Genomic DNA, 144,179 nt, shown 5'->3' with positions numbered 1-144,179 from the left:
ACAGGTGATGTTGTCACAGGGCAACAAAATCCACATAGAGAAGAGATGGATTTTCTCCTAAAGCATGGCCGTGATTGTTCCATACCCTTAACTAAAGGTTTATTTTTCTACCATCAACTCTCCACGGTGTAGTTTGAGGTTTCATATTGCAACCAGCTGAGTAACACAGACTTACCCTCCCTTTCCAAGCGTGTAGAAGAACCCACAGTGGCCCTCAGGTAACATAAAACGTGAAAGCCCCTCTCTAGTGCCGGTGTGTTTAGTTCATTCTGGGCGACCACTGAATCATGGCGGTGCAACATAGTGGTCCCCTGAGGAAGAGGATCTGCTGCTAATACAGATATGAAGAGCTGAATGATAAGATAACACAAATACAGTTATTCTTATTTTCATGTGATTATACATTGATAAAATCATAATTATGAATATCGATTTTCTGCTCACAGAAAAATCCTTCACACCAGACCTGTAATAAAGTGGTAATTTTCTCCCTAATCATCCCAAATTCAGCAAAATCCATATTTTAACCCGAACCAAAACCTTTGTCTAAACCTAACCAATACTTTTGACATGGACTAACATAATCGTTACTTAATTTGTTTCTGGGCAGATATTCTTCCTCTGATAAGCAATACATTTTCCATCCTGGTCGATACTGAATAAATGTTCATGTTCCTTTTGATAAGTTTCTTTGCATTTCTCTCATAACTCCAGCTTCCTATCTGAAAAAGACGTGCAGTATAGCAAAGCTCAGGTAAAAAAATAAGAGGGACTTTTCCTTTTTCGCTTAATCTGTGTTTTTAATGGAGGTAGCCGGGGGGAGACACAGTCTGGAAGACAAACTGGAAATGGGGAATTCAATTTTGTGAACTCATAATAATTTAATTGTTAATTATTAATGTGTGAAGTGTGAAAAGGACAACTGTAATGAAAGACCTAAGTCTATCAGGCTCTTCTTGTATTCCTTCACTACATCTCTTCATCCCTTCATCTGCTTCCTTTATCCCCCTAACACCCTTCTTCTTTCATCCCTGTGCCTCCCCCTCCTTCCTTCCTCCATTTCCCTTTCCTCCCTTTCCCCCTTCATCCTTTTTGGTCCCTAACCGCTCCCCATTGTCTTTAGCTTTTTCGTCCACTGGTTTATATTCCTCATTGTTTCACCATCCTCTCTCCCTCTTATTGACCGTGCATATCTTACATTGAGACTCCATTGTTCTTCTAATCTATTTTATCCTCCACCCCCACACAAACATAAAATATTACACTTGTGTCTTCCTCTTCCCCAAATACTGTAAATCATCTCAGGCTTTGATACGATACCTGCATAAATATTTAAAAAACGGGAAATCAAACGACACCACGGCAAAACCTAAAACATCAGGAAAAGTAATCGCCTATTAGATGACAGAACATGGACATTATTTGCCGTGATGAAATATAATTTTTCGAAAACTAGAAGATGTGCGCACCTCTGCAATGGAGGGCTATTGAATCATTAGCGGTCGGTCTACTTCAGTGCACTAGGCTCTCAGCTTTGTGAGAGAAATAATGCTGTGCTCTGCTCTTGTGGACAAGCAGCGGACAGTCGACAAGAGCACTTTTATTAGCATCCATACACCTCAACTGGTTGTCACCATTAAAGCAAATGGCACACCCATTATGCCTGCAGAAAGTAGAGGTTGAGGCAGAGAGCTGCACACTCACACACACACACACACACACACAGACACACACACACACACACACACATACACAGACACACACACTCATAGGAATTATGGCTCTCATTAAAACACTGTACAGATACTGGTGAAATGGGGTGTCGTAGCATTTTTCACAACAGGATAATGGAATAGTCTTTTAGTGTGAATGGACCGTGCAGCACTAACTGTAAACCTTTCCTGTCTCCCTCTTTGTGCTCATTTCTACTTGTTCTCTTTCTTATACCCTTCAAATCTGCCAACTGCTTTTCCTCCTTCTCTCTCCCCCGATACACGACCGTCCACCCCGCCTTTCCTCTCCTCTCTCTCCTCCTGTTCCTTCCTTTCTCCCTTTCGGCCCGATCTGTCATCTCCCCCGAGTCACAGAGACAGGGGGGAGAGGAAGTGCGCAATGAAACGGCCACGTCGAGCACTCTGCCCAAATTGACCGGGAATGAATGGAGTCACTGATCGGCTCCTGCTGAAGCACTGTCGATGGAGGCGTGTAGGGGGGTGGGGGAGAAAAGGCAGGTTTACAGTTTGTGAATACCACAGACAGGTTTCACGCAAACCACGTCTATCTGTGCATCAAAGTGCACAACAGACAACTCTGTTTGTGTTAACTTAGGAATGCATCTGGAACGGTTATCTGTGAGCTATTGCAAACAAAAGTTGAGGACGGAAAAATCACCTTTCTTGCAATGAATTCAGTCTTTTAAGTTGAAGAGGTGAATGTAATCTGTATTCTGGAGATTTCCCTCTGCTGTCTGAATAGAGAACCAGGAAGCAGAGAGGAAGGCAACAGCTAGAGAGAGTGAAAACTAGAAAAACGGGAAGATGCAGAATGACAGGACACACTCTCCCATGTCGCTGGTTACTGAAGCTCCCAACGTAAGATTATATAACATTCTGCGAAACCAATTTCTTAAAAACACTTGATCCTACGGTGTAATTTGGGTTTTGTAATGTATTTTGGTAATCTGCTAATCTGGAACCACCCACCGTACTGCTGGTTTTATTAATGAAAATTGACAGAGAGGGACATATCACTGGAATACCAACTCGTACTACGCCTGTGTGCCTTTTGGTGTGTGGTAGAGTAGAAGCGCATTAGGGAATTAGTGCACATCTGGACGGGCCTGGCTGTCCTCATGACCTCACAACTCGCAACATGCTTCATAATTTGGAAGGTTTCAATGTAATTCTAATGACAACAAACTGTGGCCTCAATTTATGAGAGACCTGTTAAGAGCTCATGTTTATTTTTATTTTTTTGGCTTTGACTTTTAAATTATCCGAAGTGATAAAAATCACCTTTCAAATAACTGACCAAGCAGATATCACTGCCCAATAACAGGTTGCTGTATGATTTATCAATTGGCAATAAAGGTCGACCACAAAGGCTGAAAGGAAATTTAAACGGTTTGGTCTACGGAGGATTTCCTTCTCTTCCTGCTGTTGTCCTGCAGCAGAGCTGCAGTTGGACATTATGAGAGTTTTATTGCCCATTGTTTTTTTTAGCTGTGCCCAGCTGAGTACTGTCAGCTGTTCAGTTGAGTTGAACCACAATACTTATGCTTAAAAGTTAATATCGGATGTCTTGTCAATTGCCGTCTCCCGTTGGAGCCTTTGTTGCTTGGTGGTAAAAGAATGCATTTGTCTGTTGCATTTGGAGGAGTCTTCGAAATGGGACAGCCTAGTCGATCCCTAAGTGCTAACTCTCTGAAAGAGGCGGCTCCTGAATTGGGACATAGCTCTCGTCTCTTCTTTTCTCTTTGTGTTTACTTACATATCAGATCCAGTCACTTACCCCACATTGAAAACTACTGATATATTGGACCATATAGATATTTAACCTTTAATATAGTTGTTAGTGGTTTAAGAAGCACAATAACTGAATTTCATACTCATAGAATATGACCATGCATGCTGTGTGGTGGTATTTTTGTGAATATATATCTATACTATTTACTAGTAACATTACAGATAGAAGAACCTGCTCAGACACTCACACACACACACATACACACACACACACACACACACACACGTAAAAGAGGTGGGGCAGTCACAGCCGAGTATGTTTGCAAACTTGAGCTTAGCAGTGAAGAGCCTTTAAGCAGGATTAAGACTCTAAGTGTCAATGGAACCGTCAAATAGGCCAAAGACCACAAGGATATCACTTACACTGCAACAATCAACATCAGTGGGGGCTGCTGAGCATTCCTGCGTGCGTGCGTAGTAATTTGTAATATAGAGGCAGAGGAAACCAGCAGGATGTGCACACACTATATGCGCATTCACAAGTCCTCCGCAGACTGTGGAGCCTCGACAGAGCCCGGGCTGGACCATCTGTTCCTGTGGAAATCAGCACAGCAGGAGGCTAGCAATACACACACACACACACACACACACACACACACACACACACACACACACACACACACACACACACACACACACACACACACACACACACACACACACACACACAGTAAGAGCATGCTGGCATAGTGACGCAAACTGTGTGTACAGAAGTCAAGTTTTCAGTTGAAATAAAGTAACCCGTGGAGATGACAGGTGTAACTGAAAAGACCAATGCTAGATAGATAGGTAGATAGATATATAGATAGATGTGCACTCTCAGTCATTGAACACATGCATTTATCCTTGTTAGCCTGTGACCCACGTCCCTCCAGTCTGACCCACCGTCAGCAGAAAATGCATACACATACAGCTTTCTCCATTTTAATAATCGACCGGGGGGAGTTACACTCCCATGTCAATGTTCTCTATTTCCCTCCAAGAGACAACATCAGCATTTTCTCTGCTTTTCTGCCATCTCATCAATACTCTCTACCTTGACCTCCCTCTGGCTACTACTGGGCCCGATAAAGACAGATGGACAGCGTGGTAGCTTAAAACATACGCAGGGCAACAAAGCCTCTTTAAGTGAATACACACTGATAATGCCTACAATAGGGTTATATTTAATTACAGGGGGACAGATAAACCTTTAAACCTTTCAAAAGATTAGAGAGACCAAATTGAGGATAGTATCTGTAGGAAGCTCATCAGTTATACACGTCAATGACCTTGTTCAATAAGACTTGATCTAAACTTGTTCTGCTGTTAATATAGATTGAAATTCCAAATTCAATCAATAAACCAAAGGCATTATAATTCATCTTCATTTTTGTTACCTAGGGAGCTGCATTTGTCCTTTGCATCAGTCACTTTGTGTTGTAGTGGACTGACCCACTTCTTGTAGGAGAAGGCTTTGTTTTCTGTAATGCAACAATATAGAATCATGCGTTCACAACATGGAAAATGGAAAGGCAAAAAAATGACATGCCTGTCAAGACTGAAAAAATGAAATTACTAAATACGAATAAAAAATGAGAAAATAGTAAAGAGTTTCTGTGATAGATTCTGTACAATCTGTGCAGTAGCATGTGACCCGAAACTAACACAATGTCGACATCCCTCCCGACGACAGTCAATCTGTAATGAGAAATGTATCATATTTAATTTCCCTCAAATTTATCGGAGGAACCCAGAAAAGGAAGTTCGTTTATTTTTCTAATCTAAGAGAATAGAGGATGTCTCTTTTTTTAGTGGGTAGGAGAGGGATGTGATCATTTCCATTGGTCAATATTACTCTGGCCGCGAGGATGATAAAAGCTAAAATACCCTTTCCAGAATGAAGAAAAGTGAGACATTATGATGAGTCTCTTGTTAAACAGATTATATGGGCACTCAGGTAATGGAGATGAGGTCAAACGTTGCTGCTACATCCTTAAAGGTTATTAAGCGTTTACAGTTAAAACTGGAGAATTTAATGTCTTACTTGTTAGATGATGCTGTTAAATTAGGTTTGGTCATTGATAGGAATCATGAGTGCAATGTAAGAATGAGCTGCACTTGAATTAGATAGTTGTATGAATGTTCAGCGTTATCATCATCACAACCATCTGACATCAGACATCTCACCAAAGAGTAGCCCTAACAGCAGTCTATAATTTAGCATGGCCTTTCAAGGATGTTCTATTATTGTAATTGTCCTTGACAGGTAAAATCTTCCTCGCCTCTGCATTAGAGGGATATAAACTATAAGTATCACAGAATCGACTTCATCCTTCACAAGCAGCAGTTGCAATGTTATATTTTTTGTAACTGAGGTAATTATACACATTACAGTATCAAGGATGCATTTATACACCCAGAAAACAATAGCATCATCACCTTCACGGCAGTGAATGGAAAATATGATCCCTGTAGCTAGGAGACCCTTGTTATTGTAACAGAAGTGGATCTGTGGTGTTTCATTCATCGCAGCAGAAGGGCAATAGATAGAGGATTAACAACACAAGCACCAAGCTATGTTTTGAACAAGAAAATGGCAAATAGCATTTGCTAGTATAAAGTTTTATTTATTAATTCGTGTGGACTTTTTCAAAAGAATCTGTAAATAAAATAAAATCCTTAAGGGACTTCTGTCGGCAAAAGAACCAATAAACAATCACAATAAAGATGAGAAAACAAAATTGAAGGTGAAAGACAAAGTGTGATTCCAGAAAGACTGAGAATTGGAGACTGGGCAAGGAGTTAATAACAGCAGGAAAACATAAGAGAGCTGAGAGAGCTAAGATAGATTGGAACAGACCAGGTGCACAAGTTAAGATCAGGGGGGAAATCAGCGGGAGAGTCAGAAGGAGAAGTAATTGCTTTCGTGCGTGTGTGTTCGGTAGAGTCGGTGTGTGTCGACTGTGATGCTGAGAAGAAACGTGTTCACTTATTCATGAAACAGATCTGTCCATCCATCCATTTATCCATTATCTATACCGCCTCTCCTCTCAGGGTCATGGGGGGGGCGCGGCGGCTGGAGCCAATCTTAGCTGACATTGGGCGTGTGGAGGGCTACACCCTGGACAGGCCGCCAGTCTATCACAGGGCTGACATATGGTGGCAAACAACCACCCACACCTATACAGGCAATTTGGAGTCACCAATCAACCTAACCTGGACTGTGGGAGGAGGCTAGAGAAAAATCATCACAAGGAAAGGCCACGGCCGACCCAGATCCGTCCATCTATATTTTAATTCATTCCTCAGAATATATAGTCGGGTCCAAAAGATCTCTTTCCTGTTGAGTTGTGGTCCACAGTTAAAATTGTTTCTCTCTGTTGCTGAAAATATCAATTAAATAACACACTCATGGATAAATGTTTCAAAACGCTTTGCTGCCACTGCTCAAACCATGACAGGATGAATGTATTGAATATACAACTATGTCTGATATAAGCTCCCAAGCTAACAGAGAGGTTAATGCATTACATTCAATGAATATATTTTCAAGTCTGCCTGATACGGAGTCAACTCTTGGAGGTGACTAAATGGAAGTGACGTGGCTTGGAAAGGATACATATATTTCATTAGAGTGATAAGTTGCTCTCTCATTCTTTTTTTGTTCCCTGTTCTATTAGAGTCTAAATTGCATTCCCCCTGAATCCCGGGTTGTAAAACTCCCTGGGATGAAAACCAGCAGCAGAGAACAACTGGAGCTGGAATCACAAGCTGTAGTTTTAAATGAACACCTAATGCATCAATGAGTTTATTCCTCACAGTGTTTTCAGATTGCAAATAGAGGAGTGCACAATCTCCACATAGGCTCATTGGCCATTTTATCACTTTGGATAACATATACACGTATTGCGTATTTGCATCATTAATTAGATTTGCCCCAGATTTCAGCTTTTCAGATATTAGCACTCAACACATGTCTGAGAAGTTCACAAAATTCAAGCAATGTTGAAGAATGTGAAAACCAATTACTGGAGCTGCCCGATAAATCGAATCTGCTCCAAAATATATTGGGTTCTTCCTTGGCTCACACTCAACCCTTCCAGCAAGTTTCAAGAAAATCCACCAGACAGACAGCAATGAAAACATAACCTCGTCGGAGGAGGTCATCAGCAATGTTGTCACACTATTTAAGCACTCTCCTTGCCAAGTGCTCAATATTAGTATTGCTGTGGAGGAACGGGAAGAGAAAACAAACATGTCCGGGAAAAACATAACTGGAGAAAGAGAAATGGGATATGAGCTTTTTGTAGCTTCTAATGAATTTCTTACATTCTCTACATTCTCTACATTGTATAAAATAAACCTCCTTGAGAGATGTGGCCAGGAAGAAGGAAATGAGGAACGACAACACACGACTGCACCATTATGGTCATGCTGACACGCCTGACACCATTTCCCTGGTGTCCTTTGTTCTAACAAATGCATCAGCATGTGTCTCGCCTGCTGCATAGTCCTGCATTAATGAGACATAATGCAGGTAATATCTCCGGCACGATATTTTCCTCCTGATCGTATCTTAACTATGGGCTGTGTGGTAAAGGATGAGTGACATATCAGTGGCATCAGTGTCTGATACCTTTGAGTTATTTGTCTTAAATATTTTATGACAGCTCTTGTGTGCATGTTGCATTTGTGGAGATGCAAAATTAAGAACTCTAGTGTTGAGGCTGTTTGGAATAGGCTGTTTGCTTTGGTAATGATGGTTGAAGCTGAAACTGTGACCTGCAGTAAGACTGGCTGCAGGATTCAGGAGCTGTGCCTCTACAACCACACAAAGAGCTGTTCACCAGTGCATTTAAAGTCCGGAGAAATTCAAATTAGTTTGCAGAGAACCCTGAACTATAGGGTCAGATGTCATGCCTTCATTGTGAGCATGGACCTGGTAGATGCTGCTACAGAGCAGAGGTCACCTTTAGCGGTTCTCGAGATATGCGTTCCAGGAATACAGCCTTTTATCTTCCCCTATATTTCTATTGAAGTGGCCTCTCACTAGATCTTCTTTGCATCCTTTTTGCTTGTTAATAGCTTTTGTGGGTGGCTCCATAATCCTGAGGATAGGTTGTTCAAATCTCATCAGCAGCAGGTTGTAAGTGGTGATCTCACCATTGCTATTTCAATTTATTTGGGAGCTCAACTTCACAGCATTCGACAGTTTTTTCTTCTTCTTTTAATTACGAACTACAAGATGTCATTTAACGAGTGAACAAGCAGGTATATCCGTGTGTCTGCAGGGCATGATGACTGCAGCCTCCACAGTCCTGCCGTTTGACCGACCCCTGTATCTTTTCTTCACATCTTGATAAATGGTCTCCACACAGGCACAAGAAAGGGAGGGTCAGAGTGTCCAGCCTCCGGACCTGATACCTGAAGGGGGACAGTTTAACTACAATGGTTCCCTCTGAAGTGTCTCTTCCTCTTTGGCTCTCTTTTTTTCTTGACTTTAGACTTCTTGGTGGACGAAGCATAATAATCCAGCTCTTGGTATTCTGGCCGCTTTCACACCCTGGTTACTGCTACTGTGTTTGCTTCTTTTACACCACAATGATTATTTTATTTTGAATTTCTGCCAATATCTACATTTCTTTCACCTACATCTTACACACTGGACATTTAACTTGATGAAGTTAGATACAAAAAACCCTACACATGGCAGGTAGTCTGTGGAAGCAAAGTTTTAAGATCATAAGTATTCCCGATCAGTCAGACCTTTACTCTTGTGATGTGCTTAATCCAGCCAGGACTGCTCTCAACTATTCAGGCTTCTATATCACTCATCTGTGTGTAGTCTGTTAGAGTCTACATCCAGCACAGTAACAATATTCTCCCCGGTGCCAAAGATGAAAAGAAATATAAAGAGACAGAAGAGGAAATGGGGTGTTGTTACGTCGGAGGAAGAATGGGACATGAATATCAAACAAGGAAGTTTATGTGGGAAACTGGGACATGGACAGAAAAATACACAGATGTCAAAATCTTCTTCATCCATCAAAATTAAAGCATTTTCATCTGTATTATTCAAAGAAGAACAGAGATCACACTGTTCTTTATTTTCTCTCTGCTGTCTCATATGCAGAAAGAGGATTCCTCTCAGCAGAGGTGGTTAGAGAGCAGGTCTGTGAGAGCGTGACTCTGCATCCACTCTGTTTATCATTGCAGCACATGGTCCTGAGAGTTTCATTATTTGTGAGTGCTGGTGTCTGCGTGTGTCTGTTTGTCAGATTCATTACCACGCACACACTCATGCAGATGTTTTCCCAGATGCAAACATTCTGGCTTCAGGAAACAGTGATTCCCACAGAATTACATTCTGTAACTGAGCAAGGGGTTTGGGGGGAGGGGGGGCCTAATACATATTACTGTGCACAAGTTGCTCCACTCGAATATCTTAAATGTCAATTACGCTGAATAAATATGCAGCTCCATTGCTTCACATAAGGTTTAACAACTAACAACCCTCACCCTGAGTTTGGTGATGGTTGATCACATATTGTGATCGGCTATTTAGTCCAGTTGCGACACACACAGGCAGCACACACTCATACACACAGAACAGGCCGGTAGAGAAACCTTCAGGTACGCTAAAAGCTTTTGTGATTTTTCGATGGTCCACCGGATCACCTTTGTTGCCGGGTTTGGTCAAGGGCTCCTGATGGCATGTACGACTATGACGGAGGGGTCAGCTGCTAATGTGAATCTGAAAGACGGAGAAAGTGAGAGAGAGAATGATGGAGAAAGAGAGGCTGCACGTTTTCTCTTGTCTCTTGTGCCAGTAAGAGGATGATGCTCAACTTTAGGAAGTCAAATAAAAAACCATAAACCTAGAATCCTAAACGTGGCAGTCAGTGCTGATATTGTCGCACGTCACCACAAATAAATCGGTGTAAAAATATTTTTGGATTTTCGGGTCATAAAGAAATTGTGGTGGGACAATTTAGAACCATGGTGGACAGCCACAATCTAGGCAATTGATGGGAGATATTCAGTAACCCAGGAGCATGCCACAAGCAAATCCGCACTATTATAACACACAGGCTACTCACACACTCAAACAGCCGTTCTAGTGTTTAATGAATGTTTAAATACGACGGGTCTGAAATAGTGTTGGTGAGGAAAACAAGCATGAGACCAAAAATGCCTCACCTAGGAATAGAGGAACATCAACACTGGAGCTCAGAAATAACACACAGACTCGACTGCCAGAAATATCTCTCATATTTCTACCTGCTCGTGTCTTTGTGTATTAGCTTCATTGTCTGCTTCACTGGAGTGCACAGAGACGTCTGTAAGGTTGTTGGTTGGGAGAATGGCGGAGGACGACGTGTGACAGCGGGGTGAGAGCTGGAACTGACGCACGGAACAGCAAGCACATGACATCCATTATCTCACAACGGGTCCCTCGGCACCGCGTCATAACACGACATGAGATCCCACCACTTCTCATCAAAAAACTACAAACTCAAAAAGGTGTAGTCATACAATCCAACCTTAACCCTAATGCTGGAACTATTAGCTAATTAATCAATTAGTTTATGGACAGAATGTCAATGACAAGACTTCTGGTAAATGAAAAAATAATATTTCAAGACCCCACTTGGGCTCTATAGCCAGTTTCTATTAACCTAGCTTTTGAGATAATGTTTTATTCACACTATGGCTGGAAGCTTTTTCCAGGGACGGGATCCAAGTCTTTGTTGGTTGTAGTATTTTTTGATGGAGATTATTAGATTCAGAATTTCATAAATTCTTGAGTTTTATAATTCATAAGGTTATAAAGTGCCTGCAGATTAGAATTTTTCTATAAAGTTAAATTTGTAGGAAGCAGAAGTCTGATAATCTCAACTACAATTTAAGGATGGAAATCAGAGGCATTGTGAAAACAATCTCCCGCAGCACTAATTAGCTCTCCCTGGTTTTTGTCAATTCTCTGTCTCCCTTCACTTTCCCTCTTCATCTCATTTGATGGTTATCGGATGAGAAAGGTGTAAATTGCCGCTCAACAGCAGCCTCAGCAGATTCTGCAGCGCTGCCATCACTCCTTCATCTTTTCATCATTTTCCATCCCTCGTTCCTTATCCCTTTCATCTCCGCAGGGAAAACAGGATGTAATCACCAGGAAGGAGACAGACGCGGCACACGCATAGCGAGTGTAGGTGTGTGTGTGTGTGTGTGTGTGTGGTCGTTTTTCCTAATGCATAAACTTAGTAAAATAAATTCAATAACTCTCGGACCAAACTGAGGCAATCGTAGTGTGTGTGTGTGTGTGTCTGTGTGTGTGTGTGTGTGCGCGCATGCCGTGTGTGTAAATGCTAATGTCCATGTCCAGCCACCACAAGCGTTAATGAGGTAGGGCCTCAGCCAGTTTTCCCTCCTCTCTCCTCTCCCTCTCTGGAGAAAAACACACAATCGCATAATGGTCCACCAGGATGGTGTGAAAAAGAGAGTAGCAGAAAAAATGGCGACTGGATACCGGTGGGAGGCGAAACAGAGGAGATGGAGGGTGTGGATGCAGAGAGAACTGTAATAATTGGTCAGTGTGGGCCAGAGGAAGACGAAGCCACAGGAGGATAAGTGAACGGTTAGATACAGGAGCATGAAGCATGTGAAAATACAGAGCCCATAGTGGGCTGCAGTCCCAGTGGGGGCCAGAGGAGAGTGGGTTTACCATCCACCACACTTTCCTGTTCTCTAGAATAAGGTAATATACATAATGTACCCTGTATTTATGATTTTCTCACTCTTGATTTTATCTGTAGAGAAATGAAAGGAAAGTGTCATGAGAGGGGAAACAAAGCGAGGGAATCGCTGGTGTTGTTTATCATTGTACTGCTCTCATAATGAGAATCGAATGGGGGCTGGCACGTTGCTATTATGCTTCTTGGCAGGGGCGGCTGTGTTTGTGAGCATGCACTATAATCATGTGCGCACAATCCCAAGTGGCCAGTACATGTTAGAGCCTCCAGTTAGGAGGGCTGTCGGTGAGCTAACTGAAAAGTGTAAGAGACATAGACACTGTCGCTGCCAGGTGTGTAGAGGAGGTAATACTCAGCTGGGGCAGGCCGGTGGCCGGCGGCTTCGGGAGCGAAGCACTGGAGAGAAAATGAGGAGCGGCCTCAGGTGGAGTCTGTTTGCCTGAGGGGCCAGCTCAATATCTGCTGCTGCTGTTTATCCCATTCCCCTCTGTCCCCTCGCACGGCTTTGCATTCTCTGAGCAGTTTAGCTGTTTACCTACTTTACTCGCTCTCCTTGTCCTGCCTGCTCGTGTTCACACCCATTTCCAATTCTCTGAATTTTTCTCTATCTTGTTTCGAGGGCCCCACGAGAAGCTGCAGCTCCGCCACGATTTAATCCCCCTGCAAGCCTTCTCCAAAAGAGGCCGACAATCACAAGTGTGTTTATCGTCTGTGTCTCCTGACAGGATCCAGATACTGGAACCCTGGACACACACACAGTCTCAGGGTGATGAGATACTCAGCACATGATGTAGACGTTGTTATTTATCATTTATCACAGTGTAAATAAAAGAACTGCCAGTGCAGCAGCAGAGAGATTACAAATTAAAAAGTTCACATTCAAATGGATTGTGCTTTGTGAATCTGTATTGTTTCCACGAACGTTCCTAATCTTATAGGTTTTGCAGCTCAGACTAAAATCCAGGTAATGAGGCTCTGACACACATTTTGGAAGCTGTTTCTATTGTAGCCCGAAGACAAGAAGCCTGATTCACTGTATTATTCATATTTCTTGTTAAATCTAATAAATGATCAGATCTGTTTTGAATAAATCTTACATTTTAAATAACTGAAAGTGAAGATCAGGTTTGAGCATTTTAATCTAATTAGTGTTTTGCTTCCAGGCCCATGATTACCTCTGCCAAAGAAATTATGTTTTCCTTGTCGTTAGTCTGTTAAGCAGGATTCCTCAGACACTACTAAAAAACTTATTGCAAAGCGCATCTAGATAAATGGGCAGATCAAGGAATATTTTCCACTTTCTTTTTTAAATGGTTTGATAGTTTTAATACTTTCAAGTCATCTGTATCATATAACATTTTTGTCTCAGATAGATCTTCACGCTCAATTATTATATATATATTAGTATATATATTACTGTTATATTATATTTCATGAATTCAATCTAAAAAAAAATATTTTGCCTCTCCTGCTTGAAACGGGACAAACCCTTAATCCACCAGACCTTTAAGAAATCATATTTTATACTGTGAACACACACAGACACACTCAGCTCTATAAATGTCACTGCTCTGGTTTGAGTGTGACCAAATGCGTCTGTGTTCTCTCAGTGGTGATGCTGTTGACATTTAATGTTGTGAATAGGAACGTTGTGTATCTGTTCACCTCGGCTTTTCTCCGCACTGATAAAACTGGCCTGTGATTTCATAGCAACACCACATGTTTGTTTTACTGTACCGAGCCCGAAGATGAGCTAAAGCTAGAAGTCACAACCAACCTCAATTTACTTTATACCCAATAATAAACTTGTTAAGTTATTCAGCAGTTTATGTTTTTACGAGTGTCTAAAGTCCCTCTGCATTTTATTTTATTTTTCAGTACTTCCTCATTGTCACCTCTGTCTTTTGTTCACTCAGAAGAATAAAAGTCACAGTCAAAGTCACACACTGTGGTGGAAGAAGCACTCGGCAGCACAATGGTCCATCTCTCGAGGCACTAAGCACTGCACATTGTAATTTGAAATCCCCTTTTCTCACTTCCTCCCTCTGCTCTGTTCATCCTGAGGTGAATCTGAAGTGCTGCACAGTCAGAATGTACTTTACGTTAAAGCAGAAGTCCCATAGCAGCTTTCTCTCTACTCCTTGTATGAAGTAGTTGGCAATGTCTGATGCGTTCATGATTTTGAAGTTAAAGACACAATTCTTCATTAATAAAATATAAGAAATTACATGAATATATTCTACTATATGTAGTGTGTACTTACATCATCAAATATTCTCTTTAGATTTTAATGAAAGCCATTTATGTTGCGTTATTATGCAGGGAAGAGGAGAGGATTCCCATGTGTGTTAACTAGTTTGCTCGTATTTACGTGTGTGTGTGTGTGGTTGGGAGTGTTAGGTGAAAGTGTGTAACCCAGTGTTGGAAAACAAGTAGACGTTTGTATTACATCCCCCCCCTCAGACCCTTGCTAGGTCATGAAAAATGAATGAAGGCCTGTGTGCGTGCTTGTGTGTGTTTGTGTGTCCATGTGTCGATCTCAACATAGGCTGATCAACCATTCTGTTAGATCTTCTACTCAATGAAAGGGACTGTACCCCCACTGAGAAAACTGTGTGTGTGTTATTTTATAAATCTACATCCGCTTGTAGACGTTGTTTATCTGCTCATGGAGAAGCAGCATTGAAAATGTTCCTTGAAACTTCCTTCCTAGTTGTTAACAAAGCATTAACCTGTCCTTCTTCTCTTGTCCATCATGTTTCTCCATCTCCTAGAAGTACAACCTCTCGCAGAGCGGTGGCCAGAGTGACAGAAGAGCACATGACGAGGGCGACCGGCTTCACAGCAGCATCCTGACCGGTAGCCTCGCTCCTGCACCCGACCACGCCCCCTGGCAGCACCAGCGAGCGGGCATCAGAAGGAAGGAAACGTGCGACCGCCCCTCCTGCAGGCATGGTAATGTGCTCCTCTTTCTGCAGATTCGCTGGTGTGAGTGTGTGTGTGCTTCTCGGGTGCTGCTGTGCACGTGGATCCACAGTCATGTAAGAAAACAGCCTCCAGACTGTTGGTGTTGAGAGGTCAATCTGATAACCCTGCACTAGACATGACAACTAAGAGAGAGGGAGAGAGGTAGATCCCTGATAAGAGCTGGTGCAGACGAGAGTGTGTAGCTTTGCGTTTTGGGAGCAGACGACAGCTGAGAACTATATGTTATCATAGAGGAAAGCGAAGAGGGAGAAGACAGAGGAATGAAAGAGATGGAGGAATGTAAGAGGGGAAAGAACAGTGAATGGAAGTAGAGGAAGAAAGACAAGGAGAGGGAAGATTATAAGAGGGAGAGAAAAGAGCAATTGCAATTGGTTCTTCATTTAGTTCTTAGATGTCTTTCTTATATGGTCCCTAAGAATTTATTCTCTACAGTATACTTATATTCCTATAGCAGGATAAGTAGTAATTACCTCCGTCGAGGAGGTGGTCTTTTGTCTGCGTTTGTTTGATATTTAGCAGGATTATGCTAAATCTAAATGACGGATTACCACAGAACTTGGTGGAAGGATGTGGTTTGGATCAGTGAAGAATCTATATATAATTTTGGTGTGGATCCGAATCAGGGGTGGGTTGTGATGAGAAACATCAGGCATGTTTAGTTGACTGTTATACATGATTTTGCACATTTTAGTGCAGATCCAAATAATTAATTTGTCGTATGTAAAAATGAAGGATAGATGAGTTAAGACGAAACTTAACATCTCTTTACAAAACAACACTAGAGGCATGTTACGTGAGGAAGAAGATGCAGGAGAAAGAACAATCGCTGTTTTGGAAAAAGAGGAGAAGACGGCTCCAAAGATCAAAGAGAGCAGTGAAGGCAGACAATGACAAGTGGGGGCAGATAAGACTATTATAACACAAATGATGGACAGAACATGAGGGATTAAAAGAGGAAAGGATATGGGAAGCAAAAGGAGAAGCTGAGAGTGGGAAAAGAGAGAAGGGGGGTGAAGAACTGAGAGAGAGGTAGCTAGAAAGCGAGAGAGGAGGTGGAGAGAAAGAGAAAGAATTGATTAATGGTCTTGGCCTGTGACAGGAGGAGCTTTTCCCCAAGAGAGGGGGGGAGAAGAGCAGAAGATGAATTATTAAAAACTAGAACAAGAGGAAGCAGGAGGAAGAAGGAGGGGGAGGAGGAGGAGGAGGAGGAGAAGAAGAAATCAGCACAAAGAGGAAGATAGTAGAAGAGTGGTTCGTCTGGGAGAATTGTAGAACGCAGGGAGGAGGAGGAAGAGGAGGAGAACTGAGAGGAGGTGGGGGAAGAGCTAAATGAATGACGGAGAGAGATTGAAAGAAAACAAGACGTTGCTGAAGGTGCTGAGGTTGGACATTGCAGAAGAGGATACATGGTGGAGCTCATAAATAACCAAGGGTAATGAGACGAGTGCGTGTGCGTGTGCGGCAGCTAGTCTTCAGTTATGGTGATGCAGCAAATACTGTTGGTGACCTTGGTGAGGGTGTCACCGCGTAAACCACATCTTATATCGACTTTGCTGTGAGGTCTCTGTATTTAATGGAACACATGTCCAGAGTATGTCTGTGTCTCCATGCGCATACATCACATCATTAGTTTAAGACGTCTTTAGGATAAAGGTCTGAAAAGTTTTTCATTTTGAATTTTAAATACTCATATGAGATGTAGCTGAATCGATTTAACCGCTTTTGTCAAAGCAATAAAACATATTTCATAGAGTGTGCTCCTACTCTGTAATATTTCATCATTTTGTGTTTGTTTTATAATGTTCTGGAAGTCTTCTTTGTTCAGTCTAATCAGATTTGGTTCTTTAATGTGAATATTCAACAATTTCTTACTATTTATCAAAAATACTTTTCAGTAAAAGCTTTACTGATCTGCCAGTTTGTTTCAATAGTAAACCAGTTATTCAACCTAATGTTCAATACACTAACAACTTGTTAAGATTCTCTGAGCTGTAAATTCACAGCTTCTTAGTCATTTGTCTTTATGCAGCTGCCTGCACCAATCGCAGACAACTTCACCAAGCAGACAGGACAATGGGTAGAAAGGATTTTCCCCCTGCAGAGCAGTTTGAAAGTAATGAGCGCTTACTCTGCAATTAAATCTGGGTTATGAGATGCCATCAGAACTGCACACTGACAAAAAAACTAAACCAAACTTGAAGGCACTGAGTAGAGCACAAACCCCCTCCGAGCCCAGCAGTCTTCTTAAAGTCAATCAAGCTGCACCAAACTGCACACACTCAGATATCAGCTTCCTAAATCTGCCAGATTCAAGATCCATGAATTATTCCCTGGGATTTTGATGAGTTCTTTCTTGCCAACAAACAAACAAACAAACAAACAAACCAGCAAACAAACAAACAAACAAATAGGGGTGAAAATAGAACCTAGACAGGCTGGGAATTTCACAGACACTGATGAAATGTCCTATATTGTGTCCTGCGTTATAGTTTCCATGTGTCTCCCTGTTGTCTTTTGTTTATCAGGTTAGTCGAAAAGTCCAGTCTGGCACCGGCGGCCTGTCTGTTATTTTTGCCTCCAGATTATGAAGCCACAAAGGTGCTATTGCTGCTATATATATGTGTGTGTGTGTGTGTGTGTGTGTGTGTGTGTGTGTGTGTGTGTGTGTGTGTGTGTGTGTGTGTGTGTGTGTGTGTGTGTGTGTGTGTGTGTGTGTGTGTGTGTGTGTGTGTGTGTGTGTGTGTGTGTGTGTGTGTGTGTGTGTGTGTGTGTGTGACTGAGTGCATGTGGTAATTTAAAAGACAGCAAAAGAGAAAAATAGAGAGAGAGAATACAACAAAATAGGATATAGCGCATTGAGGCACCCGGCCTGCCAAGCGGAGTGCAGATAAATCACAGGATGAATTTTTAATGAAATCTCCCCAAGGCTGCTGAATGTTACAGAGATGCCACAGGGTTCTTTTTCCCCCAGTGTTGTTTGTCCCATCACTCCCTGGCCTGTTTTTGATGGTTTCAGATGGTTCTTCCTTTTACTCTATACTCCAATGAAGCCGTGTGACTTTTTCACAAACACCACTTCTAAGGTGCTTTTTGCCTGGTGTTTATCGGTTGGTGCATTTTTTGAGTAGAGTTTTACTATGAGGGAGCTGTGGCCTCTTTTCTTTGTCTCCGCGGCAGCTGGCAAAAAATATAAAAAATCCTATCTTTCTTCATCTTCCTTCTCATATCTCATCTCCTTCTGCCGATTGCTCACCTCTGTCGCCCTCATTCGTTGGCATCCTCCACATCCTCATCTCTCATTCTCTCTGCACAATGCCCCATATCGCGTGTTTTATCATCCCAGCACTCGGCACACACTTAAAGCTCCCGTCTCATTAACAGTACGACCACACAAACACAAGTGCTATGCTCTGAAATGATAGCCAATAGGTTATTTTGTGAAAGGAAACACTTCTCGTGCAAAGACACAGGTGTAAGGTATCCGTCAATCCCAGCTGATGTTGTTCCGGGGAGATAGTCGTTGGCGTGGGGTCATGACATTTTGAGCAGATGGTCACAGAGAGACAGGAAGAGGCTGAGAGAGACGAGCGGCAGCTGAAGGGAACTAGCTGCCACTGACAGGGTCTCACCAGAACACCTCCAAGTGACATGGTTTCACTGCAGAGCACTGAGCAGAGGGTGATGGGTAGAAGTAGTGGATCCATGCGTGCTGTCTTTGCTTGTGTGTGTTTTACGTGTCATTGCCGTTCGTACCTGCCGCGTGCCGGTTTTGTTTTGAATCGTTTGTCTGGTTTCTGCTCTTGTGTCGTTGTGCGTGCACGTTAGTTTCGTACACGGCGAGTTGTAAATGCTGTGTAATGTGGTTATGTAACATGGACCTGCCAGCCGGTCGGCCTCAGTGGGCCGTGAAATGGAAAGTAATTGGTAAGTGTGTGGTCTAAAAGCTCTATTCAACAATGGCATCAGAAGGTATACACACAGAGACACACACACACATGGTGCATGGAGTGTGCCAGTGGCTTGCAGACATAAATGCCTGTTGCTGATGCCCTGGTTAGTGAGAAGAATCTCAGGCAGTGGTATTTTTGTTGTGTCTCCCAAACTGATTTTGTTTCTTTTACACCTGAATTGACCCTTTTTTTTCTTTGGATATCTGAGCTTTGGTGGAATCACTTTCTTTGGAGCAAGATGTTTGACAGGAGAGAGAGAGAACATTTTAAAATTGGACAGCTTGCAGGTGATTGGCTCAAGGTGAGCTAGTCAAGTTGTGATTGGATGAGAGGGAAGAGGCTTCTGAAGAGTTTCAAAATAACAGCTTAATAGGAAGTGGTCTGTGTTGTTTTGTATTATTTTAGCCAGTGAGCCAATTTGCAGGATGGATCTGTGGGATATTTTGCAACAAGAGCAGTGATGCATTCAGGCTGGTTTTAAACAGTCCCCCAGAAAAAAACAGTTTAGAAGAATATTTCAGTCATTTCATGTGCATTTACTTATAGTTGTACCCTGAAACATAGTGGCTCATTAAGTCCTCTTCATCTAATCTTTCACGTTCATTGCCTCGGCAGATGTCGATGTAGCAATGTAATTCAATCTGTGCATCGTAAATTGAATTCGGAGACATATCAGTTTTGATTTTGCCCTTACATCTAAATGTTTCACTTCCAAGGACCAGCGTGAGGTCAACCTGCTCTAATTAGACACAGTGTCATTGTGTGACACCGGGGGTTGTCCCAGGCATCTGGCTCAAGGTCCTCTTGTGACCTGACCATCATTTATGATTTATTCTCTCACTCAAAGGCAAACTGTTGGACTGCTGAACATGCTGTGCGACTGACCTCCAGATTGTGTGGAGGTCAGGGCGGAGTCAAGGACGGCCAAGGCGCTCTCTAACAGATTGAGCGTGAGTGAGCGTGTAGGTTGATGGCAAACGACCCGCTGAGCTACAGCCCTGATGACAATAATCAGGATGTTAAGAGGACATAAGGTGCTTCAACATAGAGCAGTTGCAAAAATAAAACTGACCGTTATGTCCATATTTCTCTTTTTAATCTGTTTTGCCAAAGAAAACTGAGATAACCAATTGTTCGTTTTTCAAGGATGCACAAAATATTTGTCTATCATTAGGAATCTTTAAAATCCTGCATCGTTTCTTTCTTGGCAGTAATTTATTTATCATGTCACTTGTCTAAATGTCATAAATCAGGCCCCTAGCTGGCCTAAGGGGTCGATTCCTGTCAGCGAGTCCTCCGTAACTGCTCTGATTTACATGGTGATCAGAGCGGCTGGGCAACAACTCCCTCGTGGTCGAGTAGTAGTGACAAACATGCTCGCAGATACACAGACACTCTGCTCGCAGAGGGGTTTATGGCTGCAGAGGCTCCTATTAGCCACGGCTCATAAAATCTGCGACTGTTGGTCTGTTAAACACTGCTCGGAGAAGGCACACAAGTATAAAGATACACACACACACACACACACACACACACACACACGTGCATTTAGATAAACAGTCACTACACTCACAGTTTTTTTATGCAGCGCTTTTTGAGAAGCAAATTGAAAGAAAATCAGACTCCAAACATCCTTCATAGCCCAATAAAGGAGAACGACAGTGATTTTATGTTCTGTTACGCTGCTCATTATCGAGTAATCTGTCCAGTCCATCTTCAAATTGCTTTCATTGTTCGACAAACAGTCAAAAAGCTCGAGAATAACCATAGAGGAAAGTAGGAAAACCTCATATTTATTTATTTATTCATAATTTATCAAAATAAATCAGTAAAAATAAAGAAATCCGGTAATATTTTCAACACTACTACCATTGGAGCTTCTGAATGAAGAGGCTTAATAGTTCTGTCAGATGCTTCATAACACTAATAGAGATATATTGGAAACCGCGTTTCAAGGTACAGCAAATTATTGATGGCCTGAACCAGTCAAATGAAAAACCGTAGAAACATATCACCGCCAAGGCTGAAGAGTCCCCTCATGAAACTAGATTTAAATTTAATAGATTTTTATTTTGGCTCAACACCAATAAATATCAGTCCCCTAAAGATGCCTGCATTTTTTACAAAGATCCATCAATCGATCAAGAATTCTTCTAAACGTTGAAAAACACTTTTTTCTTTTGTAATGTTTATTTTATTTATTAATATTTAAATAGTTCTTCCCTGACCCATACCACATCCTTTCACAAAATGCTCATGACAATCTGTCCAGTGTTTTTCATGTATTTCTGCTGACAGACAAACATTGATAAAATGAATCCACGTATGTAATGGTGATCCCAAAAACTGGACTACATTTATTATTTCATAACGTTTTAAGAGCCGTATATTATTTCAAGGTATCTTTATTCATCCTGTGTTACTCCATCATGCACAGTTGAGTCCCTGTGTGAACAAAGTCTCTATTTCAGTGCCCCACTCCACACGAGCTGTGAGGTCGTGCTGATTGTGCAGAGCTTGTCTTCGATTGTGTTGATGGCTTTATCTCACTCACTCCGGTGAAAGAGAATGCCGCCAGTTCAATTAGGAATAGGATGAAGTGTGTGTGTGTGTGTGTGTGTGTGTGTGTGTGTGTGTGTGTGTGTGTGTGTGTGTGTGTGTGTGTGTGTGTGTGTGTGTGTGTGTGTGTGTGTGTGTGTGTGTGTGTGTGTGTGTGTGTGTGTGTGTGTGTGTGTGTGTGTGTGTGTGTGTGTGGTCCTTGGATTTCAAGTAGATTGATAGCGCTCGAGCTATCCTATCCATACTACGCCAAAAAGGTCATCTCTCTGCAATGTGTGTGTGTGTCTGCCATGCTTGGTGTGTGTTTCTATTAGTGTGTGTGTGTGTAGTGAATAAAAGGAAATGTGGCTTTCTGAGATAAGCAGCCGTACTTTGCAGCTTGTTGAGAGCAGCCTCTTTGTGTTGAACCAGCTTGTGCACTTCAGGCTCCCCAGCATAGCGTGATAACCACTAATGATTAAAAACGAACCTCTTCCTTCAGATTCAGGTTCGCAACTGATATTGTAGACAGACGCTTGTGATCTTAATTGTTTGATAGAATATCTTTATATTTTTAAAACTAGCTGGAGGAAAAGAAGAGGAGAGAGAAAGTGAATGAAGAGATGAAAAGCCAGGAAAACGCATATCAGTGATAAAGGCAGTGAAAAAGTAAAAAGACCAAAACCCTTACGACAATTCTGATTCATATATTTTTTATGTAGACAGTGAAAAGTGACGATATTTCAGAAAAACAATTTGAAATAATATTTTGGTTTGGATCGTAACGCCTTCTAACTCAGTTGTGGCAAGACAAATTATGTGAACCTTTAGGAATTTCCTGTTTTTCTGCAGCAATTGGTCCTAAATTGGGATTTGATCTATATCTAATTCACAAGTACATGAACAAAAGGTGCCAAGGCTAAAAACAACACAAATAATTATAACCTGTTGGGTTGTAATAGACACACCTGTTAAAAGTTCATAAGGCTGGTGCAAAAAATAAACCTTGGATTTATTAACTGGTCGAACCTCCTTCAGCAACAATGACCTCAAACCAGCTTTTCTAGTAGCTGTTTGTGCAGGAGGATTTTTGTGGGATCATTCTTTCCACAGACCTGCTTCAGCTCAGACATATTCCCAGGACGTCTGGTGTGAACTGCCCACTGGAGATAAGTCACAGCGTCTCCATCAGGCCGTGCCTCTACCAGAAGTGGATTGTCTTGTTTGAAGGCGTTCTTTAGCAGATTGACTTCAGTGTTTCTAGTCATTGTTCTGCTGCATTGCCCAACTTCTTCTGCGCTCCAGCTGGTGGACAGAGACAATGACAATATCCTGGAAGATACCTGGATAAACTTAACCTTTAGGATGATGTTGCTATGTAGTGACACTTTTACACCGTATGTGGTCACGGTTGTTTTCAAACGTTTCAACCTTCATTCGATCACATTGTCCTAATTGTGTCGTGATTGTCTTCAGCAAATTGAAGACACACTGAGATGTGTTTTAAGAAATCAGCGGTTTCCTCTGCGAGTGTCCTGCCGTGGACACTGTGCAGGCTTCATGGTTTGCATCTACTAGACTCATGAACAGAGATCTCCACCAGCTCGGAATATTCCTTGAAGCCTTTAGCTGTAACTGTGGATCTTTTTACCTCACTGATAATTCTGTGTTGTGCCTTTGGAGTCATCTTCACTGAGCAGCCACAGGACTTAATCATCAGGATACCAGCTTTGTACAAATCAACACATCGGCCTCACATCAGTAAATCATTCCTATGAAGAGTAAAATAAGTTTTGCTGGTCACCTCCAATCTTTTGTCATTTTCACCATCATTGACAGGACAGTGCAAGCATAAAATAGAAAGAGAGAATGGGGAAAGAAAGGCAGCAAGGAGCTCGGAATCGAACCCGTGGCCACGGCGTGAGGACTCCGCTCAGCTTTTGTTCATGTCATTACTCGATGGTTTCACACACTACCACTCTGCATGTGTTCCGACAATTTCATACATAAAGGCAGGTAATTCCAAAGAGCTCACTTAGTTTATATTACCACGGATGTGTAGGTTTACTCCATCATCACTTCTCTACATAGCCACTCACAGACTCTGCTGTATCAGTTATACATTAATATTCAATTAGACTTAATGGTCAGATATTTAATTGATCTCCGACACAAAGTGTTTTCGTGCCACAAAAACAACCACCCACGGAAACACTGATGGATGAAAGGATGTTAAAAGCTAACGTACAATTTACAAGATGTTTCCATATGAATGTAAACGCTCAGGGCCCCGTCTGCGAGGTATTAATTGAAGATTGCAAATCACAAATGCTTCAGTTCCACCTGCTCCTCTCCTTCATCTTTTTTTCTTCTTCTTCCATTAACTTTGAATTCATCCTCCAGTCACACAACCTTTACATGTACCTTTTAAAGATTCTGCTCTGTTCCCATCGACATCCTCAGCTGTCTTCTCTTCCATTCAATGTTGTTTACTCTCTTCTCCTCCTCTCTGCTGAACCCCTCCTTCCATGGTTCTCCTCTTTACACCTCCTGGAGAATAGGAGGGAGCAAATGAGAGTCTAAAGAGCCCCCATGAATTCTTCGAGCCGAAATGTCTGATTGATTGAATTAGCACAGGTGGAGGAGAGGATATGAGTATGGCGGTCAGATGAATTTCTGAGAGCTGTGTGCACATGTGTGCATGCAAGCGTGTCAGGGTCAGGGCCATTAAAAGGGAGCTGCCGCTGAATTAAGAATTGATTTCCCCCCACCTACAAGAGATACTGTGTGCATGAGCACAACGAACACTCCTACACAAACATGCTTAGTGGGAAAGGAAGCGGCCGGCTCCATGTTTTTGCTTAATGGTTGTGGTGCAAACGTACGTATGGTGCAAATGTGTGTTTGTTGGTTGTGTTGGGAAGTCTGTCATCAGTTGGGCTGCTGCTATACACATATGTGTGTGTGTTTGTGTTGGGTTTTTGTGTACCGGTATGCTTGCATCCTCCATGTTCTAAGGCTCCCGGTGGATTGTAATCATATGTACCTAATGCGATTGACGGAAATAACAACTTTGTTTGTCCTTTCCCTTTCAGAGGTCCTTCCGGTCCTTCAGTAACGATGACCGCCATGTCATGGCAAAACACTCCACCATCTACCCGTCTTCTCAAGAGCTGGAGGCAGTTCAGACGCTGGTGTCCACTGTGGAGTGTGCCCTCAAACATGTCTCCGATTGGCTGGATAAGAGCAGAAGTGACGTCGACAGCCAACCAGCAAACAGCACAGTGGAGGACGACCCTCGAGAAGAACCCAGCGAGGAAACAGTGGAATCCAGTAACAGCTGCAGGTAAAGTAGAAGTAACACTTTATATTTTTTACATTCTATAGATTCATTATTTAGTCTATTAAATCCCCAAAACTCGATTTGACACAGAAGGAGACATCCTCTTGTTTTCTCATTCGATGGCTGGAGCTGCTTCACTTTGACGAGGTGTCTGATGTCAGAGGGTAGTGATGATGATGCTACTCACAGCTGATTTTAGCCAAACACATTCTCACTTTTGGTAGAGCTGTGCATGGCTCACAAAGACGGCAATTCCTCAGCAGTTTTCTCTTGTGTAAAAAGAACTTTGAGTCATTTTAGACCAGCAAGAAAAACTGTAAAATTCTCCCAATGCTTAAATAGCTTTTATTTTTGTTGGAAATGAATTGTCTGTTGATCATTATACAGATTAAGGGATTTTCTCTTTTAGTGCTAACATGTGCTAATAAACAGTTTTTTATTGCATTAAGTGTATAGACAGTTCTGCTCAAAGGCCTCAGTCCCAGGCAGCAGAAGCATGTTTGGCTCTTGAGGAAATTGACTTCACTACTTGACAATCTCTGGGCAGAGTCGCCACGGTCAGCGATCTCCATGAATCTTTTTTATTAAGTGTTCACTACTTCTCATTAGAGCCTTTAATTGCCTTGTCAGATCTTGTTTTGCGAAGCTGGCACCTTATATTTTCATCTTTAACGGAGCTACTTACCAAACATACGTACAACAGTAGAATGATGTTGGTTTTAAATGGAGTTATGCTATTATGTCGGGCAAATTGAGTTTTTTTTTTTTATTGGGCATCATGGCTTCAGAGTAATCTGATTGATTAGATGTGTCACAAAATTAAATTATGATTAATTATGAATTATTGGTGATCAAAGTGATTTTATTACATTAACAAGGTCGTTTTCCTTTGAGTTTTTTTATACTATTTTGATAAATCTCTGAGATCCTGGCATTTATATGAATGAAAAAAGGGTAACATTTTAGGTTTTCCTCGGTACATTGAACTGTCTATGTCCTTTCTTCCCCTTTAGCAACAGGGAGCCCAGCAGCAGCGGCGGCGTGCTGTGTGGCGTGATGAGGATCGGCCTCGTGGCCAAAGGCCTCCTGGTTAAAGGCGACATGGACCTGGAGCTGGTGCTCATGTGCAAAGACAAACCCACACAGACATTGCTGGACACTGTCTGTCACCATTTACCCACACAGATTGAAGTAAGAGACACACACACACACAACAATACAACAACACACAGACCTACACATATACACTAACACTAACATCTTAGCCCTGCAGTTACATCACAGTCTGACAAATTATATCCAAAAAGTACTATTTTTATCACATAATCCTCGCCAGTGTCAGAATTGAAGCTATTTGGATAAGCTTCCACATTTTATGAGTGTCTCTGCTAACTCCCACAGCTCTGTGTGTGTCTGTGTGTGTGGGTGGGTGTGTGTGTGTGTGTGTGTGTGTGTGTGTGTGTGTGTATGCGTGTGTCTGTGTATAAGTTCAAGTGTAAGTGTAAAGAGGTGAGTCGTGAGTGGTGGCATAAGTAGCCAGCAATATCTGCAAGTGAGAAGTCGAGAGGTGTTTGTATGAGTCATGTGTGATTAATACTTTTGTCACTACGTCAGTGTCATGTTTCCTCATTAACAAGTCATAGCACAGAAGTGGAGCTCCTTACATTTGCTCTCACACACACACACACACAATACAAAACACACTGACACCTCCAGAGAGGCCACACTAAGTGCAGCTACAAACATGCAAGATGGTTTAAATGTTTTTGTATATGCTGTGGTTTATAAGTCTTGTATTTATTCATTTCTAATACACAAGATTAAATTTAATTCAACTTTTTCCATCATTCTTAAGCTAAAATATCCTCTGTCCTAAACTTTAACCCAAGTTTAAAACAAGTTATGTATTTTGATGACCAGATATTTGGCCTCACTTCGATGGTGAGTGTAAAACAATGAAATAACACAAGTGAATAAACACAAATGCAATCAACTGGCAAGTATTTTGACAACCGCAAAAACAGCCCCACATTGTACTTATTGCAAGTTATCTCATGAGATTGCACTGATTGTTCAATTTGTATTGTTTGCATTCAAACACACATTTTGTGAAGGTGTATCACTCGTGGACAAGTAAGCTTTTGATACTCCTCCCATTTAAAGATTGTTATTTTAGCTCAGAATATCAATAAAATCCTGTGGCCAGAAATAGACCCGTTTAGAATTCAACAGTGAAACAGAATCACAAAGGCAGTTTTATTTTCATCCTTAAATAATGTCGAATGAGTGAAATCTCAGAAGATATTTATTTACTTCTTCTTTTCGATCGGTGCCACGTTGTGACCTTCATCATCCACTTATGTCTGTTTGACACATGACAGAAAGTGACAGAAGAGAAATATGAAGTCACGAGCTCCTCGCCCGAGGCCGCCATCTTGGTACAAACCACGACAGAACCCAAACTCACGCTGAAGATTACTCTCACCTCACCGACCATGAGGGAGGATGATGATGAGGAAGAGGAAGAGGAGGAGCAGGAAGAGGAGGAGGAGGAGGAGGAGCAGGAGCAGGAGGAGGCAGTGGAGAACGGGGAGGATGGAGAAGAAGTGCAGGAGGAAGTAAAGGAGGAAGTAAAGGAGGAAGCAGAAGAGCATGAGAAGAACGGGCAAGGTAGGAACCTCCAGTCAGGAAAACACACTGAAACACACAGACAGATTACTTTTGTATTGCACATGTATATTTGATTGTGTAGAGCTCAAATGTTTTTATTTCACTTAACAAGAGGTTTGACCCTATTAACTTGTTTTGAAACAAGACGCGACAGCTACAGGACACAAACCAGAGCCGAACACACAGTAACTGTTCGGTCTAGTAACAATCATCTGTCCCCGAGCCTCCCGTCCGTTTTCATGGGGAACAGGAACTGGTTGTAATTGGTTGTGGGCGGTAGGACGGGGAAGCGAGGCCAGCAGGTCGGGGAAATCAATAACTGAGCAGTAGCGAGCCGGCCATCCATCCCGTGGCTCCCGTCCAACTATACACTCAGGTCTCCGAGAGAGATGAGAGACAGCTCGAAGGTTAGCCGTACATCACGCCACGTGCCGCGGCAGGACGGAGGAGACCGCTCGTATTTTCTCTCCTCACACAGAGGAAAGCACACACACACTCAGGAGAGGACACACACACACACACACACACAGTCGTATTTTGTACCTGACGGATGAAGATAGCCGTCACACTAGATGTCTGAGATTTCATCAGGCATCGCTGGAGGTCAGGGGGTGTGGGGCAGTTTGTCTAATAGGGTTATCTCTTAAAAAGGCAGGGTGTAATACTCTGGGCTCAGACTACAGGAGTTCCAGGCAGGTTTAACCCTGATTCAGCTTTGGTCAGTATCGATGTTCGGACCAGTGAGAAGTGGCGTACGCAATGGTTATAAATGAGGCCCCAGAGCTAAGCAATGGTTCATTCTGAGGGTAACTTCACCAAGCGTGCTACTGTTGATAGATATTCTGAAATCTCACTGGAAGAATAGATAACCAGTGTCTCAGCCTTCTTAGACTTCAGCTTAGAGCAAGTTCTCGCTCCACGCCACTCTCCATTTTGTTTGTGTGTTCTTGTTGCATCGCTGCCTCTGGATGTTTAAGATAATAGAGACAAATATCTGCTAAGCTTCTCCGTATGTTCGTGATGAAACCGGATTTAAAAATCGTTTTTAATAAACAACTGTAGTCTGAGTCCAGCTTAACACATTCGACAGGGACAAACCAGTGGTGGTGTCAGCATCTCTTCTTTAAAAACTATTCCTGCCTGTGTTAGATCGTTGTTGACAACATATTAGAGATATAAAATATCCTTGAAAGACACTGGTTCAGTATAAATAATTGCTGTGGGATTTCCATGTGTGCAGAATGTCTCAGCCGGCTCTGGATATTTGAATTCTGTTAAATGATTTAATATCGCTTTCTAATTTAATAATCATCTATATATCACTTTTAAACAGTTTTAATCAGTCAGTGGTTTTTATCTATGGCCACAGATTACATTCTGGGTTTTTGTGGTCTCTGGGGAGGAGGGCGCTGTGACTGTAAATCAGAGGAGACCCAACAGTTCAGTTCCTTTAGTTTTTTATTAACGTCGACTGAGGGAGAAGACGACGTCAGTGACACAGAAGGAGATAATGATTAAAGCCGAGTGCTGACTCAGCGATCGAGAGAACAGTGGGAGGGCGAACAAGAGGAGAAAGACTGGAGTGATCCACGAGCCTGAGATTCACCTCGATACAGAATCACACGTCCTCGTGCCGGAGGGAAAGCGACGCTGCCGTAACGGCCAGAAGAGTTCAGTGATAATGTCAGATGGATTTTTCTCGCTTGCGTTACAACACGTTTGACATTTCGAAACCAATAACTCGAGGGAGGGATTTTCTCTTAGCGGGAGATTGATGAGGAAAATATTTACCTAGTTTGTTTTACCTCACCCCCCCCCCCCGCCCGGTCGGCCCCCACGCATAATAAACACTCCTTAAAACCCCCATGTAACCACACTCATTCATACACAGCCTCATCTGATTCAGCTCGCCCTGCACATCCCAGGCTTTGTGCTGAAGGAATTCAATATACTCTGGTGTGTCGGGCGACATGAATCAATGCTTTGATATAAAAGTATACGAATGCTCCTCTTTTACCAACTCTGACTAAACCCTGCCTTGATTCCTCCTGTGTTGCGTTTGCCTCGGACTGGGTCAAACTATCTCAAGATTATTTTGTGTTCTTTTGTTTTATTTCAGTTTCCCTTCAGGAGCACTTGATTCTGTGTTTGCCCGAACAGGGCGTTGAATATCTTTTCTCTGCACCATTTCTTTACCAGCCTGTGAAATCAAGTGCACATTACGAGAAAAAAAAAACACAACAACAAAACTCCTATTTTGACTCCTGCCTGGTGCAGACTGGATCAAAATAAATACAATCCTCTTCAAATACATAAAGGCGAGATTGATTTACCTTGCTGGGCACCCGTGAAAAGACTGGATGTGTCTTGACGACGCCCACACACAGTAAATCAATCACTCCTTAGGTATTTGTTTGGTGTATGTCTGTGGGGGGGGCTCTCCATCCCACAAAGTTGCCTCTTCTCTTGTGACCCCGGTGGCTCCTCTTCACCGATTTGCCAGCGACCGATGGATGTAAATTACTCAATCACTGTTGAACAGCGTGTGTAACGTTCAACACATGCTTGTGTAGAAGAAGCAGCGCATCCTGTGTTACTGTGTGTCAACATGCGATGCAGTTAACACACACGAGACTGATCATGGTGTTTAAAACGACACCGTGTGCGTTTTTTTTTTCATTCATCGCAGATCTGTGAACCGTAGAGGAGAGGAACAACTTTGTGGCATGAAAAGCACCTTGTATGTACCAAAATATCCATGCATGTGTGTGTGTACGTGTGCACTCACACGCACAACGGCCCCCCCGTGTGTGTTTGCACACCTGCACACGCGCACAACTTCAAACACACACACTCAGACCTGACGTGTGTGTGTTTCACGTTCTCTCTACCGGGTTGTTATTGTTTTGTGGCAGTGTTGGGTGCTGCTGCGCACAGAGTGGAGGCTGAGGAGGAGGAGGAGGGGGAGGTGCTGGATAGACACAGATGTCTGTTGGCCCTGGCCGCGCTGCGACACGCCAAGTGGTTCCAGGTCGGCACCCGCTCACTTCCTGTCTTCCTGCCCGATGCTTATTGTAGCCTGACGATTCAGCCAAAGGGAAAACCCTCACTATCAGCTGCAGTGATACTCTGGTGCTTTAATAAGCCCACTCACTTTAATCAAGAACAGATGCACACAATTATCATCATGAATTTTAATTTTACATTTCTGTAAGGATTAAATGCAAGTTTAGTAGTTTGATTAACGTTATATTTTACATCATCTCTCATTCGATTTGATTAGATCTTGTTAGACATTAAGAATTGGAAAAAAAATTAAACATCACACACAACACATATGTATCATTAGGCTACAAAAGCAATGGTTGATACTTGTTTTTCTTTTTGGCTATTATGTGAACCTGCCTGCTCTGTACAGTATGTCAGTGCTTCCCTTTGATTCCCCTCCCATACCCTTCCCCATCTGTCTCCCCCACTCACTTGTCTTACTAAAGCATTGTACACGTTTAGAGGCAAAACTCTGAAATATATATATATATATTTTAACAAATTCAGAATATTCTCTCTGTGGGGAGTTTCAGACAGATACAATCATTACATTATGATTTCAAAGCAGACTGTTATTTTTGTGTTTGCACAAATGCCACTTCCTCTGCGCTCAATCTCTCCCTTCCTCCCTCTATCTGTTTACCACTCCTTCTTGCCTCCCTCTGCCTCTCCTGCTTCTCCTCTCTCCATCCCTCCATCTCTCTCTCAGGCTCGAGTGAACGGACTCAAGTCCTGCGTAATTGTGCTCAGGATACTTAGAGACATGTGCAATAGACACCCTGTCTGGGAACCTCTAAAAGGATGGGTGAGAGCTTCACTGTAATTACCTGGAGTGTTAATCCAGTCACATGAAAACAAAGTGTTAAGCCCTGTTTTCTTTGCATGTTGCACATTCATCTGTGTGTGCGTGTGCTCCTGCAGCCATTAGAGCTCATCTGCGAGAAGGCGATAGCCACCTGCAACAGACCTCTCGGAGCGGGAGAAGCCCTGCGCCGAGTCATGGAGTGTCTGGCCTCAGGCATTCTGCTACCAGGTACGAGATGGATCCCATCAATATACTGTACAACTGGGTTTTCATGCAAATTCCTGCCATTGCTGAATACCAGGGCAGAGGAGAAGGTCCAATCTGGGCAGAGGAGCAGATACATGGACATTCTGCCTCTTTCCACATTTTTGAGATATTTCTGTAGAGAGGAACATTTTTATTAATGACCGAGCAGAGAGCAGCTGTCCGACAGAGGTGATCATTAAGAGAGCATCTTAATTATGGCAGCAGAAGAATTCTTGTACTAAATATTCAGCAAGAAAGACAAAGTTATGCACAACAATATGATTCCTAAAAGTTACATTTTTGCTTTAGGATTCCAATGTCTGCAGAATATTTCATCAAGATGATCTGAATGACACATGCATCAATAATACATTGTGATGTGATTTCAGTTAGTCCTCTCGCCACACTGCAGACATTTTTGTGAGCATCTTAATTATGGCTTTTTTTTTTTTTTGCTCCAAATGTTTAGCATATACTCCAAAATGTATTATTAAAAAGGTGTATCCATAAAACAGAGTTTAACTGTGTTTAACTTTACAGAACTATTTGGGTAGATTTAAAATCCACTGAGGCTCATTAAGAGGGTAGTTTAAAGGATTTATTATTTTAAATAAGAGAACAGAGCAGCGTACATGAATATTAAGAGAAAAAAAATATATACATTTAATTTACAGGTGCAACAATCTGTCCAATACTGGAAAGAGATTTAAGATACAAATTTAAAGTTCAGGATTTTTATCAATTTAATTTGAGGTGACTGGTTTGAAAAGCTCAAAAGCAGATTTTGGTATTTCTATTGTTCCTGCTGCCACTGATGATAATGATGATGATGATGATGATGATGATGATGATGGTGATGAAGATGACCTTTTCTGTCACTTGTGTCATGACTGTGAAGCCCAATTAAAAGTTGCTGTCCCCCCAGGTGGTCCAGGTTTGCACGACCCATGTGAGAAAGAGCCAACGAACACACTCACCAACATGACCGACCAGCAGGCTGGAGCCATTACCTTCAGAGCACAGGTACACACACCCACACACCCACACACACACACACCCACAGACACACACACAGGTTAAATACACTGTTGTTATCACCCAGTTGTACTTGCCCAGAGCTGTCAGTGTGTGGGAATCAGTGAGGAACACGCCTGTTACCACAGAGCCCATCACCGCTATCTTCATGCTCGCAAACACACATATGCTGGTGTGAGTGAGCATTGTGTCTCTCCAGAAACAATTGTGTGGTGCTGAATTTTAATGATTGGTGTGGGAAACTACTGCCACCACCAACCATAAATCCATCTCTGACACCCTGAGGACAGAGTTTTTTGCATGCATGCACCTTTGTGTGTGCGCTGTTGTGACCTTCCTCACACACACACTCGACTGAGCAGAGCAGCTGCTGAGCCGCACAGCTTAGTGAATCCCGCCGTCCATTTCCTTTGAAGGCAGCCCGGGCGACGCTGGAATGTCAATAGGGATAATTGTTGCAGATACAAGTGCGGATAGGAGAGAGGGAGCCGTTCCGTCAATGAGCTACACAGAGCCTCAAGAATGTGTCCGACACTCCGCCTCCCTAATGGATTTATATGTGCGGAGCCATGCTGCTCATCTCTGATTGGTCGTGCAGATTATGAACGCGTACAGTCGACGGAGAATGATGAGTTAACACTGGGACATGCTGGTTAGTGTGTCTGCTGGTGTTAGTGGCATTTACATGGGGAAACATTCGAAAACAGCGACTCTTAATATCTTGGATTTGTTGGGGGGTGAACAGCAAGTGTTTCAAGATAAATATTATTTATTCAAATCTTTGTCTTCCTTGTTGCAATCATGGAGGTGAAATTCCAAATGACTCGATCTCTCATCCTGTGTTTTTGGCTCGACAGCATGCTCTCAGACTCATGGCGTTCGGACAGATCTACAAGGTGTTGGAGATGGAGCCTCTCCCCTCAAATAAACCATCCCAGAAATACCCCTGGTCTGATAAAGAAGGTTTGTACTTTTGTTCACCTGCATCATCCTTATTCCGTCGTCTCTACCTTATCTTTGACTTTTATCCATTTCATCCTCCACGTCAGTCTGTCTTTCATTCTCCTGATTATCGGTCTCTTCGGGCTTTCAGGCCTCTATGAATCCATCTTCTACTCTCTCCCCACTAATCATGTGAGAAAGGATCAGACAGACTAATCATCAACCTTTCTCATGGGATTCTGGACAGAACGCACCTGAGTTCAATAACAGTATCAGGGTCAGATGAGGGCCTATCCACTGTTTTGAAACATGACCTCTGTGGACAGATGAAGTGGTTTTCTACACAAGACTGAGAGCAGCTTCAATAAGGTCGACCTCTCCAAAGATGAGAAAGGTTGTTTGATGTTAAGCTGTTTGATTTTCTCCCCAAAAGTTAAGCCAAAGCCTCCTGATCACCCCCTGGTGGCTGGCTGCAGTATTAAAGCCCACCTCCTCCTTGTTAGCAGATGGGACATGGACCAAACGACTGAGTCAAGGGACTATGCTTTTAAGATGGGATGTTTTTTGCCTCAGTTCGCAGTCGAGTAAGACTCAGGAGTTGGCAAATTTTCAAAGTGACTTTCATGGAGACAAACAACCCGTCTCAGGCCTTTAGGTTCCCCAGACACCGACATGGAAAGTCGCCAAAGCATTTAAAGATTAGGCTGCGTGTAGGAAAGGAGCTTACATGTCTTCCTCTTCTGTTTGCTGCTCTGCCTCTTGTTTGTCTCATCTGTGAGTTGATCCATCTTTACACTCGTGCTCGTGTATGGTTGGTTTTCTGCAATGTTATGCCCCCCCCATAAATTTCTGTCACACACAAGAGCCTTTGTGTGCGTTCTTATAAACATCCTCTTGTAGCAAGTGATTGATTAGTGACACGTCTCTCTCTCTCTCAGGCTTGGGTCTGAAGAGGCCATACGAGGATGGACTTATGGACGACAAGGACCTCATTAAGAAGATGAAGAGGAATCTGAGGAAAGGTACGAAAAGGAGGAAAAATTAAATAGTCATCATCTGATTGTTTCTTCAAACGCCATTTAACTCTTTGCCCATTGGACTCAATCTGTTTTAAAACTGGAAATAAAGTAGATATGAAAATACATACCATCTCATACAAGTTACATTTAGTGTTGGATTGTCTTTATTTTTTGTATTCAGACTCCAGTACATAGCAGCACCGCACTCCAGTTGTCTCCATTCTGTGCCGCCCACCCCCCCCTCCTTTGTCTGGTTCTCTGTTCTCCACTCTTCTTCAGTTCCTCGGAGGCAGCTCAATATTATTGATTGGTTGTGTTTTAGTAGGCCACCCAATCATCTCCAGCTCTTTCTTCATACAAGGGGAAGATGAACCACGACTAATGGAAACAGAAAGGCATTTTTAGATATTGACAAACAGGAGGAGCATGATTGAAAGAGAAAGTTAAATAAACCGGCACCTTTATTCATCATGAAAACAGTCCTAAATTCTGCTAAATGGGATTTATTGCAAACACCATCTCTGAAATGGGCCCAGTTTGTCCCACTACAGCTGGATAATTGATACACCCCCAGTAAAGCCTTATTCACTCAACCCTTGTCTGCTCTGCTTCTTACTGCAACCCTTCATTTTTCTCCGCACTAGTCTTGGACAGCAAAGCCATCGACTCCAACCAGCCAATGAACGCCCTGATGCGGCTGAACCAGATCCGGCCGGGGCTTCAGTATCGCCTGCTGTCTCAGTCGGGCCCGGTTCACGCTCCGGTCTTCACCATGTCTGTGGATCTGGATGGAACCATTTACGAAGCATCTGGATCGTCCAAGAAGACGGCCAAGCTCCACGTCGCTGTCAAGGTGAGAACAAAAGACAGAATCAGATGATATCCATCTTCAACCAACAGGATCTCAATAAGCAACTAGTACATCTAATGAATTTCATCCTCTGAAATCACAAAAGAGCCACTAATGAAAAGAGAGGATTCCTATTTGGCTACCTGAAGTACTTCCTTAGCTTCAGCTGTGAACGGACCTGTGTGCATCTATGAATATGCTTACTGGTGTGTGTGTATGCGTGAGGATGGATGGAGGTGGGCGAATCCATGTAATCCCAAAGTGGTTGTGAACAAAGAGGCTCTCCAGAGCACAGAGCTGGGATAATCCGCCATCAACTCCATTCCCATAAAAGGCTCCATCTTTCCCCTTTTCCATTCCCCTTCTCGCTCACTTTTTTTCCCCATGTGGTCACCTTTGATCTCTCTCTCTCTCTCTTTCTCTGCCGGTTCATTAGCTGGAACACAATCGCCTATTTGGGTCAAAAACTTGTTCCTCTGCTTTTGTCCTCTTCCTGCTCCAACTTTCTGAATGTCTCTGCTGCTCTCTGGCTGGGTTAGGTCACTATAAGTAGTGAGCTGTGTTAATGATGCTTCTGGAAGAGTTCAATTTGAAAATAGAGAACAGTTGTTTTCTAACTGCCCAGGGATATTTCTGTGATAACAGCAGTAAATTAATTCCATCACACTCAAACTCCCTGTTAACATCCATCCTCAGTAACCTGATCAATGGCCTGTAACCTGGCAGGAACACTCCCAAGATACTTTGAGGAGGAACTTGAAATCTGATCACTCAGACATTCAGAGATGGTCTGGGACACACATGGCCCTGCTGAAGGACCGCCTACTCAAACGTGTTTTGACCAGCTACAGTTTCACAATGACGCCAAACACAACTTAACACCAAACACAAATATATAAACGAGGAACATCAGGTTTCATTATAAAGCCACGGAGTGATTCAGTCAGACGTCCTGGCTCCTCTCTCTCAATCTGTCCTTCTCAAACTGACACCATCGAGTTATTACAGACAGAGCAAGGTCCAATCACAAGTGAGCACAGGTTCAGGATTTTAATGACAGGTGCAAACAGTCAAACTTGAGGCTGTTTGGGATTTTAATATCAAGGGTACATCATTGATCTTGGTCTCAACGTGATTGTCTCATCTCCCCAGGTTCTCCAGGCGATGGGCTACCCGACGGGTTTCGACTCAGACCTGGACCCCATGAGTTCGGATGAGAAGTCGGACGGTGAAGGGAAGAGCGACACGTCCTCACATACGAGCAATAACCCAACTCACACCTCGGACAGCTCCAACACACTGGAGGTGGGGAATAAGAAACGTACTGAAGTAATTAAAGCAAATCTCTTCTAATATTTTTAAGGGCACAAAAATGCTATTTCTAATGTTTACTGTCCTCAAGTAAAGACAGATCTAGTGAAGTTAGAAGTGAGATGCTTTTACATTAAATCCCTTCATCCTCGTCCCCTAGGTGCGAACTCAGGGTCCAATACTGACAGCAAGTGGGAAGAACCCCGTCATGGAGCTGAACGAGAAGAGACGAGGACTCAAATATGAGCTCATCTCTGAAAGTGGAGGCAGCCATGACAAACGTTTCATTATGGAGGTGAGGGTTTCATATTCTGATGCATGCACACATAAGAGAAAGTGCAGAGCCGTATAATTTAACCACAAAGGTATAAAAACAGGTATAAGGTATAAAATAATTTCACGAGTACACATCAATGTGCACTGTAGCCAAAGACATAAACAGAGGCAGAGTCAAGGCCACACACTAACAGGCTGATCGCCGGCAGAGTCAATCAGTCAACTTGGTTCCGGGAGCAGGACTGTTCTCCGTGGGGTGTGCTGTTTTCAGACACGCCTGGCTGCTCCATCGCTCTGCTGATTGATTAGCTGGCCTGCCTGACAGAAGGGCATTGCTAAACAAGCTGTCCTGTTCAGCCAGACTCACCGGCTGATGACTGATAAACACCACGATAAAAATCACGAGCGGAAACCACTACAACTCGAATTAGATAAGAAAAACTACTGTGATAGAACCATCATATGGCTCCAGACTAGCTTTCTGTTTCAATTTCTGTGTGTTTACATCTTCAGGTGGAAGTGGACGGGCAGAAGTTTCGCGGGGCAGGCCCCAACAAAAAGGTAGCAAAGGCCAGTGCTGCTCTAGCTGCCCTGGAAAAACTCTTCTCTGGTCCCAACGCAGCTGCAATCAAGAAGAAGAAGATACTGCCTCAGGTAAGGAGCCACAAACAGAGAGGAATGTGCGTTCACATGAAACAACAACCAGCAGTTTTAGATTTCCTCTCAAGGCTAAAGTCAGTGCAACTTGAAAATAACCAGTAACACTTCAGAGCCACAAGACCATTGGTCCAATTTGTTTGGCTGGCCGTAATCAATAACACTGAGTTTAACAAGTGTCTAATCAGATCAGTGCTGGACAGTGATCCGATTTAGTTACTGAGCCTGTGTTCTAACAGACTCGTGAACAATCAGGCCCGTAATGCTTAGGAAGAGTGTCTTAAATTAGTGTGTGTGGTTCTGTAGTGTCTGTGGCCCCTTCATGCAGATATCTGTGTATGTAAATATTAAATATTTCTTTACACTTCAATGTTTGAAGCAAACTCACGTGTGGTGTAAACTGTGTGTGCTCAGACTAAAGGAGCCCTGGCGGCGGCAGCAGCAGCCTCAGCAGTAGCAGCTCAGGTCGCCAGAGGAAGAGGAAGAGCAGCACTCGCAAGAGGACCCTTCATCAGTGCAGCTGCACCTGGATACATGACGCAAGGTAGGGAGAGTTACCTCCACCAAGTGTGTTATTAGCATGATTACACAAAAACTAAAGGACGGATTATCATGAAACTTGGTGAAAAGATGTGATACGAGTCAAGAAAGAACTCATTACATTTGTGTACAGATCCAGGATCGACTTCCTCCCGGTTCCTTCCCTTTTTTTGTTCTGTAGAATACTTTATCAGATTTATTTCATATTTGACATGGTTTTTGCAGACTTGGCATTTTCCTTTACTCAGAGCTTCACGGTATTGACCTTTTCTTCTGCTTTATGAAGTTGGCATCTTTTTCCCCTGCAGTCGTATGGGAAATATCACAGGCGACGGTCCTGCAGTGCAGGATAGTAGCTGGTGAACTCAATGATAAACTGGGTTATCAGAAAATCATGCAGCAAAACTTACCAGTGGTGATTTTGGTCTTGATATTAAGATCTCAGTTAGTGCCAAACATCCACCAATATGACTTAGATTAATGTTATGGGGGAGCGTAGCTTCTACTCCAGAATCTAGACAGGCCGTAACACTCATCTGAACTCAGTGTTGAAAGGAGCAGTTTGGAATTTAACAAGTGCACAACTAACTGGCCCCTGTAACCTCCTCCTCCTCAACAGGCTTCGGGACACCATATGGCTACAGCCCTGCTGCAGCAGCTGCTCCTGCATACGGTATGTGCTCCATGTTTGTTTTCCGGTCCTCATCCATCCTCCGTCTTTAAGCTTCTTGTAACTTCTCCCCTCTCTGAACCACAGTTTCTCCTCAATCAACCACAACTGCTAACAAAACTAGATCACTCTTCAGTGAATGTGTACCGCCAACTGCCTCTTTGCTGCATTTCTCCATAGTTTGAGTGTTTGGCTCTGATTTTCACTCATAATTAACCAAGTTTGACCCATTGCTCTTTGTTGCTTCAAACTAATTAGTGTGTACGCCTCGTCCGCTCACTGGTTGTTTCTCACACTGCCTGTTGCCTCTCAAACCCTCGTCTCTAATGGAGCTGCCAGTGTCAAAATTCCCACAAATTGATGGCTGTTATGATGAAACGCAAACACACACCTACGCACACAGACCATAAATTAACCCAGACACCCACTGTTCTGCTGCAGATTCATTTCTGCTCAGACTATCAGGAGACATAGTGCGAGTTCCTCACTTCTCACACTGTTATTTAAGACAGGCTGGGGGGGCAGCGCCAGCACTTTACTCTGCTCCCGTCATGATGCTGCTGCTGCTAAAGGGTTTCAATGTCCTCCCTCTCTCTCTCTCCCACACACAGACATTAATGACTTAACTCTGCACTTGTCCATGACCTTTAACAACGTAGCTATTGGTGCAAAATCCACTGAATACATCTCTCCTGAACATTAGTCATATTGACCTCAACAGACTGGGCCTTGTGTGGTGTGTGTACACATGTAGCAGTGCTGAGGCCCCTCTGTCCACCCTGCAGCTCAGCCTGTGAAAGGCTCTTATGTGCTGGGAGGAACTGGTCTGAGGCCTCAGGCAGGCGTTAAGTTACTCCCGAAGGAGCCAGCAGTCCCGAACATGAAGCGCACCTTAGTTCAAGTGTTCAAATGTTCACGAGATCTGGAACTCTGCGTCCGTTTGCCGTGTTTCCTTCACTGTCAACACACTTCACATGTTATTATTGTGAAGGCCAAACTTGGAGAAATACTCAGAATTGGCCAATACTCAGTGGCCATGACATCTCAAAATGTAAAAGGGAAGTCAGAAGATTTCTTCATGAACAGCCAACGAAAATACTTAAACGTCACCAGATCAATCGATCAAGAAAAAGATAAAAGAAACTAAAATATGATGCAAGTGTTCTAATAAACTGAAATTAGCCTCAACCATCTGCTTTCTTCTCTTTAACCCTGAATCTGTCTCCTACTCGGTTCCTCTAACCGCTGACTAACAGCTGACTACAAGCGTGTCTGCCTGTCCTCACACACCTAACAAACCCCGTTGGGGACGCCTGTTGTGTAGTGAGCACACTAAACACTTGGTGATTTGTTGCCCTGGACTCATGCAGAGCTGTGCTCTTCTCGTGTCTCCCCTCCAGGTTTGCCCAAGAGAATGCTTCTGTTGCCTGTCATGAAAGTTCCCGCCTACCCCGTCCCCCACTACCACTTCTTTTAGCTTTTCAGGAGACATGCAAACCAAACGCACCTTTTTCTAGAAGGGAAACTCTGTCCATTTGTATTTTTCTACAATATCTGTGGAGGGGAGAGGTTTAAGGACTTGAGCTGGAGATTTGTAAAAGCGCTTTTTTGTTTTTGCTTTTTGTTGCGTTTCTTTTTCATACCGTTTCCAAAAACTTTTAAATACTGCAGATTTAAGTTCTTAAAGAAACTTGAAGGATTTGTACTGTGAATTGTTACCTCATTCCCTGAGTCTAAATTATATATCGATATGGACCTTTTGTTATTTTGCTTATTCTTTGCTCGGACGAGGATAGCTTTTGCAATTTAAGACAAGCAAGACACACATTTTCTGTAAAAAGAAACAATGTGAGCTGTGCGAAGGATGTACAGGAGAAAATAAATTATGTTGAAAAATGAATAAAATCTCCTACGAAAGTAAGACTTGCCTGGTGTATATCTGATTTAAAGCGTTCAGCAGAAGGATCTTTTAAGCACTCTTTAAAAACTACAAACAGTGAGGATCTAAACTAACGTTTCAACATCAAGCTTTAATATTCCAGCCTTATATATTCATCGATTGGATTTGAAGCTTTCCACTTTCCCCGGCATCTCTACTTGCATCCTTCTGACCCTCAGCTTACAGTCAGACGAGGAGAAGACAAAGGATGAATTTAGAAAGCTCTTGTTAGATCCTGCGTCTTGCATTCAGCGGCACGATCTCATTACCTGATGTGGATTAGTGTTTGGCAGCTTTCCCACAGCCACCACCTACAGTCCATACAGACGGCTTATATACAGCGTGCAGCCTTTTGTCATCAGCAGTGTAATATCCAGGCTGAATTTAATCTGCTTTACAAGGGCTCCAAAATAAAAAACAAAAGTATTTCCTTCTACATAGACTCTCTCTTAATTAACATTTTATATTTTTCATGATTTATTATCATATTTGTAAGAATCAATTGAGCCACTGAAGCTTTTTCTCAAAACAGCCCATGATGAATATCACAAGCATGACCATGTTTCAGGTAAAATTTTTACAAATTGATCATTTAAAAAACGAGGAATGTGGATAAACTAAATAGAGATGAAGGTCAAAGGTCAGTACCTGTCTAGCTAGTTAAACCGGCCCTTCTCCACATCTTGGTCATCAACCAGCGAGAGATAAACCCTGAGGACGTCTGCATGTTTACGGCCATGAAACGCAGCCATTGGTTGAGAGGACCCTGTATCTTGTCCAATGGTTGGTTTTTAATCAGAAAAGCTTTAATTCAATCTTCCATGATAGATTATTTACATCTGTTAGTGTGTGTATTCTTTTCCTTTTATACTTTGGTTTGATTTGATTCCTTACCTCACACAAAGTCACAGCCCCACAGAGAGGATTTACCTCCCAATCTGATTAATCTGTGTCTGATCCCATTTTCACTCTTCACATGCTTTTTTCTTATCATCCTACAACCACTGCATAAATACCTGAATAAATATTCTAACAACTCATTTTTGGTGGTCCACAGTAGATGTATCATTCAGAACCAGGCTTCCTGTTAGCCCCGACAGTCTTTATGCTAACTTGAAGTAATCTTATCCAAAAAGAAAAATCTCTTTAACCCATTAAACTCATTGTTTTTAACAAAGAACTTTATAACAGTCTGATTTATTCATAAATTACTCCCTTTCTCTCTCTCCTTCCTTCATCTGTCTGCAGGGGGACTTTTCATTGACAATCCCTTCTACCAGCCGCGGACCCTCGCTCCATTCATCATCCACCTGGGCCCCCAGGATCTCTTCTCTGAATTCTAGAGGAGGCAGGTTTTGGGATTCTCTTGTCACTCTCACACGCCCACCTATTTTTCTGTCCCTGTGGGGGGGCTGCCTTTCTGACCCCGGCTGACGGACTCACGGATGCTTAACAGTTTTTGTTTGACCAGTCCACTGGGGGGAAATAAAACTTTTCTGCAGAACTGTCCAACCCACAGACCTAGAGGCTCGAAGCGCCTCTGTCCCATTTTCTGCCCTCTCCATCCAGATGGTCTCGTCGGAGGAGAAGGGCGACTTTCCAATAAGCAATACTCGGATTTTACGGAAAACGTTCAGCTGCGGCTGTGCGAGGCTTTGGCTGAACCTCTGTCTTTCTTATAGCAATACATCTGAACTCGTCTCTTTGAGCTCAACTTACTTGAGAAGATGTGAATGTTCGATGGAGTTTTAACCCAACACAGCATTGCAATAGTTCATTGATTGTATATTCATTGTATGTGTGTGTGTACGTGTGGCTATAACGTTACTATATACACATATGTATGGTGTATGTTTCTATAATGATGTGTTGATGATAATATTACTATACGATGATGTATTTATGTAAATACTCTACAAAATATAACTATTGTTGGTATAAATTATTTTAGAATTATAAAGTGAAATCTAACTAATATCACAGTATAGCTTTCTTCCAATTTTATATACACTGAGCAATTGAGGCTAGTTCTAGAAGATGCAATATTATCTTTGGTATTCCTATTAACCCTGTGCTGTTAGAATTATAATGCTTCCTTCTTTCTTTCCTTCACTTTTCCTCTCTTTGATGTCTTTCTGAGCACGTTCTCCGCTGCCCGAGGTTTATTTACATGGGCCGGACAAAGAAGTGCTCACACACTCATAACCTGATCCCCACACACACACTTCACGTGTCAGAAAGCACATTTTCTATAGTCTCACTGCTGGCAGGGAACACTGTTGTTATTGTTCGTGCATAATATGTGTATACTCTGATGTACGTGCTCCTCCCTTCTAACATGAACGGACTCGCCCATCGACACACTGGCCTTAGGGACACAAAGCACAGCTCTATGACACCGCTCAAAGCTCCTCCCTGCTGCAAACACATTCACACCCTCCTCCCTCCCGTCGACACTATGAAGTGATGCTGCTGGTGGCAGGAACACAAAAAGGCCAAGTGAACACAGTGGGAAAGACACCACACAAACTACTGGCAAACTACATATAAAGCCCGGCTAAGATTTTAAACAGCAGGACATTGAATTGGATTCACATGATCCTGTCTCTTATTTTTTTCCCCAAACTGATTTCTCCTGTAGCATTTTCAAGAGGATTTATGGAGGAGGACACATTTCAGCGCTTGTTGACATCAACTGAATTGATGTTTTGAAGTTTATATTAGTGTTTTACCACGTGGTGCCTTTGCCACAACATCTGAGCAAAGAAGATAAAAACCTGGTTAGATCCATGTTCCAGCGACCACGGCTGCCTGTGACCATCTGAGGAAAAGATACCTAGAGATAAGAAAATGTACCAGAAGCTCCTTCAAAAGCCTTAAACTCCGTCAAATTATCAGAGTATTGGTCTATGACATTAAACTTGTATGAATAAGAAACAAAGTCAAATTTATCAAATGGTTTTAGGTTCAGTTCATCCATTTCAGTTGGACTTGTTCTGTTCCTGGTTGATCAGCGTTGCCAACTCCTGATTGGTTCCCCTGTTGTGACATCACCGTTTTTACAACTCAACTCCTCTTATGTCAAGTTAGTCAGAAAAGTAAAGAACAAACACAGATGCAGAAACAGCCCCAGCTTCAGTGGAGCTTATTGTCATTTTCATGAGTCCCCATCATTTATAAAAGGAAGCTGATTGTAAAAGTGTTTTCAGAGCCGTTACTGTGCTTTTTAATGGAACTATTTAAAGACACCAGTCACTACATGTGAGGAAGCAAAACTAAATTCTGAGATCAAAAATGTCTTTTGAAGAAATATGTTGATACTGACTTTGTATTTGAGGCCGAGGTTGAGTCATTTGAAGATTTGAAGCCTCTTCATGTCATTTATGGTTCCTCATCTTCTATTCCCACTGACCTCAGCTCCCTGTCACTGTCCTGGTTTCTGCAGAGGAATTTGCAGAGAGAGAGTTTAGTTGGTTTTCATTTCTTATCAATACTTGACAGTATAATGGTAGTGTTGGGAGTCATTCCTTGTTATAGCACATAGTCAATTTACATGGTAGTTATTAGACAGAGATGGCGTCAAACTGAGGTTTTCTGGGATATTTTAGGAATGAACAGGTGTCACAGCGCTGCATGGGCTTAAAAATCAGCACACACAGTACCAGGGAGAATTCAGTCAAATGTCTGTGGTGCTTATATGCTTCTAAAACGTCTTCATGTTCTTGAAACAGAGACAATACGTCAGTCAGCCGAGGTAAAACTGAACAGAATGTGCATCACGATGCTTTGATTCTTCTCATGCTCGCCTTGATCTGGGCGCCAGCTTGATCTCCTGTGCCAGCTTCGATTCCACTGAAACGGCTGAGAACGAGAAAACAGAGTCACTGAGGTTTTTGAAAACAAGTCAAATTAGACTCAAATGTTTGTGACGTCACTGAAGATGGAAGGAAGTGCGACAACGAGCTATGATGACGAGTTTGGAGGTTGTGCGGTTGGGTCAGAGCAGTGGGGTCAACTCTACCACTGGTTTGAATCCTCTACCATGTTAATGAGGCATCTGCCGTCCTGCCCTGCAGGAATCTGTATTTAAAAATCACAGAAACTTCATTAATCCATCTTAGAAATGTTATTGGCTCTTAAGAATGTGTAATTGCACCAAAGCTGCTACACCACTCTGCTGCAAATAAAAACTTACTAGATACAGCATTTTATTTGCTAATCTTTGTTTACATACTGTGTGGAAATGCATCAGGTTTGAATATACCAGAGTAAATTAGCAGCTTTAAATTGCCTAAGCATAAAATACTTATAAAAACACCTTCCCTGACAGTTTTATCGTCTATGGATCTTTGCAGAACACAGTTTTGATTATTCTCAGCTTTTCCCTGCGGCTTTCCAGCAGATCCCAGCGCACGTGTAGTCGTCTCATTTCCAAAAACTCTCCAACAAGAATCTGATGCTGCTTTACTGAGACTTTTCATCCTCTTGTGGAATTCACACACACAGGTGAATAACTTGGAGCTCTGCTGTGTAGAAACAGACTCTCCCTCTCTCCAGATGGCCCACATTAATAAGGCAGACGCATACCTCGGTGAGCAACCTTTTCATTTCCCCTCAGACGGAACAGACACAGTCACCCGGGCTACTGACCCTGTCCTCTTGGTCTGTTGGCTGGACAACTGCTCTCAGAGGAACCGTGGCAGAGCCCAGGGAGACGCAGTCGGTCTAAAAGAGGCAGAAAGCTTCTGGTGGGACTTTACAAGCTGATCCACAGCTGACTGGTCATTTCATCTCGTTAGGCAGAGGTCCCACAGATTGTATCTCAGAAAAGGAGGTTCGATTTTTGGCCCTGTCTTTTGTTTGGTTGGTTTTTACAAAAATGAACTTAACAGATTTTCAAATTAATTGATACTAGGACGGGACATCGACCAAGAAGAATCCGTTTAATATTAAAGCATATCCAGTAAGATGTTCACTTTCTAAAATTCCTAGATATGATTTCCCAGGAAATAATTTAACGATTGGGGCGGGGATTGAATTTAAGGGGACTGTTGGTCTACTGGGTGCCATTCTAGTTGTTTATAAATTACTGGGAGATGCAAAAATAAATCAGTGATGTTGTATTTAAAATTTTACTGCTAGTTCCTTTCCCTGTACTGTATAAAGATGAAAACCAGGCACACTTTACTTATAAACTCCTCAGAGTGACATGTTTTCCTGAAGAATGGCTCTCGGTGGCAGGCTCGGCACGGTCACGTCTGTGTGGATAGATTTTCTAGAGACTAATGGGTGTTTGTGCTGGACCTGAGCTTTCTGATGGATGTTGTTCCTGCTCCAGCGATCCCTAGAAATTTCTCTAACCGTGGCAGCCATTGTCAACAACCCTCGCATCCCTCTCCCCTGCTGCTACAGTTTTACTAACACTGCCTGTCTGGGCGTTCAACAACAACAACAACAACAACCACAACTTACACCTGTAACCCAAGAAGCACAAAACAAACACGACCAGCGCACCCACACATCCTTCTCAGGGCTACCTGACACATGTATATGCAAATGGCCACACGCGTCCGAGCACACATGTAATCATATATGTAAATATCTCAGCATTCAGTCCGAGCACATTAAGACAGCATGACATTCTCTGCTTTGTATATAACACTTATGATTGTACTGTATGTGGTCAGTCATACAAGTGGTTAGGCCTCGTTTGTACTCTAGGATTTGAGCCATGTCTGAAAACACACCCCCATATCTCCGTGTATTATCTTGGTGCTTTACAATGGGCTGTCTGTAGCACTGTACAAAATAGGTTTTACTTTTCAGTTTGCTTTTCTGGAAGAACAGCAGTTATGTGTTACGAGGGAGGAGTTCCGTCATCAGAGGACGTTGTTTCAGCACCAAACACAGAGGCTTTGCATGTTTAGATGCTGCGGTTTGTTCATTAGATCGAGTATGAAGTGTTTTTGCTGCCAGGTGACGTCAGGTTGTTGGACTTTCTATTGGGAGACCTCGTAAGCTCCGTTTCCCAAAGGCTCCTCTTTATCTTCACTGTCAGGTCAAAGGTCAAGAAGCAAATTGATTCAGAGATGTTTTGGGGAAATGGGGTTAGGTTCGTTCTTTAAGACGGATTTATCCAGACACCGAAGCCTCTAAAGCCTTTGTGACATAAAATCTGAACTTCTCGGCAGCCTCAGAAGAGAAACTCTATTCAGTGCATGGTCTGATCTTCACCGTCTAGACAACTACAAAATGTCAGGTTGGTGAAAAAAAATATCAAAACAAAGCAGCTCTGAAAATCTATCCTCTGAAGCAAAGCTTGCTAGTTCTTGTATTAGCGCAGAGAGAGTGAGAGAAGAGTTTCACAAAGAGCCTGAGAGACACAAACGAGTTCAACTGAGCTCTGCAGAGCAGCAGAAATAGATCCTGGATCACATTTCAACTGCTGAGGCAAAGTTAACCAGACTAACTGCTGAGCAGATCGTTTTCTGTGGGGGTGTGTGCGTGTGAGAGTCGAGTTGAGCTGAGGAAAATGGGTGTGTGTGTCCGACCTGCTCATAAACTCATGGGGAAGGGGAGATATTTCACACACACACACCCCACCCACACACACACACACGCAGTCACACTGAGCATGCTGTTGCATACTTCCTGGTCACCTGATTATTTGAGTCCGATGACCTCCTGATAACCAATCAAAGCATCATTTTGGTTGAGAATGTACGCTGTACTGTTGAAGTGATTGTAGAGTAGAATGTATTTACTCATAGAAAGAGTAAACTTACTTTTTGTAGAGAAGCATATACAGAATATATATACACACACACGCATCTATATATCTTTTGAACTACTCGTGTGTGTGTGTGTGAGTTGTTTTTGGCGCATCCACCCTTTTACGATTTAATATTTCTTTCCCCTTTTTAAATTTTTATTTATGATGCTTTGACAACGGTAGCGTTTTATGAGTGACAAGTTGTTCCTGTAAATATTATTTTTATCAATTTATTTTATTTTTGACAAAGGGGGATTAAAAGAGACTTTTTCATGATGCTGCCTATGAAATAATAAAGTTATATCTGTCCTCAGAATCTATTTGATCAGAGTAAATGTTGACATGTAAACAGTGAGTGTTTCAAAAGAGACCGATGACAATGAATGTGGGATTATTTGAAGTCACTGTATTGATCATTTTAATTGGTAGCAACATTCACAGCGGAGACGATCTCTGGCCGTCACTGTTCTCGACATATTCTGCTTGATGAAATGAAAATAAAACTGAGAAAGTGCTGAATCTCTGGAGGGATGTTTTTTTTCATCATCTCTGAAAACTGGAACTGAGGAAGCGTTTGAACATTTGATGATTATCAAAAATATTTTTAACCTGGTGTTTAATTTATTTCAATATAACGCTACAAGACAAGCTTCAAAGAATAAAAATAAAACAGTATTAGGACAATGTGAAAAAGTTGTAAAATTGGGCAAATGTCCGCGAATATATGATTTAAGAATTTAGACATTTCAAAAACATTAAAATATGGTATAAAAAATGTTTTAGAAGATACAGAGAAAAGAAGAACAGAAGAATCTTCACCAATAAAGGAATAAAGAAAAAATTGCATTTTGTCATAATGTAAATCAAATACAGTTTGTATATTTAAAAGACAGCTTTATCCTAGCAGCAGGCTATGCTTTGGAAAGCTATGCTTGGAGCTAACATATACCACTGTCAATATATTAATGGAGTGTGGTTAGAATGGTAACATTTGCTAGAAATAAACACAAAGTTTCAGAATATAAAAAGACAGAGCAAATGCATATAAACAAGACTAAATCAACAGATGGATGCTAGCAGCAGGCTAAGCTTAGGAACACCCCTGCTTGGAGCTAAATGCTAACATGCCCATGTGCTGCATATACAGGGTTTACAGTAAACAATTTATCAATTAACATCTTAGCCTGTAACATTAGCTTAAATTAAATAAACTAAGTTCGACCATTTAAAAGAGAAAGACCAAAACATATTAACTGGACAGCTATATGCTATCAATAGGCTATGCTAGCAGCAGGCTATACTTAGCTATGCTTCAAGCTAAATGCTAACATGTTTATCCACTGCAAGTAAAGTTGAGTGTCGTTAGCGGACTAGCACTTGTTTAAGATAAATAGATAAAGACTAAACAGAGACATATAACAAGAATAAATCACACATGGGATTTAAATGTACACATGATAATGAGATATGATGAATATGATGGTGTCACACTCACCCGGTGGTGGAGGTGGGGGTAGAGGAGGTGGTGGTGGTGGGGGGGGAGATGGAGCAAACTCTGACAAGATGCTGGAACAAACTGGACAAAGAGACACAGGTGAAGAGACACTCAGGTGATTAGTAAGGGCGGGAAAACCAGTCAAAGACAGGAAGTGAGGCCTTTGATGCCAGAGACAAACAGGAAGTTACAAACAATTGAGACACGAATGCAAACAGTCAACACAAGTAGAACAAGGCCTTTACATTTTTACTTAACAAGTACAAGAAAAGATCAACAAAAAAAGTAACAAAACGTCCCTGAAGACTCACAACAAATGCACAATCACAAAAACGGATTAAAGTCCGTACAATGCATCATCTGAGGAAAAAACTGACTCTAACATCCAGAGACATGGCTGAAAAAGAGTTGTGTAATGCAGGGGGAATTGATATTAATATAATACATTATAAATCATCTTCATTAGACATACCAAAACAAAAACAAACACACCCTTATACACAGATAGATTTTACATTGACTTCACTGGGGCCTGATCAGTGAACTGTTTGATTCGGGAGACACGTTCCTAAATGTCATCCTGAGCACAATATTTGGGGTTTATTTTTGTATTAAAATGTTATTACCGTCCTAATGGGAACATGCCCACATGATTAAGGCCACATTCTGACACTCAGAGGTGATAATACTTGAGTCATCATGTCACACGATAATCACAGAGTCCAGGTTAGGGCCGATAATTATCAGGTTTGTGGAAGAGGAGTTTCCCAGAAAGGGTTCGGTTCAGCAACTTGAGCTGTCAGTCATCTTCGGAGCGGCACTGCTGACGACTCAGTCCGAGGATCCGGTGACATCTCCAGCTGTCAGCGCACAGCCACCGCCGCCAATCATCCCGGGGAAGCCACGAGACGGCGTTTGTGCGACTGTGAGCGTTTTTTCCGAGGAAGAACAACTGGAGGGAGAAGGTTCTTTTTGTTGGAAAGAGAGCAAACAAGACGGAGAGGACGAGGATGAAACTCTCCAGAAGATGACAGTTATCCTGACAAACTCAACCCTGCCTGTCAGATATCAGCAGACTGTTTCAAATTTTTATTTTCATTGTATAATTTTCCTAGAAAGTGACACAAACGAAGCCATTGTAGAAATCTGGATCGGTAGCACCCGTGTCAAACTTCTCATTCTGCCTGTAGACATTTTAAGAGCTTGCACATGGAATCATGTTTGACTGAAGCAGAACTGGTCAGATCCCAGTTGGATGATTAAGCTTGGCCGTGGGCCTCCTCTCACGCTCTCAGAGTTATGTTCACGCTAATCTGGAAAACCAATAAGAAAGGCGACACCAGAGGCGTCTGCGTTGTCCACATTCATTCACTGTGCGTCGATGAGCGACCTTGGACTGGGGACAACTTCCTGGATTGGCCCCGATTATGTTTCAACACTGATACGATAACAACTCAGATTAATTTGACAGGACTGGTTTGGTCCCTCCTGACGCAGGACATTAGTGCCTGTTTATAGACGACACGATTCACTAAGTCGCTTAAAACGATAGTGGAGGTGGCGGCCAAACTTTCTGGCTCCACAGTGACCACTGGAGATAAAAATGGTAATTCGTCACAGCTTGTAAACGTCCACTTAAAGAGACATTTACTTTATAAACATATGAAAAACGATAAACTGTTGATGAGACAATATATTAAATATGGCGATGCCTGCGAGCTAGTTCTGGCAGGCAACTCGAGCTGCGCTGCGCCAATCATGTTACATACATCATGTGACATACATCATGTGACATACATCATGTGACATACCTCAATCTCCACAACCATCTATAATACACACCCACCTTATCAGGTGGTCTATTTAACCAAAGAGACATTTCCCATCAACCCCTCTTGCTCGCACTGCTGCTGCAGTATTGCTACCTGTTGCTTCAGCCCCTCCACCACCCCAGCATCCACCTGTAGGCTCCAACAGGGGGTTACAAGTATTTGCTCATCAATCCCATCACGTGTAATCATATGGGGGAGTGATTAAGTTGGAGTCTAGACGCCAAACACTAAATCTGTTGTAATAAATATATTACATGAACGTGAGTTGTCTGACTGAAATAGTTTAATTGAAGGTATCAGCGTTTGCTGTGGGAGATTGTGACACAATATTTATATTTGCTCACTTTTTATAGATAAAACAAATGAAGAATGAATAAACAATAAACAATCTAAAGAGGAATCAAGGGATTCCCAAACAAAATAAACATGTGAGACACATTCAACCCCTAAAACCCAAAGGATGTTGGTTTGAGCGAGTTCACAGAAAATACCTGCACATGTTTCCTTTGCTGCTGCAAACTGAGGCTGTCACTAATCTGCTGTAATCACCTCAGGAGTCGTGAGGGGACAAAGGACATCACAGGCCTGAGGATTACTGTCCTGGTTTTATTTTGAGCTTAACTTTCAAATTGTTTTTGATTTCTGGAATCATTCTGTGACCCTCAGAAGACGGTTCCCACTGGATTAACCAGTAACCCAAACTATAAATAATGAAAACAACCAGACAAGAATTATCAGCGTTAAATTGTGTATTCACATGGTGAGTGTAAGTGTGAGTCTGCAAATAAATTAATAAATTGTCAACCTTGAAATAGATATTTAATAACTGTATGTGATCAATGCTTTTTTGAATCTGGTGATAAACTTGTCAAACCAGCAACACAAGGTCAGTGTGTATTCTTACATGCAGGTGACAGGGAGTTCAGGAGGTTGTTAGGAGGCTCTAGGGTTCAAATGGCTTCACACACTCGCACACACGCACTCACACTCACAAACACTCGCACACACACACACACAGACACACACTCAGATCACAAATCACTCCCGACAGAGCAGCAACTGAAGATGTCCGTCCCCTTAGCATTCCACTGTTGCGTTTGACTGTGTTACCGCCTGTCGCTTTTATTTATAGCTCAGTAATGCATGACAGAAGGAGGAGGAGGAGGGAGGGGGGGGGGTGAAGGTGTCAAACTGATATTGCATAATGCTGACGCTCAGATCCTGCGGCCGCTGCAGGTAGCAGGTTTCCACCTCGCCCTGCCTGCTGCTCTGCAATCTGCAGCTGCAGAGGCCCGAGGCAGAGCCAAGACCCCCCCCCTTCACTGAGGTATAAACACTTCACATTATATATATATATATATATATGTGTGTAAGAAGACCTCCTGCTCAGTTTCATGCACTGAGGCTCGGGCAGAGAATAGCTGGGCTCTGACTCAGATAACGGGGCCATATGTCAGGAGGGGACGTTCTCTGAGGGACATGATGAGCGATGGAGCTGCAGCCAGAGGACGTCAAAGCCACGCAGAGATGTCCTCCCAGCTCCGGGGGACACAGTCCCTTCAAGAGGCTGAGAGGTAGACGCTGTGTTCACAGGACGTAATTAGCAGAGAGAAGACAGGTTTGTTTTCATGTTCAGAACTTCCTCAGATGTCCAGAGACATGTTCCCGAGAGGGGACTTACAGACAAGTCTCATTAGAACAACAGCCTGCGTCTCCTTCATCTCCTTCTCCTCCTCAGCTCCTCATCACAAGACCTCAGATAGGAGCTGGAGAGAAAATAATATTTATCACTTTATACATTTATATATAGAGGGTGCTTTGAGCTCTGGTGACGGATAAAGATTCAAACACACAGACAATAACGCAAAACGAGATAAGAAGGTAGACGTGTCAACAAAAAGCAGAAAACATGATAAAGAGGAGGTTTTCTGTTCATATTAGTTATATAGTTTAAACTCTAGGAGCAGATTCCTTGTATTCAAATAACTGTAGATTTCAGAAGACTCATTTACTCCATCTATCCATCCATCTCTCTCTTGCTCTATCCATCTATCATTGTACTATGGTAAGCGGATTTCAGTTTTTTTAACTTAACAAGAGAGTTTCCCTTTTTCTTCTGCTGATCAATTTGATTTAAAAAAAATGAGGGCTGTACATCAAACCGCAAAACCTGTGATTTAGCATCTTTTTATTCAGAAAGCTTCTGATTTCAACCCCTTTACTTTATGAGGGAAACGTTCTTGTGTCACAGCAGATGATTTAATACCATTTGAGAACTTTGGATTCATCATTTAACATTAAGGTATTTTATTAAGATTTGATTGAACATTTTCTGGATAATTCACCGGAGGCAGCTCTTTGAATTATATTTTTTCAACGTCTCTAACCTCAGACCAGATTGGTCATGGAAACTCTTACCACAAGTTTCCAGTTCCCGCGGTGACATCAGATGTCTTTCGTTTAACCAACATCAAAATGATGATAGACGAGAAATTAGGAATAATTCAAAACAACAAATGTTTTTAAAAGACATTTGATAAATGAAAAAGAAAGAAGCAGAGATGGTTTTGTGTCGATATCTTTATATTGAAATCCATGAAGTATACACAATGCATCCTACTCTATTACAAGTTCCACACATTGATAATGTCGTTTCTGTTGCTGGATGATAAAGCTACGTTTTGGCATTTTAATATCACCAAACAGCAGTGAGGCCGAGGAGCCTGGAGCGAAAAACCAAAACGTTAAAAAAACCAAAACGTAGCTGTGGATTAAACGGTAGCACAGCAGCAGGTAGGTCGGTACGAGGAGGCGACATTAGTTAAAGTTACAGAGTAAAAAATCATCAACAAAAAACTCAGTATTTTAAATGTTTGTTATGTACAACCCAGTGCCTTCTGTGGAACGACTCCTCAGCTTCTCTCTCTTCTCATCAGGGACTTTTCACAAGTAGATTCCAGCCAATCACATTCCACCTGATGCAATTTACAGTAAAGACTCATTTTAGGCTGAAAGAAATAATTAAATTCGGTGTATCCCCCTTCCTAAAAATGACCCCCCACACACAAGCACTTATAAACCTGCAGAGCCCCTCCCCACGTTCCCTTTGGCCTGATTTAGAGGTTGTTAGTTGGACCCCTGCTGTGACCTCAGAGGACATTACACTGAAAGACTGACTGATGGTGTAACTCAGGCTTTAGGTGCAGAATTACATGTCGGGTGTAACACACACGCACACACGCACTCACTCAGTGGCCACAAACATCGAGTTTTCCCGTAACACGTTGAATTCTTCGAAGCGTGAAGTTGTTGGAAATGTTTTACAGGGATTTTATTTCTGGATCGATTCCTGCAGGTTTGTCTCCCTCCCTCGCCGTGGTGTCCCTGTCCCACCTCGTCCCAAACCTGCTCCGCTGAGTCGAGGGCGCTCAGCTGGAACGAACACGGGTTCCTGTCATGTTCCTGGATCCGTCTCCGGATGACGAGTCACACGACCGAGAGGAGACTCGACAGGACGGGGACAGACACTGTGGAAATTCCAGTGACGTTAACAAACCAGGGCACGCTCCTCACTCCTGATTCTACCTCACAGTCAAATCAGGGATTCAAGCCTTTAAAGCCACATCTGACCCCAGCTCAGCGAGTGACATCAGGGACTACAAGTGCTTTGTTATGTAGAATCGTCTATTTATCTATCACCTGCCTGTTATGGCCTTCATTCTGAAATAGATATGAGCAGTGGAAACTTAAAGGTCCAGTGTGTAAGATTTAGGTGAAAGGGATCTATTGGCTGAAATTGATTATATAAAATAATCTTATTGATGTTTTTTTTACCCTTGAATGAGCCCTTTATATTTAAATACTTTATATTTACATCGGGAGTGGGTCCTCTCTATGGAGGGCACCATGTTTTTTTAGAGTAGCTCAAACTGGACAAACTAAACCAATTTTTTAGTGTTATGACAACTGAAGGTTTTCACAGGTGAGGGTGAGGGTGAGGGGAGGGGTGTTCAGCTGCAACACGCGACTCCACCACTAGATGTCACAAAATTCTACACACTGAACCTTTAAGTTAAGCCAATATTCAACAATTCTTATCTGTGTCCTCATGACCTTCATCTTACATTAAATTGTTTTTTAATTCAGTGACCACAATGTTTCTGTTTTCCTCACAGTCACAACCATCTTTCAGATCATGTCTTCCTGCTTCTTTCACAATAAATCACCACACGTCTCGACCACGTCTGGGTGTTTGTGGGATCCTTCTGAATGAAGAGGCCGCCGAGTGTTCTGCATGTGTTTGTAATTCAGTGCTTGTGTGTGGTGCTCAAAAGGTTCCCAGTGGTCTGAGCGAACGGGGAAAACTGTTGTAAAACAACAGCACAACATGTCACACGGCTCGACAATATATCAAAGATGGCCGTGACAGTTCAGGTCAAAGGTCGCAGAGCAGCTGGTGCCCACAGAGAGAGAGAGAGAGAGAGAGAGAGAGAGAGAGAGAAAGAGGGAGGTGTGTTCAAAAACGGAATTTCAATGTTCTCTGTGTGTGTGTGTGTTTTCCATCTTTGACTCTCCACTCCTCTCAGCCGTGTTCATGGTTTCTAACAATCATCACTTCATTCTGGGTTTTTCACATACAGACACATTCGGTGTGAAACATGCAGGTTTTCCTGATTTGGAGCTTTTTAAGTTTCTTTGTGCTGGAAGATCCGAACCAAGCGAAAACCTTGAGCATGTTTCACGTCTGAAATTTGATGGAAGGACATATAGGCTGCTGCTCTTTAGTCACAACAGCTTTTAAGCTTCTGCCTGTTTCTTAAAACTTGTAAATTACATTTTCATCTCAGCGCGTATCTTTTATCGACCTTCAGATCAAGGCTTCGTCAGCAAACGTCTCTTTAGCTTCATTCATAAAACACATTTGGACATTTAAGGAAACTACACAACGGGGGGGGGGGGGGGGGGGGGGGGGGGGGGGGGGGGGGGGGAGAGAGACTGTTCTCCCTCACATGCGCTCACACACACTCGTTACCTTAGTGCTTTTTCTTTCCCTTGGACTTACGCTCTGTTTCTCCTTCACACAAAGCTTAACGTTATTTCAGTCAATTAATTATCACTCAAACGTGTTTCTTTTTTCAGCCGCAAACACACAAAGAACACAAAACAATAAAACATGTGCACTTGTACACACACACACGCGCACACACACATACATTCTCTTTACATAAGCACATTCGTATACATACATAGAAAAAAAAAGAAAAGGTTTTGTTCAACGTAAATTAGAAAAAGCTCAGTTTTGAAAAGGCCTATTTTAGCTCTCGTACCGAAAAACAAACATTTGACAGGGACTGGTTTGTTTGTGCCAGTAGTTTTGAGGGGAGCATGCAGAAGAGTCAGGAAGGACGGAGTGTGTTTCTCTCTGTCCTGTGAGGACAGTGTCAGTCCAGGTGTCCTACCTTCCTTCTGCCACTTTTTAATATCAGCAGTACAAAGACAGAAATCAATGAAGCAATCCTCCAATTTTCTAAACGCTTTTCTCGTCGTTTCCTCGGGGACGATGGTACCGTCGTTCTTTATCTTGTGTTTTTTCCAAACCCCTTCTCGTCAGCACGGTCGGCTGAGGTCATTCGGGGTGAGGAAGGCGAGAAAATGGTTGATTAGATCAGTGGGCGAGGGAGCGAGGGGGGGGGACACAAGGACATTTTTGTTAGGTAACACAGTCTGTAGTTAATGGTCGTCCTGGGTTTAAATTGTCAGTGTTCAAGTTAAATATGGCCCAGTTAGGATTAGGCGTTTTTCAGTGTGGTGAGTTGCTCTGAGCTCCGCACACCGTTGGTAAAACTGGCTGGGTGGGGGGGGGGGGGGGGGGTTCAGGTTAGGTGGTCTCCTTCCCCTGGGTCCCAGTGACTGTTTTGATGGAGCTGAGCGTTCGGTTGAACCAGGTCTTCTTGGCGGCCGTGACCTCGTTGAGGGCCAGACCCAAGTGATGCTCCAGGTCCTGACGGGAGGAGAAAGAGAAGAATATAAATTAGTGCTAGATAAATGAGCAAAAAATTCAAAGCTCTTGAGAAGGTGAACTCTAAAGTTAACACTTTAAACATTTTACTATCTATTTCTACAACTTTGTCAGTAGCTTTGAACCCAATTCCCCCCCCCCCACACACTCTAACAGACATTGATCATACGAAGTCCTCATCTTTCCTCTTTGACAGAATTCCCGATAAACTCCTCACAAAGCTCCTTGTTGCTGTCGGTCACACACTTTGATCAGAGATGGTTCCCAGTCTTCTCTTGTGGCTCAGTTTTCCTTCACCACAGCTTATTTCCAAACTGACTGTAAATCAGCGTTTTACTCTTGACACTTACATGTGTGTGAAATGGTTCCACTGTGTTTTTGAGGCTCCCTGCTTTAATAACACTGATCTTTTCTAATACTACTCGACCTTAATGCAAATTCAGACACTGATCACAGCACAGTCATCACTCAGCTACTAAATGAAGTAGAGCCCCCCCGCTGCTGGTCTCAATTTAACCATATCTGGGTAATGGGAATTTCTCTTCTGTGGTTTGTGGCTCCTCTGCCTGTCTGGCTTCTCTTTACTGTGCTGCTCTTTAAGGCTTGATAAAGTCACAAGAGTAAAAAATACTCCTGACCTCTCTTCTTAATAACTGTGCGGGTTACTTACTACAGTGTGATATATTAAATCAGGTAGATTAGTATTAAGAGAGTGATTTCCCTTAATGTCCCTGAGCTTAATGAGGGGTTTGATCAGGTCTGTTTGATTATTAGCTTCTCTGCCGCTGGAGGAACTTAGGAAGTCGTGATGGGAGAAGAGATGTCAAGTTCTTTTATTCTGGTACTATCACAAGGAACATGACTCACAAGCAGAAGCAGCTTTCAGACATGAACTCAAGTCATTTTCCAGAGTTTTCCTTTCACATATGAAGAACTCAGCAGGAGATTGTCCGGGTCAGACGTGATTACAACATAAGCAAAATCGGCCCATTTCACCAAATATCTTGCATCTGACATTTTTTCTCACATGGGCTCTTTCTCTGGACACTTTCCTAAGGGGCTGGTATGAAAATGGCTCAATCAGGCCTTTGGAAAATGTCCGGAGAAGTTTGAAAGAAGCTCTTTTAAAGGGTCTGTGTCTACATTCATATCAGTCACCACTGGCACTGGCCTACCTGGATTTTGCACTCAGCCTCCACCAGCTGCAGTTTGGTCTGAGCGAGCTCCAGCTCCATCTCCCTCAGCTGGTTCTTCAAACCCTCCTTCTCCTCGTCGGTCTCCTCACTCCCTCCGCCGGGCGCCGTGGACACAGGGGCCCGCACACGACCCTCTTTGTTGAAGAGACTGCTGCACTTCTCACAGCCTTCCACTTTGGACTGGAGACGGATATGAGGGGGAAGAGAGACAGAATGGAAAAAGGTTAGAGAAAAATATGAGGTAATAAATTACATCTTTGTGCCAGTCTGACCTGACACGCTCCTTTTTTTGTTGGAGCAAAATGCTTTTCAGAATTTTCCCCTCAAAGCTGGAGGAGATTAAAAAAGATTGAGGAGATGCGGAACAAAGACCAAAAGAAAGAAAGACTCCAGATAAAAGCAGTCGGAAAGATATCAGACAAGGATTCAGCTGGGAACTACATTACAAGCTTCTTTTTGTGAGGAGAAAAAACTAGAATTTAGACGAATCTAACAGAGATGCACAAGTGAGAGTAAAATAAAATGAAAGACTCCTTCAACATAGAAAGACAACAAAGCATTGGATTAATGCCATGTTTGCACTAAGACGATATATTGAGTAGAATATGGATAGAAGTACAATATGCATACTTGGAAAGAGCTTATTACTGTGGGAGCTGTATAATCCAGCTATAGTTTCCCTCTTCTGGTGATTCATGTGCAGCCCTCCAGTCAAAGTGCTCTAATTGGTGGGTGTGATGGGGATATTATTGGGTGCAGAGTATTTGTGCAAGCAGCAACAGAAAATCAAAGTAAACAGAATTATAACGACGATGCAGCCAGACAGGTACTAGTGTTTTTCATCTGAGTACTTATCCTGCTGAAGGGAAACGTTTTCCCAGAGCTTTAAACAGGATCAAGTTGAGGTGTTTAAAAGATGGAAAAATGCTCCACGGATTAATCTTAAAGTTTAAACTGCAGCAGCACAAACACATATACAGAAAGTCGGAATGTTCTTGCGTCACTTGCTCAAAGCTATTACACTTCACAATGGCAGGACTGTTCGAGTCAGTCCTGAATGAAAACACTGTAAATAGATGTTAATGTGTGACTTTGCACACACAAACACACACTGTTGTTACAGCTATTCTCTTAAAATGAATATTTCATAACAATATTTCATTTGGATTTAACTGTCATCTGAGTTTAAATGTGATCGCAGTTACACGTCATGTTTTTACGGTCTGCTTATCACAGCACAAGGGTCTGAGCTCAAATTGCTTTAGTGAATCAGAATGTCAGTTTATTATTTAAACATGTCTGATAAACACTGTTGTAACTTACAACAAAAATAACAAAGTATGTCCCCCTGAATCAATTGTAATTGCAACTGCTGACAGACTTATTTTTATCCTGCATCATACTAAATATAAACACACACACTAACACACACACACCACAGACACACAAGCCCTGCTACATCCTCTACAGGACGCGTCCTTGGTGTGATAAAGTTGTTGTCTGTCTTTGGGCACTGCTGATGGAGCTCTCTGCCAACATGGCCTCTCTCCCAGCCACAGTCGACACAAACACTACATGAGCCAAGTGCTGGAATTCAGACTTCTGGCCCTGGACCCTGTGCCCACCTCCTTATTTGACCTGCTCAGCCTTAAATTAAATAGAATATATGTAAATAAAGATCAGAATATATCTAAATTGAGCATTTCTCTCATATTTAATGGCTCATTAAGTGTGTTCCAATTCATTTGAACATTTTCAATCTCAATAAACCATCGAGTTTTTGGTGTTTGGGGATAAAAGTGGAACACATTGAACTCGGCTGCTGTTGTGGGAGACTTTAGATCCATGATATATAAATATAATCAACAGCAAGCATACTGTTGATTATATTTATTCTACTGATGATGTGTAATTAGGCTCCACTTACTGCTCTGGCTGTGAATCTACAGCATGTGTTTGAGGGCACACAGCGGTTTATGAGTGTATGTCAGTGTGTTTGTGTGTGCAAGACTCACCCTGATTTTCTCCAGCTCTCCTCGGGTGGATGTCTGTTGTTTCTCCAGTCTTTCGCTCAGCTGGGAGCAGATCTATAGGAACCACAGAGACAGTCCAGGGATCGGTTCAGTAACGTGCTTTCAACAATTCAGCTAAACTTGGATGCATCCGTCAATAAATGTGTCCATGGCACCTGGACTCATTTGGTTTACTAAAAACAAGATCAGGTCAAAACCAATGTGTGTGGTCAGTTGACAGAATAATCAAATCCATGACTTTACAATTAACACCAGATTTCAGAAAAAATGTATTGTATTGTTCCAGTTCAACCAGTTTTTTTTAGAGTCTGTTATGATTTCTGTTTGTCTCTTAAAACTCTGGACTTCCTGGTATTTCCATTCCTGACTGCGTGTGGCTGGAGGTCAATCATTCTTCGTGGAGGAGACTTCATCCTCTTAACTCTAAGTCAATTAGTAACGTCATTATGTCAGGTCCTGTTGGTGCAGCAGAGCTCACAGTATGAACCTGCACCAGGACTGAGGTGCATTTATACTAGGACTTCTTTCTTGTAGCATTTTGGCATTATTAACCAAATTTCAGATTTCCCCCCTTTAAGTGGCCCTAATAGTTATTTAGAAATATAGAATCCTTCATCTTTACACCTTGCATATTATTTCGCGACTGCAGCTACTAGGCTAACTCAAACTTTGTGCTGTGCAATATGCTTTCACCTGGAAGGAAATCTGCTATATGAATAAAGTATTACTGGTTTGCACGCCTGATAGCACATCTAGCTCTATACCTGTAAAGCACCGGCACAAGCAGCTCTACTTTGCAGATGCAGATCAACGTGACATGATTCATCCTAATGGGCGCTTTGGGTCACTCCATCTTTTTGATCTGCTCTCAGCTGCATATACTGTACATCTCTCTTCATCCTCCTCCTTAGGAGATAGACCTATACATCTATCTTGGTATCTTTAGCCCAGCAGATATGCATCATCCTCCTCCCACATGTCTTTCATCTTTTTTCCTGCTGTCGTCCTCGCCTTCATTTCCTCTCAAGTGCTTTTACTGTACCCATCTCTCTACCTTCCCTTCATCACCACCAATCTCTCATCCCTCTTGATGTTGCAGCTGTCTCCTGCCCATTTACCTCCAGCTTCTCCACAGCATTCAGCTCATCTTTTTACTCTAACCCGCGCTGCTCAGCCTCGTGTGCAGAGACCAATCTGTCTTCTAGTTTCTAGTTCCAGTTTAAGAGCGATAGGCCGTTTCTTGTTTTTCAATCTTTTTCCAACAAATAATCTCAGTTCTTAATTTATGATTGCTACTCAATAATTCATTCAGTGCAATGCCTGGGGCAACATCTGCTTTGTTGGTGGTCAATGTATATATTGCATTGCATATGATGTGCATATTGGAAGCACGTGCAAGTTAAATTATTCATTACATTTATAACATTGTATTTTAAAGGTTAGAAATAGAAGCAGAGATATATAATCCAATGCTAAATACTTCAGTCCAGGGTCAAAGTAGTTTTAAACTCCATAAAATAAATATATAATGCTAAACGGACCAAAGAGACTTAAGCCCTGGCACATGATGCTACTACCTGGCAATCGCCCAGAGGGCCTGACTGTATCTAGACAGGCGGCTCCTACAACAGAGATTACAATGCACCAGTTGACACAGTTTTATCTGTCTGTGTGGGCTGGAGGGGCAATTAGCACACAAATGTTCTTTGGCTCTAATCCCACAAAAAAAATAATGAAATTTGGCATTGAAAGGCACCAAGATCAGAAAATGCCATTTGAAGAATAATTCGAGTTATCTGGGCTCAAATCATTGCAGGCTATTTCGGGGGAATTCGCCAACTTGTCAATCCCAGAGGATTGAACGCTACTATCCTCCCTCTGCTCTCTCTCCTGCACAGACTTCTGCTCGTTTTCTCTGCCTCTCTCTATCTATCACCATCTTCCTCCCTGACAAAAAGGAGAACTATTTTTGAAGGATCTCATATTCACACTTAGCTCTGCTCAGAGCAGCTCGCAGCTGCGTGCGAGCAATCTGCTCCCCCCCCCGTAATAGACACACAAACACACATCCGTCAAAACCACCGCTCCACCATGATGCCTCCTGTCACCAGTTTTCACATCTGCTGTCAATTGCGACTTGCCGCCAACATTTTTAGATAAAGGTGAAGTTCAGGTCTGTCTCTAAATTAGTCCTCCTGTTATTTCTGTCTGCTCGCACAAGGAGCAATAGGAGCTGGATAGTTGCATAATGTCTCTGCTGATGATAATAGTACTGGATGGGTTTATATTTAAGCACTTTGTGACAGGATGAGATCTAAAAAGGATGAAAACCACCGAGAGGAACCCGGCGACAGGAACTCAGAAAAAGCACCAGAGCTCTCAAATCAAAGGCTCGGGGTTCAGCTCAGGGACAGTTTGCAAAATTAGATATTTCTGAACTAGATGAATAAATGAAAACAAAAGGCTTTCATCTTATTTTATTTTTTAAAATAAGTATCTTGCCAACAGTAATGGCTTGATCAGAGCTTCAGATGTGAAGAGACACGCCAAATAAGGAAAGATGAGAGGAGGAGAGTTGCTGAAAACTCACTTCTCAAACTTCCAGAGTTCAGGTTGAGACATAAAAGAAACCAAAATAGACAAAAGCGCCTTGGAAGTAACAGAACAAAACCAAAACTCACAGCGACAGAAATAGGATAAATGTATAATTCTGAAGAGGCGGCGTCTCTGTGGGCTTGGTGATTGTGAGGATGTATCCTAATGACTGTCTGACCTTGTATTTAACTTGTGCTCTGAAATATAAATTAGCTTAATAAGTAATAAAGCTTCAGCTCATGATTTGCTGCTGCGGTGAAACTGCTTAAGATCTCTTATAACGTTCAGTCTTGTTAAACATAATGAGTTATTGATTTTTACTCTTTAATTGTGATAAAACCTTAAATATATAAATCACTGATATCTGTTCACCAATTACAAGAGACAACTTCAAACTTTTTCTGTTTTACATTCACATCTTTAATTAGCAAAGCTCCTCTGCTCCGTTTTTCTACCAGATCAATGAGCAGCTTTCTCTATAGCTACTTTTTAGATTTTAAAAGCCCTCATGAAATTTAATCTCAGACTATAACAAATTCTAAAAATCTTTCGTGTCTAGTTCACTTTTCTGTACAGAGCGAATAGATGTGACCTATTGCCACCAATTTTTGTCACTTTACACAGGCTGAGTGATTTAAAGATTTAATTGACTACCTTCAAGGCCTCGGTCCTCGCTTTATTTAACATCTTTTAGCTCAAGCATGTAGTCTGAAACATTGGGTCCAGGATCATAACACTATTACGTAATAATACAGATGTTACCATTTGGTTAAACGTGTGTTAAATGACTTAAATTGGTTTTCCTGAGAGAGAATGTGATAAGTGTTCAACAGTCGTATCTTTGGTATCCATTTTCGTGTTTCATTTTGGAAAGGGAAGGAACATTTAACAGTGATTTCTGAAAATGTTAAATTTCCAAAGTACAAGTTTAAGGCACAATACATACCTGCTTATATTCTCCAATGATGGAGCCGTTCTTCTTAATCTCTGATTCAGACTTATCGAGCTCTCGTCGGCACATCTCTTTCAGCTGTGGACACACACACACACACACACACACACACACACACACACACACACACACACACACACACACACACACACACACACACACACACACACACACACACACACACACACACACACACACACACACACACACACACACACAGTGTTAGCAGGGTAGAAACCAAGGACAGGCGCAGATCTGGATGCCCCAGAGACCGTGTGACTGCCATGAAATGTAAAGAGGTCAGAGAAAGGTATTGGCAGTCTTGAAGCTGAGGGCAAAGTCACGCCCTCTACACAACCTCCATGCAGGCACATACATCACTCATAGCTACACCTACACACACGAGAAGACAGGAGGCATTTGGAGGACAAAGCTGAACACACAGGAGAACAGAGGGCAGCAGGTCCGATTCTGCCTGTAGGGGATTCTTCACTGAGCTCAAGAAAATCAACATCAAAGATGAACTGACAACCTCAGACTCTGAAGGTTTGACCGTGGAGAGCGTGAGCCCTTATACAAATAACAGAATGATGGAGGAAACCCTGAACGTGCTCGGAATAAGGTATTTTCCACCAATTATACTACAGTGACAGAGATATAAGTATTGGATCAGCTTCTGTAAAAAACAGATATAGTAAAAATGACATGGACGGGATAACAAATAAAGTGGTGAATAGACGGACAAAGACGATAAAGAGATGAGTACAGATAAACTGACAAAGGGACAAACAGATGTTTGTGCATTTACTTCATATTTGGTTTAGATTTGGTCTTTTCAGATTAATTTTTGGCTTCTGGTTTATTTAGTCTGTGACTTTAGCCTAGAAAAATGTAAATCACAGCCCGGTTCTTAAAGAATAAAATCACACGTAAAGAAACCACAAACGAGTGTGTCTGCTTTTAATCCCACTGAACAAAACGGCAGAAAGACACCTTTTCAGTAAATACGAGTAAGATCAGGTGCAGCAGGGGGTTGTGTTTGGTTGGAATGAAAACATGTACACAACAGTCTCTGACCAAGAGAGAGTCAGAGGGAGATAGAAATGCCTGCATGCTGCAATAGTGCTGACACTGTAGTGTTTCTCTTCCATCTGTGACCCTGTGATGTTTTATAGTGGAACATATATCTGAGGCATGAGCAGGAAACAGGAAGAGGTTTCTCTCGCTGGCTCTAACCTGTGCAGACTCTTCCTCCAGTCGCCTCTTCTCGTCCTCAGAGTCCACCAGTTTCTGTTTAGTCAGCAGCAACTCTTTGTTCAGGGCGTCTGCCTTTTCCTCGGCCTGTCACACATACACACACACACACACGCACACACACACACAAAAGAAACCAATGATGATGAGGTCACTGAAAGTTAGTGGCCCTACTTTCTTCTCAAGCGTCTTCTCTCTTTTCATTGAAACTACGAACAACACACACAAGTATAAATCAAGGTTCAGTTTAAATAAAGTTGTTGCTAGATGTACATCTTCCTGTTGCACAATCACATTTATAATTTCACTCTCCCTCACGTCGTTTTAGTTCTTGCAAAATTGTTGCCTCATGAACCACACAACTTGCCCGTTTGGTCTCTTTACAGCAGTGTCACATGTTTGTGGTACACGCTTGCTCCGAAAAATTACACAAGCACATTCTCAATCTGCGGCTTACGTTGTCAAGGTCTTTACGCAGAGCTATCTTGCTGCTGACGAGCTCGTGGGCCAGGTCGTCGTTCTCCTGCTCCAGACGCATGTTCGCCTCTTGCAAACGTCGGTTCTCCCTCTGGATACGAGGAGAGAGAGGGAGGAAGAAAAGGTTGGATCGTGTGTGAGGAGAGAAGTGGAGGGACGTGAAAGAGGAAGGAGAGTGAAGACAAAGCAGAGCAGGGGACAGGAGTTAATCATGAATGTGTACCCATCTCTTCCTGCTCGAAAGCAACAAGCAACTTTTTGACAGAGTGAAACTGTGTGAGAGTAATAGTTAACTGTGATCAGGTGAGAGAGTAATTACACAGTAAGAGTTGTCGGTAATGTTTAACTGAGCACAACCTGTGTTTATATAATCAACAGCAACAAATACTTGTATGAACACTGACATGCATACGTATTACAAACACAATTTATTTTCCCAGGGTGACAAGCATAGGAGTTAAATTATGAAATCTTCAAATGTTCCCAATTTTAAGCACTGATTTAAAAGAATCCATTTTAAGTCTATGTTGACATGCAAGACACAGATCCTCAATGTGTTGGTTGTACTGTAAATATATAAAGCAATTGTCCTGTTTATCCGTGTGTGTGTTGAACCTGTCGTTCTGTAATAATCAGTCTGAAACTGTATTAAAACAGACACGAGTGGGCAATTTAATGCTCTGATGTGCACGCTAGAGCAGCATCAATGTTTCTGAGTGATGTCAAACTGATATGGGGGGGGGGGTGTTGAAAAGAATTCAAATTCATTCAGTAAAGCAGAATTTCATTTGCGAAGATGTGAAATGTGTCAGCATCTTCATATGAGGATAATGATGAGAACTGAACCGACCGGCTGAAACAATTATGTTTCGGTGTAATGCTTGAACGTATAAAAAAAAAATATAAGAACAGTTTTTTTGCACGCTGAGAGCATTTTCAAGAGCAAACACAGAAGAAGATGAGTCACTGTAACTGATGATGTTGTACTGTACACAACCGACCCGTTACCCTTGAGATGATCTACGACATTTTACAATTAATGCCTTTTTGGGTCCTATGTAGTTTGTCTTCTAGAACAGGGACTGTCACATTCTATGGTAAATAAAGGAGGTTTGCTGTGAATGTGGTGGTTGTTTTAACACATTCATCTTAATTGAAAAATCAATGAAACACAGAGGAAAATTGAACCCTGTAATGACGCATCCTTATTAAGATTACAACACTACTATCTTATGTAATAGGAGCATTATCCTTGTTAAAGAGTTGTGAGATCATATTTCAACAATTTGACGACATGTAATTTTATATCTTGACGAATTCCGAATGGTTTATGCTTAATGTGCATGTATATAAAGGCCCATGATTATATCCACCTCGTATCTCTCGATGGGGGCCTCCTGCTGCTCCTGCTGCTCCCTGATGGTGTGATACTCCTTCTCATATTTCTTCAGCTTCTTCTGGCTGATCTGTTGGGGGGGGGGGGAAGAGGAGAAAAGGCTGCATCACACAAACCAAGAACACAAATATACACATGAGGAAGAAAGGGAATAAAAACTAGTCTCCAGCTGCCAGAGGACTCTAGTAAACAAAGACACAGGATTCATTCTCTTGGACTGAAGTGTTCTTTTATCCAGCATTGGAATAGGATTTAATTTTTACATGCAGATTTCCGATGCGAATTCTGTCTGACAAGCTGGTTCACTGAGATATCTCTGTCCACACAATCCAAAGTTACTCACTGACTGAGTTTTAGATGTAGAGCTACAATTTCCAGAAGCAGAGGATTTAAGCTTTTTGAAATAACACTCAAGCTACTTCCAGACATGCACTTAATGTTTCACATTTTTTCTAAATTATCCAGAGAGGCTGTACGTGAAAACGCAAGTGTCCCAATCTGTTGCGCCAGACATTTTAAAAGAACTTTTCCTGCAAGCCCCCCACCCCCCCCCCCCCGTGTAAAATGTTCTTAAAACGTCAAAGTGCAACCTCGTGAGAATACAACAGGAAACTGTGTGCACAAATACACAATGACCAAGTGGACATGTTAACGACGATTCTAACATGGGACGGAAGGGATGAAAAAAAAAGAATAAAAGTATCTCAGGATAAAAACAATTTAAACCAAATTTCAGAGATTTAGTCCTGGGTCCAGTGGTTCACCTCCAATCAAGCAAAACCATCTCCCGTTTAAAAACACACATGTCACATTCATGCCTACAGCTGCACGTTACACACACACACACACACACGCGCGCACATGCACACACACACACACACACACACACACACACACACACACACACACACACACACTGTATTTAAGCGGCTTCATCAACGGGCCTTTCACTGCCCGGCCACTGCCTTACATTGGCTTTTTAGAAACCAGCTACTATACAATGAACAGCACGTGGCTGATTTTCTGCATGAAAGAAAGAACCCAACACTGTCTGCAAACTGAGACCTGCTTGTCCTCTCTGTGTCTGGTAACAGCTGCGGCATCAGAGCTGTGTGTTGCGTGCGTGTCTCCCTGTATGTGTTACAATCTCAGGTTTAGTATTAAACTAGAGTATATCTGATGATCTAAATGCTCCTAGCACTTATCACCTACTGAGGTTGGCAGAGCTCGGAATGCATGGCCCACATGTTGTCGTTCTGTAAGTGCTTGTGTGTGCACATTGTGTGTGTGTGTGTTTGCGTGCGGCCTCTTAAGTGTATTAGGTCCGCTCTATAAATGGAAGACAGACAAGGAAGAGGTCAAACAGGGCAGGACTCATCCACTATATTTTTCATGGTCAAGCTGATACTGTGTGTAGCTGTTAACTATAAACACCTAGAAATACTGGTATACAATCAGAGAGCACTATGGGGGGAAAATAAGCACGTTCATGATTTCCCTTAAATCTCCACAACAATTTGCATCTGTCAGCTTCAGAAGCCAGAAGGTGTAACAACTACACACTGAGACAAAATAAAATGATCCTGGTTTGACCTCAAGATTGTTTACTGAATAAATGATGTGACCTGAGTGTCGTTCACAAGGATTTTGGTCTCATATTCACCTGAAATCCTTAGAAATCGAATGACCTTCAACCCCAATTAGAAAGTAAATTTGTTTTCCACCCGATATCTACCACTTGAACTCAAGGATACTACTATGGTTAAAAGTAGATGCCATCTCCAGACTCATTTATGCTCAAATTTAGATCTATTAACAGAATTGGATTCAGCCAACAGCGACTATTGAAACTTTTGACTCAGTGCTGCCCTTTAGTGGATGCATTGATTAACAACCATGCCAGTGTAAACGACGCATTAAAGCATGTGGCTAGTGATGGTTACATTGTTTAAAATAGATGCATCTCTTCTCATGGGTAAAGGCAGCATGTAGCTTTAATGAAACCTTAACCTCACAACCACTATGTCTTTGTGACAAACTATATTCCTGATTGTGCACTTTTGGTGCTGCTTCCAACGTAAGAATAATGAAGCATAGAGGCAGGGGAGGAAAAAGTCAACAGCTTAAGGGTCAAGGACGACGATGTGTGACCGTAACCTCAGCTATAAAAATTAACTCTTTAAATCAATGTAGCCCATATCACTCTCATTTATTTTGTGCTTTTATCAGCATCAAGAGGAACATGCATCCTCCCTCAGGAAGGTTCTGTGAAGATTCTCGGTCCAATCAGTAACAAGTCAGTGAGTTCACCATCACTCAGAAGTCAGACAATCCAAGACATCCAAGCTTCAGATTAGTCCACCTTCTCTCACATTGAATTTCCAGCTCCGACTGATCTGAACTCACCGAGGTCAACTTGTCAAATTACATCTAGGAATAATTTTTTCTTCCCTAATCATGCTCTGGAAATAACTTCCTCAATTTGCTTTTATGTAACAACTTGAAGAGATTTTATTCAAAACGGGAGCAGAGAACCCGTAAAAAGAAAATCAGGATTTGACCTAATAGCTAAATAAATCATGGAGACATGTCAAACGAGGCAAAAGTAGCATAGAGTATAAGATTCTTCAAAGGAGGATTAGGGTTTAGCGTTTGCTTCCCATTAGAGAGGCTCCTTCAGCCCAACCTCATGAACTGATGCTTATAAGATGTGAACTAAAACATCTTCAAGGCAGCACAGCTTCTCCTCTTGGATCAGATTTACCTCCACTGGATTTTTCTTTGCTGGATGAGCTGGTTGTGCATCTACCTGTCTCACTGGGAACCAGAAAGCTAAAATCTCTCTCCATGTGGGCTCCTTTACAGGTCTTATAAATATCTCTACCCAAAGTTACCTTCAAAGTCAGGCCCTCTAAACTAGGCCAGACTGTTCCAAACAGGTCAGGACACAGGTGTGCGTGAGTGTGTGTCTGTGTGTGTGAGTAGCATCAATTTAGTCTGTATTAAAGTTCAACAGTGGCCCCTACTGGTATTTAAGGAGACATGTTCAGGAGGTTGGCAAAATTGTGACTGTACTGTTAGGACTTTTTAAGTTAAGCACATTTAAGGTGATAATATAGAGTTGAATCTGAGGTCTCAGTTTATAAGATCCATGTGAGGGCGACAGGCTCCAGCTTCTGAGATTCTATTCTCTTCTGGTTCACACTCACCTTTATGCTACAGGCCAGCTCCATCAGCTTCTTTGCATTTTCCTCAGAGCGGTACCTCTTTGGCACCGGGACGCGAAAGAACTTGAGTGCACCCTCGAAGTCTGTCTGGATCAGATCGTCTTTTGATGTCTGAGAAAAAAATAAAAAATTGGGTGCATGTTTATCAGAGTAGCAGATCTTTCATTTTTTACTCCTCTGAAGCAGCATTTTTATCAATATTTCACAATTGTTGGCATAAATTGTTATGATATATGAAAAATAAGCAGTATATTTGTAATTTCTGTTTATGCGTTTGTATGTGTGGGTGCGTGTGTGCCAGCTTACCTTCAGAAGTGCCAAGGCTACATTGAAGATCACGCTGATGCCCTGAGGGGAAAGAATAAAGAAAATCTATGTTTATGTGGAAAAGAAAAATAATATTTTGGGTGAGTATGCACACAAAAGAAAAGTTTTGTATCTTCTGAGTTACTGACTTTACTTTCGGATATTCTTGCCACCAATGGACAGACAGTAAGCAAATTAATTTAGAATCAAATCAATTATATTACATTTAAAAATGTAATTCGTAAACAATAAAATGCACATATAACAAAAAAGTATGTTTGACTTGTAGCCAAACTGTGATCTGTCTGTGTTTGTCATTACCAACCTCACACAGTAGCAGGTCGATGATATGGAAGACCATGTAAAGAGGGAACTTTGCTGTGAAGAGGGTGAGGAACCACTGAGAGGCGTACATGTGAGCTTCCAGACCCACGTTCAGGAAATGGTTGTAGAGGTCTGGTATATATTCCTGTTAAAGACAGAAAGATGTAGAGGGGTTATGACGAGAGAGGTAAATTAACAAGGGCCTGCTGCTAGGGCGTGCGATCAGAAAAACTAATGCAGATCTATAAAAGCAACACACACACACCTGCATGAGCCTCTCAAGCTGGAAGAACTTGCAATGTAGATCTTCAAAGTTCTGCTTGAAAAGATCCCTGAGCCCATAATCAAACATGATCTTGACCAGGACACTGAAAGCTTGTTCCTCTGGCATCTGAGGGAGAGACACAAGAGAATTAATTCAAAGTCTGATTCAAATTTTACTAAGAATACAAGATGCGAGTCAAATTTAAGTTGTATTACATATGTAGCACTATAGACAAAATATGTGCCTTAGGCTTCACAGGTTATTTATTAAATTGTTGAATAAACTAGATAACTTGGTACACATATTCCCTCTTCACTCTTCACAATGTTTGTCCACTAGGGGGCAGTGTTGACATGTCCATTGACTACAGTGTTCTTAAAAGCAAAAGGATGGAAGATGAACATAAAATGATTTATACATAATAAAAGTCTGTATCCAAGAGATACAACCTTCCATCTTCCTGCTATTATTCAGGACGAGTCCATCATACCATCAGCTGTTAAACTGACTACACAGGAAAGGCTCGCTGACGTTCAAAACAAGCCAGACCAGTTCTCCACTCTCAAACTTCGTGGAATTTCAAAAAGATATAGACGTCTAATGAAAACAAAACATTTCCGGTCTGGTCGTGAAATTGTTTGAAAAGCTTTGCGGGGAAACCAGCTGATATGTGAACTCACGTGCAGCAGCAGCACAGCAGCCAAGAAGGACTGTCCCTGGCAGTATCCAATCTCCTCGTCATAAACAGAGTACGCCTGGAGGAGAAGACAAAGACAAACAGAGACGGGGAGTCAGTTTTACGGGGAATTCAAGGGGTAATGAGCAAAATAAAATAATGATAAAGTGCATGTAAAAAAACAACAACTGTAAAATGGACGGGAGTTAAAATATTACTGTCTTCTTGCGTCTTGAGCCTGTAACTGATTTGATTCAAATGAAGATTTACGAAGCTACAGTACATGGTATTTCTAATATCAACAGAGTCCAGACATAAAACATGAGGTGAATAAATAAATCCTGAATTGTTATTCAACAAGTTGCTCAAGCTCGGCTGTATGTGTAACATGGCTTCAGACAGAAAGAGAAGTTGAGTCTATCCATGGCAGTTTCAACTTTCTATGAATTTGTTCCTGCCCTTTCTAATATTATTTAAAGAGACCCAGCGCCTTCTTTGCTCTGATAGTGTCTGGCTGACAGTGTAGAAAGGGCCAATACACTTGAGTTCAGCCTTTCTTGTACAGGTGCTTCACTGCCTTCGGGGGTGAATTCCATTTTTCTCTTCTCATCAAGGGGGAGGCTTGAAGTTTTCTCAAGAACCACACTTGAAGAATAATCACAGTCCTCACTGCACATTCCTTGCAGTGTGAAGTTGATTGGATTATTGGTTGTCGAGAAAATAAATTGAAATACAGAAAGACAGACAGGTTCCTCCAGTTATACCTAGATAATTTGTTTTTGAACCGGACTTATTTGACAATAGAGTACCTTGAATTATGTTTATGAGCTGCTGAGCGGCTGCTGGTGTGGCATACTGAGCTACAAACCGAAATAATAAGTACAAGTCAAACAAAGTGTGGATCAATCCAAACAGAGAAAAGGGGGGGCCACTGAATTATTCAAACGCACCTGAGGAGGTGCCTGTCTGAGAAGAGATGGATGCCTTCACCTGAGTTATCCATAATGAATGAAATCAAAATGAAGGAAACGTTGGGAACACGCTGCATCCACGTGGGAATATGCAGCTATAGGATGAAATATGTGTATGTCTAACTGTAAACTCACGTGTTGAGAAAGAGAGGACAAGGACATCCCCATCAATAAGTATTTCTTGTGAGGTTTGCACATACAGAGCGATGTGTGTGTGTCTGTGTCTGTGTGTGTGAGAGTCGGCTATGCAACAGGACTAATTACAGTAGATTGGTGTGTGTGCCTGTGTGTGAGTGTGTGTGTTCGATTTGAACATTATTTTGCTTTCCTAGACAGCTGCTGACAGTTATGAACTCGCTGAACCACCCAGAAACAGAGTGGCTGCCCAGTTAATTAATGAACAGTTCATTTCGTTAGCGATTCCAGCTATTGCTCAACAAACATTATTACCTGACCTACTGTAGAGCAAATAATTTACATAATAATTACACTGTATTATCGGAAAAACATGTGATTCAATTTCACATGAAGGTCGTTATGTATTTCCTCCTGTATAAAGTAATGAAATCCAGTGCTCCTGACGGTTCAAATGTCAAACTATAGTTTCTCAGCAATCATGAAACTATGAATGCATGTCAGGGCCAAACTAAAATACAGAAGGAATGTGTAGTTACATTTTAAAGCCATGATGGGAATCAATAAGAGTTTTTGGGGGTATGTGTGTGTGTGTTAGTGTCCCACCTTGCAGATCTTGTAGAGCGAGTCTTGTCCATCCCCTCCAGTGTCTTTAAAGTAGTCATGAGCTGGGAATGTCCTATTGATGTCTCTGGTGATGGCACTGTCCTGGGGGGACTCCTTACAGGGAGAAAAAGGAGGATAAACAGAGGCAAAAAGTCAAAATGGGAGAAACAAGTGAAGAGAGTGAGACACAGACAGACAGATTTAGTCATTTAAGAGTCCACTGGATGTTTTCAATAGAAACTAGAGGGGGGTCAAGGGTCATTATCAAATGACACATTTACAAAATGGATGTTATGCTCCACAACCTTGATGTAAAACATCATGATTATCAAGGATTGCTACGTAATCATGTGTTCTGGATGTGGGTCATTGAGGAATTGCGGGCCGGCTTTATCTCCTTTACTTTTGTAAACAGGCTAATATTCTCATAGTTTCGATGCTAACATGCTGCTAAGTGAAAAACATGTTTGCATTTCCTTCAACTCCAAACATCAACCTCACGGTTGCACAAGAGGAAGAATAACAGGGACATTTTAGGCAAACCATCGATAGAGCTTTAGAAAATTAAAAACAAGGACACAAGATCAGATGAGATTAGCCAGCATCCGGATACAGAGGTGGGACAACAACACCAACAGCCTTACACAAGCCTGGGACAAACATAATTCTGTGGGAAACCCCTCCACTGTGATGACGGAGAGCCGAACAGTGGAAAAGCCACACACACGCAAACCTGGAGAGATCGGTAAATACTCCAAACTGGCCTCGCTTCTCAAAGATTAATCACACTTCATTTCATTATTGATGATCAGTGTGTTTGGAGCAAACAGCTTCTAAATAACTAATGCTACTCTAAGACACCACAGCCATTACATGACAAATCAGATGCACAGTCAAAGATGTCTTCATAAACACTCACTGAGCACTTTATTGGAGACATCTGCACAACTGCTTATTCCTGCAATTATTCAATCAGTCAATTATGCGGAATCTGTGCACAACATAAAATCGTCCAAATACATTTCAGGAGCGCTGGTTAATGTTCACATTAAACATCAGAAGGGGGGAAAATGTGATTTCAATGACTTTGAATGTGGAATAATTGTTGGTGCGTGATGGGCTGTTTTCAGTAGTTTTTAAACTGCTGGTCTCCTGGGATTTCCCCTTGAATCTCTAGAGTTTACTCAGAATGCTGCAAAAAAATCCAATGCTCTATTGAGGTCAGAGAAGAATTTGCCAGAGTAGATCGAGCGGACACGATAACTCAGATATCTTCACCTCTTCAAAACTGTGGTGAGCAGAAAGGGATCTTAGAAGGGACAACACGTCGAACCAGTTTGGGTTTCATTCCCATCAGCCATGAACGGAGATCTAAGGCTGCACTGGACACCAGCTCAACAGGATCCGACACTTAAAAAACGTTAAACACTGCCTTGTCTAATGAATCTTTTTGTTGAGGCTGAATTTTGAATCCATCGAGCCTTCCTGCCTTTTGTCAACCGTACAGTTGGTGTTATATTAAACAGATATGACAAATGGAATGTATTTATATAGCACCTTTCCAGTTTTATGGACCAGTCAAATCACTTTACAGTACAAGCCGTATTCACCCTTTCACTATCCAGTATTATATATTCACACTTTCTATAAGATTTTTTCTGTACACAAGCTATATCAGTATTTTTGCCAAATACATCGATCCCCTTACACTCACAATTAACCATCTTCCAATACCTACTTCTAGGATGATAATGCACCAAAGCAGAAGTCCTCCCGAAAATAGGTTTCATGAACATGACAATGAGCTCAGTGTACTTCAGTGGCCTCCCTCGCTCACCAGATCTGAATCCAGAGGAACACCTTGGGGATGTGGCAGAACGGGCGATTCGTCACATGACTGTAAAGCTGACGAATGTGCAAAGTAATGTGATGCAGGCATGTCAACAAGGACATGTGGAATCACGGCCACAAGGCTGTTCTGAGAACAAATAAGGGCTTTACCCAGTTTTAATATGGTGTTCCTAATAAAGTACTGCGGAATTTGGAGGCAGAGAGACTGAAGTTGGAAGACATAATACAAAAAAAAGGGAATTCATTTAACTTATTAGGCAGAAATCCATTTAAGTATATAGCCTGGTGCTGAGACTCTGCTCTAGAGCCATCAGTAGATAATGAGACAGTCAGCATGGGGAAAGATGGGTAGCCTTTTAGTCAGCGGTAGGTCACAATAAATGTGTGTTAAATGACCCAGTTAATGTGAGACTTCACTGATCCGAGAATGTTTCCAATGTGAACTGGAAAGTCAGAAAGCAATCGTAGAGTTTGTCACCGTCCATTGCCTTGCTCAAAGGCACTTCCAGTTAAATTCCCTACTACATGCAGTACCATCCTGCAACCCTGTGGTGTATGTCAGAGTAAGTTTCAAGTCTCTCTTGTTCCCCCCCGTAGCTAATTATACTTTCTTACTCCCTCTGTTATACATTAAGACCCCCCCCCCTTCCTTTTACCAAGGTTACTGTTCCAACTTCCACAGAGGAAGAGAGCGAAACAAAAATAAGGCAAGAATAAGAAGAAATGCAGGAAGAAAGGAATGGTAAAACAAAGCAAACAAATGGGGAACAGAGAACAACAACAGTGACCTTTTTTTAAGTCCATTCCGAAACCTCCACCACACCCAATAAGTCATAGTTAATGCCTTGTGTTTATGTGTGTGTGTAGGTTTTTTGTGTGTGTGTGTATTCGGTGTGTGTAACCAATGCAAACAAGAGTAGATGCTTGGAGAAGTTTGAGTAATGTTGATTGTTAAGGAGTTAGTAGGGTCTGTTTCTCGGCCATTAAACTGTGTGTTTAATCACAGTATTTTGCAAGTCAACATAACACGTAACATATCCCATCCAATGATCTTAGAGGTCAGCTTAGTCCTCTACAAGTTGTCCTCTAGCTCCTTCAATATTCTGTCCTTTATGGCTGGTAAAAACTATTGGTATTGATGTGTTGAGGAGCACAGGGGTGGAGTTACTGCATCCAGTGTGAAGGGCCCATTACACCGTGCTTCAGTCTCTCAGTGAATGATAAGGATCCATGTTTACACGAGCACCACTTAGCCATACTTATCTGAAGTGCTGAGAGCACGTACAAAGACTTCTGACATAATGGCCAATTAGCTTCCTCTCTGTCCCTCTGTCTGTTCGGTTTAACAGTGGTTCGGAAAGAGGCTCGCGTGAGCTGGGAGGGAAAACATATCCAGTGTCTCATGGCAGTGGACGGAAGTGAGAGTTAACGTGATTAAGAGAAAAGTAGAAAAGATATAGGATAGTGCTAAGAATAGTGCATCCCTATGTAAGAGTAGAGAAGACGATGAAAGACAAATGTATTCGAATAAAAACGAAGACAAGTGATGCTTAAAACAGTCAACCCCTTTAGGCTCTAATACTGCAACTATTTCAACAGCTTTCTTGTTGTAAGTTAGTTGAGAAGATCCCTTTCACTCTCATCTTTGTACAGCAAATAATGTGATATGGAGCCAGGAGGCATTGAGCCTGCCTCCTCATAGTGGGAAAAACCTCAAGCTATGGTTTAACAGGGATTTCTTGGTGACAATCTGCTGCCTAAACACTGTAGCTACATACTTGATGCATGGAAAGAAAAACCTATCCTCAATCAATTCCCAAAACGTCCCAATGCATCTATTACTGAAATTGTTGAATGCATTGCTTTCAGCACGGCTTCGGGACTTTCAGGATAACATAAAAACTGAATTAATGATAATCAAATCTGAAAGAATATGTCATAAATTAAAGTTTAAAACTGTAATTAAAAAAAAACACACAAGCCAAAGAGCTCACCTCCTGTTAACAATCCCCTTAAATCTCGTTAAAACCAACAGAAAACAAAGTGTGTGGCAGCCAAACAATCCGTCAGCTTAAGCTACACAAATACTATGACTGTTGCAGCGCTGTCAACTGTCCATGATAAGTTACTGCCTCAGGAGTTCTGCAGGGGAATCAAAGAACCTTTATGAAGTTAATGAACGTCAAGAGGCAAAACATGTTCTCTAACGAACCTGCAATAAAAACACATTACTGAGGGTAAGCCAAAAATGACAGAGTTACAATGCGATTGGGGTGTGTGTGTGTGTGTGTGTGTGTGTGTGTGTGTGTGTGTGTGTGTGTGTGTGTGTGTGTGTGTGTGTGTGTGTGTGTGTGTGTGTGTGTGTGTGTGTGTGTGTGTACATGCCCATCTAAAGCTAGGAATAAAGTACCACAGTAGGGCTTCCGTGGGAAGGCTGAGTAGTTAGCCCTCTATTGTTTTTCTGTCCCTGATTTTCTCTGACTCAACACAATGGCTGACATGTCATTCTGTTATTCTTTCTCTGCTCCTAAAGGACCCTGCTGAGATGCCAAGAGAACACGGGGTGATATTTATCAAGCATGTTACAAACCTTGTTCCCCAACTCAAATAGACCATTGTAACAGCAAGTGTAACAGTGTATTTAATATTGGATAGGTGAAATGTTGTATTATTTTTTTATAAATAAAACACTAGCTAGTTAAATGCAGTGATTCCTTCTTTCTTTTTATCCTTTGCTGTGATCGACCGATGCTCAAGCTTCCCATAGCTCTTGCTTCCTCACCTTAGCGTCGCCCGTCATTAAATCTTAATTGTCTGTCTCATGCCCTACTTTTTGTGCCAGTACTACAATGGCTGGCATTTTCTTCTGGTGTTATTTGCCAGTCGGGTCCACCAACGTTTCCCACAGCCGCTCTGCCAGCACGCAAATTCAGCAGACCGGCCGCTTGCACAAATATTGTGCTGCCGTACTACAGTCCATTTACAGCACGTTAATGCAACAGCAATTTATTTTAATCTACATGAGCTGTTCTCAATTTGACAAATGAGGGAAAATTCTGTGTGAATGTTAAAGAGAGCTATTACTTTCCTTATCACTCACACTCACACACACACACACACACACACACACACACACACACACGTCTGTCATAGCAAAGTAGTCAGTACAAGGAGGTTTAAATGCTTGAGACAATATTACATTTATTTGCCTGGTACAGATTTACACAACATGGACAATTACAATACCATACAGGTTTATAACCTGCAAAGCATCATCCAATGAAAAGTGTCTTATTGGTCACAGAGAATCACTTTCAATTAAAGTGAAATTAGACTAGTTGGATCATTTTACAATACCGCAACATTTTCCATGTACGAAAGCAGCCATTTCACAAAAACCTTATCACAAGTTCAACACCAGCATGTGTGTGGCATGATCTAACATGGTAATGGCTTGGTAAACAGAGATCTACAGAAACAGATATTTAACGGTCAGTGTGGTCAAACAGAAATGCAGAATCAGCTCCAGTGAAAAACCTGTGGTCAGCCTCATCCTAATGTGATAACAATGTGTGTCTCCTACCAGCTCTGGGTCATTATTAGGGTCTGGTGTGGTCTATCCAGAGCCTTACAAAAACACAGAGGATCAAATCCAATAGACATTAAAAGACATAAGAAAATACCACAGTGTGGGCATGTGTGAGTGTGTGTGTGTGTGTGTGTGTGTGTTTGTGTGTTTGTGAGTTAAAGTGCACAAATTATAGTAAGGCTGTAAGATACAATAGTTGAACAGTACTCAGTTGTTGTTGTTCATTGTTAACATCAACAATATGTTTACGACAAAAATCCTCGTGCCTCAAAATAGACTTTAGAGTTTGCGTTAAATAAAGCCCCAATTTTCACATGATCTGTTACTGGAGTTTATACAGATGCAATTATTCACTTATACACTTTTCCCAAGACATACACATCTTGGTAGCTGCAGTCTAATGGGATTAAGATGAAATCAAATAATGGACAATATAAGGACTCTATAAAGACAATACAACCCGTAGCTATCGAGGCTAGACACCGTTTAAACTTCCTTCTTTGCACATACTCTTGAGTTTTATCTCTTTCATACCAAAATACAAATGTCACTATGTGCAGATAGCTTTTTAAATGTTTTACTTACGATTTCTGATAAACGGATTAACTAACACAGACCAGGCCAAGTGTTCCCTCTACCTCATCTGTGTTACCCCATCCAGCATCGCACTATATATTGACACAGTCACAGCGAGAGTGTTGTTCCCTTGAGAACATGGGAGCCAATTGTTTTCCCACAGGAAAAAGGGAATGTGTGTGTGTATAAGTCTGGCATGAGAGCAATGACTAAAAAGCAATATATTTGGGAGAACTGCAGATTTTTAGTCATTAGTTATGGTTGGGGTTACACAAGTAGTGGTTAAGATTTGTCAAATTCTGTGTCCAAGTCTATGTTAGGTCCCCAGAGGTCATCGATGACAACATTTGTGTGAGTCTACACAAATGTGAGAAATTGTACCATTAACTGCTGTAGGAAATAATGTTTTATTAGTGAAAAAGGTTTTTACCATAAAATCTTTCAAATAGAAAAGGACAGTTGAGAAACCCTAATAGAAACTATGAAGTAGTGAGCTGCTAAACCCTCTTTGTGTCCGCAACCTTTATCACTTCACAAGAAACTAGACAAAGAGCAAGTTTCCAGACTAATTCTTTGTAGTTCAGACATCACACATTCAATACGCCTGTACACGCTATTCAAAAAGGAAGTATTACAATATTTGGCAGTGCTTCACATATGTCAAGCCAAACTATATTCAAAGTCAACAATCTCTCTAGCACCACTATATATATCACACTCACAGAATACAGTGTACTGGAGGGAAGTGATGTCCAGTTAATAAAACTTTGAGAGGTGATAACTTTGTTAACTTCAACAGTCCAATTCAGCCAGTGGTCACATTCCTGCACAGACACTCACATACACCTAAGAACAATGTCATGCAAGTGTTGAGTCATACGTTTGCTCCTGATTAGTTTCACATAAGGGAAAAACAATGATTACAAAAGATCTTTTGAGGAGTAGCTGGATTGACAGTCACATTTTTAAAATGACTTTAATGTGGAACTAGGCGTCAGAGGCTGACCAATGAACATGTACGATTGCCAGTCAGGGTCATTCCCTCTAAAAAACAGTCACGTCCCTAAAAATCAAGCCCTCCCTCTCTGTTAGAGGAAACCACCTCCCGAACAGCTCATTTTCATTTGTGTGTCAAGGCAACAATATGTCGCTATACACTGAGAAACAGTCAAGATCATGCATGCAAGGTAGCACTGAGCCAACACAGTGCAGTGGACCTACACAAACATTGTTTAAATCCATTTGCATTTGACTTAATCTTGATTACATCAAATACTACGAAAAAAATATAATCTGAAACTGTTGAACGTTCTTTGGTTGATTAGATAAGTTACATGAAGCCAGAATATCTGCACCTAAATGAACTGGGAGAGTCTCGATGGTTCACAAAGAGATATTTTTATCACACAATATGTACAAATAGATACTTTTCACTTAAAGATGAGTTTGTTTCAAATAAGTTAGAGTAAAAGGTGATCCCAAAACTACACATGGGAACAAGATGACGGAAAGAGACGCATGCATGCACACAGACACAAACATACACACACGAAACTGCAATTCCCTATGGTCGAGAGGTCAGTCCCTCTTCATGGTGCTGCAGAGGTTAGCCTGCTGGCAGAGTGAATGGGCCATTTGTCTGTTCGGTTTACGCATGATCTTCCTGTGTGCATGTGTGTGCGTGCGTGCACTAGTCACAAAAGCAGGCACAATAATGTATTCACAATTCAGAGCAAACCTAGGCATGGATATTGCAAGAATATGTAAATGTGAAAATTAAACCATGTGGAATCATGTAATAATCATTTGATTGTTTCTTTCAGCCACTACCGCATCCAAAACACAGTTCAAAGGTCATTCATCTTCGCGTTTCGAGAAAAGTAAAGTAATAATGTACCAAATAACAGTGTTCAATAGGTGTAAAAATATATCCTTTCTTTGCCTCAGACACAGTTATGAAAAAGGTTTAGTTTTATAATCCAAACAACAAAGGTGCAATGAAACTAGCAAAGAAGTTATTTTAATTAATTCACTAAAGATTCGATTTATGTCAGGTTAACAGTCGTACACCAAAGCTGGGCAGCATCTCACGTCATATGTTACGAACAGCTGGCTCAGTGTGTGAACCCACAACTTGGTTAAAGTCATAATGTTTATCTTGTATCACAACATGAATAAATAACATGAAAGTCAACACAGAATCTGAAATGTCAAAGCAGAGAAATAAGAATCGGTTCATCAATCAAACACACAATAAAATGGCTGCTTCTCCACTGTTAGTAAGTAGGTGGACTGAGGGCATGTAACTGTTTAAACACTTTGTTGTTGGCAGGTCACCTCATTGCTACACAACTAAAAACACATAGTCAACTGTTCCATTTCCATTCATTGTCTTTTTTTGCATTCAACACACCCTGTGCTGATAACATGGCAGCAAACGCTGGTCACTTCTGTTTCTCACACAGCACAGACAGCTTTTTGGAACAGTTTTGGCAAAATAAATTAAGAATTCACATTCCATGAATAAAAACTAATAAAAATGTTGCTTAACCACAAAACAGTTCCAGATATTTTACAGACACCTTCTTCTCATCCTATCCATCAATCACCCCTGTCCGTAAACACAGCTTGGTGTGACAGATTTCAAACACTCTCCGGGGGTATTTGGGTCTTTCTCTAGTCAGTGCTCCACTCTTCACTCCCTTTCTCTGCGTTTGCCAACGGTGGCTTGTGCAGAGAGGATGCCTGTGTAACCTCCAAACGCCACAGAAGCAGCAGTGGCAGATTGACGCCTCCTTCTGTCTCTTTATCTGCATATTTCAGCTTCGCGGAGGAGACATTCGACGACACAGACATCAGGCATCTTTTCAAATAGTTCAACTGCCTATCTGGCACAAGGATTTACTGTGTGTGTGCTCTACACATGACATGTTGTGCCGATTATGATTTCGCCGTGGCCGTATCCATACCCTGACCCCGCAAATCCCTTTTCAACGGAGCCGACGAAAGTCTTTTTGGTGTTGCTAACCCCAAAGCCATTGCTCCTGCGCTGTAAACAGAAGGAGCAGAGGCGTTTGAGGCCTTTCCTGAAGGCAGAGTTGGAGAGGCTGTAGATGAGACAGTTACAGAAGCTGTTGCTGATGGCCAGCCATGTGGTGAGGAACGATGCTGCAGGGTGGTGGTAGATCCCTCCACTCTCCAACAGAAAGTAAAGAATGTAGGGCAACCACAGGATATAAAACACACTTGTTATGCGGAACAGTACCATAGCGTATCGCTTGTCTGGGTATGTTGATGTGGGCTCCTGATACTGTGGTTGGTGGTGTTGGAGGTTCTGTGGTTGGGACAAGTGGGGGAACTGCCCATGTTCTGCTGGGCTGGTGTCCTTGACCACAGATCCCACAGTCAGTCCTGGGCCCTGCAGCTGTTGGGGCCGGTAACGCGCTTGGCGCTCGCTGATCTCCCGGGTGTGCTGTCGGCAGATCTTGAAGATATTGGCATAGGTGAAGCAGACAGTGAGAGCTGCTGGGGCATAGAGCAGCGCAACAATAAAGCTTGTAAAAGCCGGACTAGTCCTCCACTCAACTGCACACCACTCCACCACATCGCCGTGGTAACCGGGTTTACCCCACCCAAGAAAAGATGGAAGAAACACCAGAGCAGAATAAAGCCATATCAGAATGATGCAGCAGCGCACTCGACAAGGTGTGACGAGGGACGCGTAGGTCAGAGGTCGTGTGATGGCGACGTAGCGGTCCACACTGACACACGCCAACGACACCATTGAAACGGACTTCAAAACAGACACCATGTACCCGAACACCTGGCAGGTGAGTTTTGGGTCGAGGCCCTGGAGGTGATGGAGGAGGGAGAGGGAGGGGAACAGGCAGCTGACCCCCACCAGCAGATCAGCATACGCCATAGTCTGGATGAAAGCACTGGTGGTGTGCTGGCTCAGCAAGGGGGCACAGTGAAACACAAAAATCACCACCAGATTGCCGGAAATAATGAGAACAGTGAGGAGAAGTATGATAGACACTTCAAGGAGGCAGGTGGTGAAAATCTGGGAATAGCCTATCTCCAGCAGGCAGAAGGGAGCAGATGCGTTTGATGGGTCAGCGGAGCTCAGGTTCAGTGGATCCAGGGAAAAATTCATCATCTTGGCCAGTGATCCTTATCGGAGGAGCTTTTTCTGAAAGTATCTTTGTGGTTTCAGTTCAAAATAAAGGCTCCATGTCGCGGTTCCACAAGGAGAGTGCGGCCATCTGCCATTTCAAATGCAGGAGGGATGCAAAGGACGGGGAAGGATGAGGAAGATTGAAAACCACCAGGCACAATCAAATTTTCTCCCTTTTTCCAGTGAAGCCAAAGTCCCAGGTGAAGGCACAAAAAGGCAAAAACAGGAAAAAAAATATGACTTTGTTCAAGGAATTCTCGTCCGATGCTCTTGAAATGCTTCCCCTCCCTATAAAGTCAGAGATGTCTTCCACATCTGCTCCAGCTGTAGAAAGCGCAGACTGAAGCTGCCGTATTTTTATCTGTGCGTCGTCCAGAGTCACAAACACAGCTTCCAATGAGAGGGCATCACTGTGTAATGCGCTGCGAACATAAATTGAGGGAAGGAGAAATTCAGGATAATCTCTCCTTTGAATTCGTCGTGGAACTCCACCTCTGTCCCGCTTGTCGTTCCCGATTCCTCTTCTTCTCCTCTTCTTTCGTGCTGCCCCTTTACCCCCTTTTCACCACTCTTCCATGTGTGCTTACTCTTGTCTCAGTGTCTGTCCGGACCTTCGCTGTAAGATCCCTGCAGACCGTTGTGAGCAGGGAGGATGAAGGCAGTGCACGGGGTAATGATGTTTAAAAATGCACGCACAGACACACACATACAAACACACCTCAGCTGTTATTTCTATCCAGAGGAGCAGCAACTATGTCTGGAGTGGAAATGAGGTAGGCAGGCATACCGATGCTGGGAGAACCCCCCCCCCCACTCGTGTTCATTTATCCTCCTTTGCTTGCTTGCTCTCTCTCTCTTTCTCACTCTCTCTCTAGGTCCCTCTGCCCCTCTCTCTACAGAAACAGTGGCACTGAGGCCCCTCCCCTTCCCCTTGAGTTCAACCAATGATCAGCTGCAAGGGCATGAAGCTGCCTCCTTCCCCCACCCTCTCACTCCTCCCCTGTGTGTGTGTGTGTGTCTGACTGTTTCGAATAATTACCCCGGATCCTCAAATACCATTTCACACTGTTAAAATTAGCAACACTGAGTATTAGCCCAGTCCTGTTCTCTGCATCCAGAAACGTTGTGACTTGTTTCTGGAAACCATTAAGTGCATGCCCTGGAGGAAGTTTATGGGGAATAGTTCTATAAATAATCTTCCCTTTAAACATTTTTAGATAAACAATAGTTATTTTGTTTTCAGTTTAGAAGACAGAAAGATGGAGAGACTCATACATTATGCACGGTTGCAAATCTATTGTACCAAGAACATTGAAGATCGAAATACTATTTAGGATGACCTTGTTTGCTGAATATTTTAATTTGTTCATGTATTTGTGTGTTTTTCTGTTTTTCTCTGTGTGTGTGTGTGTGTGTGTGTGTGTGTGTGTGTCTGTGTGTGTGCTTGTACATGTCTTTCGATCTATTTGGCGCTAACAGTTATGCACCTGCTCCTGATTTACCATGCACCAGCACACGCTGCATCTCTTGACATCTTCTCAAGAATTGCTTTGATACAGCCAGATACACCCGGGCAGCATGACCGTACCAGGTCTCCCTCACAGCAACATCAACAGCCAGGTTCTTATTGTCAGGCTCTCAAAGGTCTGGTAAGGACTCTATTAAACATTTTATTCTATCTTCTTAAACAGAATGAGCAAGTCCCTGCTGTCGGGCATTAGCCACGCTTCCAAAGGCTGACACGGAAAATAAAAAAAAATAAAAATTCTGTTAAGATACTTGAAGACAAACAACTAAACAAACAGCAATACAGTACTATATAAGCTGTATACAAACAACTACTGTCTCTGTGTATGAATCATTAATGACTGTGTAATTTCTGGATCATAGGAAGAGATGAGATTTAATTACTCAGAATCTGGCACTAAAGTTACAATCTTAGTGGGTAGTAATCGCCGTCAGATTTAGTTCTGCTCCTCATCCGCCTCATCCTCCATGTCCTAATGACTTTCTGAAGACTGCAGAGTTTGTCTCGTGCAGGGCAATTTGGTGTAGCGTGATCGAGACCCAAACACACCCACACATGTTCACACACACACGCACACCAGCCTGCACCTTTCCGCGATCCAGACACACTCTCATGCTTTCACGCACCTCCTCTGCCCACCACACGAGGAGCTAAAAATAGATGACAGTACGATGAAAAGGGTTGGAAGAAGAGGAACGGGAGAAAAGGATGTGGAAGGGGGTCAGAGGAAAACACAGAGCTAATCAAGCATGGGAGGGGAAAGAGGTGGAAGGGAGAAAGGAAAAACAAGATAGCAAAGACTAAAACAGTAAGATGAAAATACAGCTGTGAGAAGATGGAAGGAAAAAGAAGGGAGCTGGGGATTTACTGTCACCTGGTTCCTAAGCTGAGGGCCACACAGTCCTGTTCGATATCGAACCTACAGTTTGCTTCCTCACGGTTCCTCTCAAGGACAAGCTTACTGTAACTGATGCACACCAGGCAACACCACAGGAAAGATAAAAGCTGATGCTTACAATAATGTCTCGTAACAAGCATGTTACTGTTCATATAATCTCAATAAACAGATTCTGCATGTGAATATGCACAATCTGTTTATGCTGTGGGACAAGAAGCCCTCTGGTTTCGGTTTCTAATTTGGTCAATGGTGGACAGGGTGTGGAGAGCAAGAGAGGCGGAACACACCGACTGAAATGCATCAGCTGTCGACTATTTAATTTATCTGAATTCAAATGCAGATAGCTGATTTGCCTGAATTTCTGTTGGACCTAAAACATCCACCAAAAGGTAAAGATGTAAAAAGTCTACTTGCAACAAGTTTGTGGTCATCAGACGATAACCGATGGCTCATATAATCTTATCAAATCACAATATTAGTTAACACAATGATTTTTCTGGTGTTTAGTCAGTTGGGGTGGAATGCACTTATTTGAGGGAAAACTGCAAATGTTTTGTATTTTTACCTCATTACAAAAAAATGTATAGATTTAAATAGATCGATACTAGCAAAGTTACTTCTAAAACAATACAGTTCACTGCCGTACTGGCTGACTCTCATCTGATTAATACAAATACCCACCATCTACCACCTCCCATCTGGTAGTTTATCATCCAGATAATTCTGTTCTGTCTCTATATAAATATAAAAATCAGCAGACACAAGGTGCCAGCTTTTTGTATCAGCATCAGCTGATGTGCTGTTTTCAAAGCAATGCCTGGTAGCAATGAAAATCTTTTTTAATTTCGAAGAAGTGGACAGCCAATACACTGTATCATCCCTTTAATGAATGATATTTATCTCTGTTCAATGAGCCTAGAGCTAGGACAGAAGTGACAGCAACATAAGGCAGGGGTCCTGACACTGGTCAGCAGATAACACTAACAGGTCACTGTTGGAGGATGACACAAAATGCTATGGATAATGAAGATTCTCTACATTCAACTCCAGGAATAGCTGGGACCTTTGAACTGATTAAGCCTAATGGCAGTCGCATGTGTTTATAATGGCAAACTGGCAATTAAGCCAGATAAAGCACATTTTAAAGTATTTCCATGTCTGCAAGCAGAAGTCAGACCAGCAATGTACAGATTAACCGATGGGGGAGGCCTATGGGAGAGGCAGGCTGGCACACAATCAAAGTACGGTCAAAAACTGTAAGAAGCAGACTCACTAGGATGGAGGAGAGGAAAGAGGAAAAAAAGGCAAGTAGTTAATGTAACAAAATACAAATGAACAGGCAGAAAGAGAGAGGCTGGAGGACTTAACAGGAGCACAAAGAGGTCTAAGTAGAAGTCAGTGAGAGTCAAGAGTCAGGCGTACACAAATACAAATCTGAAAAAAAGATAGGCAGACAGAGGATCGTGATGTGGGTCCAACAGAGGCATGCAGGCAGACAGGTAACTGTGAGTGCTTGTTTTCCTCTCCACAGGAGGCTGGTGCGGTGGGTCTGGGGACCGGGCCTGTGTTTATCAGGTCACTGTGTGTCTATGCTACGTCCCTAACCTAATTTCTAACATCCTGCTCCACTTATAGAGGTAGAAGAGGTTTAAACATCTTTTAATAGGACAAATTAGTGAGTATGACTCATCACCACCACTGACCACAATTGCACAAGAAAAATACAACCTAAAAAATCCTCCATCAATCCATTATCTATACTGTTTATCCTCGGGTCATTGGGGAAGGTGAAGCCAATACCAGCTGACGTTGCACAGGTCACCAGTGTATCACAGGGCCAACATATAGAGACAAACAACAATTCACAAACACAATTTAGAGTCTCCAAATAACAAGACCTCAATCTGTATCTCGGATCGTGGGAGGAAGCTGGAATACTCACATACACTTCTTGCTGCGGGGTGACAGTGCTTACCACTACACCACCGTACCGCCCACCTCAAGAATCATATTTCATTTAATTTTTACCTCTGACAAAGACAAAAGAGTGACAGATAAGTTCTCACTTGAGAGGATAAACTGCATGAATGCAACAACTGCATCTGAAACTATGAAGTCCGACTGTCTGCATGGACAGTAAACACTTTACTGACCATTACACGAGCACACAGTATTGCAACAAGATGAGTGAGCATGGAGCTCGTTAGTATACGAAATGTAAACATTTATTGGTTCACCATGAAACTGTGGCTGGACAAATCAGAATATAGCGTGCCGCCAAGTCTAGATAATTAATTGTAAACAAACAAACAAAAATTATAATTACATTAAAAGGACTCTTATTCACCTAAAGTCACCGCAACCAGTTTGATACCAATTGTGAACTTAAGTTGACGGGATGATCAGTGAGTCATCATCCACGTGCAAGCTTGATCCACTTGATTTGCATGTGTTCCTATTATTTTTCAAGAATTACACATGAGAATAATAATGTTAGCTAGTTGCTGTCTAGACCCTCAAGCTTTCTCTGTATTGAGAGTTTGAATGCTTCTCTATTGGTGATGAACCGTATCTATAAAACTGCAATGTCCATGGTTAAATGATATTCCAAAATTACCACCAGACAACTGATTATAGCATAAAATTAGATTAAAACACCATGACCATTTCTTTGAAAAGGCTACACTTACTAGCAACTGAAGCGTCAGATAATTTTAGTAACTATTTAAGACCATTATACTGTAATATGGTCACGATGTTACAACCCCTGAGCACAAAACAAAAATGTTGCCAGCCAATACCTCGTCTTTCATAACATCCTCCTGATTAAAATCAGTTGGCACTGGATCAGTATGCTGCCCAAACTCTGTAACTCTGACTGGCCTCCACTCACTATCATTGATGGAGCTGAGGCAAAATGTGAGCCATGGCTCAAACAGCATAATGAGTTTATTGGTAACTGGTGGAGTGTTAATGAGTCAGCATTTGAAGTAAGTCACTTATTTCTAGTACTTAGCAGCGGGGGGACCCTCATATCAGTGAGTTCATGAGGGCTTCACAGGGCAGGAACAGGTTAAATATCCATGACCTACAGCCCTGGTTCCACTTCCATCAATGCCCTGCATTCAGACATGGATGTACACCAAGTTCAGACGGGGATAGCACAAAAGATGGCACTTGCTGGGACATGATGTACATACAGGCAAATTGAGGACAAAGAGACACACACAGGCTGAATATAGAAAGCGCTCAAAACTAATTAGGAGCTGGAACATGTTTGTGGTATGTACAAATTATAAAATAGGAGCTGAAACGGGAAAGAACAAAAATTCGTACATGAAAAGCTTAACTGTAATTAGTACCAATACCAAGAGAAACATGAATGTGGAGGAAAATTCTTTCCTAATGAATACATATAACGTGCAGAGTACAATTATGCAATACATGACCTTTTGTGTCTTAGTTCTAGTTTGATGAAAAAGAAATAACATCAGTATGTTGGTTTTGAATCTAATAAGAGCTTCATCATTATATTGTTCTGCGAAGGTTCTCTGCTACATTGTTCTGGGACTAAATAAAACTCTGTCACAGTCAGATTTAGCTGCACGTGTTCTCCACACTTTTCTATTGTGTTTGTTGGCTATTGTACAAACTTGGAATGCTTTAGTGTTTCTGCAAAGAATTCCGATCCGACTTTCTGTCCAGTGGCTATCGATACAGTGGCGGCCTGATCCAATGTTATTGTTGTCTTTGTGAAAGTTTAGATTCCGTTCATAACACTCACGGAAGCGGAAATACCAGCCTGGCTCCTCCATTATTTTTGTGTAAAACTTCTATATGAGTTGGCAAATCAGTACAGGATGGACAGGTAAACGGCAGCAAGAACATCAGGAGACGGGTAAAAAGGGAAGAGATAGGAAAAGAGCAAAGGGAGAAATGAAAGGGAGGTCAGGGGCAGTGAGGAAAAAGAGAGCGGGGGAGGAGAGCAGAGGGGAGGAAAGGGCAAAGCCAACATCTTGTCACCACCTGGGACCCAGCTTGTTGCCCGGGGATGTTGCCTTTACATAAGAACAGTGGACGGAGCTGTGGCCGAGAACAAAAAATTACACAGACCAACACACAGGAGAGCACACAGTCACCTCGGATCCTTTAACAAATGTTCCCTTAGACGGATGTAAGCCAGCACACTGTGATTCAAAAACAAACCGACACAAAAAAACTCGTCTTTTAAACACAAACAGACGCAGGTTTGTAGAAATGAGGCAGAGGTCACAACAAGGCAAAGCAGCTATGACAAACCTAATGTTAAAAATACCCAATTGAAATCATCATAATTGAATAATAATAATGAAATTATCCTTCCCGATGACAGAGCGACCATTGTGCATCGCCTAATACAGGAAATTTCTGACCCAGGTCCCGAAGGAATTTGCAAAACTGAATACAACCCAAAACTAGATCAGGTTTTCAGAATCTTTATTGACTTTGACTGTTTGAGCTGAGCAGCTCACATCATACGATCTGATTCCTTCCTATTTAGAGAGGTAGGTATATATTTTCATTCTCCGTTTATGAACTGAGCATAGGTTAAAAACTATTGGTTTATACTGAGTCACAAAATCATGAGAAGTTATGGTAAAAGCTTTCAGATTATTCCTTCTTACAGAACCATCGACGTCTACAAACTTCTTTTTAGATAAGTCCTACAAACCTTTCGCGATCAGAATCTAGTTTATGCCCCAAGTAATCAGCTGGTATTGTCTACATGGCAGCAGTCATCACAAGTTTGGAGCACATGAGAGGGAACAGTGGCCCCTGGGGAGTGCTTTAAAGACACAAACCTGAACAGCAACAGTTGCCAACAAACAGGAACAATAACACACAGGAGAAAAACAACTAGAATTAACGCCTCGCCTGTTGTTTGCTTCCTCGAAATTATCAAGCTGCAGTTTACATCCATGTTTTCCAAGTCTCATAGGACATGTAAAGAAGATTTGAAGGAATGTTTTTCAAAGGTACCAGGTATATGTTGTCATATTTATACTATGAATGATGGAGTTATGGCCCTAAATGTGTTTTGTGAGTTCACAGTGACCTTAACCTTGATGATCGAATCAGCTCATCTTCGAGTCCATGCTAATACTTGTACCAAATTTGAAGTTATTCTCTACTGGTGAGGAGAAGTGGGACACACAGACGGACTACAATCCCCAGAAGATAAAGCCTCCGACCAGGCATTTATTCACCGGCACAGAGGCATATATACATCAAAGACATTAAACCAGCTTGGATTGAGTGCAAGATTTAGAAATTGTCAGATATGATGTGGACAGTTTGCTGATTCACCCAAAAATTAAAGGTCTGATCCGTCCTGTTTGTAATCGATCACGACACCACCAAAATTAGGGAATCGTGGCAATTCAGTGTTTCTTGATCATATTTATAAAGACAATAATTTGGTGCATCTTACCTTTGTTATGAGCGTGCGGTACTCTTCCACCTGGTGGTCATTATTGTGGCACCCTGCCAGGAGCTGCCACACCTCCCCACGAAGAGCTTCGGGAATACCACTCCGCACCAACGCTGGCAGCTGCCTGGGCCGCACTGATAAGTTCAAATGCCTGATAGAGGAGAGGAAAGGGAGATTGTACTTATACTTTATTTTACTTATTTCAACTGTATTACTTACTTCCTGCATATTCCATCAATCTTTGATGTAAGGTTCTCTGCAGATTCATCACATGCACACACAACAATTCATCTATCCCCGAAAATATTTCCCCCTGACATTAGACTTCCCTTATTCTACTCCTGCTTAATTTTTTATGTGACAACAATAGACAACACAAGACAAGAAGCTCAAACAACATCACAGTAGAATACACAGAAGGAAATGTCAGCTCTTTCTTTCTTCCTCACTTACATTAAAATGTCAAATCTGTTGGGGAAATTCTCCATCCTGTGCATACAGTAACCTTAACCGTGTGAAGTGTCAAGTGAACTCAGTCACCTGCCCAACCACTTGTAAGTGACAGAGACAGAATTAGAAATACACAGATGAGGAGGAAGAGGAGGAGGAGGAGAAGATAAACTCAGAGGCACAGCTGTAGCTAACTGTCGCTTGACTAGAGCTGACAGAAAAACCCTGAATCCCTGATGATTCTCTCACTTTTCTACCCCCCCCCCCCCCCCCCCCCCCACCCTCCGCCCCCTCTTATTTAATTCATCCCTCTGAGTTTGTTGTGTTTATTTGTTCCGAGTGTTAGGTTATGCAATATGAGGCATTTTCTGCACAGGCTAAGAGGGGAAACAAGAGTGTGCTGTGTACTTGTGTGTGCAGGCATATGACGTAAGTAATGCCAGGCCCGGTCCTTAGGGGCATTAAGTTTGTAAAGGGCTTTCTGTGATTTGCCTCTCTGCGCTGCATCCCCACGCTACATCGCTGCATCCCACAATGCCACAACACACAATCTCACTTGCACACACAATATCACCAGTCACACATACAAAGCCTGGTATTATCACAGGCTTGTCTTATGATTTCTTTATTTGGGCATTTTATCGGAGGCATATCTCTAAAATACCCAGTGGTTTAATGGTCATCAAAGGATAATACAAATACACAGATCTAGTCATTGAAAAAGAAAATTTGATGTACTTTTATAGATTTATTATCTTGTATGTATTATCATAGATATATGGTAATACTTTTTGGTTAAATGTATGTTCTGTATCTCAGGTATATACTGTATATTAGCATAGAGAGGGAGAAAGAGGAAGGCATGCTGTACAGTGCATGTGCGAGTGGAGGAGGCTTAACTTGCAGCAAATTAAAGTCCAGACAGTTTCTATTCAGTTCATCACAAGCTTTTGATTAAAAACAAATGCAGTAACGGGAGAAGGAAGCCATGTTAATAAGCTGCTTATCAAGAATGCCTGCCTGCTGCTTTTTCTTTCACGAGCAGAACGCCCGCTAAACCCCCACCACCACAAAAAATGAATACTGTGTGCGTAGACCTTCATTACAAATGGGATAGAAAAAGTGGAAGGACACAGAGAACCTGGGAACAGAGCCTCACCACTTAGAAAGTAAATCTCCCCAGGTTTCCAGGATCTTCTCTGCACACTCCTTGGAAACGTCACCTGATCCACTGAGTAGCGGCTCGTCGTTATCTGGACACACACACATACACACACACATAAAATAAGAGTGAAAATTTGTGTGATCGTTGTTTCTATCTTACATGATTATATCTAACCTTTCAAGACTCCAAATGTCATGCAAACAATGATTAATTAAAATGTGTGTGTTTACTAATTCTACAGTCAAACTTCCTGCTTGATGGTGTTATGAAGATGATGTATTCCACTTAGAGCACTGCTTCTAGATGAATGATATGTTAATATTATAGACTATAGATCCTCTAGTTTTATGTTTTGTGATGTTTTATCTGTGATGGATTAAGCTGAACTGCATCTGAGTTGTGTATATAACACTGAACTTGAACTACAGCTTGAGTCTCGATGTTGCATTTTATAATCGAAATACCTTTTTTCGTTCAAAGCTGTACTATCTATACTGAATATTGTATCCAAATATTAATAACAAGCCATCACTGAACATGCTGTACCAAAAGACCAGTAGACCAGAGACGACCACAGAGAGAAATACAGAAAGTACCTCACTGATGTCCCTGCCTAATAGTTTCATTGCTGCCGACACCACCGCACACACACACAGTGCTTTGTGATGATACAGCACATACAGTCCTGTAACACAGTGTCTGATCGCCCACTGGATTTCAACTCAAGCCTTTTTCTGTTACAGCATGAGTCAGAAGATGAAAAGTGTTCCAGGCGGCATACTCTTTTCTATTTCACAGCAGCAATACTTTTATTATTGTGTCTTGAAGGTGCTTGCCTGTGAATGAGGTCAGTCCTGAACAAGGACACCATCATGGCTCAGTCTCCTAAAGTTAATGCTCACCATAATGTATATGATCTTGTCAGTTAAGTTTGCTGCTTTTATGTGTCTGACACGATCAAGTACAGGAAGTGTTTCAAAAGGTTGAAAACCATTTTCATATGGTTTAGCTAGTCAGAACCACATGTTGCTCTATGTTGACATATTAGTGAGGGGTTTTTCAAATGGCGTATATAAAGAAATCATTGCTTTTGTAATATCAAAACTTATTCTTCTGTATCTGTGACTTTAATTACAGGAAATCCCAGTAGAAGTAATGAAAAGTAAGACAGGATCCAATCACCTTCTTCTTCATCATCCTCAGGTGGTGAAGGAACCCCGGTACCAGGTACGATGCCGGGACTAGCCGTGGTCTTCCTTTTCTCTCTCTCATTCTCACTTTCCAAACTCACCACCTCATAGAGTGTGTCGGAGGCAGGACTCTTGCGCTCCTTACGCTCCATCTGAAACAACACATGAGGTAACATCCTCTGATTAGCTGATAAAACACATGTTAGACTTCTTTTCTTTTCTTCTGACTATTCAAGCCCAAAGCTGATATCCGGTGCTATTCATAATGACCACTGACCAACGCCTGAACCGATTTAATCGTGACTGGAGAAATTGTGCGTTGACTCGACATACCTGGCGGAGTTTAAGGTAAAAGGTCTCAGTGTAGCTCCGCTTGCTGAAGGGCCAGAACAGCCTGTCATTGGGCGAGCACACCCTGACCCTCGTCTCCAGCAGGAAGCGAACCGGCTCCTCCACCTCAGTGATGACCAGGTCCACTGCTGTCGTCATGTACATGAATTTATCTAGAAAAACAAGAAAAATAGTTGCAGTGTTAAAATGGAAATAAGTCAAAAAAGCTGCCGATTGACTTGTTGTGTTTAAAGCTGAATTAATGGTGGTTTTGCAATTTGGAATATCAATGGAATACATAGTATGCCTGGGTAGACTAGGTTACTTGTCCTTGACAACAGTAATGTTAACATTTTACATTCTATAAAGTATGCTAAATTAATTTATAGTACACCTTCATAACATAATTTTACAATTATTTCTCTATTATGGAAGGATTTTAGGATTCATGCTACAAGCGGAAAGTGATTTTACCACTTAGGAATGTGATTTGAAAACTTAGTGAATGTGAGAAAATATTGGTGTGAAAATAAACAATCACCTAATCAGTAAAATATGAACCAAGGGAATAATAACTGTCGAAAATAGTTGAGTTTTATAAGAATTTTCGACAGGATTTGGCCGTCACCTTTGGGCGTTTCCTCATTCACAGCCTGGAACTGAGGCGTGTTGGGGTTCCAGCTTCCTGTGATGATGTAAGATTTCCCGTCAGAGCTCTTTCCCATTGACTCCTGGAGGCACAAGTTGGAGGAAGTTAGAAAAAACACAAACACACAACAACACAGACACACACGGACATGAAAAAACAGCCGTCTACCAGGTCCAGCAGGTGCATGTCACTGTTCTTCACATTTTTCCCTGGGCTGAGCAGAAGACCAAAGCACCTAGAGAAGAAAAACACAATAATAAATAAACACATAAAGACACAGACACACACACACACACACACACACACACACACACACACACACACACACACACACACACACACACACACACACACACACACACACACACACACACACACACACACACACACACACACACACACACACACACACACACACACACACACACAGAGGGAGACAAGGGAGACAAGCAAAAGGAAGAAGTTTACGTAAGAAGAACAACAACAAAAACAAGCGGGAACCAAAGAAAGAACAATAAATCTCTATAGATATAAACCAGTTGTTTAACTTCACATATTTTACTGCAAATAGCTTCTTGGACTGAGCCTTTAACAAAGACCAGAATATAGAGAATATTAAACACAGCCCTCCACTCCTCAGCATCTCTGGATTTATCAAACGATAACAAACCATAAAAAGTGGTGGAATGTTTAAATTTCCACAGATTTAATAAACCATGGAAAATGAGGAGCCGCGAAGACATTTTCAGTTTAATCACTGTCTTAAAAATGTGCCTGACCACTTAAAACCTGACAGAGATGCGGATGTATAGATGTTCACTGGTGTGTGTTTATCATAAAGAGCTAAGTGATTCCCTTCTTGTACATGTCTGGTCAGTCTGACGGATGCAGGCCAGATATTTTCCTTCTACACGACAACTCAAGTGTGACAGAGAATTTAATTTTATATCCTCAATTATTCTCTGCTTGTGCATGTTTTTAATCACGTTGAGAAATATGCTGCTGAGGATGTTGTCTTAGATGCTGTAGGTTTTTAAATCTGCTGTAAGTAGTGTTGTCTGAATACCAAAAGGATATCTCATTTAAAAATTTATAAAAAGAGCACTCAACAATAGGGCTTCACAGTGTTTTCATGGACATTTTTACTGTATTTTGAGAGTTGTGTCCCCACTGACAACAAACATCGAGCCAGTGACACTTTAAAGTAATCTTTTTTGAGTGTGTGTATGTGTGTGTCCATGAGTGTGTGCAAGACAAGATTTTACCTCTCAATGGCAAGTTCCTTATTGGAAGTCTGCTGGACATAAATCACGATTTTCTTGTCCATCCCTGCGCGCAGCTTGAAGCTCTGCTTGTCCTTGTCCTTAGCCACAGCGCTGTACATGAAAAAACAGGAAACATTGATTATTAGATAAAGGATCTTCAGTGGAAAACAGAGATTAAAGTAACAAACTCATCGTTAAATTGGGTGAAAGATAAAAAGTTTAACGGTGACACAGTAACGCTGATTTACTTACAATTGAAACCTTAAATTGGAAATTAACCAAATTACATTACATTTGACATAATATTTGACCACAGGCTGAGAACACAGGTTGTTTGTTCTACACTGATGTTGCGAAAGAGAAAAAGTGGAGCAGCATTCATGTGCATGACACAGGTCGCTCGGTGGGAAACTCCGGTCATTAGAGAGACCTTTTCTTTAGAACACGTTAAGTATTAAGGCGGCAGGATGCTGAAAACGAGCAATAACTTTAATTTGGAACAAACTGCAGCTCACTCTCCAAATGTATTAGCAATGCTGATTCTGTCTCGGTGATTCTGTATTTGTTCATTTTACAATACAACCGACAGAGAGTACAACTAGTTTGTTTCAATAATTTTTTTGTAATAAATATTTTTCCCACCTGAATGTACCCTTGCCATCGTCCTCCCTGATCTCCAGGCTGACGGTGAAGGTGAACAAGTCACTGTCAGGGGTGAGAGGAGCAGCCTGCTGAGACGACAGAATAGCCTTCTTCGCTGACCGCCGAAACGCTGTGGCAAAGCTGTACAATATCCGACTGACCTGCAGAGAGAGAGAAGTAAACACGAACAATAATAGTTTATTGTTTAGCCACTATACTGGGCAGGCAAAACAAGGCAAGTTCATTTATGTTGCACATTTTAACAACAAGTGAATTCAAAGAGTGTTTAAAAGATAAGACACTGTGTTGTAAAGCAACATATGACCAATAAATATCATTCCGATAGATATCCAAAAAGGTCAAATTAGAAATACAAATTTACAGTGCATTGAAAGAATAAATAATATTCCCTTCGATGAAAGGCCATGGCAAACATGTCAAAAACGAGTCGGCCATGATTTGAAAGAACTGAGAGCTGCAGCAGACCTGCAGCTCTCTGGCAGTTTGTTCCAGATATGTGGAGCATATAAACTCAACGTTGCCATTTCATGTTTAAACTCTGGGGACGGAAAGCAGACCTGCACCAGACAACCTGAGGGGTCTGGATGTTTCATAAAGTAGCAGCGGATCAGAAATGTATTTTGGCCTGAAACCATTCAGTGCTTTATAAACCAATAGCAGTACTTTGAAGTCGGTGCTTTGACAGACAGGAAGCCAGTGTAAACATCTGAAAACTGGAGGGGTATGATCCACTTTCTTATTGAGGAGTCGAGCAGCTGCAGTTCTGAATCAGCTGTTTTTGTTGAACCAATTTGTTGTTATTTTAACAAAGACCTGTCAACACACAATTACAGCAGCCCAGTCAACTAAAGATAAACGCATGGTCAAGACTTTTCAAATCCTGCTGACACATAAGTTCTTTAATCCCCGATATCTTGTTGTTTGTAATTGTCTTAATGTGACTGTTAAAATTCCACAAGAGCTGTGATTGGGAGTGGTTGTTAACTTCACTGATCACAGCCTAGTACTGACTTTTAGCCATTCTTTCTTGTCACCAAAGCCAATAACTTATGTAAAAGAAAATGTTTAGAGCTAGTACAGAGCTTGAATGTGATTATAGTCCCCTGTGTGATCAAGTCATGCAAACATGCGTGTCATCCGCGGAATTGTGGTGGCATATTTTGTTGTTCTCCATACTGTGAGCTGGTGGGAGCATGCAGAGGTTAAACAAAATATCCCCCAAGGTAGAGCCTTAGAGCCATAACATTTTTGTCTGAGTAGATGTGTAATAACTTAAACAAAGTCTTTTCAGTCCTTTAAGCAGTTTACAAATAGATTTTGTGGAATGTCAGACAGTCGTAGACGATTTTCCAGTCGGTTTAGTGTATCAAAGGGATGTCTGATAGCACAAATATACAATTTATTAGGGTTGACCTATTACTGTTGTTGTTGCATTTGCACCAAAGAATACTCCAAATAGCCCATGACCTAACAACAATATTTATTATGCATCAGGGTTAATTATTATTCGTTATTCTCAGACAAGGACATTTAATCATCGTGATGTTTTTTGAGCTTTGGCACAAGGTTTAGCAGCATATGCAGCTGAAATGACCCGAAAGTTGAGTTTCGTAAACCAAAATGATCGGCAACTGGCAAAGCATTGATTAAAAACTCAATCAAACCCCAGCAAGAAAAGTTACCTAATGACCCACTACTCTACTGACTGTGGACCCTCCAAACTATTGACCATCTTGGTCTATCAACATGTTCTCATCTAACTACTACCAGAGACTGCAGGGTTCTATTAAATCCCCCCCCCCCCAAAGAGGAGCAGAGTTGTTGGGGGGGGGGGGGCAGCTACAGATGGCCAAGTGTGGAAAACTGGGTGGTAAAGATTTATTTACATTCATTAAACACAAGTTTCCATGAACAATACTTGAGAATTGAGAGCTTTGCCAAGAGAATGTCATATTTTGTGTTTGATTATTACAAAAGGGACATGTGTGAGATAATAAACAGAGCTCTCCCTCATATAGAGGCTCACAGCACAGTGGTTTTGGATCACCTGTCATTGTGGTTAACAGTTGAGCCCGGGGGCTAGTGACTACGAGATGGTGCGGGGGGAAACTGCTGTTATCAATAAATAACAACGCTCTTTTATAAAACAGCCTCCAACCTTTCCTGCACAAAGCCTTTGTTATGTTCTTGTTACAGCAGAAGGTTGTCAGGGGATTGCAGGGGGTTTATTTATTCAGAAACAACAGGGATTGGATGTAAGGGGGGATGAGCAGAGTTAGACGGGGGTCAACCCCTGCATTGAAGAAATTGTGACATCTTAAACAAAGGTATTATTGTTTCCGACTATTACAATTAATGCTTCAGCAAAAGATGAAAACTTTAGAATGTCTACAAATGGCCCTTTTGACTCATTGTGTGCGATGGAGAGGAGCAGGACATGGACAGCTGTACTGCTGAGGGAAAAACTTAATGTGTTCGTTTGGAAAGTTCATGCCCCTTCACAGAGGATAAGTGATCCGCCTTTAACACCACTCATTGGTTAGGGCGAGGAAATATTACTTCAAACCAATATTGCAATTATTTCTAACTTTTACCAGGATCACTATAACTGAAAGATTATTATAAAATATCCTCTGCAGCATTATTTTCATCTATGAGACATGTTTTAACTGATGTCACGAGCAACGATCTGCCCCAATTTGTCAGAGCCTACATTTTTTGTTTATCTCTCCAAACTTGTAAGTACATTTGTGTGAGGAGCTTTAGTGAAACAAATATATTAAAGCTGTAATAATTCAATCACGCAGCACTAGATGTGGATCTCTGGTCAGGAGAGACAAGGGGGAGGGGTTGGGTATGAGACTCAGCAGGGCTCGGCGTTACTATCAACACCAGGAGACTTGGAATTGTTTAGAAAGTGGCCTTGAGGCCCAACTAGGAGGTCTGGCTCTGCAGAGGGGGAGCAGGCCCGGGGAGGTGGTTTGCTTGTGAACATTTCTATTCAAATCTCAAAATAACATACAATAATAAGATAAGTTTCCTTTAATTATTTAGCTCACCAAATTTTTTACATTTTGGAATAATGGGGGGTCGTAAAGGAGAACACAGCCAATGGGCTGACTCACTCCTTTTTTAACTGTGCAAATGAGTGATAAAGAAAAAGTAGAGATAGTGTAATCTGTTTTGTTGTTGGAGGACTGGAAGGAGGAAGAAGGAGAGGGGAAGATGATAAGGAAGCAAGATCTGCAGACAGAGATGTCTGATTATATAGATAACAAGCTGGGGATGTGTGTCTGTGAATATGCATTAGTGTTTTACTGTTGAGCCGAGTGTCACTGGTGAAGGTCTGGGAAAGTGGATTTTTGCACGCAGAGGGACTGATAAAGCAGCGTCTGTCTGAAGGTGCTTGGTGACACTGAGTGCTTCCATGAAGGAGAAATCAGGTCACTGAACATTGAAGCTTTAACCCAGATTCATGAGTGGATTCCCTTTTCTTTTCTTTCACACGTCTGGTGAACAGACTGTATATAAGCAATGACTCTCCTATAAGTCAGCTTGGGGGGTTGTGTGTGTTGGACATGTGCATCTTAGCATAACCTGCAGTGTATGACATAATCACTTGGGGACCGCTGAGAAACCTCCTGCACCGACACTGAAGCCTGAGGGACAGACTACAGGGGAGATCAGCCACAGCAGGCAAGGTCAACCAAAATACTGCCGGTCATATGAGTGTGAAACACATGTTTAAGTACGTGAGTGGATACGAGAGCAGCAGAGGAGCTTTTACTCCCCCTCTGGTTCTCTATCAGAACAGCAGCAACATTACTGGCACCTGTTTTTTGCATGTGAGTATGTGATAGACGTAGTTGCACATTAATCAATGGATAATCCTCACCGCCTCTTGAATTTGACAGCGGAACACATGGATCCTGAAGATCTCAGCATTGTAGTGGCTCTCGGTGAAGGCGAAGCAGTCACTCTCTGGAGTACCATCGTGGCCGCGCACGCAGAACAGAATCTTGTAGATAGGGTAGTTGGCGATCTCCGTACTGTTGTTGGGGTCCAGCAACCTGTTAAAAAATATCAATAAATATGTTCATAAAAGTCACAACTACAACTGAAGCTATTCTTGTTATGTGTACGCTGTGAGGATTTCGGTCCATCAGCTGGAACTGTTATTTTAACTAGTTCTCCACATGTTCTTACCTGACGGTGCCTTCAGACACGCCTGGCACAGATAGGGTGACATCCAGGGGGACCTGGCACTGCCCTCTGAGGATACTCATCATCCGAAGGGCCTCCACCTCACTGCGGGGGGCGTTGACAGATGCACACCCCAGATATGTCAGCTGGCTGAACACAACGCTGTCCTCATCTGGAATGGGACTGCCGGGACTGCCATCGGATGATGATTCGTCCCCTGCAAAGTGACAATGGAAAGATGAAAAGAAAAGAAAGGAAATTAATGAAAAAACAAACATGTCCTCATCTAAATTATGTTCACTGGGAAGCAGGAAAGTGGAATGGAATTTAAGAGGATAAGAGAGAACAGTGAAATCAATTAGAGATATTCATGCAACAAATGATTACATGGACAAAGATAATGAGAAAAAGCAAAACTCCTCTGATGAATAGATTAGAAAAAGCAATGAGAGTTATGTTTATTTTATTGAAAAACCTCAGTGCTTCTATGATACTTCTCTAAAAGAGCCATTTTGTAAACTTTGAAAGACAGGAAAAAATGAAAATAGAAAATGAGAAGGAGGATGGCTCACCGCGATACGACCTCTCATTCAGCTCACTCTCCTGTGCCGTCTGAACGGGCAGCACTATCTCCAACTTGGGCGGGGATGAACTCAGAGGGTCAGAGCCTGGCGCTACAGGCGACGCTGTCGTGGTGAGTTGGCTACGGCCCCCTACACCCAAGGTTTCCATTCCTGTTCCCGGTCCGTGCCCAGCGTCAGCTACCGATGGGTCCATTAGGACATCCTCCAACTCCCTCTGGAGCTGCTGTTCACTTCCATTCCCCACAATCTGATCGACACACACAGAGGAGCAGAAACACACATACACATAGAAACACACGTGCACACAATCACACCAAGGAGCGGGGACAAAAGGGGGCACAGAGAACAACACGTTTAAACCCAAACACAGATCATTAATCACAAGAACACAAAATTATCATTGAAATCACCACAACAAATTAGCTTTCAGATAAACCCGAGGCCAACCTCCACCATTTCTCCTGCAGTTTGTAGGACTGTGCAGTGCCTCTGCCTTCAACCGTGATCTTGTGATTCATTTCAAGTGAGTGTGGTGAAGGTTGAAGGCGGAAAGAAGCCTTGTTTAATGTTGGCGGTCAGAGATATATCGTGATAAAAAATTCTAAATCATATTAGTGATTAGTGGGTAAATGTGTAAATCAGTTAATTCTACCAAATAGTGGGAAAAAGCAGGTCAAAGGCTGGACAAGCTATGAAGCGCCACAAAAAGAGGGATCGCTGAGTATTCCTGACGGCTGTGGATGCATCCTACCAGTGAGGAGCAGACTTAAGCTGCAGAGGGCGCTATTGTACAGAGCAAAAAGGGGATGATCTGATATCTTTTAAAAAAACCTATGCAGCTACACTGGGGCTTGGGATTTACAGGTACTGCTAAAAGCCTTGGTGGGTGTGAGGCAAAACTGCACTCCAACATGTAGGAGGGTCTACCACTACCATCCTCAAAACTAAACTGTTGAAGCGGCTGGCTAGTGCCCTCACTCAACAGCTGGCAAATACAAAGAAAGCACAAATAATCACAGACAGAAATCACCACGGAAGGACATCAAAAAAGAGAGGGATAAATATACAAAACAAGCAAGAGATACAGAGAGAAGAGGTGGAGAGGGAAGATAGCGAGATAAGAGACTGACCTTAAAGCTGACCCCTTCCTCAGAAATCACCTGCATAACAAACAACAAGTTTAGACACACTGACTCTTCTCTGACTGGATGGGAGGGGAGATGTGCACAAGAGTGTGTCGGGCGAAAAACCAAAAACATGATATCTGGATGACTTGAGTGTCAGTGAATGTAGTGATTTCACCAGAGAACAGTGGATGTGTGTGGAGGACAGCGTTTCTTCCCTGAGACAACAGGCAGCACGACACTGACCTCAACTGTGCAGCAAAATAACTGCAGTTCATTAAGCTCATGTTATATGCAAACTCTAGCTTTTGGTCCCTTTCCAACCCCAAGCCAACAATTCCCTTCAAATTCAAAGAAACTGAGGCGAAGTAATCATATTAACTAATGGACAGAGTGTGAAGATGTGAGCCAGCGATTAATAAATTCAATAAAAGGAAAGTTGATAACTAGTAAACTCATGGACGAGATGTATCTGCAGAAATGGGGAGAGGAGGGGAGGTAACCTGAATCCATGAGGGACGCTCGCTCGATGGCGGCTCGTAGCTACGTTTGCTTCAAAGTCGTCTTTCTCTTTGCAGACAGACACACCCTGGTCACAGAACACCATTATTTTCCTTGACAGTGAGTTCAAAGCACTCGCAGCTGCATCGCCACACTGTTGGTAAACTAATATCTGCTGAGTGCAGCACTGAACTGACTCACAGAGGGCATATGAGGCGTGATAGCACATGCTGTGCACGAACAAGTGCAGCCGATTGAGTGCAGATGGGAGATTTTTTCCTAAAGATCAGTCGCAATAAAACAAATGAAAAATTGGTTAAATATCAGCTGATACTAAATTAATTCACACGTGATTCTTCTGTTGTTTGACTGGTGTGACGATTTGAAAACAATCCCTTTTCTTCTTCCGGCGGCCGAGACAGATCTTGCTTCCTTATCAGTCAGTTGCACTCCTGCCCTAATTTTCAGCCAGGAAAAGCCCTGACTGAATAAATAATACTTAGGTTTAAGGTTTAAGCAACAAGAACAGGTTCAACACAACAAACAAAGCCGAGCAAAATTCTCTTGATTTTTAAGCATGTGCATATATTTGACAACTTCCCTGCAGCAAGTAGCAAATGTACAAATCAACTATGAGACGAGGGGAAGAGTGAGGATGTTGAAAAGGCAAAAGAAGAAATGGTTAGCCTTATGGTTAGAGTGTGAGACTGCATGGTTAAAAAAGATGGAAGAGAGCTTTAGACAGGTGAGGGATGAACTACCGTTGACAAAGTAATCCGTTTTACCTCTGACCCCTAACATGCAATTTAAACATGTTACACCGACAGAGGACAAAATATGGAGGTGTTTGGGTGTTGACGTAGAAAATGAGATTAAGGTGAATTTGTTTTTTTTCAAATTTGTCTACCAGTATATAAATTTGGGAATGATTCCAAAGATGTTATCTTATGACAAGGACGTGGAATTGAAGCTTCATATTTTTAAGTTTAAACATTAACACAACTCAAATAAAACAAAATATATTGAACTTTATAGATAAAAAAAATGTTTTACATAAGCATAAGAAAAGTCGGCCTATATCAGCAAATATGAAGGGGGTGCCCCGATTGATCGGGTCATAGACTAAGGTATCGGCCAATACTACTTCAAACAATAGGTGATCGGCAATGGGCCCCAAAAATCCTGATCGGAACACCCTTAGAAAATATAAATACTGATTATCATACATTTATTAAAGGCTTAAATCACCTGATTGGCCAAGCAATATATCTGTCTGCCTCAAGTTAATATGAAATTAACATCAAGAAATTCTGCCAAATCTTGGCCTGACTTGTTTCTCGACTGGATATATTCTTGTATTATTTACAATTCTGTCATTTCTCTAATATCAAGAGCAGATTGTGACTATTATAAGTATTTAGCATCATCCTGATATGGAACGAAGCAAATGTCAAAAGAATGTACTTATCACTTACTCTAACTAGACAAATACAGCTGTGAAGTCACCTTTCTCTCCCTTGTACGTCTGTCCATACCTACACCCAACCATCCTTACCTTCAGTCCTGTCTTTTCGTCATCACTACCATTATTAGTGGAGGAGGGTGTCTCGTCCCCCAGGCGGGACACAAGGACAAAGTCCTCACTGTTGAGAGTGGACACTGAGTCCGAGGAGACGCTAATCTTCCCCACCGAGACTTTGTCATCCATGGCTGCCGCTGTTTAACTCAGCCACGCTGCTCATGAATGGAGGACGGGAGGAGGAAGTGGTGGGAGATGATGAGCAAAATCACCTGGAAAAAGAACAAAATAATAAAGAAAAAGGAAAAAAAGCAGAAAACAGTCATGATGAGATGAAATCCGTGAAAAGCATCTTTTAAGGCAAGTTGAAACTTTGCTGTTGGACATCAACCATCTAGAAGACAGTGAAGCCATTCATAATTTTCCTTTTGAAGATATTTTGTAACACCTTAAAGAAACTCTGCAGCAAGGTTACAAAACCCAGAGAGGAACAATAAAGATGTCAAGTGAAAAACTAAAGTTCAAGTAAAGGTGACATATTAGAGAGCGAGCTGCAATGAAGAAACAAGGAGTTGTGGGTTTCTGGAGCAGAAAGGTGATATAGGTGATACATGTATATGAAAGTGAGGAATTAAATGAATAAGGCAATTTTAGTACAACCATCCTGTCTATCATATGTCAGTGATGCCTGTTGCAAAGATTCAACCACCTGACCATATCACATGTACACCATAGATCTGTTCCCTTAACACACAGTTATTTGTCCATTCACATAAAATGGAGGAGGTAGGTGTATGACCTATACTGCAGCCATCCCAGGTGACAATTGAGACACTTTGAATCCTCTCGTGGGGAACAGTCATGTCCTCCATTTGTAAATAATTGAGAGACGATTGTAGAATTGACATAAACAAAAATTCAGATGCATGGCAAAGAATAACTACTTGTCAAAAATGATATTTTAGTCTCCATTTGTAAATTCAGATATGTAAGTATGAGAAGGAGGAGGAGAAAAGAGGAAAATATCCATCTTTACAGTTATGGAATGAGGTAACAACTGAAAAGGGGGAGGTGCCCCTGTATGCAACACGGGAAGAAAGACAACAGAAGGTTCTGGCAGAGGTTTAAACAGAGACTATAACAAGCTATTTATATCTCATCTCCTCCCTTTCACTCTCTCCCAGTCCTTTTCCTTTCACTCTTCTCTCCTTATCCCTCCTACCTCCAGACTTCGGTGTATCTCAGACCTTATCGCTTTCTTCTTTTCTCCTCTGCCCTTTCCCTCCTCAAGTTTTTCTAAAAGGTTTCAGTTGGTGTTTCTTGAACTATGTTCTCTTGTCAAAGACCCACCCTCTCTATTCAAATAAGCTCACACAATGGATAAGTAATAGGAAGAATACATTTAAATTGGAAAGGTCAAAGCAGTTAATAATTTAACTAACTTCAAATGAGTAAGCATGTCTTTGTGACCAGAAGTTTTTAGTTATTAAGTTTTTATTATGCTACCATTAACATTAGGTCACTTTGAGCAGAGTCAGATGCTCAGGACTTTTACTGGAACACACTGTGAATACGTCTGACCAAAACCATCTCCTCTCTTAAATGAAAACTGTCTGTGCCCAACTTCACGTAGATTTTCCAGAGTTCATGTCTGAAAACAACTCCTTAAAGACTAAGAAAGAAGGATCTATTGCTGCTGTGCAGTTGCTTCTTCTTCCCATGACAACACTGACTTATTACCAACAAGCCAGGGGGAGTATTCATGAAGCCATATCGCCTGACAGGTAGTTCACTCATTGTTGTGGTGACTGTCATCCTGTATCATGACATACAGCGTGACTGACAATGAGGTATGGACAACTTAATCGCTTTTGTGTTTATTTCATTGAAGTGAAGGCTGCAGCTGGGCCTCATGTGTGACAGGTAGCACTTATGGTTTCCTTACTTCTTAAGAGGAACTTGGATGATACACAGAGCTCACACCAGCCTGTCACACCATGCTTACCTCTTTTACACCTCCTAATATCATGAGAAAATCTCAGTTTCATGTACATACATGCCCAAAAGAAAGTTGTGAGACTAAATATCAATACTGTAGATATGTGGGACAAACTCTATTATCTTAAATCATATAAATCAGAAATTTTATAGTATCTGACACTCCTCAGTGAGATTCTCATACTTTAATCTTCAGGAGACTTTTAAGAGTTTTTTTCTCTACTTTTGGCTTAAAGACTCCAGCTTTCTATTTTTAGAAAACTTGTAATCTGAGTGATTGTACAAGGTCGTTTTTTTCCGTGTTGATGGAATTTGGTGTTTTCACATATTCTGGTATTTTGTTTGTTTTGCCACAGTGGCGGCTGCTGATAAGCCTGACTCCCAAAGTGTAGTAAACACTCTAAGAAAACGTCTATGAAAGCATTAGCAGTGGGCGAGGCATTAGCTAAATAGTGCTTTCATGAAAACAAACTAATCAACTAAATAATTAAAGCTACAATATTAGAGCCTTTCTTCAGTCCTTCACATTCTTAAAGCTTTGAAGTAAAATCCCAAGACATCCCAATCTTTTTTACATGATTAGATAACAGATATGAATAGTCTAATTTGCTGCAACTAAGTCCTCAAAACTTAGACAACAATAAAGAACTTTGAGAGCTTTGTCCCGCCGTCATTTTCTCTGTCACTGGCCATCGGTAGTACCAGGAGAGATCCTGCCAAATCAGAAGGATCATCAAATTGCCCACAAAGTTTTTTACTGTCTTCAGTAGACCGGCAGGAAGACCTTGCCAAGCACCGGCCCCCTCTGTGTACCTGTATCAGATCCGGAAAGGAGTGTGCACGTTTGCTGGCCAATCACATGAATTAACCTTTATTAACCTGACTCAAGTCCATCCCCCTAGCACAAGTCACACACACACACACACACACAAACCTACCACTCTGTATCTTACTGGCTGGCAGCTCTAACAGGCTCATAATGGCTGCCTTGTCACTCTGCTTCCCTCCTTTGCCTCACTAACCTCTCTTCCTGCTCCTGCCAAGATACACTGTTGGTTATCAACACTTTTAGTGCAACATAGGACTGAGCAATGATAGAAGAAAATGTATATTTGAACTATTTTTGAACAGATACTAAAACTGCAGTATGTGGGCATCTATGCAGCATTTCAGACTCAAGACCAAATTGCCCCCTGAGGGAAATTTGTTTCTAAAGTCATTGCAGTGACAGTCAACACAAAAGGACACATTTCAGCAGAGATAACCCACCAAACAGTACAGCGGGATGGGCTGGACTGGACTATGCTATTCTAGAGTAGCAACAAGAGGTGGGGAGCCATGGACAGTGCTCTGAGTTTACAGATGATATGGAGTCTGTGTATGGAAGTGATGTGTTGATCAAAGCGGAGTTTATCGTCAATATTGAGTCCGAGGTATTTGAAAAGGTCAACCAATTCCTTTGTCTTGTCAGTGTTCAGCTGTAAGTAGTTGTTAGTGCACCACTGTGTGAAGTGAGCAATGGAATTAAAGAGTTATTGTCATTGAGTAATCCCAGAATGGCAGTGTCATCAGAGTATTTGAAGTATGTGGTGATGGGTGAGGGGCTCGGGCAGTCGTCGGTGTAGAGTGTGTAGAGTGATATAATGGTGTGTAACATGGCACATGCCAAAAAGTTGCAGCTTATGCAATCTGATTATTGCACTGAAGCATATTGATGTCACAAGTATCTAGATTATTTAGCCCCAGTGCCAGCTCAGACGAACAGGATCCATTTCATATCAGGCTACTGATTCTTCCGAAATCAGATGTACAGTAGCTTGATGATATTTTCAGACTCACTAAAAAATGTTACACCTCTTGTATCCATTTCCATCCAACAACACAACCTTAACTACACAAGTACTTTTATGGATGGATACTGAGTAGGACTTAAAGATGTTAAGAATCTTAAAGGTCACACCCCACCCTTCTTCGCACTCTGCATTTATTTTGATCAATTACATAACTGTGAGTTCCGTGACTGCAACAGGCACAATTATGACACTATCATGGTGATAAAGATCTGCCCACAAACAGACAGACAGCTATAAACAATCCAAGCTGCGGTGAGTTAGAGTTTTAAAAACGTAACTGTTAAGACACAAAGATATAGAGGCAGTCAGGGTTGATATCATCCGATTCTGACCTGCAATGCATCATGCAGACTATTCTTTTCTTTCTGGAGCAAATCACAAACAACTGTGGCCTCTTTGAGCTGTTTGTCACGGTTAACAACAGAGGCACAGAATATCTTATACCAATCCATGTGTAAAACCGTGCACACTGGAAACCTACGCCTTTCTATTTTTTTGACTCCCTACCACTCTCCAGCTGAATGGCCTGTTCTGAGCTGCCAGCTGGGCGCTGCGTGCACCTCACAAGGGAGAGGAAGACACTGCCAGACACAGCTAAAGAGCATTCAGGCTTGCAACACAGTCCCTTTCGACGCGCCTCACAGCAATGATTCCAGCCAGGCAGAGACACCACAGAGAGAGGATGGGACAGAAAGAAAAGCTGAATTATCACATGGTCAGTCACAAGGTGAAGTACAGAGGGAAAGAGAAAGCAAAGGAATGAAAGAGCAGCTCCGAATGATCAAGTCTTTATGTAAAAATCAAGGAAACGCGTACAAACACACGGACAGCAACTAACTATCATTTCAGCTGAGGCTGACAGCAGAGCACAGGCTCTCATTTGACTATCAAGGAATGAAAACCTTTGCATGGGCCTGCGCTCAACAACAAAACAATCTCACATGACCTGAGGACAGAGTGCAGGCCTGCCTTTAACTTTGGACATGAAGCACTGGCTAGAAAAAAACCCTCTACATCGAGATACTGAGCTGCACAATGTGCAATGTGGCAATTCATAAACAATAACAATAGAACTATGCTGCTTATATGGGAAACCTGACACCTGTGAGTCAGTGAATATGTGATCCTTTAAAACAAATAGTTGCTAAGGGTGTTGGGCCTTTAGACAATAGAAGTGAAAGCAGAGGACGCCCCATATATAAGATTAAATTAAAGCGTAAGTTTACTATACAAGCATTAGGTATTTATACGGTTGTTATGTTATAGGACTCATGACACAAATTAAGGCTATAGTCCTCTTTGGGTGATGACTGAGAATGTGAAATATTTGAAAGATTATCTATCAGCAATGATAGTGTAGTAAGTGTATTAGAAAAAGTCATAATTGGTAGTAGATGCACCGATTGAAGTATTTCCTCTGTGGATGTTTTAAAAACTTTACTGCGATCACGTGGAGTCAATAATAAGTGAGGGAGAACTTCTGCAGATGTTACAGATTCCCAAATTGTATAACCTCCCGTGTAACTCTGAGCTATGAAGTGTATTTCCTTTGCTTTCGACCCTACATACTCTGTTTTCATTTCAGCTACTGCAACTGAATGAAGGAAACACTAATCCACTAGAGTTGATGCCAACTCCGCCGCCATTCAGTCTCCACCAGCTCTGCAAATAACAGGTGCATCTGAGGGGCGTTGTCGGGATTTCAGAACATTCAGGCCTCAGTCTAGAATCTGTTTCAGACCGAGCTGAAGCAGCAGGAATACAAGAAAACACACTAAGAAAATATGTGAAAGCTCAAAGCAAAGAAAAGTGACTGACAGAGAGATGCTGAAAGTAACTGAATTTTAAAAACTTTATTCGCAAGAAAGTATAAGTACAATCGATCAATGGAAATTTGTAAAAAAATATCATACTTAGGTCTTATACATCTAAGAAAATATATTTGAAGAAGCCCTGTGTATTGTGTGATGTAACATGATCTAACAATCGAAGAACATCTGTTGTTTCATACTATGCTCTATCGTTTATTTCATTGTTCTGCACATCACTCTTTATGACTTTAGTTTCCATCATGCAGACACACCACACAACAGAGCTGCAAACAGGGAATTCGCTTGAAAGCAACAAAAACAAAGACGGAGGAGCATGAATGTGTCACAGAACCGTGTAATTCTGAACAGAAGGAGTCCGACCAGCCGTGGTCCCGGTTTGGTATAAAAAGACTGAGAATTTGTATTTTTTGCAAACTATGCCGCAGACCGGCCTCCACCACAGAAGTATACCGCAGAGCTCAAAGAAATACCTCAGACTCAAACCCTACAAGAGGCTTTTGCCCGCAGCACAACATATGGCAGAGAACCCTGAAGATAAGAGGAGATCACAGCTGCTGCTGCTGCAACTGACATCTGGAAAGACATGGCTCCAATTTACAACATTGAGAAAAAAGTAAGACTAAAGAGTAACAAGTAAAGATCTGTGTTGTTCTCTGGATATGAAATTGAGATTTGAGATTTTGGTCATTTGACACAACCTTTATTCATTCTTGTTAAAACCGCAAATATTACATACAGACCAATCTGACTGCGGTGTTTCTTGTTCACGCATGCATGTGTAACTGTCTATGACCTACAGCAATGATTTACTGCACTACCTGTGGTTCAGGAAACAAACAGGAACAAAGAGCTGAGTCAGGTAGAGTGACAGTTGGCCCGTTTGGCTCAGAGTTACCAGATATGTTGTCTATAATGAGAACAGCTCAAAAATCTGAACAAGAGAGAAAAGCTGCAGCTTTTCAACAATCCTATTCTTCATGGTCACAACAGTTTTGGGCATTAACCTTGAGAGAGTTTGCTGAGGCAACTAAATGTCTTACTATCAGAAAATGAGACAGATATAGAACTTAACTCTACAGATGTAGTATTTGTAAGAATACCAGTTTGTTTGTTGGCATCACTCACTCACACACACATATCGGAACATATCGTTGAAATATTGAATGGACTAACCGTATATGGGTATTATGTTTTCAAGAAGATATGGCGTTAACAACACTTAATTAACCTATATATAATTATACAAGTAGTTTGTATTATAGAACAGCTTTTAGATGTTGTTATGAGTATTTTCTTAAACTTGATTTAATAAAGGTTCAGTTGAAAGTTATTTCCCCAGTACACATCTGTCGGGGAGTTCAACTGCTTCACATTTTAACACAAAGATTTAACATACTAATGCAATGAAATGTTTTCATCCTGTCTTATTATAACACTCCAAACTTAATGTGTTGCTTAATTTAATATAAGTTTATGATAGTCTTCATTATGTATATTAAAATGATCCTGTGTTCGTGGTGAAAGCTCCTTTAGCACTGCACAGGGGACAGATGTGATCATCAGTGTTTTGTAAATTATAACTGAATGAGTCACTGTGATGAATAACAGTAGCTTGCAGTGACATCATCAGTAATTCCAGACCTGTAAAGACACTTGAAGTGGAAAACAAAAACAAGAGCACATCCACCTGTCACTTGCCAGCAAACAACCACAATGACACATACATCAGGGCACGAAATGTGGAGAAAACATTCGCTATATCTATAATAACTACTGGTTGTTCACATCAAGTCAGTACTAACAGATAAATTAGATATAACATTAGCATCCACTTTAATTGGATTTCTGTACAGCACTTAATCTGGATGCCAGTGAACCTGTTCGGTGTTGAAGCAGCTCGTGCAGCTTCCGGGGGCCCGAGTGCACATCGAACCTCTCGGTTAGTGATAAACAACATGGACAGTGTTGGATCCACGCTGCTAAACAGGGATTAATGTAGCTAGCTCTGCAGTTCACTGACAGCCTCAGCTAGCTTCCTCAACCTGCCCAGCGTTAGCTCACCCAGCTACTCATCGTTTCACAGTCTGGGGAGGGGGGGGACGTTTAGCTACACAGTGACCGTTTTAGCCAAAGTGTCGCGTCTCTGCAACGCGATTAGCAGGACGTGTTGTTTGGACGTGTTGGGGTGAATGTGGCGAATGAACCCCGCCGACTGTCCCTCTGTTGAGGGCGCAGATGAGAGGCCATTACTGGATGTAGCGGGGCTAGCTAATGAATGCTAGCCATGCTACCCTGCAGCCAGCAAACACACACACACACGCACACGTTTCCTCACAACGGGACACACAGCAGCGTTTAACGGTGAGGTCGGACACACGCGGACGTGCATGACAGCTTACCTTCAAACCCACTGGTGTGTTTACTCCAACGGCGGCTGACACAACATTGTTCTCTCCCAGTAACATCAGCTGGAACTGCATCCAGCAGCAGAGCTGTAAACACTGCCCGCTCACAGCCGCACTGCGCATGCGCCTGTCAGAGAGAGTAGGGGAGGTGGATGGATGGAAAGATGGATAGATAGATAGATGGATAGATGGTTAGATAGATGGATGAGTGGATAGAAAGAAAGAAAGAAAGATAGATAGATAGATAGATAGATAGATAGATAGATAGATATATAGATAGATAGATAGATAGATAGATAGATAGATAGATAGCAATTGCATGTGGAAAAACCTAATTGAAACATGACTGAGGTCAAGTATCATCGAGGATAAGTCCAGCTCTCAATGTATTGTTTTTAATGTTTATTTAAAAAAAACATACAGAATAAATGTGCATTTTTATCATCTCTTTTGTCATTATGCACCATAATCACTTCTTGCATTAAACATACGATTATTGTTTGTATTATCTAATCATTTGAATCATCTTCTTGCTTTATTTCCTTCCCTTCTTTTTCTTTTAACGTTCCTTTGCTTTTGAAGTTCACTCTCCCGTTGATCTAATGTAAACCCACATAATTCCCTGGTTAGTGGATGGTCACTTATTTAAAAGCAGAAAAGTGACTTTCTACACCTTTAAATCCCCGAACCACAGATTTCAGTCAATGTGCTTCAGTCCTGCTGGTCCTTCCTGCCCAGCATGTCGTGGGCTTGTTGTTTCCTCACAGTTGAACCAGGCAGGGGCGGCTCCTGGTACAGGCGACATAGGCGGTTACCTAGGGTGCACAATGCGAGAGGGCGGCACAAGAGACTGATTTATCATGACGTGAGACATGCAATGCAAAACAATACATTAACGTCACACCATCATCGCAGCAGTGCCAGGAAGAACCGGGAAGCGCCGAGGCCACACACACACACACATACTCTCCTGTGGGGGGGGAGGCGGCGACAGGCTTGCGTAGGTCAGTCACCTGTGAAGACCAGCATCCTGTACCTCTGAACCAGCGCGGAGAAATGATGATAATGATGAAAAATGAAATAAAAAATGAAATATAAAATGAAATATAAAAACAATTAAATTAAATTAAATGGGGAAAAAACTGCGCGTGCACAACCTGCGCAGAAGACCATTGCGCACATCCTGCAGAACCGAACTGAGCACATCCTGCGAAGAAGCCCATTGCGCAGGAATTGCGCACGCAGCTTTTTTTTTTTTTTTGTAGTTAAATATATATCGTTTTTTATTGAATTTTTTCCTGTTTTTATATTTAATTAATTTAAATTGACATAGTGTAAGATATTTTTCAATTAACAGGAGAAATCATGCCAGATTTAAGAGTTCTATATATTGCCGGAATGAAGAAAGGAAAGAGATTTTTCACAGGAAACTAAGCGGTTTAAGAAGATCGACAAATTATCGTGTGTGTGTCTGTGTCAGTCTATATTGCTTTGACACACACTTCAGAGAAAATATTTTCTACATTATTACATATATTTGACAGCCTTACTTAAAAGGTACTTTTGTATTTTGGGATTTTAGATACTGGATGATTTAACATGCTTTAAAAACCTATTGTTAGAGAATAACCTTGTCTTCTGACGCCTTACAAGAATCAGTCTGCTTGTTTCAATGTGATGTCCTGAGGCTGCCCCCTGCTGGCTGCTGGGTTCCTCTGCTGCGCTTGCTTGGTTTGTGCAGCTTGTGATTAGCTAAAGTTGTCCATAAAAGAAAATCTTTAATATCCTTCAAGGGCAATTAGATGAACAACCAGCAAACAGTGCACGACAATAAATAAAAACCTCCTCATTTTGGCAGCATAGTAGGGACATTTGCTGATGTCACCACCCGTGTCTCCGTGGACAGGCAAGCCAGCATCTAAAACATCCTCCTGCCAGGCTCCCTGTGTGAGCAGTCAGGCGGCGGCTCGCACAGAATTTGCGCTTCCGCCTCAGGTGTGTCCCTGACGTACACCCTGCGGTGATAGACTGCGGTTAGAGTCAATGATGAATCAAAAAAAGATTCAATTATCAGGTGCACAATTCAGAAAGCACCGCAAAGTAATGGAGGAGAAGAAAGAACAATTAAGACGTAAGAATCACCCCGATTGTGGACATCATTAATGTTTATTTGTGTCGACATGACATGCTATCAGTACAGGACTATTCCTTTTTTTTAATTATATATTTTTATTGTTTTTTATAGCTTACAAATTTGTCTGCCTGTGTGTGCATCTGTTTGCAGTCAAAAAGTTCTTGGGGATGCATGACAGTTTGCGTCTGTATGTTTGGGGGCGCCAATTTGAAATCTCGCCTAGGGCGCCAACATTGCCAGGGCCTGCCCTGGGACCAGGTAACAAAATTGTACAATTTATTTATCAAACAGTTTTGAATATTTAAAGAAACACACAAACTCAAACAGCTATTTAAGTGTAAATGCACTTCTGAAGTACAGTTTACAGTTAAAGTGATTATGGAGAGTTATCACGCAGGAGCCACTTACACAAAAATAATTCCAATGTGATTTGGGGGGTTTTAACGCCCCTCTTTTGTTTTCCTGATCAGATTTAATTCTGCACATGACACAATGAGAGAGACACCTTCATCATCTCCCTGACCAGGAAATCCAAGAGCCCTGAGAAAACGTGGTCATGCAGAATAAAGTTGATGTGTGACGCAGCCTCTGTCCTTAACATCACTTGCTGACAGAGGTTTTGTGTCTCTGCAGTTAGTCACTTTGTCTGGAGTCAAGTCCTCACAGTGACCTTCCACAGGCACAAGAGGACACAGAGATTCACAAATGATGACAAGAGCCAAACAGGCGTTATTTGTTCTTGGTTTATTGTAGCATGCAAATTTCCCTGTGCCAAAAATCCTGCTTTTTGTAAATCCAATCTCTCAGTGCAACAGAGAAGCAGAGCGCTGCTCGGCCAAGCTGTCTGTATACGTCAGTGTCATACAAGTGAACGAGCCAGAAAACGCACAGAAGAATCAGTCAGTCAAACGATACTCAAACACTTTCATCAAGCGTCAATAACATGTACAGAAAATCTTCACCACCATAGGTTCGACCTACTCCAGTCCTGCGTTACCGAACAGTTAAGTAAAAGGGAAACCTTTCACAATGTGATATTTCCATGGAAATAAATGGAATACATAACAGTATTATTCATTGTGGGGACATTTTAGATATGCTGTCTCTTTAAGGATCTTTATTCTCCTCATTCTGAAACATTACACAGCTGCCCCAATGACTTAAACATTTAAATATAGATGATTATCACAGGTTGTATAAATGATCGTCTATACTATTTAAGTCCATCTAATGATGGTGCCAGACTGTATACAATGACAGATGTGTACCATCTCTTAATAGTTCATATACAGGTCAATCGAACAATAGATTCGCAAATAAAATGTCTAATACAGACATGAATAGTCAGAAAACATCAGTTCATCATAAGTTTCACGATCAACAAACAAGCTTTTTTACTTTTTCTCCATATAATATAGATTGATGAGACACCTTCTCGTCTAATACAAAATGTCATCGTTTTTTTCTTTTTAGCAAATTCTCAATATCCAAAACAAATAAGCAAAGACTTTGAATATACAAATAAAGGAAAGAAAAAAATTACCACAACAACAACCAAATGTGGTGCAATAATCATAGTAATAACAATATAATCTCTATTAAACAATACTTCAGTTTCAACGAGTAAAATGCCGCAAGCAAACTTCAGCACTTGACGTGGCCACACAGTGGGCATGTGCAGAATTCTTACAGCGCTGGGTGTGTTGTATCACAACTACAGAATCATCAGTACTCATCCGCCATCACAAGAGGGACTATATCGCATGCATGAGGCTGGATGCAGGAAAGTGGGGGGGGCAGAGTGCACCTGTTGGCAGTGATGAGGTGGAGATCAGTGCAATGCAGTTTTAGCCACTACAGCAGGAAACACTGAGTATCACCAGTACTCACAATACTGTTCTCTTTACGTACAGCAGTGCCCGGCCCTTTCCCATGAGAGCAAGTATAGCCAAGCCAATATTGATACTAAGAGGCAAAAGCAAACACTGGCAAACAATATTATCAGCGGTAACACTTTGACTCATTTATGCCTCGGGGGGGGCAAAATGATCCGCCGCTAAACACCACCACTGAATATTTAAAGTGATGACTATAAGAGACCAAAAGCCAAACTACCATCTGACCAACTGAAGTCTTCCCTGAGCGACTCGCACAGACGAGGATGTGGCCTCCTCTAATGGAGACAAATCGGAACTGCGAGAGGAGTGTCAATCATTCTTCAGCTCGACTCAGCACCCCCCCCCCCCCACACCTCCTCGCCGCAGCCGGGCAATATGAAAAGCAACAGGAGAGATTGCAGGGATTGATTGTACTGTACTTTACTGTACATAACATGGCACTTACATGACCTCAAAGGGGAAATTGTAAACAGATGCAGAGCGACAGTTTAGCTGAGGTTTATCTTTGTGGATTGGAGCGGCTGAATCCCCGCGGCAGCTCTCGCCTTTGTGTGGTCAGAAATGAACAGGACAAAAAAAGCCTCATCACATCAAGTCAGACTGGATCGTTCAGTCCCGTTATTCCCTTTCTTCACCCGCTTGTCTCAGCAGTCGGGCGGGAGCTAAGACAGAAGCCTTCCACCATAGGTCCCAAAACCTTTCCTCAGATGTACAGCCATTCTGCCATCCTCTAAAACTGGATTTAAGATCTTAACTTGAAGGGCTTGGCTTCTCATGATGAACATTTTGAGACGGTACGGAAGCTGAGGTCAGAGGAAAATCGAAGAGGGATCGTGAAAGATACAGAGATTTGTTTCTAGACAAATCTCATAAGATTTAGAAGAGGTGGAAACAAAGTCAGTGGAGTCTCCAGTCCCGTGAATCCAGTATATAAATATATAAGATGGGCTAATGCAACAAGACGCCTCATATTTATAAAAAAAAGGGGAGCGAGGCAAGGCTGGTCTGTATGGAAATCACACAACGTTACTGTGAACTAGACTTTGGTGGTTTAAGGTGCACATCAAATGAGAAACTTGACGAACGACAGTAACAAAGATCGGACAACTTCACAGAAGTTAGCAACGCCTCAAACAAAACAAAACAAAAGCTTTAACCCCAAGAAGAAGCGCTAAATGAAATGGCGTCCCTCACTTTGCGTTCGGTTTGAAAAATATTACACCCTCCTCTGAATATTTGAAGTGTGTAAATGTTATGGGACCTAAATCGCTTCGGGCAAATAGAAATGTGACGTCCAGTGGTCAGTTTCTGAGATCACGCCTCTGACAGGAGAATATGAAGAGCCCAATGTTGAGTTTTATACAACACCAGGGACAGGAAGGCCACTGTATTGCATGTATTTGTGTGCATGAAGGAGTGAGCACACATGTATTATATGTGTGCGAGAGAGAGAGATTGACTGTGAGTTAATGTGGCGTGCAGAGAAATCGACTAAATTAGACAAAATGCAGCTACATCAAAACAAGAATTGCTTTGTGTTCTTTAGTGACGCAAAACAAGAGCGAACTAAGGGAATATGTTGAGGGTTAATAATAAATAAGGGGTATAAAAAACTAAAAACAATATCTTTACTTTGTTGCTCCCTCGTGACTTTCACCGATCAAGGATCATTAACAAATTCTCTTTATGACTGTGTCGTTGTGCTCTGTGATCTCGTGACAGTCGAGGGAATTCGGAAGGTCAACATTTATAAGATCATATGACTCACAAAAGACAGAGGCTCGTTTCACTGTCGCCACACTGGAAACTTCTGTTGTGGGCAAATTTTCGTTCTATTTTATAGGAGCGTTTGAGCGGCCTGTCCAGTTTTTGTTCTCAGTGTTATTGCGCTTATCTCTCTTTTTCAGGAAATACTTATGTAAATGTTACGCAGCAACACAACAGAGCCTTCAAACTAAACCAGCGTCCTACACAAATTCATTAACATGTTATGAGACACGGAGAAAAATGTGTTACATGTCCATGAGGCCACAAAAAGGGATGAATAATGCCAGGTTTGGATAATATTTTGCTTGGATAATTATCAGGGGTTTGATTATAAACCAGTGTTTTAGCAAAGAAATCCTAAAGTAAAATGAAAAAGTGGTCTTAAGAAACGTCCACATGTCCACAACAAACTGGATAATGTGTAAACCTCTGATCGTGGACCTTACAAAGCGTTAACAGTGATTTCACTAAATTCTCTGTGGTAAATACACTAGTAAAAATGACCACTTAGCAGACAGGACAGTGGATTTTTTTCTGGAGCCTCGCGGGCCTGTCACACACTGCCCAGCTGTATCTGTCAGGTTTTATTTAGGCATATGATTTACATATATGAAGGCTGGAATTCAATGGAACTGCCATCCAACAGGATCTGTTTGTGTGCTGGCAGCTCAGCGCCAAACATAGTACGTGTCCCACTGTCTGACTTTGTGTCCCTTTAGCTTCCATTCAGCAGCATCTCTGTGCCGGGCGTGGACGTGTCCCCCAGTCGAGGGGGACCGGTCCGCAGCACCAGCTTGCCGACGCCAAGACCCCTCGAGACCAACCTGCCGGGAGACAGAGACTTTCTGGGAAACAGGCAGAGAGGAAGGAAAGTCAGAGGGAACAGAGTGAAAACCTCTCTGTACACTTCCAGCTCGAAACATTACACCAGTGTTTGCCATGGTTATTCACCTGAAGGCCATCTTTTTCAGTAGATGAGCATCCATCTTCTCTGTCAGAGAACTCTCTGTTCGGGGGTGTTCCTTCACAGGGGATGAGCGGAGGGGAGAGGAGCAGGGAGGCGGCAGGAGGTGGGAAGCATCCTGAGACGGAGAATGAATCAGGTCTAAAGACTCCTGGAAGAAAAGATGATAGGAAAAAGAAAGATGAGAAAGAGGTTTTGGTTGTACACAAATTGGAATATGTTCACAATCCCAAATCCCTGAAGATACATCCCATCCCCACCAACCTGAGACCTTCTCTCCGGGGGGTCTGAATCCTCCATGTCCAGAGCGCACAGCTCCAGCTCGATGTCTCGGCCCGGGTCCGGCTCGCTCTCGGCTCGCTCCCGGTCCTGGCTGTAGACGGCGTGATGCGCCTGCAGAGTACAGGTCACGATTCTCTCTCCACTGCTAATGGACGTCCGCCGGCCGTGAAGCTCCGATGCACAAAGCTGCTCGCTGAAAACACGCAAACAGACAAACGGAATAATTCTAATTCTAAATAAGTGTAAAGAAAGTGGCAGAAAATGCAGTTTCAACATGAAGAGGGAAAAAAAACAACCTGATTAAACAACATGGTTATGATGCCGCGTAGTCATATAAAAATGTGTCACTAAAATAAAACAATATTAACAACAATGCTGGTTTAAATCAATGTCAGTACAAGTTGAAAACATGTTAACAGTCACGAGGGGCCAGATCTGTGCAGAGGGCTTTCCTCACTCCCTGTCCTGGCTCCTCAGTGTGTTTTCACCAAGCAGCCAGCAGCTCTATTTTTAGTCTGACCACTGAGAGGAAATGACTGCTGCACAATGAGACAGAGGAGGGGAGAGAGAGGAGGAGGAAGAGCTACTGGGCCAAAAACAATTAGATATTAAGTCCTGTACGTGCCTCCTCATAGTCAATAATATGTGGTACAGAGTTGATTTTAATATTCATTATTAGTTTGTATGATTCCCCACTGTCCAGCAATAAATAAGACATTTAGCAATATAAGCTGCTACGAAAGGATATAAAAACTAAGCCAAGGACACACGATTCTCGAGTTCTTATCGTTGAAATATAACATATAGTGATTTATTTGTCATAATAAATTGTCCTAAATAGTGGACACGAAAACCAATTCAACATAAATGTACAGCCGACCCCTTTAACAAAATAATTTGAAGATATCAGAAAATATGCAGCAGTTTGAAATGCACCACAATTTAATAGATTCTTCCCAGACCCAGGTCCAAGTTCAATGGAAATGGGTTCAGTAGTTTTTGGGTAATCCTGCTAAGAAGTAAATAAACCAACAAACACACAGGGAATATGAACCTTTTTGGCGAAGGTAAAAATGTGTGGTACCTTTCGAGGAAACTGGAGTGGCTGGAAGAATCTGATCCTCTGGAGCCCCACCTGTAGTCACTGTGATCCATGTGTTGGTTATAATCTGTGAGAGACGGAGGAAGAAGTATCCCAGTAAGGATATATAAATATAACGTGTGAATGTATTATGTTAACATGATGAAATACAGTGTACAACTTTTATACAGTTGAAAAACAAAACAAAAAATACGTTATTTTGTTATTATGATGAAAGATAAACTATAAAAGGCAACAATACATTCCAGACACCTACACTTTTATTGTTAGAATTGATTTTAGAGATGATCTACTGTCTTCTCTCTTTGCTTTCCCCCTTGTGTACCTTTAAAGTTGATGGGTGTGGTGCTGGAGCTTCTCTGGCAGGCCGTGGCTTGAACCGGGTCGGTGGTGTGGAAGCCCGTGCGTGACGCCCTGGATATGGCCCCCCACTTGGAGATGATGGGCCCCTCACTGAAGGGAATGATGGGGTCCTCATCTTTTAAGCGCCGGTAGTGATCCAACGAATGAAGCCACCGCTTCCCGACACTACTGCTGCTGCCGCCGCCACCACCACCACCACCACCGCTGCCTCTGCCTCCGTTAGCCTCCAACTCCTGCATGAGAAAAACATGGAGGCTGTTACTAAGAGTGCACGTGTATACATACAGTGATGCTAAAGCAGTGGGTGAGTTTGAAGAGTCTCACCGGGTGCTCCGAGCAGGAGTGAGCTGAGCTGTGCGTCAGTGTCTCAGGCTCAAAGGGACTGAGGCAGGGGCCGATGGTGCCACAGGACCATGGGGAGTAGTGGGCTAAGCTTTCCTCGCCTCTGAACCGGCACCCGGCGCACTGGCCTCCGCTGCTCTCCAAATGCTAAAAGAGGGAGAGGGAGAGAGAGAGAGAGAGAGAGAGAGAGAGAGAGAGAGAGAGAGAGAGAGAGAGAGAGAGAGAGAGAGATTTATAAATGACCAGGAGACATATTACTCTACTTGCTATTACTTGCTTCCTCTGTCTTGAAGTCTTTTTATTTATTTATAACAATATTGAACTTGCACATATTTCACCTTTCTGTACGGACTCATGCTCTAGATTTTGTATATCCTACAAGGGATGGTTCACTGGTTTCTGATCATATTTCGTATTTCACTTGGAAAACACTTGAAAAGGTCTATATGAATGAAATGGATTATTTTTTATCATTATTATTGATTGTTTGTGTTGCTAAATCTAGACTCACCGGCCAAAAGATCACAGCGATTTGTGGATGTCATTTACTAACAGGGCAGATGTTAACACCAGGTTTAAATAGGTTGCCTATAAGCATGAATATGCACAATGTTAGCAGTAAATAAATGAGTAAATACGTTTGCTATAAGTTTAGAGAAAGTTTATGCTAATTTGGATTCATACTGTCACTGCTGGTGCTGACATGCTGCCACTTTGCTGACATCATAACATGGAAAAGAAACTGTCTATTTACTGATGGTTTATTTGTTTGTTTGTTCAAACATCAAACTGCGACAGGTAAACAATCACTCAAAATGTCCTCGTGCTTTGAGTAATGACAGCCTCATCTTGAAAGTTGTTATACTCAGAAAAACACATCTGACTTTGTGTTAAACAAAGCTTTGCTCAGCTGAAAGCCTGAGTCACTGCTTTTAGAGTCGCTCCTCTCGCTTTCTCCCATCCTCTCTCTCACTCACACACCCCCCCCCCCCCCGCCCCCACACACATGCCTGCACGCCACCACTGTGCATTGCTATGATACCTTCCTCCACAGTTGCTAGGCAACTATCTTCCACCTAAATAGCATTAGACACAGCAGAAGAGCAAGCTTTAGGGATAGGAAATTAATGCGACAAATTTAAGAAATGGTAAAAGGCATAAGAAATGAATCGCGCTTGTTAATAACGTGGTCATGGTGGAATTTAAATCTTATCGTCGTGACTATGAAACCTCTCGACGATGCTGCGTGTGTTTGCGTGGGTGTGTGTGTTGCGCTCTACCTCAGTTCCAAAGTCGATGGTGAAGATGGGGGAGGACTGGGAGGGTCTGTTGGTGTTGTGATGGTGGTGATGGTGCGCCCACTGTTCCTGCTTCCTCCTGAACAGATCCTCGTAGCCCAGAGGAACACGACTGTAATCCTGACAAAGGACAAGAGAGAGACAGTGAGGGAGAGAAAAGAGAACTGATCATTACATCATCATATTAATAATCTATTCTTATGATTGATAATGATTCCATCTGGTTTTAAGTTGTTTAGGTTTAGACCACAGACTGTTTATAAAGATGGACGACATGTCTCCACTTCCCTCCACTTTCAAGACACGAAGCCCAAATATCCTGGATACAAACGCCACCATTTTGCACATTTGAGTCAGTCTTAGCTGTCAATCATAATTATTTTCCCTCTTTTTGTATCGCATCAAATAACTAATCAAAACCAAACCAATCTGTTATACAACACTTTGTAAATCTCCATGAAATATTGTTTCATGATGCATTTTTATTTTTATCTTAAATACATCATATTTTCAGTAGAAGCTTTTCAATAATGGGTTGTTTATATATTATATTAAATTATACTAATTATATAATAACAACATTGTCCTTTTTTAATTTTGAGCAATCAGTGCACATAAATTAAATACTTCAACTGTGTTGTTAGTCTCTATATCACAGTGTTGGTAAATGATACTTCTTTATTGTTATAGTAGTAGCCATACTTGTGTTGCGATAAGGCGATAGGAGAAGTGAGCGGGGGAAGCAGAGACATATTTGGGATGAGGAGTGGGAGGACTACAGAGGAGGATGAAGCTACATACTGCAGCTCTGTGGCTGGCAGGAAAGGTAGAGGTGAGAAGATGTGGGCGTAAAAGAGAGAAAATGAAGTAAAATGAAATGATGCTGAAACAAATGCAGCAATAAATGTGTTCAGTGCAACACAGACCTGCGTCAATTAAAACAGAGTTAACACAGATGGCATTACTGGATATACTGGATGTTAGCCAATCACGACATTTAGAAATCAAACCCATTATGTTTTTAATTACTGTTTGTTCTGAGAGGATTGTCTCTATTATAATATGCCCACGTCAATAATTAATATATATTGTTTTTCAAACCATACGCTGAAAATAGAAGCTGTGTTGACACTGCTTCAGTCAACGTTGGAATAAACGTCACTGAAACAAGTAGGAGAAGCTGGAGCAACGTGTGTTTTCAACTAAATCAGGTATGATGTGTGTTAGTATCTGAAAAAACTAAATTCCTTTTGCCAGTCAGAGGTGAGTATTGGCGATGGTGCATTATATTCACTCACCCTGTGTAGCCCTGTGCGGTGGTCCCCTCCAGAGCAGTAGTTGCTGTCCAATGAGTTGAATCTCTCCCTGAGTGGAGGCTGGTAGACGGAGGAATGCAGCACCTCTGGAGGCAGCGAGTTACTCCTGGCGTCCTCTCGGTGGTACAGCTGCAATGGCAGTTTCCGAAGTTAGACAATAATCTGTCATTTTATCTGTCCCCTAAATATAACAGATATTTCATCAAGAGCCGTGAATTATTCTAGGGAAATTGATCCGGAACCACAACTAAATGTTATAGGGTTCTTCCCTAACCCACATCACATCCTCCCACTAAGTTTCACGATAAAAAGTCCAGTAGTTTCTGGGTAATACAGCTAACTAACAAACAAACCACCCAACAAACCAAACCTTCCAGGCGGAGGCTCACCTGAGGCCTCCACACTCGTCTGCTGTCATAGAGCGGAGCATATACCCCATGAGCAGGAGCCAGAGGCCCGTACTGGGGCTGCCCCGGGTGGGGATGGAAGGTGGGACCCATCCGATCTCTGGGGGGGTGTGGTGGGTACCCCGAGGAAGAGGAGGAGGGTGGGTGAGGCGTTTGAGAGTCACTGTGGTAGGAAGTCGGTGGAGGTCCCATGGAGGGCGGCAGAGGGGATTCTGGGACATTGGACGACCTGAGGAAGCGAGCCATGCAGGGTTTGTGAGGATGATGAAGAGTAGATGGGTAGTAAGAACCTGCTGGATAGGAGGAGGAGGAGGAGGAGGAGGAGGAGGAGGAGGAGGAGGAGGAGGAGGAAGAGGAAACAACAAGAAGAAGAACATTTATTTGCATTTTGCCACAACAAGGATTCAGACTTTTAAATTCAAACTCCTATTGGAAAACTCGACTCACAGTTTTGTTGATAATGGGCCGCGTCATAAGCAGAGTGGGGCTCCTGGTAGTACAGCTCTGTGGCCTGGGAAGGATGTGGCGCACGCAGCATGAACTGACCGTGTTTGGGTATCGGAGCGCCGCCGTCACACCGCGGGACCGGGGTCAGGGGAGATGATGCTGAGTGGCCGACTGGAGTCCTGGGAGGAGAGATGGACTTCCTAGGGGACAGAATGTCAATGAAAAGACAAAGAATGAACACAATCGAACTTGGTTATAACAAAAGTCAGACAATAAATGATTGTGAAGAATAATTTCTCTCCAAAATCATTTACAAATACCCTGCGTGCACAAAACCACACATTATGTGACCTGTAAATGATATATCATATTTTTAGTTCTAGTAATAATATTGGGTTGCTCATGGGTTATATGCCAACAATAGGAGACATACAAGCATTATTAAATACCTAAAGAAAAATCTTACTGTTCGGTTGCACCCGACGTGGTTCTGTTGGTACCAGGCAGCCCGTTGCACCCGTTCGCCCCACTGGTTCCATTTGGCACCACCCTCTTCATTTCCTCGATAATGTCAGCCCCTCTAGTGATAAACTGCGAGTTAGTCAGGCCGGGAACACCGTCTGTCAGGGTAGTTGCATTGTCCCCTGTGCCTTTGAGCCCCTCTACCACTGCCGCCGACACGTCCTCGTGGAGGCTGCCCTCCATCGTGAAGGTTTTACCCATAACCCCCGGCGACAACGGAAATGCACGGCCCACGCTGTTGCTCTTCTTGTTCCTCAGTCTAAATCTGTGGAGAGGAGGAAGGATAATCAGTACAATGGGGAGGGATTAGCACTGATAACATTGTGTGTCTGTGTGTGTGTTTGTGCTTGTGTGTGTGTGTGTGTATGTGTCTAGCCTTATTATCGCAGTATTATTGCCACAGTGGGCCTCTTGTAAATAGATACATGAGCAGATTAATACAAATTTAATTAAAACAGAGGCTGGGGGAGGCTGTGTACTACTAGTACATAAAAGAATAACAACATAAAATAACACAATTAGACCACCAGACGTCTGTCCAAAATGATATTAGTAATGTTATTTAAAGTAATTTTTTATCGAATTATAGAGTTATTTATCTTGATTACAGTGAAAACTGTAGTGTTTCTTAGGGCTCACTCACTTCTCCAGTTCGTCCTGTGTGTGCGCAAATGTACAGTTGGTTCCTCGGGGACAGCCGCCCTGCTGACGGAGGTCCCGGCACATGCTGGTCTTATACTTGCTGTTGGCTTGAGGCTGCAGAACACAGATACAATATATTAAGGGTAAAAGTCCTGCACACCAAGTCTGTGTAGATTGAGTACGTTATATACATACAAGGATAGTTTCATCTTCCACCACGTGTGTCAACGTGACTGACACAAAGTGAGGTTATATTTTTAAATGGTTTTTGAATGTGTGATTTGTGATATTATACTAAAATATAAAAGCAGTGTAAAGTTTGCTTAGTGTGTACACATTGGTCTTTGGCAAATTGTATCCATGGTGATTCCACCATCTATTTGCAGATCGTGACAACTCATTACAGTTGATCCCGAAAAGGTCGAAATCATAAAATGTCATGACTGTTGAAGTCAAACAAATGTCAGGGACACTGTGCCAGGAAAAATAAATTATGTCGAGGCCCAAAAACAGGGACGGACGGACAAAAAAAGAGATGCAGAGAAACATCCTAAAGAGACTTAAATGAATCAATGTTGTGGTACGCTCCCAATAGAGAACAAATTTAGTATTCATGGCAGCGCTGCATTTCCAAAGCACCAAAGTAAAGCATCAAAAGAAGCTCAGAACACAAACCCCTGATTATTCAGAAAGCATCATCGTGTGTTCACCCACCTTCCAGCTTATTTTCTGGCATGGTGAAAAATAAGATACGCCTTTATAATGGAAAACACAGAGGTGGATATGCAAACTGGTATTTTTGGTTTCATCCATCAATGACCTGAAGACTCTCCTCTAGAGGATAAGTAGCTCAGGATTTCAAGACAGCACGTCGAGGATGATAGATAGAAATGAATGATCCTCTGCATGTATTTGATCTGATCAGAGAACATCTTTCTGAAAGTAGCTGGTACTAACACACAGGCTGGCCCAGGCTCTTATAGTGCCAGTTAGAGACCAGTTTCAGTCTTCACAGATGCATTATCTCCAAATTGTTAAGAGTTATTTTTATGCTGCGGGATCATTTAAATAATTGATGGTAATTTAGCCGGGCACACAGCGATTACTGCGACCCATTAACTGCTTGTGGCTTGAAATAATTCCGTGTCCTCTTAAGTATCTGAGACGATCCAGCCTGGAGGAACATAGTGTGCTGCCGCACCCTGAACAACTTATCTTTCATTATAACGGCCCTCCACAGTGTCTGGATGAAGCAGCAGCCCCACTCCTCCTCCTAGGATCGTCCATCTTGACTATCCTCCACTTTTTCACCTTGCAAATATCTGACTCTTACGATCTCATCTCATTGGGTCAGCATACCTGCGGCGTGTCGTGGCTCTTCTTGCTGAAGTTCTGTATGAATTCCACCAGTCCGTGAACCACCAACTTCACAGCCAACATCACGCTTTCCAGCTCCTCCCATGATGGTGCTGGGGCGTCTGCACACACATCAACAAACAATCTGTTTAGTGCAGCTTCTTATCACGAGGTCTCAGTGGTGTACCCTGGATCAAAAGGACAGGCAAGTATATAAAGTAAAGATTAGGGCTAACGTAATTTGATGCGCCACCATCTCTTTCCTTTGACGTCATTTGGTGCCAGATACATGTGTTCGGCTAATCGCAAGTCTCAGCTGTCAATCATGAACTTTCATGCTGTGTTTATTGCATGAAATAACAAATTAAAACCAAACTGAATGGAAAAAATACACGTGATTATATATCAAATTGATAAGAACTACCTCAAATAACAGAAACCTCCTCTTGAAAGTGACTTTTAAGTTAGGTCAATGTCCTACATGGATGAGGTGGGAGCTACACTTCAGCCAGCCACCAGGTGGCAACCAAGATGATTTTGGTTCACTTAGGAGTAGCTGTCTACATTTATATATATAAACCAGTCTACGAGGCTGACGTTTCACTAACAACGTACTCAATGTTAAGTAGGTGCAAAGTTTGAGTTGAACATCTTAGCTTAGCATGCTAGCAGGCTATATCAATCAAAATTAGGTATAGATGATCGGATGGTTTGCTATTAGTTTCTTAGGTATATAATCATGAACTGAACAAATGGCCAAATGAAAACTTTTAACTGATGATTGGACGACATGAAAAGGAAACTTAAAGACTTTAATTAAAGTCTAGGGGAAATATTCCAATTCTTCCAATAGGAAACATGGATGTCTGCTAAAAATGTTGGGATATTGACAACACCCACGAGACTTGTGTGGCAAAACATGCTCAACGTGTTGAGGTGGCAAAGAACATCTGCAGGGACGGAGTGAACAATAGAGACAGAAGACTGACAAATGACCTTTTCTGTGCTAATGCACATGATTCAACAATGAGACAGAATGAAACAGTCCAGTGCTTTGATGATGCAACAAGCACCAGGCTGCTTCATGACTGTATAAGAGCAGAGTTTGGCAGGGAACCCCAGAATACGCCTGTGAGCGCCATGAAAACTCACACACATCAAACACCCTGCTTGATGCTTTGATAATTGAACGTGTGACACTCAGATGAATCCCCGGTTGTAATCATGTGTTTTGTTCGCGCTAATTGCAGTTTTCATGTGAGTGCCAACGCTCGTCTGTTTTCTTCACATCTCAATCTCATTATTCTTTGGAACTGGACGAATCCCTTTGTTCTGAGAGAGTGTGGGAAAACAAAGTGAGGTACCTGGATTGTGGTCTATGTCGGCCAGCAGCTCGAGGTGCTGTCTAAGGCTCGTGAGGTTGGCCGGGTCTCCTGTCCTCTGCAGGACGATCGTCAGCTCCTGGACGCTCTTTGCAAACGACTCTGGAGACTGCAGCTGGAGCACGAGATAGACATTTGAAATTCAATCAGGGAATTCATCGATGAACAATGCCCACACTTGCACCAGTGAAACAGGCGTACCTTGTCAATGATGGACTGCATGTGAGACTTGTGGACCAGGTCTCCGTACAGCAGAGACGACCACTGCTCCGGTGAGATCCGCAGGCCCGCCTCCATGGCGATGTGGACGATCTGGGCATCGTGCTCCCGCCTGAGGGCCTCGTATGTGCGAAACTCCTCCTTCAGCTGCATCAGTGAAGAGTCCTCATCACGCTTAGTCACCTTACAGGGACGAGTGGACAGACGGCGCAGGGGGAGAGAACAGTCAAAATCTCACATCACCACAAACACTCACTCTGGTGTGTGTTATAAAAACATCAACAATTTAGTTAAGTGCAGGCTGATCATTTTACATTTGGACTTCTTCAGTTACTGTGATAAGTACAGCAACTTTGAACACAAAGTTTGCCCTCAGGCCCATATAAGTGTGACATTTAAGAGTTTTTTGAGAATAAAGTTGTAATATTACAAGAATAAAGTCCTAAAATTAATAAAAGATTGTGCAAGAAACTGCGTCTTGAAGAAATACACTTTAAATGACGCCTTTATTAATGTAATATTATGAATTTTTCAAATTAATTTGTGACTTAATTCCTGTAATATTAAGATTCTTTTCTAACTTAAATTAGGAGTTACAGCTTCCTTGACAAAATCTCATACTTATGGTTTGATTAATACGGCCCTAATACTCCCTTCTAATTGTATGGTGACAGTATTTTTGTTTGGTTAATCTTACAATGCTTCCTGAGTGGTACTTGGGTTTTTCCAATGAACATATCAGTTTGTTTTTTTCCGCCATCTGTCAGTGTTTGGTGTCTTCAGACTTACAAACTCAAATTCAGATCAGATAAAGGGATCTTGCCCTTCTCAGAATCTGCCCTATGAGCAATCATCATAAGACACCAGCACACTTAACCCGTGTTTGGAAATCAATCAAACAGAATCACATTTCACGATTACTCAAGCTGCTGCTCGGTCGAGTCTCCTGCTCTTTCAGCTATCGTCCTCTGTATCTCTGCACTGTCTGTCTCTGTCCATCAGGGCGGGGCAAGGCAAATATAGACCGCTGTTACATCACGAGCAGATAGCTGACATTTCTGACCTACCAGCAATGTCTGTCATCAGATAACAGGCACAGAAATACACACACAGACACACACAAGATACATCCACAGAGCCCATATCCGTAATACAAGTATGACTTCTGAACTTTTAGATGTTAGGGACAACATTACTTTAATGTCATGTTAATCTGGAGAACAATCCACAGTTGAGACTGTTTTCCAAAGCTCACTCAGACACTTTGACTAGTTCATGTGTAAACTGTTAAACTTTGTTCATTCTAGTTTGGTTGTTTATTTCAGGGAAACTACTGCACCTACAGCTGACAAGCGATTGCATTAAAAAAACATAAATTTGAGGCTTTTTCTCTGTGGCAAGACATGTGGTGGTGAATGAGGATCTATTTAAACACTCTTCTCTTAATCAGGTCATTTATTATGGTTTGGGTTCTTGGGACATCAGCAAATTAAGGTTCCTGACATGAGCTTCTTGTTTTTCTTGACTGGAGCTGTTAACACTGCAATAATGCACCTCTTGTTTGTGCAGACATTTGTGGGTCTGTTGTGTATCCATGATGTGTGTGTGTATGCTCATTCCACAGTACCTTGAAGCACGAGGCCCTGTAGAGCAGCTGCACCACGTGGCCTATGCTGGTTTTGGAGGCCTGGGGGAACCGAGCCTCGAGCTTCTGGACGACAAACAAAACCAGCACCTTCCTGGACAGAGCTGAGCCGTCCTCCAGAGCCAGTAAAACCAGCTTCAGTGCATCTTCTTGCATCGCTGATGAGGAGGAGTTAGAGGGATGATGTAAGGACAGAAGGTGGTGGGCGGAAGTAAGACAGAGACAAAGGAAAAGAAGAGGGAGCCATGGAGAGGGAATCAGATAAAACATATTCAGCACAAACATGTTCGCTCACAGGTGTCGATAGATCTGCATGGCGACACTCCAAACAGTGCATATTTCACTTTGTTCCACTTATCAAACAATACTGTGATGCTAGGTGTCCTCAGACATTTCAATGAACCCATTCTGTGATCATGATGAGAAACAAGTTTCCCAGTCAGAATCTGCCCTATGAGTAATCATCACAGGACACCGAGTACCAGCACCAGCCGTCAGATTGATTCTACCCCGGTGATTTAAACAATCAGAAGTTTTGGACATGAGCCCAGTTGACTGAAACACTTCCAATGAAATCCAGCGGGCTGCATTTCATGACTCACTGACTGAATATCAAATCATCAAATCTGATATCATCCATTCTAAAATAAAGCTTGGAAAATTCTCACAACAGCCTTCATTACATTTTAAGTTAACTGATGGTTTTGAAGTTTTGTACTGTTACATGTATAACCCTGCATCACGTATATCTAAAGCAGGACAGTGATTGTCACCCACACTCACCAGGTCCCAGGAACTGACATCCCCGCGCCCGCACCGCCGCCCAGAGGTTGGCAGAGAGCTGCTGGGGGTTCTGGTGCTGCAGGATGAGCTCGGTCACGGTTCGCTCCCCCAGCGACCGGCCTGCCCGCACCGCCCGCACACGGCCCTCCTCCTCCACCAGCTGGCAGTTCACCAGGGTCACCAGCTTCCTCTGCATGGGCCGACTGAGCACACTCGGACTCAGGGTCGCGACACCTGCAGCGGGTGACAAACAATAAAAGAGTTTGCCTGTGGAGTTTCATCTCGATGAAGAACTAACACTTCCCTCCAGTACCATGAAAGAGCAGAGGAGTTCATTGACATTAGAAGTGTGAAAAGCACAAATGTCAAGTTACTCTGGCAAACTCAACTGCAGCACTAAATACAAAGAGTCTGATTCACTTTCACAACCATCCACACACAAACACATTCTACCTTTTGCTCCGCTGATAGGTTTCAGGTAGAGAGCCAGCTCTTCTACACACACCCTGCAGACCTCATAGTTCTCCACCTCTGCTGCGCTGCTCAGGCTCACCGGCTGCATATCAGGGATCTAAGAGTCACAGATACAAAAGAGTTTGAGTTTGATCTTATTGTGATTGTCTCAGTATTTTTGTTTGGTTAATCTTACGATGCTTCCTGAGTGGTACTTGGGTTTTTCCAATGAACATAGCCGATTGTTTTTTTCCGCCATCTGTCAGTGTTTAGTGTCTTCAGACTTACAAACTCAAATTCAGATCAGATAAAGGGATCTTGCCCTTCTCAGAATCTGCCCTATGAGCAATCATCATAAGACACCAGCACACTTAACTCCGTGTTTGGAAATCAATCAAACAGAATCTCATTTACCCTCGTGCAGCCCCGCCCTCATCCTCCCCGACTCACCTGAGCTCCGACCAGCTGCAGCAGGGCACAGTTGACCGGCAGCAGGTCAATGTCGGTGCTGATTGGCGTCTGGTCGAATGGGCAGGCTTTGCGGTGCAGTTTGTGCAGGCAGGTCTTGCACACCGTGTGGGAGCAGCCCAGGCTGATGGGCTGGTGGCCGCTGCTGTCGAACTCATTGTAGCAGATGGGACAGGACAGGAACTCTGTCCACTGGGCTGCCTGCACCGGCATCCTGTCACCACACCACCGGGGGAGGCGCCGTCGAGCTCAGGGGCAACACATTTCAACTGAGCCCCGACAACAGCTCCTGCTCGCTGACGGCCACAGGCCACTGTGAGGAGAAGCCCATAATGACTCATTGTAAAGAATCAAATGATTTAAAGTAAAACACTGTTTTAATGATAGAAAATTTGTCTTCATATGTTGAAAATACTGTAGATTAATAAATATAATGAAATATGACTAAATGTAAATAACTAACTCATCGTTTTAGCACAAAATGGCAAAACAAACTATTTTGCATGTACTTGCAGTAACACAATCTCAAAAGCAACTACAGTAAAAATGAAAATCCTTTTGTACCTCGTAAAACAAACACACAAAGACGCAGCATGCCACAGTAATCAATATCCTCGGCGCCCAACAAAAAAATTAGCAGCAGCAACATTATGACTTTTTCCGAGTCCTATCAAGAGTAATAAGCATTTAGCAAAGTACACAAGCAGCGCTCAGTCTCTGCCGTCATAAAAGTCATAACAGTCATAAATCTATTTCATCTAACGTGGGCAATAAAAGTGTTTTCGATCTCTCTCTCTCAAACACAACCCACATTGTATTAACGGCAGCACATGAGGGCTATTTTGGGGAATTATTTTTACACATCATAATGTATAGGCTATATATAGTATAATCCAAACTGTTTGGGATCAGTCATTGAATTCATCGAATTAGTGTTGCTCGACTGAATAGTAATAGGTTCACTGATGACTAAGACACTGCTATTCATTCGCTAATTTTAGCTTCCACACTTGTTCTAGAAAGAAGGAAAGCCTATAAAATACATGACAAATAGGACAGTGATATTCTAAAATTGTAGTTAATAAATTACAGTTGACTAACATTTTTGAAAATAAAGGTTCAAGATTGAGTATTTTAGTCATATAGCATTGTGTCGTATCGTACTTTCATACATATTAATAACCATTGTACAGAGGTTTTATTCACACAGACAGTATCTGCAGGTTGAGAAAGATTTGCTTGAATAATACAAACATCCTGTGTGTGTCAGGGGGAAATTTAAACATTCCCATTCTGTGTGGTCACAGTTTACCAGACTGACCTTGGTTCAATGCTCCATGATACAGACTAATTACAATAAATGTATACGACACAACATCAGTAAGAAAATATTAAGTTTCCATAAGGATGGAAAACAATTATTGATCATGTAATGTGCACTGCACTGCATGTATTAAACTTTGTACTTTTCATATCAGGACAAAGGCCACCTCTTACATAACAATACTTAACAAAAGTGTATTTTGATATTCTGATATTCTTCTTCTGACCTCCTGCGTGCTATTCACCACATCATCCCATTAGCCAGGGGAAGGATCTGACATGAATACATGAATACATGCAAACAGGAAAACAGAGCTATCTTCTTTTAACTCAAATATGCCAAGTGTTTTTGAACATGGCCTTCAGACAGAGAGCACCTGTTGCTGTTATGCACTGATACATCTGTTCACACCGCTCACCAAAAAGAACAGCTGGAGCCTAACGGAGCAAACACATAACACGATCCATTCAAATGGGTGAGAGATGGACACACAAACACACACACACACACACACAGATAAAGAGACTACATGAATTTCAAAATATTTTGCAACGAGTGTTTTTGATACTGAGAGGCTGTGCCACATGTATTGTCTACATGTGCACAAAACCTGCACTATTTACAAAAATGTATGCATATTAATTTGTTAGTTATTTAAAAAAGTTAATTCTGTGGTGGAAGAAGTACTTGTGAAAATAAGTAGCCAAAGTATCACAATAACTGTTCAACTAGAGTAAGTCAGTAAAATACAGATACTCGCTAATACATGTAGTGGAGTAAAATAAAAAATAAAAAATCTACTCTAATAAAGGACAACAATTAAGTGAATGTACTACAAAGTAAAAGTACTTGTATAGGCTATTCCCTAGAGTAAAGGCCAGCAACATAATTATGGCTGAGTCCAGAACCAGTTCCCCTCTTGTTTACTTCTAACAATATTGAAAACAAAATGAGGAAAATGTAGTGGAGTAGAAAGTACAGATATTTGCTGATGCATGTAGTCGTGTAAAAGTGAAAATAAATCCACTCAAGTAAAGTACAGATTCATCAAAAAGAGCTCAAGTACAGTAACGTAGTGCATGTGCTTGGTCACAACCCACCAAAATATTTATTTGATCTATTTACTATTTATTTAATTATGGAAAGTGTATGGAAATATATAAACAGTAAATAAGACTCCCCCTAAGTTTTCTAGGAATTAAATATTAACCGATATATATTTATAGCCAGGCGTCAGTTTTTTACGCACCTTCCAAACCAGAGGCAGCACGCGGTGCCCGCCTGTCCTCCTTTGTCTCCAGGACAGTTCCAGTCTGTCCTCGAGGCTCATGTTTCCTTCTGCAAGGAGCCCAAACGTCAAGGAGCAGCAGCAGCACACAGAGTCCTGACACTGACTGACTGAGCCACCATATGAGGACGAGGACAAGGTGGGGGGGCGGGGTTGGTGAGTTCAACTGTTCACTGTCATTCACTTGCTGCAGTCACGTTGACAGACACCTGTTTCTGCTCTGTGCAACTGCCACATCCTGCTAAACACAGTCCCTGCCTGGCACAACTCAAAGTTCCTGATGTGCCAAGCCCCTGTCTGTCTTTGCCTGTGGTGGAGGAAGTACTCAAACATTTAACTTCCATAAAAGTACAAATAAATACACAAAAATGTACTTATTTAAATATTAAATCACCAAATTGACTTTTCTACTTGATTAAAAGTAAGTACTTGGTTTTAAATATTCTTTAATTATTAACAGTGCTTGCAGAGTAAAGCCTTTTTCCAAATGCATCGTTCTCCAACATCATTATAACTGAGTCTCAGCCTCTTCTGAACTCATGTGTCTGCTGCTGCTCCAGCAGGCAGGGTCTAATGGTACCTGCCTGCTCTGATGGATCAGTGGATCAATTCGCTGCTTGTTACCGATATATACATGTCAATATAAAAACCATGTAAACATGCAATGCCATGCTTTGTAACAATTGAGTATAAAGTATAGATATTTAGTAATGATGGAATACAAGTAAAAAGTATCCGTAAAAATAGTAAAGTTAAGTAGAGTACAAATACATGAAGCATGTACTGTACACTAGCAGAGTATATGTACTATAAAGTACTTTAGTGAAGTATAGATACTGGAAAAATCTACTTCAGTACAAAAAAAGTAATGGCACTTTGTTACGTCTGACCACTGCTCACACACAAGCACAACCCCCCCTTTTCTACAATGCCCCAAAACAGCTAGATTAATAATATAGAAAAATACCTCACATGACAAATGGATCACTTGAAGCATCCATACGCGCACACACACACACATAAACACACGCACACACACATGCACACACACGCACACACACACGCACACACACAAAAGCCCCCACAGTCATGTATAAGTCTAGTCTTGTGACAGGGAGAGGTGGGTGTGTTGTATTGTTAGTAAAGACCTCAACTTCCTCATCAGGCACCTCTTCCTCGCGGAACATTTTAAAACGAGGAAATCAACCTGTTGTCTCTCACACTTGTTTGTGCTTTCAGTTTATCAAGAGTCAACAGGAATATGTGTACTTTAAAACAAGCTCCAGCACATTATACGTCTGTGTATTTGATATATATAAGATATGCATGAAATGGATAAATATTCAGATCTTAGGGGGCTTTTGGGGGGGGGGGGTATTGACCTGTCGAGCCGCTCACTCAGAGGAGCGGAGGATGATAAGTACATTGTGTCTTTACAGCCAACAGTTGGCGAGCTATCATCTGGCTCAGGACAGTGAGTCCTCACTTGGCTCCCTCTATGTGGGGGAGGGCATCTGGAGTTTTCTCTGGCTCGTCACAGACAGAGAGAGAAAGAAGTTATTTTGGAGGGGTATATTTTCTCTCCTGAATCTTAAGGTATTCAATATTTTTAACATTTTAGCAGGTAGAATGATTCTGGCATAGCTGGGAAAAAAGGCAATGTTGTGTTTACATGATGCTTTTAGCAATTAGCCTACCAGAGCTCTCCCAAAATATAGTGACGCATTGTGCACAACTCAAGTTTTGCCACAAATATAAAAAAAATTTAAGTGACAATGCAATATTTGCTCTCGGCCACTCTTGGGCTCCCCCTACAGGATGGATGCGTAACACCGTCGTAAATACAGAGTCGTCGTAGCATTTGTAACGATGTGTCTTGAAACACAGGTTAGAACAGCAGCTAACAAGCTAAAAGTAGCCTATGGAGTTATCCATGTCTGGTGTGTCAAATCCAATCCGATTTTTGGCTAACCAGCTAAACCTCTATTGAAGCATTTAACTGGTTTCTGATGATAAACTAGCGAGTCAACAACCTCACTTCTAGCATTCCAACGTCAGGCAAGCATAACAGCACAAGACAAAGCAAACGAGCAGAGGTTATGATTTACTAACCACCACGCCAGGTCGGCATCTGTCCTGTATCCTTTTGCCTCTTTTATTTGTCTTTTAGACGCTAAAGGTTACAGGTCATATGTCTTTTAGATTGGCAAAGTGGTTGTCTCTTATGGCTGGTCGCTAAGTTAGCTTTTTTTCAATTCAGGTGACGCATCCTTGACAGGCTACATTTGTGGACCATTTATGTCACAGCGCCTCGACTACACTGTCCCAAGTCAAAGGCTCCTCCAAATGCAGCCGACAAACGTGACCTTCCACCCCTAGCTGTTATTTCAAGGTATAATATAATTAGGGCCCAAGCACCGAAAGGTGAGAGGCCCTATTGAAATTGTAAGGATTTTTATTATTATTATTATTATTATTTCCCTTCGGGGGGCTTTTTCAGGGTCTAGTTTAAACTGTTTCTTGTTAAACTGAAGGAAGGGATGAGGAAGAAGGAAGAAGGAAGCGAAATGCAGCAGTCAGTGAATAGGAGGCTTATCATGATGGTACACACCCACTAGTTGTGAAGGATTAGGTTATAGTTGAAATGAGGGCTAAGGCTAGGCATGTGGTAATGACAGATGGATGTGGTTGTTACAGCCTCCTCATGCCTAATGTGTGAGTTGCTTTCTCCACACAAACCTCAGGCATCAGTTACTGATTGTGCTGTGCCATGGCATCTAAATGTCACTTTGCAAGTCTTTAGAGTCCCTGTAAACCCTGTTGACTGAGGTGGCACAGTTACCTCTATTACATACCCCAGTATCTGCACAGAGACACATCAGGGACGACAGCGCCACTTTAACCAGCCTACAAAGAACAAGACTGACGTGTCTGTGTGGATTGACCAGTGGATTGTTACACCAGTTTACACAAAATTATAATCTTACTGAGCTGTTTGCCGAGTTTGACAAAGTAACATGATATATTAGCTTTGACAGTTATAGGTCTGAAGCCTTCCCATGGCCTCAAGGTCTGGATGCAACATCTCTGGGAGGATTACGATAAATGGAGAGCATTCACAAAGTGCTATTCTGACGGACAAAGCGCTTTACGCTACAGGTCCTATTCACAAATACATATTCATACAACACCTGTTCACACTCACGCACAGAGCAATGGCGCATCATCATGGGCAGTTTCGGATTTCCAGGCCGAAGGAGCCAGTAATCGAACTGTCTACCCTTTGCCTAGTTGGTGACTTGCTCTACCTCCAGGGTAATGAAGAACTTTTTTGTATCTTTATCCAAACTTTTTTACACCGTCTTTACCGCCAATCTCCAACAAAAATCTCCCCAAAAAAGGCCAGAAAATATCAAAACTAATATAAATAACAGAGATAACAGATCATGTCACCCCAGGAACATTGCTTCTACAGGAACACAAAGAGAAAATAAATGGATGTGTGGACATACAACTCACACACACACAACACCACAGAAAATTAGTTGATGTAACATGAGCTCCCAAATTCTCGGCTCCTTTTCACCGTCACCGAGACCCCAGAATTAGAACATTCCATGAAACAAGAGTGTGTGGGTGGACCAGGTATTACTCGTGTTGTGGGGACCTAAACTTGTTTACACACTCACATTATGGGGACTCGTCTTCCTTACGGGGACATAAACAAGTTCCCATTGTGCATTTATTTAACTCTAAGGTGAAGACATGTTTGAATGTGAGGCTAAAGGCGGTAGACAGCAGGCCTGGGGCACCGAAATTAAAAATGAATATAAATCACAAAAACCTCTCAACCATTTACAGTGTTTCTGTTTATCATCAGAAAACACCAAAGAGAGAAATCATTCTCATCTAAGACTTAAAATATCTAAGACAGTAACACTACTGTACTTTACCCTCACTATGAAATATGAGCCACTTGAGGCAGTTTTGTTGTCTGAAGCTCACTTTGCTTCACTTTCATAAATGTGCTAATGACGTTTCAAGTCCCTCCGCAAATGTGTCCCACGCAGCCCCCTCAACAACATGAGCTACAGCCAGACTTTTCACATGCACTCAATTGTACAGCCTCCTGGGCAAAGCACAACACGGAAAATTCACACCCACCACATTGCCAAACAAAAACCACTGAAATACAACATTTTAAGTTAAAGAAAAAGCTACAATAAGGATTTGAATTGAGTCCTAAAATATGTTAAAATTGGAACAAATTAAATCAGGTTGTGTTTATAACAACAAAACCCTCAGAAGTTCATATATCTGTTGAAATAGGAATCTCCATATCTCAGCTGTAGAGTGAAAATGTTGTCCGTCACAGTAGCATTAATGATGAAGAGAAAGTTAAACTTTAACGTTGAGAAGTGATAAAGCTTGTAAAAGACTTTCAAAAAGCAAATTAATCAACACCACACGCCGACATTATCAATCATACACATCGTTCGTTTTTATGTGGTTTTACTGGTTTATAAGGTGACACAGTGGGTGGTTCCACTCTCATATTAAGGATGTGTTGTACAGGATTACTACAGTTGTTTCACGACTTGTTTTTGAGAGTACAGCAGGGGTATGTGGGTCTGTGTGATTACTTATTCATTAGGCCTGTCATCACAGCGTGTGGGGGTAGTGTCTGGATAGGAGGCAGGGCAGGCATGCAGCCCACAAGCTGCTGTATTATACAGCAAATACAATAAAGGCCTGTACTTCACTATTACAGGATTATTGTGTGTGTGTGTGTGTGTGTGTGTGTGTGTGTGTGTGTGTGTGTGTGTGTGTGTGTGTGTGTGTGTGTGTGTGTGTGTGTGTGTGTGTGTGTGAGTGTGTGTGTGTTTGTTTGTGTGTGTGTTTGTGTGCAGTAACCGGAGCTGTGCAGCCATCAGTTTATCACTGCCTTGGAAAATATTGTCAGAGTATCAGGTTGCTTGTACTTGCAAATCAGCAGGTTGTAGGTTATAGGTGATAACCTCCCACATGTACTTTAATTTTATGACACTGCTGCACCACCTGAGCTGAGAAGCAACATGCTGACAGCTAAGGAGATGTTCCTCTGTAGAAATCAGGTTTTTGCACAAATCCCTATCACCATGCATGGAATGCAACCAGACTCCACCATTATAATATTGCATTCAAGGTGCTTCAACTCTCTTTCTGGAGAACCCTGGTTTGCATTCGCAGCTGAACACGAGCTACAGGCCCCCAGTTTCAGTACAAGCTGTCTCTTTACGATATTCTACTCATGCAGCACCAGTTGCAGAAATTGGGGATGTTTGCAGTTCCCAGGTCTGATCATTTCTAACTGAACTGTAATTTCTCTAAGCGGTGGAAACCAAAAACAAGTGAGCATCCCCTAAAATGTCAAAAAGGCTTTACCCTTGTGAATGAGAGGATCAGGAGAAAGTAGTGCGCACCTCTGGATAAGTCACTTACCTCACGCACTACACTAGAGCACCAGAATAAACATATTCATCATCCACGGGAGCGCATCAAAATAAGAACAAGCGGCAAAAAGGAAAAAAATCTTCATCAGATGCTAAACATCCGCAGCAGCAGCAGCGGGCGCGCGGGCATCATCCTCGACGTTTGATGCATTTCGCAGAATTACGCACAGAGCACCGCTCGGTCCGGCTCTGGTCCTCTGCGCCCCTGTGCTACGTGACGGACGCGCTCAGGTACAGTGAGCAGCCACACACCCTCGCGTTGACGAACCGGAGCAGAGAGGAGATGCTGGTATCGCTCCGCCGGTGATGGTGCCTGAACTGCGCCTCAGCCTCAGCCTCAGCGCATGGCTGCACAGCCGGAGATCCTCCGCTGCTGGTGCGCGTTTACGCATCCTGCAAAAAATACTTCCTCAATCCTCCACCTTTTTTTTAAATTTATTTAATGGCAATAATACGATTAAATCCTTGAGCGTCAGAGGAGCGGCACTATTTTAATGTTGAGAGCAGGGATAAAAAAGATGTAAAGGGGCTAGCCGGAACAAGCCGCTTTTCGAGGCGTGGGCTGTCTGCGTTTAAAGGAACAGACCGAGAGGCGGCGGAGGAGGATGCGCTTCGACAAGTGCGCCTGTCAGGTATGGAGGAAGTTCACACACACGAACACGAAAACACACGAACACACGAACGCGTTCAGAGAAGTGGAGCAGAAGAGTAAAAGTGCCTCAGCCCAGTCTGTCCTCCACATCCCTGTTTACTCCAAATACTGGATGTGGGTTTGACCAGGCTTCAATTTCACACACAATACTTTGAGGTCATTTTAATAACAGTTATCAGTATAATAAATTATATCATTTAAAGTGATAATAACAATAATAATAGTCATAATAGCATCAGGAGAAATAAATACAAGAGGACACAACATCCCAAAACAGCAATTGATATATAAAATGAAAGACAACAGATGAACATAATTTAAAAGTAATGGCAAAATAAATAATAGCAATAAACACTCAAGTACAATCTATTTGATAAAAGTACCTTTTGAGATGAGTAGGCCTCACTAAAGTAACTTCTATGTGAAAATATTCAAATCCCATTTTTTATAATATTTTGTAACTGTTGCTGTTAGATTATCAACAGCTTGTGTTGTTCAGTAAAAACATTGGATTATGTTAATAGCTTATGAAGGTTTTAATGCCATGAGCTGGATCCTGTTCAATACAATAGACTTTTCTCTCCACAGGATTCAACAGGCTCATTGACCATGTGGTTTCACATCTGGTGTTTGTATCATTTATCAACCAACTCTTCAGTGACCTGCTGTTCACTGCAGTCGAGGAAGGATATGTCATACTTATATGAAAATATATGATACATTTATGAATATTAGTATTGTTGTTACACCATTCAGCTCTGGCCACAATCTTATTGGAGTCAAAAGCAACAGTCTTTATGCTATGATTCATTATTAAAAAGAAAAAAACTGTGTGTTTCTATTAAATCTGAACAGACGCCAGTTTCTGTTACACAAAATGTTGCATCTGCGATTGTCAGAAACTCTTATTCAACAATAATTCTTCATAAGTTAAACATTACTTAAGTCCGTCTGCCTGGATGTTTTATTTGGTTGCTTCTTTTCTGTGCAGCTGTCTGCAGTGAGCTGCTGGTGAAATGAACGTGGTGCTCAGTCAGTGGTGCAAACATTCAAGTGAGCAGTCAGAGCTGCAAACATGGGATAAAGAGTTCACCACACTATATAACATTAACCCGAAGTTAAACCCCAAATTAATGTTTAACACCTCATCTTTAATTCATGTCATAGTGCTACCGTTTTCAGGAAAATCTGTCCCCAGTGAGACTGTTCTGCTACGTCTGGATGCATTAGACATTATTACAGTAAAGTCAGATGAATCTAAATTACTTTTTTTAATGTGAAGAATTCCAGAAATCAGTATTATGTCCCTGATTCCTGACAATCACACATAATCAAAAACAGCCTTACTTACAAATTGTATGCGGCCATCATTAGCGCAACAAAAAATTGATTATATCAAAAAGCAGAATAATTTGTTTATCTCTATGTTCATTTATGTCACATGACCCTCAGACCCACGCACACACACAGACACACACCATTACTTGAATGTGGATACATTTCTACCAAAAGCAATGTTTCAAGCTTTATCGATGAACGGTATAGTTTTGCTGAGCGCATCTTTTCCTGTAACAGTCTGCTCGACACACACAGTTACACATCCTGACACCTGTCGGACCACTGTGATCTGTTGGCTGCTGAACAGCTTCATTCAGCTGTACTGGAGCAGCAGGGGGATCAGCACCTTGCTCAAGGGCACCTGGGATGTGGTTATGGAGGAGGAGTAGCTGCTGCTCGTTCACCTTCATGTTCTTTCCTCATGGCTCATCTGGAAATGGGTATATGAAAACCATCTTTTCCACCAATATCAGAGGAAACACTCAAAGTCATGGTCATGCACGTGCATATATACAGTACATACAGGTTCTTCTTATCTTTAGAACAAAGAAGATTTGGGCTAAGTGCAACTTTTCTAAATATGATAAAGACACCATCTCTATATCTACACCTCCTCTTCCATCTCTCCCATGACCTTCATCTTCCTCATATTTTAAACCTCTCTCTCTCATTCATAATGGAACTGCCCCTAATTCCACATTCCCTGTTTGTGTGTTTATATGTCAAACTGTGTGTGCACAGACGTGTGCATGTACAGTATGCCTTTTGACTTACTTCAGGCAGAAGGTGGATTAACAACAGAGGAACAATCACTTGATCAAACCATGTGAAAGCTAATCAAATGTTAAACCACATGTAAAG

At 42.0% G+C, this 144,179-nt stretch overlaps 4 protein-coding genes across 9 annotated transcripts in view; 1 reads left to right on the top strand and 3 right to left on the bottom strand.

Moving 5' to 3' along the window:
* Positions 1–48,374, top strand: part of strbp (spermatid perinuclear RNA binding protein) — a 74,651-nt gene extending 26,277 nt beyond the window's left edge. Inside the window, exons 3-19 of one of the 4 annotated variants that reach the window (XM_053410723.1) lie at positions 15,031–15,211; positions 24,828–25,078; positions 26,089–26,266; positions 27,457–27,745; positions 30,661–30,776; positions 31,503–31,598; positions 31,715–31,826; positions 32,770–32,867; positions 33,737–33,842; positions 34,760–34,843; positions 35,485–35,693; positions 36,843–37,019; positions 37,162–37,296; positions 37,791–37,931; positions 38,349–38,478; positions 39,094–39,147; positions 42,332–48,374. In XM_053410723.1, the coding sequence (XP_053266698.1) occupies positions 15,209–15,211; positions 24,828–25,078; positions 26,089–26,266; positions 27,457–27,745; positions 30,661–30,776; positions 31,503–31,598; positions 31,715–31,826; positions 32,770–32,867; positions 33,737–33,842; positions 34,760–34,843; positions 35,485–35,693; positions 36,843–37,019; positions 37,162–37,296; positions 37,791–37,931; positions 38,349–38,478; positions 39,094–39,147; positions 42,332–42,426 (2,274 nt within the window). In that variant the 5' untranslated portion in view covers positions 15,031–15,208 and the 3' untranslated portion in view covers positions 42,427–48,374. Of the gene's footprint in view, positions 1–15,030; positions 15,212–24,827; positions 25,079–26,088; positions 26,267–27,456; positions 27,746–30,660; positions 30,777–31,502; positions 31,599–31,714; positions 31,827–32,769; positions 32,868–33,736; positions 33,843–34,759; positions 34,844–35,484; positions 35,694–36,842; positions 37,020–37,161; positions 37,297–37,790; positions 37,932–38,348; positions 38,479–39,093; positions 39,148–40,544; positions 41,066–42,331 lie in introns of those variants that run through there. The other 3 variants (XM_053410725.1, XM_053410724.1, XM_053410726.1) reach the window with 3 other exon arrangements.
* An 8,010-nt stretch (positions 48,375–56,384) lies between these two features.
* LOC128424626 (rab GTPase-activating protein 1) lies at positions 56,385–113,544 on the bottom strand. Of its 2 annotated transcripts, XM_053410904.1 has the most exons (27): positions 113,429–113,544; positions 105,383–105,618; positions 103,333–103,362; positions 102,191–102,449; positions 101,622–101,835; positions 101,311–101,485; positions 97,395–97,555; positions 96,753–96,863; positions 95,656–95,722; positions 95,467–95,569; positions 94,842–95,011; positions 94,501–94,660; positions 93,313–93,406; positions 91,704–91,854; positions 73,615–73,728; positions 71,907–71,981; positions 71,227–71,352; positions 70,963–71,106; positions 70,638–70,679; positions 70,314–70,442; positions 67,082–67,174; positions 65,689–65,799; positions 65,214–65,318; positions 63,972–64,055; positions 60,413–60,484; positions 58,377–58,577; positions 56,385–57,183 (listed from the first exon to the last, which is right to left on the bottom strand). In XM_053410904.1, the coding sequence occupies exons 2-27, from the start codon at positions 105,533–105,535 to the stop codon at positions 57,061–57,063; spliced, it is 3,267 nt and encodes a 1,088-aa protein (XP_053266879.1). In that variant the 5' UTR covers positions 105,536–105,618; positions 113,429–113,544; the 3' UTR covers positions 56,385–57,060. The 2 variants fall into 2 exon arrangements, with proteins under 2 accessions (XP_053266879.1, XP_053266880.1); XM_053410905.1 differs by lacking the exon at positions 103,333–103,362.
* On the bottom strand, positions 78,647–84,656 carry LOC128424627 (probable G-protein coupled receptor 21). Its single transcript, XM_053410906.1, has one exon. The coding sequence runs from the start codon at positions 83,787–83,789 to the stop codon at positions 82,548–82,550; it is 1,242 nt and encodes a 413-aa protein (XP_053266881.1). The 5' UTR covers positions 83,790–84,656; the 3' UTR covers positions 78,647–82,547.
* Positions 113,545–116,297: 2,753 nt separating the features above from the next.
* Positions 116,298–141,893, bottom strand: rc3h2 (ring finger and CCCH-type domains 2). Of its 2 annotated transcripts, none has more exons than XM_053411371.1 (20): positions 141,318–141,893; positions 133,207–133,537; positions 132,757–132,874; positions 132,304–132,537; positions 131,503–131,678; positions 129,858–130,058; positions 129,639–129,771; positions 128,278–128,396; positions 126,920–127,032; positions 126,221–126,541; positions 125,755–125,954; positions 125,290–125,600; positions 124,883–125,029; positions 123,567–123,704; positions 122,269–122,433; positions 121,907–122,177; positions 121,564–121,648; positions 120,462–120,672; positions 120,185–120,348; positions 116,298–120,078 (listed from the first exon to the last, which is right to left on the bottom strand). In XM_053411371.1, exons 2-20 carry the CDS (start codon positions 133,435–133,437, stop codon positions 119,949–119,951), a joined length of 3,468 nt encoding a protein of 1,155 aa, XP_053267346.1. In that variant the 5' UTR covers positions 133,438–133,537; positions 141,318–141,893; the 3' UTR covers positions 116,298–119,948. The 2 variants fall into 2 exon arrangements, with proteins under 2 accessions (XP_053267346.1, XP_053267347.1); XM_053411372.1 differs by having other exon boundaries at positions 125,290–125,597.
* Positions 141,894–144,179: the final 2,286 nt, after the last annotated feature.

This window comes from Pleuronectes platessa, chromosome 19 (genome assembly GCF_947347685.1).
Source record: "Pleuronectes platessa chromosome 19, fPlePla1.1, whole genome shotgun sequence".
NCBI lineage: Eukaryota > Metazoa > Chordata > Actinopteri > Pleuronectiformes > Pleuronectidae > Pleuronectes > Pleuronectes platessa.
Note: the sequence above shows the minus strand (reverse complement) of the source record. Positions and strands in the feature narration are given on the sequence as shown.

Bases quoted from the DNA above. Each gene is read 5' to 3' on its own strand.
- LOC128424627 (XM_053410906.1), bottom strand. From the start codon at position 83,789: ATGATGAATTTTTCCCTGGATCCACTGAACCTGAGCTCCGCTGACCCA.
- LOC128424626 (XM_053410904.1), bottom strand. From the start codon at position 105,535: ATGGATGACAAAGTCTCGGTGGGGAAGATTAGCGTCTCCTCGGACTCA. The intron at 101,836-102,190 runs GTGAGCCATCCT...GTCACTTTGCAG, and splicing joins GAATGAGAGGTCGTATCGCG to GGGACGAATCATCATCCGAT. The intron at 91,855-93,312 runs GTGAGGCTCTGT...CTCCTCTATCAG, and splicing joins GGAGATTTACTTTCTAAGTG to GCATTTGAACTTATCAGTGC.
- rc3h2 (XM_053411371.1), bottom strand. From the start codon at position 133,437: ATGCCGGTGCAGGCAGCCCAGTGGACAGAGTTCCTGTCCTGTCCCATC. The intron at 129,772-129,857 runs GTACGCCTGTTT...CTCGTGCTCCAG, and splicing joins TGCAGTCCATCATTGACAAG to CTGCAGTCTCCAGAGTCGTT. The intron at 125,601-125,754 runs GTGAGTCGAGTT...CCTCCTATCCAG, and splicing joins GGCCCATTATCAACAAAACT to CAGGTTCTTACTACCCATCT.